Source organism: Amia ocellicauda, chromosome 11 (genome assembly GCF_036373705.1).
Source record: "Amia ocellicauda isolate fAmiCal2 chromosome 11, fAmiCal2.hap1, whole genome shotgun sequence".
NCBI lineage: Eukaryota > Metazoa > Chordata > Actinopteri > Amiiformes > Amiidae > Amia > Amia ocellicauda.
The window spans coordinates 30,324,393-30,430,158 of NC_089860.1; the positions used below are offsets into that span (position 1 = coordinate 30,324,393).

At 40.2% G+C, this 105,766-nt stretch overlaps 1 protein-coding gene across 5 annotated transcripts; it reads left to right on the forward strand.

Moving 5' to 3' along the window:
* Nucleotides 1–19,486: 19,486 nt before the first annotated feature.
* On the forward strand, nt 19,487–76,115 carry LOC136763404 (MAP7 domain-containing protein 1). Of its 5 annotated transcripts, none has more exons than XM_066717388.1 (19): nt 19,487–19,946; nt 44,919–45,017; nt 48,884–48,952; nt 49,686–49,706; nt 55,754–55,917; nt 57,278–57,386; nt 60,149–60,259; nt 63,565–63,687; nt 64,173–64,321; nt 64,543–64,673; nt 65,786–66,018; nt 66,668–66,947; nt 68,297–68,489; nt 69,676–69,780; nt 70,878–70,928; nt 71,060–71,132; nt 72,729–72,840; nt 73,671–73,906; nt 74,926–76,115. In XM_066717388.1, the coding sequence occupies exons 1-19, from the start codon at nt 19,889–19,891 to the stop codon at nt 74,934–74,936; spliced, it is 2,328 nt and encodes a 775-aa protein (XP_066573485.1). In that variant the 5' UTR covers nt 19,487–19,888; the 3' UTR covers nt 74,937–76,115. The 5 variants fall into 5 exon arrangements, with proteins under 5 accessions (XP_066573485.1, XP_066573487.1, XP_066573486.1 ...); XM_066717390.1 differs by having other exon boundaries at nt 19,488–19,946; nt 66,773–66,947; XM_066717389.1 differs by lacking the exon at nt 49,686–49,706 and having other exon boundaries at nt 19,488–19,946.
* Nucleotides 76,116–105,766: the final 29,651 nt, after the last annotated feature.

A 105,766-nucleotide genomic window follows, 5' to 3' on the forward strand; every position in this document is an offset into this window, starting at 1 on the left:
TCTGTTGACATCACCTTGGAAACCAGTGTTTTCATCTTCCTGTTATAAGCATATCTAGGATTACGTGAGTCTAACTGACTCAACAGCACCGTGAGCCGGGCTGACTGTGTGCATGTGTCTGTGTTTTTTTTTTTTTCATTTTCTCATGCTTCCTTTTACACTGCGTCACTTTGCTTCCCAGTTCACACCCCCTGAAGGCAGGGAGGGGGAATTGTGTCACTTCAAAGCAGAAGTTGGAAACAATCACATTTATTTCTGTTTTTTTTTTTCTTCTTTTTTTCCGTTAAGGGTTGTGAAAAAGTAGGTTGTTCACACAGGTGAATAATATACCTGTATCTGAATCATCAAATGAGAAAGAAGAGCTGGTTGTAGCCAGGGTGAGTAAGTAGGAGTAGGATCTAGAAAATCCATTTTCTTTCACTCTTTTTCTCTTATCGCTTCCCTATACAGGGTCAGAGTTTTTACATGTATAGTCTGTAACCTGTGGTCTGTGGTCTCCTGCCTTTAGCTTGCACCCACTGTCTATTCAAGAGTCTTCCTACGATTGTACTGCTCTTAATTAGGCTTTAATTGCAACCCTCCACCAGAAGAGGGGGTGTTTGTCCACTGTGTGTCAGGTCCACTGGACTGAAGGACAGTCCAGCAGCAAGCCCCTGATCTGGCACTGAGAGCAGAACACAAAGAGCAGTATAATATTATAAAAGTATTAAAACAAATCTGAATATACATTTATGTTACTGGTCCTTAGGGGTGAATTGTGTGCAACAGGGTAAGGTGTGGAGGTTGTATGCAAGTGAAGTTTGCGGTGACTGGTGAAAAACGGGGCAGGGTTAGAGCTCAGCATTCCCAAAATGTGCTCCCAGATGCCCCTGTTGGCTGGTGGTAATGAGCTGTGGAATGTGTGTCCGCTCTCCCAAATTCTCCAGATGTTTCCCTGCTGAGGTATTCGAAGAGGTTTTCCATTCAATCTTTGACCTGGCTTCTGTTGTTACCCCACTGGAGTATGTGAGAGAGATCTACATTAGTTTCCATCTACTTGCGATGTGGAGATTGGATGGGGGGGTGTTAAAGTGGAGAGATTAACAAGAGATCAATCTTATCTGATGGCAAATTCATTTCAGTTTGCCCAATGCCAAGTAGTTTATTTTAAAAACTCAAACAAGTTATATAAACTATTGTTTCCCAATTGCCTATTAAGAAATAGCAGCAAGAGGCCAATTCATTCTACAGGGAGCTGTCTGCAATCTTGTTTAAAGACAATAATCACTTTGTTCTGTTTTAACAGATTCTCCTTCCCTTAAGGTATTTTCTTTGTTTTTGTTTTTCATCTTAAATGAGACTTTTGTCAAGGCCCCAGTCTGCTCACAGCACTCTGATCATCTGCTGCTCGTGTCACAGCTCTGATCTGATTGGCAGCTGGCTTCTAAGAACGTGATGCCAGGCCAACTGTTGGTGCAGTGGGCAGGAGCTCTTTGTGAGGAGCCGGGGTTATCAGATAGCCTAGGCATGACATCGGAATGGCTGCAAAAACCCGGAGGCCTGCTCAGCTCTGCCTGTCAATCTCCCACTGGAAGTTCGCAAGGCTGGGTCTGAACACTTGTTTTGCGGTGAGGCGTTGTCCTTTACCCACTTCCCACAGCATCGCAAAGGCTTTCACTAGTTCAGCAGGATTATTTAAAAATGCCTATTCATTCACTGGCGTAGATGTGATGTGTTGGACGATACATCTGCCTGGCTACAGGACCCTTTTATATAATCATTTGCGCCCATTTGTTTCTGACTGGTTACAGGCGCTTTGTTAATGGTTCTGATGCGTAAGCGTCTAACCTAATTGCATCAGCCGTGAAGTTCTGTGCATCCTGTACACTCTGTGGCCATTGTTAAAAAACAAAATTACTTTTAAGGCAAACTAAGTCTTCTCTTGGTTGTCTCTGCCTGGTATGAGAGTCTTCATGGTTAGCAGGAGATGACAAATCATCATAAATTGTAGCTTTTTTATTTCATTTGATTTAATCCAAGCCCGATCAAGGCAGTCATGAATGGGCCGAGTGCTTTCTTGACACAAAACAACACATGCAGATTTAAAAGAAAGAGTTTTAATTAGGCTTGACTGGAGACCACATCCCCCCAAAGAAACCCAGTAACATTTCTCCCTCTCCAGCAAATGGCAGCCATGCCCCTTCCTAATTCCAGGCCAACTGCTTGTTCTAGCCACTCCTGTGCACGAACAGCTGTGGATATATTTGGTAGCTAATCTATATTAAAAAAAAACCAACAGCGGTTCTGAAGAAGACATATATTTCTGAATTGCTCCCTGCTCCATATTCTCCATTGTGCACTGAAGCATCTGTAATCTCAAATAAAATAAATCATGAAAGACATTTCAAAAGGCATCTTGCTTTTTCATTTATGATGGCAATTATATATGGAGTCAAAATAAATCAAAATTGCCGTAAGCGTGAAGGTTCTGGTGATGTTTTTCAAAAGGTTTTTACCATTTTGCTTGTTTGGTTTTCGGTTGGTTTATTCAGTTTTTATTTCTGCTTGATTAAAATTCAACATAATTGTAGTAATTATTATAATAACATGGCTTCGTGGACATACTAAAGGGAAGGGAGAGCTGGGACAGTGCCCATGTTTATTAGTCACTCTGCTCTTTGCTCAATCCTGCTGTTAAAATACAACACGATCTGAGCTGTCAGTATTCTTTATGACTTATTTTCCTGAAGAGTTGACTTGTGGGCAGTGTGCAGGCTTTCACATACAGGAAGAGGAATTAAATGGCAACAGGAGGTCGGCCTTTTATTGCGGAGCCGCAAGGCAAGATGCAGTCCCACTGATTAGCAAGGTCTGTTTATCGCCGCTCTCAGCCACGCAGTAGGTTTCGACAGCCTGCGGGATTAATTTTGTGCAACCAAGATAATCAATTCACGACAAGCTGAAAAAAGTCACAGTGCAGGTTTCAGGAATGATTTGATGTGGTTGCATTCCACTACAGTTAAAAGCATACAAACAAACTAATTTATTGTCAAATGTCTCCTTTTACTCTACAGTCTTTATTTTTTAAATGTACTCCTCAGTCACCAAAATGTCTCCATTGATATTTTTAATTCTATACTTAACTTAAACCCCCTACTGTTTAAAATAATCAAAAGGCTCTGATTTAGGAAATTATTCGTTCAATTAAAGGTTAAATTAAGTAATTGAGAGCTCGGTTGGAACCAAAATCAGCAGGGTACGGGGTAATCCAGGACCAGGGTTGTGATCCACTGTCCCTAAACATTTGAGGCCCAAACCACATTCTGTCTACTGCTCTGTATATATGTATCAATACAGTAAGAAAGCCACCTTGAGTGGCCAAAGAAACTGATGAGATATCCAGCTCTTTCTTGTATTATGCTGTGCCTGGGCAGCACTGCTCTGGTTTAGACTCCCTCAGCGTGGCTGTGTAATGCAGTACAGAGAAACACTTGTTCATTGAGGAATGCTGGAGACGCCGCACACATTCTGCATTTTCCCATCTTTGCCCTTCACTTGCAGTTTTCACATTGACCGATGATCTGATCGTCTCCATGCTCTCCAATAGGTCGAGTCTTCAAAAAGAAAGGAGTACTTGATGAGTACCCAATAATAAATAAAACATGTTGCTTGTAGCTTCAGAGAATACTGTATGGAGCTTTCTAATATGTGACGAAATACTTTTAAAGGTGTAGCATTGTACTTCTCTTCACTTTCCTGCAAACATTTATGTGATATGCATGCCATTTCTTTCTATTCTTAACATCATGACCACTTTGATTTTTGCCGATAACGGTTCTAGTCAACCTGATACTATTTCATCTCTGTCTGCTGTCATAACAGGATAAACTGTTTATTATTATCATCAACATCCCTGAATCAGTGAAATACAGCAATAATGTGTTATGATATCGTTGCAAGGAGATCAGATCAACACTTACCGTTTTGGTTTTCAGTGTTTATTCTACCAAGGGCTTCACCCCGCAGGCAGAATGCCATGCCTCGATGTTAGAGATGAAAATACATTCTAGGTTTCAGGTTAACTGCTGTAGCAACATGCGCAGTGTGACATGTCTTCTCCCTGCTTTCTTTAAACTCTTGGAGAAAACACATCCAAAGCATATTTGAGTCTGTCGTCACACAGAAATAAGCACTGAACTTGAAAATGGTTAACTGCTCAACTCATTGTAGTCTTTCCGTGTCACATATGCCTCTATCCAAGACTCTGTAGTGCAAGTGGTTAGAATTAAGAGTCCCCACATCAATCCGCTATCTTGGACCTGTCTGCATCTGTCGTGTTAATCATCTGAAAGCTTTTACTAAACATTCCAAGCAGATGATAATTGAATTGCAGACTCCTGATGCCTTATTCTAATTAGATATTGTTTGCAGTAGAATTAGGACAATCTGAGAGGCACTATCATATAGACATCTAATGTAATATGAAAGCCTGTTTGTTGCGACCAGTGATAATTGCAGCTGTGTTAAATCAGTTACGGCGGCTTTCACCGTACTAAAGAATGTGATAAGGCTCTGAATTCATTTGGCCTAATTATACAATGGGATTTAAGGAGATTTTTTTTTAAATGTCATTGGAAGCTTCAATGTCATTAGTGTTCTGTGTCCATGGGGTGAAGAAAGGGTGAGTCCAGAGGAACCTTAAAATCTTTATTTTATGGAAACTATCACCCTCTAGGCACAAAGCAAATACAAAATGGCAGCTCCTGCTACCTCTATGAGACAGCCACCATACGCCATACAGCATACTCTTTTATTTCCTTTTTTAATATGTAATGGTAAAGAGGCAGCTCTGAGGAATATAAATCAAAATTCCAGGTGGGAAATTAAGCAAACCCAGATTTGACATGATTTGGTTCTTAATACAACAAGGCCTCGATGGCATTTAATGAGCCAGAGAGCTGGACAGTCGTGATACCCAGACTCTTGACTCCCTGTTTGCCTACTGGAGTGCTGATATGAGAGTCAGGACAGTTTCTGGCTGGTCCTCACTTCCCCCTTCTCTTTTTCCTGTTTCCTAAATCCTCTTCCTTTTGTGTTCGGTGGGCTTTCGTGCCGTGTAGCTAATCCATTAACCGGGGAATAATGGGGAATCCTGTCAGGGATTCTACAGGAGCCCTCAGTGGGGGGCAGGCCTCAGGGGGGGATTAGAGGCTGTTGTTCGAGCACCTCCAGGCCCGCCCCCATCCCCAGTTCGGTCCTCCGAGGGCAGATAATAGTATGCAGAACACGAGGGGTTGGGGAGTGCTCTCTGTTTCTCTCCTGTGCCACTATGCTTTGATTTTAAACTGGCCTTGCTGCACGTCTGTGTGGTCTTTATGGGTGCTTGCATGAACCTTATGTGTCTCACTGGTGTATTGGACACCCCATAGATCATAAAAGGACATTTCCTCACAAGATGTTAGTGTGTCATTTTATTTCTTGTCACTATGTATATGTTGTATCTTTGTATTTATTACTTGATTTCTTTGATCAGATTTTTCTACAAGGGGTTTCTATCTTGTTTAAATCATTTTACTGGATTGTGTGAATTCCCTAAACAAATCTAATTAAATCTCCACACAGATTTTACTGTTTATTTTTGTAATTACAAACAGGATTCTCCAGAACCAGCTTTACTTCAGGTATCCCATGCTTAATAACAGTATTGCTAGACTCAGCTGTAAATGTCTCAGCCAGTGTAAACTACACTATTATTTCCTCAGAAAACAATATTTTTTATATCCCAATACTGTCTTTTTTTTGGCTTTTGTATTATATCTGGGGGGTTGTTTTTCTTTATCAAAACATTATTTCGTGTTAGTGTGTGGAATGAATTGTGCTCAGATGTACAGCTTTTGAACACTTTTCAAGTGTGCTCTCCTAGTCTGGATTACTTTTCCAGACTGATTCATAGCTCATACCTTGCAAATGTGAATTGACATTAGGCCATCCGATTAATTTGACAAAACAAGTCTGGAACCTACAGTATTGCTGTGTGGGAGAATCCCCTAGATTACTTAGGTTTGGGTGAGAAAGGCAGTTACAGAATCTGTGCTATGACAGTCCTGCCGAGCTGCTTGTCAGATAAGGTGTGTGCTGGGGCTGTGGAATGACATGCATGCAGAAAAGAGATAGAGAAACCTGCAATAAGGGAATTATTTATAGCTCGTTACTTTAAACCACCTGGCCTGTTGCTGTACCTTCTTCATTACCAGCATTTGAGATTACCATAAACAATACAACGGCATTGACTGGGACATTTACCCAGTTAAGTTATGCATTTCATAAGTATGTTTTCATTGACATTCACACAACAGCAACACATATATTTTCAATGTGTGTGTGCCTGACTGCAAATAAATGCACTTTGATATTGAACATTACAGATGACAAATGTTTCTGTTTCATCTAAATCACATTGGGCTTCTTTCTCTTTGGGAATTCAATTTCCATCCACAGTTCTCTCTAGCTCTTTAATAATTTATTTTCCACTTCTTGTGCTACTGGAAGACATTTTGTGAAGCAACAGCTCACTGTCTGCCGCATGCTTTGGCAGCTGTGCGATGACCAAACAGAACAATATCGCTAGTTTTCTCTTCAGATTATTGTATGTATGTTGAAATGTTGCTGCTTATGACCAGGAGGGAGAGGGAGAGAGAGAGAGAGAGAGAGAGAGAGAGACGGAGGGGGGGGAGACAGAGTTTCAGAGACTTTATTTAAATAATGTGCCCCTTTGGAAGACCTGAGTTCGTCAGGGGGTCCCTTTCTCCATCCCTTGTTTGTTATGCTAATGAAAGGGGTCTCCGGCACTGTGTCGCGTGAAAGACTGAATGACAACACAAAAGTGTGCTGGGGCAGGAGCGTTAGTACGTCACGAGGTCGCCACACAAAAGCCCCGAGTCACACTGAGACATTCCTCATGGCTCTCTCCGCCTGGACTCCAGGACACAGATTTACGGTCTTATTATTCCACTGCAGAGCCTGAGCCAACGAGTCATAAACCAGTCACTTCACCCCCTATCTGTAAGGTCCTCTGAGGTAGCAAGGCCATTACTTTGGGTGCTGTTTCATTATTCATCAGTTTAAATGTTATATGCAAAGCACATGCACATGAGGTGAAATGATACTTCTCTAAACCTTGTTGTGAACAAGTGTTGTTCTCTTATGCTTGTATTTTGACCTGAATCTAGACCACCTATCGTTTTTAGTTTAATTTTGCCACTTTTGTAAATCAAGCACATTTTTCTTTTGGCTTCAGTAAACACTGTTAAAGTCTCTCCAATTGTATGCTGTGAGTTTTCCTTATTTCCAGATTGCTGAAGATTTGTATTAGTCTTTTTAAATATTTAGCTGCAGAAATCCTGGAAAGTGATTCATATAAGTGTGTAATAAGTTCATGAAACTTAGAGCTCAGATATCAAATTAAAACACCCTTGGGTCCTCAAAGTCTTGAAGAGCACTGATGTACAGTGAATGCAAAAACTATTTTGATGATTGTACAGTATCTGTAAATGTAATGTACATTTATTTAACCGTTTAAATACTTAATGTTAATAACAATATGCTCATATATAATTGCAACCTGACTTCTACCTTTCTATTTATATTTTCACTTTAGAGAGCATGACCAAACAGAATAGAGAAGCTTTTACTGTTCTCCAGCTCCCTGAAGAGACACATTAAAATCGGGCAATTTTCCCATAGCATGCTCAGCTAGTGGCAGCCTCTGTTCTTTCAACTTGGGCAGTGTTTGCTCACCCATTTAACTCATCTGACATCTGAGATACTGCCAGAATGAAATCACACCAAGAAGTTCAAGACAATAGTTACACAACAAAGAGAAACACGCTTGTAAATTAGAATTCCTCCAATGCTGATAAGTAAGGTTGACCTGACGCTGACTGGACAACAAATGTGAATGTTAGGAATGTGCAGCCTGTTGTTAGAGCCTGTGCTCTGTTGTCTGCAGAACTGAACCAGGTGTTATACGGTGATTCCCTTGGTTCTATCTAGGAAATATACAGTATATCTCTAAAGAGGAACTATCTCAGTGCTTAATATTATTGGTTTATATGTACTCATGTGTTGGCAGGAGTGTATCAGTAAAGTATCTGTGATTTTTCTGTCCCATTCTATAATTTTAGTAACTGAGGACAGTTATCTAGGTTAATTTAACTGAACAAGTGAGGGAAATGATGTATTGTGACTGTTGAATAGCACAGAGCAGAGAAAAGAGATGCAGCCAAATAAACATTTTGGTATTAAACAGACCATATTCTAATGTTGACCATGTTGTTCTACTAGGAAATAAATGAAGATGGCATGTGATGGTCGATATATAGAGATTTAAGAAATACATATGGAATCCATTCATATACAATAAGGAACAGTTTTTTCTTTATAACAGTTTTCAGGTTTTGTGTTTCACTGCAGTGCGGTGGTAGAGGTAGTCCCTAGGGAGGGAGTGTTAATTCCATTAAGAAGCCATAAGCATCCCTTGGGCTTGACCTCACCGCTCGCTGTCAATATGGACTAAGAGCTAAAAACAAGTATGCCCATGATCTCAGTGCTACATATTCTCATGGAGATATGCAAAAACGTCATAGCAATATCCCTGTTGCAGTTTTCCTTAAGGAATCTAAAATTCATTAGGTGTGAGCCTAATACTTCATTAGGTGTGAGGCAATACTTTATTTAATTCATATATGTGCATATAAAGAGGATGATGCAAAACATCCTGAAACCTGTCCTGCAGATATTAAATATGGGGAACTAGTATTTCTCTGATCATATTGGTAACATCAAATAGATGCCTGTAGGACTTAACTCCCTATGCATGTTTCCCTGTGTGATTAAAGATGCTCTGCAGCTGAACTCAGCAGTTGTTTACATGATGTCTCTGAGAAGTTCCGCTTTAATGGCTGAAACAGCTTTTCATAATCATGAGTCCACACTGAAGTGTGTAACTTAAAACTATGAGAGTTTAAACATTTTCCACATCAATCAGAATTTGTAAATTGTTACAGTATCATCATCTATCTGTGTATCTGAACATAACATACCATATGTGAGTGGGAAAGGAGGTTTTTGAAATGTTTAATTGTTAGCGTCTTGTTAGTATAGAATTTGTTTTCTTTGTACATTTTTGGTGTAAGAAGTTTCAATGTGTTAATTGTTTTTTTGATATGTTAAATAAAGTTTAGCTAAATGCGTAAACCTATCTATTTGTCTCGTCTGATTGAGCATAATAGAAACAATATATTTCAAACAGCAATTTAACACAGTGCAGTTCTGTTAAATCTAATTTTAACCACATATTTACAGCTGTTGTCTGTTTTTAAAGAGAGCCCCATCTTAGGATCTGAGCAACATTAGTTTATTCATTACGTGATCTGTTGATTAGATAGCATTCAAGCCAATTACATACACAATAGCAGTACAATTAATTATAACTAAAGGCCAGATGAGAAACAACAGGAACAAAGCATTATTTGGAGTCCTCTCCCTGCTGGATGAATGTTTTAACATTAGCCACAAAGAACAACATATTCCCTTTCACATTCAGTCTACAGGACAGTGGAAAGGCTGGACAAGCTCTGAATTTATTCATTTAATCTACGCTAATGAGCTGTGTGTAAGAAACCAATTGGAAGAAACAGCAAAAGAGACTCAACGGCATATAAATTACATAAAAGCAGAAGCAGCAAACTGGATAAAAGCATCGAAACCTGAAGATTCTGTAAAGTTGATGTCTCACAAGTATGAAAGCTGGTAAGTGTTCAATGGTGGATACAACTAGGGAGGGTGATTCGGAGATGAAGTCAGAAGTAACACACTTGAAGTTGGAGGTCTCCGGGCTTTGTGTGTGGAGTGTCTCAGTGTTTCAAGACAGAGTGGTTTGCCAGCCACAGCAATAGGGAAGGGTATGTGGAGGGCTTTCAACACGCCGACACAAAGTCTGCTAAACTCATCTGTATTCAACCTGGAGGGCTCTGGAGGGCCCTTGTTAATTGCAGCTGCACCGTGGCCCTATATCATCCACAAACACACCAAACTCACTCTCATGATGAGCTGGCGGTTTGTTGACCAGGGAATGGTGGATGAATAACAGAATTCGTTATAGGAATTATAGGAGGGTATATCTTCCAAAGTTTCATGGGCATACGCAAAGTTCCCGTCAAATTACATTGGCATATGCTGTATGCCTGCTTATGCCCTCGACTATGACACTGGAAAACACATTCTTCATTGAGTCTCGAACAGAGCAACAAAACAAGGGAAATAACACTGTGTCATTAAAAATACATTAGGGTAGACAGGCAGATAGATAGATAGATAGTTGGGTCATCGAAGTAGGTATACAGTGTGTTGTTTTCCATGAACAGGAACATGAGACTGAAATTAAAGTTAATTAAAGGAAACTCAGTGTATCCTCTTCCTGTTGGTAGGACTAGAGAGAACAACGTGAAGATGTTTAATATAAAGAAAAAATCTACACTTCTGTAAAAATGATTTCAGGGCATTTTGTAGAATTCATAAATGTGTTCAAAGCAGGAAAAGTAAATTGGGCAAGGGATCAAATTCTACTTAAACATAATTGGAGAAAAAAACTTCTAGCCCAGATGAAAGGAAGGGCCTGAGAAAAGAAATCCAGAAGACAAAAAGATCCTGAATGCAAAGACTGATAAAAGGGATCTGAAGACGTGTGCTCTGACAAAGGTGTAATGGGGGAAAGATTTTTAGGGGGGAAATGAGAAAGAAAGAATAGAGTTAATCCTGAAAAAAAGAAAGCATGAGGGAATCTCGTTAGAAGCTATTATTCGACAAGGCTTGCACAACTGAAAGAAAGAAATTGTATTTTTCCATGCACTGTTTTACTTTATGTAAGTGGGTCACACATTTTTTATTTATATCTTCTCACCACAAGTAATATGATTTTGATATTCTAAGCATGCTGGCAATATAATGTCAAAAAGATGGATTTCCACATTGTAAACTTACGAATCATTCTTGTTAGGTCAACAAAATCAATCTGATTTCCATTGGCAGATTTGAATGTGTCTTAATGCTGTAACTCTTTTAAATCTTTTCAGCTGACAAAATGAATGTGAGACATTTACAGATTTGTTTGCAGTGGGGGGTTAAACAATTTTTTTTCTGATAGTCATTTGAACTGAAAAGGGATTGATATACCTGTCTTTTGAAACAATGTTATTCAAGATTCATTTCAAAATATGAATTCATTATTTTTCAATGTTATCTTTTCAGGGTGTGTAGAACTCTGATTCAGGCTGGGAAACAAACAAACGAACAAACAAAAACTATTCTTAGCTGAGCTGAGACAATTGGATGTGTAAACCTTGGACTGCCACTCACTGGATTCCTATTGAAGACTGAAGATCTCCCAGTCCTCCACAAAGTATCTGCAGCATTCCTACTCTGTTCACATCTTTGTAAACTGATTTTGTTTGTAAACTGACTCTTGCAGATATAATACAGTTCGGTTATTCCCATTCTTCTATTATTCCCATTCTTCTTTCCTTGTGTCCAGCCCATTGCCATTTTAGTTTACCATCACCCAAACATCAACTAATCTTGTTTGTACATTGACCTAATTGTTTTCTTATCTGCCTCCTCCTGTTAGTCTATGTTTCATTAGCAGATCTATAGTTTTTGTAATATTTGTAGGTTAGTAGATTTGTATATAATATTTGTTCTGCTTCCAGTTTTCACATCCATACATTACTATACATTACAATGCACAAAGATATATTCAGATGCATATAAATATACATTCTTTAGCTCTCTCTGTGCATACCAAGAAACATATTGTGGGACTTAAACAATTGTGGAAAAATGTTTTCCATCTTCTCATGTTTACATTTGTATTTTAAGTTGTTTATGAAAAAAGACAAGGTGACTGTGGTTACAATATGGATTAGGAAATGGTACCCCAGGCATCACACAGAGCACTAGATATTAATCAGATTAAATCCCCAAATCTTCACTAGAATACCCTCCAGATAGGAAGCAACCATTATACATGTAAAGTCGTGCTCTGAATTACAGATCTTAAAATGTAAGATGGGTTGGGCTCCTTCACAGAGAATGTGGATTAAAAATATTGGCTGCTGCAGCAGATTTACTTGACGTATTGTTATATTCAATCAGAACTGATCTTAGACTGAGAAGCATAGTGCGAGAGAGAGAGAGAGAGATATGGCTGACTTTTTTCATATGTGCCCTTTAAAAAATGTATGCCATTTCCTCTAATACCGATTTAACGTATTTTAAAGATGGCACTCGACTGGAATTTTTTTTAAGTACAACATATTCATAATTGAAAATGCATCACACCTCTAACACAGTTGTCTCCAAAGATCAGCAATGAGAAATTGTAAAACGTTTTCCAGAAGGCGGTCTACCAGCGTCCCAGGCTATTTTCCAGGTTGATCAAAACTCACACTAGCTCAGACTTAGTATGCACACAAATGTATGTCATCGCATGCTTATTTATTCATTTTGTACATCTGCCTCCATCATATTTCTGTTACAAATACAAACTAGAGTACAAATGTGAAACTCATTTCACTGGAGTAAGAATATGAAATCAAATTAAGTCTTATTATGTTTTATTGTAAGATTCATTTGCAAACCTTATTTCAAGAATGCAAGGGTGCATTTAATACAGAAAATTAACCCCCTGCCAATTGAATAGCAAATATTGTTCAACCGGGAAGGAACTGGTAAATTGTTCTTCTCAGTAATTTCTTCTTTGACAATGCCATTCTATTAAAATGCTTTTATTCATTCAGTAAGCTGAAAATGATATTTTTCCCTTGCCCTCAGTGGTAGATTTGTCTCCTAAAGAAAAAGAAAGGACCTTTCTTTATAACTTCTTCATTTCCAGAAACTGAAACTTCATGCTTCTTTGCTGTCCCATTAACTGAACCCCTAATTCATCGACTATTGAAACAAAATACACTTCAAAAACTAAATACAGGGCATAAATTAATCTTTTACGAAAATACTTTTTTTTAAAATTTACTGTTGTACCAAATCCTTCACGGATATAAAGGCTGATTGTTCTTCTGTGGTAGGCTACATATAGAACTAATATGCCAGTTTTTCTGTCTTTTTCACCCTGCAGAATGTGTCCGTCAGCAGTCTGCCGCCAGTCTCTCCTAATCCAGTTGCAGTGACAGGTGGCTCTTGGGGTTTTGAGCTAACGCAGCCTAACAGCTGCACAAAAGAGTCCTGCCGGGAGCACCCAGGAGAGGACATCCCCATTCGAGGGTCCCGATTGTTACTTTTGTGAGCGTGTTCGTGCCAGATGCTCCTAACTTGGTGGGGTGTGAAGCACAGGTGGCTTAGCCTATACAACGTGGTATAGCAGGCCGAGACAAAAAGTAAACTAAGAAGAATAGAGACTCCTTAAAAGTGCATCATCTTGAATAGTAGAAGCCCCAGCAGAGCATTAAAGCACATGTAAAAGGACGGCACCATAGTTTGCAGGTTGATACAGCTTCCTCTTTTTAAATTGTGTGGGTTCTTTGTTCTAGAATTGTACTGCAGTACTTCAGTATCACAAGTGCTGGGTCATGCTTTACAATTAGAGGAAAACTTGACTATATGTATATCTACATCTACATCTATATCTATCTATCTATCTATATATATATATATATATATATATATATATATATATATATACACACACACATACAATTTTGTATAATACCTTAAAATGCATTGCCATACTTCATAAATTCACCACAAGTTGTCTACTTAAGGATTGGTTATACTATGTCATAGAATATCTAGAAATCTACCGAGTGTCTTTCAAGTGAAAGCTGTCAGACTGAAGACTCGGACCCTTGCAATCAGCAATTATGTAAGGGAGGATGTCCTGAATGAACACACTAGTTATAAATTCTCTTTTACATGAAGTGCATATAAAAGAAAAATCCCTTAAAGTCCATATATTCTAATCTAACCAGAGCTTTGCACTGCCTCCCAACCCCCTTGACAACCCCCCCTCCACAAAAGACAATCTCCTGGATTTTCTTAATCCGGGGAGTTCATTGTCTTCTGTTTAAAGCTCTTTTCAGAAGGTGAGGTGCCACATTTTAAATGGGCCAATTTTCATGATTTCTGTTCCCACCGCACGTAGCTGGGGGTGTTAAATCATATCCATTCAGTGTTTACAAGCTTCCCTGGGAGGGTAAAGACAAAGCGAAAGAGAGAAAGAAAATAAAAATTGGTAATAGTTCAAGTAGCTTATAATAAACCTGAAGTTTAGCCATCACTGCAGGGTGGAGAACATTAGCATAAATCAGGAAAAGAGCCTTGAGGTCTCAGGTTGTCAGAATCATTCCAGATCATTCTGCTTGCAGTCGCTGGTCTGAGCTCCGCAGTTGCACTGTGTAGAGCAGGCACTCGCTTCAGTGTGTGTAGTGGGTTTATTTTACAGTGGCTAGTTATCATTCTGCTTGGATTATCTATCATTTGGGCATAAAAACAAAGTCTTCCCTAATACATTTGAAACATTTGATTTGAAACTGATTTAAGTAAGTTAATGGGTGGCCTGTACACTGTAGAATTAATACAACTGAGTATAATTACAGGGATAACCGTCCGTAATCCATTCACCACTTCCCTTATATGAAATCATATAGATTATTTTAAAAGAAAATTAAAAAAATCAATTTAAAGGCAAGAACAACAGCTCCAGGAATAAACACAATTTAAAAAAACACTTCAAACAGAAAATCAATGTGTAATTTTCTTTGGCAGGTGATATCTACTGGTACTGCAGGTACCATACGTTATGTACCAGCACTTGGCAATAAAGGATTCAATAAGGCTGAACTGAAGTTTTTCATTTGGTGTGAGGTTCCTCCGGGAAATGCCGAGTTCAGATTTCCCTTGGGTGGTCAAACACCCTTTAAGAGTCTACTGTATGTCTCTGTCACCTCTAGCTTTACACAAGTTTTGTGTACTGACATTAGAAGAATTAAATTCCTACAAGGTTTGAAATTGCCAGAATAGAAGCATGGTCCTGTCCTCTTTTGCAGTGGGGATTTTCTCTCATTACCCTATCAAGTCAGAATGGAAAGAATTGTGTCTTTTTGTGTCCTCGGGCCTGAACCAAGCAGTTGAAATTCACTGTGTTTCCACTTTGATAGCAACTCTGTAGAGGAGGGAGGTGAAAGCCCTGTTTTTTAAAGACTTCTCTGTGTTTTGGAAATATGGCTTTGAGAGATATGACCCCGAAGTTCGATTTGGGAAAATGTGAAAGCATAGCCTTTTTAATGTGTTTATATGTTGGTAACACATACACGTTATGAATATGTTCCTGCAATGATGATGCCTGATTAGATTTTCTAACAGGATGGAAAGAGGAATAAAGAGGAAACCTGAGGGGTAAGTGAGCAATTCTTTCTATGGGCCCACAGGGATCGCTGTCAGATGCCAAGTTCCACACTCTGCAAGGACTTTTCCACGAGCAACCCCACTATTAACGGCTTAGTGTGTTTATTGAAAATGTTTTGTGTTCTAGGCACTTGTAGTCTGATAACTGCAGTGATTAAGAGTGAGTGCCAGAACTAATGCAGGCGAGCTATTCACACCAAGGGGAGAAAGGCCTTGAATGAAGCCTTTCTCCAAGAAAAAATCTTTGTCTGGGAAATATACACTGTAGATTGAATAGACAAAGTGTTACGCACACTGTGGCTGTGGAGACAAATTAATCAGTCACCTTTTTCAAGTGATGGAGAATGTTACCAGCACTTGGTACTGCTGCTTTGGAAGTGGGGTCTGTGAGAAGAAGACCGCCTCAGTGATGGGCAGCCTTCCCCCCCAGCAGGGAATTCAAACAGCCCAAACCGTAACCATGGGGCACAAACCACATTAGTGGCTCAGTGAGGTAAGACACTGATTTTAGACTTCAGCGGCCACCAGAACTATTGCCAGCATAATGAAACTGAGGCCGCGAAAAGGCAAGTAGCAACTTGATTCTCCTGTAAAAAACAGAGATTACGAATAGCCGAGTTTCACATTACGGGGATATGTGTAACATCAAAGGAAATGCACATAAAAGACTTTGTATAATGATTTAATATTACGCTATGAATTTAGCCTCATGTCCATAATAATAATTAGAAGGCACATAATAATAGCTTGTGTTTTCATGCTTCCATGGCATTATTTGGAATACAGTGTTACTTGTTTTGCGGTAGATTAAAGCTATGAAAGGGTAGAGCAGAACTTGTATTTAATAGTTGCTTTTCCTACGACTATAAAGATCTTTAGTGTTTTGAACATAAAATAGAAACTGAACATGGAGAAGAGGAAATGGAAGTGTAAACTTTGGGAAATATACTATTACATTGGTTTTGATTTCATACTGTTCTTCACCGTGCTTACATTACTCACATATACACTCACCTAAAGGATTATTAGGAACACCTGTTCACTTTCTCATTAATGCAACCAACCAATCACATGGCAGTTGCTTCAATGCATTTAGGGGTGTGGTCCTGGTCAAGACAATCTCCTGAACTCCAAACTGAATGTCTGAATGGGAAAGAAAGGTGATTTAAGCAATTTTGAGCGTGGCATGGTTGTTGGTGCCAGACGGGCCAGTCTGAGTATTTCACAATCTGCTCAGTTACTGGGATTTTCACGCACAACCATTTCTAGGGTTTACAAACAATGGTGTGAAAAGGGAAAAACATCCAGTATGCGGCAGTCCTGTGGGCGAAAATGCCTTGTTGATGCTAGAGGTCAGAGGAGAATGGGCCGACTGATTCAAGCTGATAGAAGAGCAACTTTGACTGAAATAACCACTCGTTACAACCGAGGTATGCAGCAAAGCATTTGTGAAGCCACAACACGTACAACCTTGAGGCGGATGGGCTACAACAGCAGAAGACCCCACCGGGTACCACTCATCTCCACTACAAATAGGAAAAAGAGGCTACAATTTGCACAAGCTCACCAAAATTGGACAGTTGAAGACTGGAAAAATGTCGCCTGGTCTGATGAGTCTCGATTTCTGTTGAGACATTCAGATGGTAGAGTCAGAATTTGGCATAAACAGAATGAGAACATGGATCCATCATGCCTTGTTACCACTGTGCAGGCTGGTGGTGGTGGTGGTGTAATGGTGTGGGGGATGTTTTCTTGGCACACTTTAGGCCCCTTAGTGCCAATTGGGCATCGTTTAAATGCCACGGCCTACCTGAGCATTGTTTCTGACCATGTCCATCCCTTTATGACCACCATGTACCCATCCTCTGATGGCTACTTCCAGCAGGATAATGCACCATGTCACAAAGGTCGAATCATTTCAAATTGGTTTCTTGAACATGACAATGAGTTCACTGCACTAAACTGGCCCCCACAGTCACCCGATCTCAACCCAATAGAGCATCTTTGGGATGTGGTGGAACGGGAGCTTCGTGCCCTGGATGTGCATCCCACAAATCTCCATCAACTGCAAGATGCTATCCTATCAATATGGGCCAACATTTCTAAAGAATGCTTTCAGCACCTTGTTGAATCAATGCCACGTAGAATTAAGGCAGTTCTGAAGGCGAAAGGGGGTCAAACACAGTATTAGTATGGTGTTCCTAATAATCCTTTAGGTGAGCGTATATTGGTGGAGGAAATCATTGTGTCAGTTCTCCCAGATTTCCTAAACAGCCTTAAAGTCAGCTCAACACTAATATCAGCAGTATCTTTCATCTCCAACAAATCTCACAAAAGCATGGAATGAACGTTCTAGTTGGAAACAAAGTACAGCACATAAACTGGGTTGCCCTTATTTCTTTATTTCCTTCAACATTCTTGAGTTGCAGAGCATAGCAAGGAAAGAAAAAAAGCTACCCATGGTATCAAGGTCATAGGGGCTACCAACCACAACGTAATCAATGTCAGCTGTGAAACTGGGCTCTCATACTCATGTGAGATCAGTGACTTAACTGGTGCCCAGACTATGTCAAATTGTAGGCCAGCAAAATACACCAAATCAGGGAACCAGCAAACAAGACTGCAGGTTCTATTTTTAGAGAGGGTTTTACTAATTCATAGCAAGACCCAGATCTGTCTCAGTGAAGTTCCTTTACAGACACTGTATTTCGTACTAGAAAAAGTGAGATCTCTCTCAGATATTAAACTTTGATTCAACAGATTTTTAAATTTTGATTGTAGATTTTGCAGAAATGCAGATTCTTAGCCCAGACATCAGGTGCTGAGTTTGCGGTTTGCAATTGGTGGGAAAAAAAAACAAAAAACTTGGATTGTACCTTTTACTTTGTTGTTGTTGTTTTGTTTTGGAAGAGCAGATATCAAGTCATTTTGTCATAACACACCCTGCTGTGGGGCTGATCAAATAAATAAATAGAAATCATAATGTTTCAGCAGCTTACAAGAAACTATTTGATTTATTCCTGAACATCCTTTTTTGTGTGTGTATTGAAAAAAACAAATACAGAACAGCAATGTAACTCCTACATGAAGTAAGTGTAAAGTTTATGGCTGTAACAACATCTAGAAGGATTCTGCTAAAACAATTTTTGTTGGCTTTGTTACGTTTTGGATTGCACACGTTTATTTGTTTTATCAACTCATTCTGCAACATATTTCAACAAAACATCAACATGAACAACTAGAATATTTAGTATTACTGATGTATTCATTATTATTTTATTGCAAAACATAATGTATTCATTTATAAGCAACGAAAAAATTAGTCTTGCTTCAACAAATATTTAATTTAGCAAGTTACATGTCGACCGAGCAAAGGACTGACTCCTTGTGGTTGGATAGAGAATTGAATGATAACTAGTGATATACAAACGACAAAACATATGTTTTATTATTATTATTTTTAACAGAAAAGACTCATAAAATATATAAAGCAGGAATGATAAGTGATGCTTAAAGTAAATTACAAAATGCACAAATCAACTCCTGGCAACAGGTTCATGAATGGAACAGACTATACTATACTAGTCGGTATATCATGTGAACTCTGTCATGAGCTAAGAAATAATAATAATAATAATAATAATAATAATAATAATAATAATAATAATAATAATAATAACACACCCAACTGTGACTTTAAAGGGTTCGGGTGTCGGTGGCCATGCTCTGCTCTAAGTGACTCACCATCTGTGCTCGCAGCCAAATGAATTCAACTTTCCCCAGATAGTCCCAACATGTTGAGATCCTCGTCGGACGCAACCATTCCTTGCAAAGAAAGGGAAGGTAGTAGCCCGAGCATAAAGAAGTGTTTGGCCATCTTTGAAAACATCACCGAAAACAACACGTCGACACGCAAACGCATTAAGAAACGCATCTGAAACGGCGAGAAGGTGAGTCCCGGCTCCGGCCTGCGATGTTTTTGACATTTTCACCGACCAGGAGGGCAGCCCCCGCCGCCGTGGTACAGTCTGCAGTAGAGGCCAGGCTGGGACTGCTCGTACAATAGCAGTCCCATCAGCTGTTGTGCTGCTTGAATGGACGTGCGCTCTCCCTCTCCCTCTCCCTCTCCCTCTCCCTCTCTCTGATTTTTTAAGGTTTGCTGACACCAGATCCTTCTACTAATAGGGACTTCAGAGCAAAACACGCGAAGAAACCAAAGCCCAAACTTTTGTGTGTGCGTGCGCATTCACTTGTCTCTTCTTGAAGGAAAGAAGAACCCGATTCCTTTGGCAGCGTTTTCCATTGGGAAGTGCAGGAGGACATACTGGTGCTGGCGGTGAAGTGACCAGACTGACTTTTCTTTTCTTTCCCCTGGTGAATCTGTGGGAGGAATGAATATACGACTGGAGAGGGAGAGCGGAGATTGAATGAGAAAATGGATTGCAAAGATCTCTCAGCCGATGTGGACGAGAAAGCCCAGCCAGCAGAGACGTGTAAGTTTCCTTTTGGATTGCAATGCCTGTGATGGGTTGATTTTGTGTGTGTGTGTCATGTCCACATAAGAGTCATCTGATGTCCCTGATCCGCTTTTTAATATCGCAATGATCTCACAGAGTCAGTGTTGCATTTAAAGCCAGTCGATAGATACTGTATCACTTTACAGGGTTACAAGTTAGCTAGCGAGGTTGGGGAGACTAAGCACCGGGGTGGGAGCTTGTAGCACTGTCTGCTGACCGTATTATCAGGACTAAAATGTTGTTGTTGTTGTTGTTGTTGTTGTTGTTGTTGTTTAACCCACGTGGTCTAAACCGAAATCATTCTTCTGAAATATAATTTTTCTATAGTAGATCGCGTTGATTGCGTAGATTGCGAGCAATGCGGCGATCATCTTCAGGAATGCATCTGCAGATCGATTTTAAAGAACCATTTTGAATTTTCCCCCACGGTTACTGAAGGATGTAGATGTGTTTTATTGCCCCATCCCGCCACAGTGTGTGCGTGGTTTTCGACAACAGAGGTTTTATGTACTCGAAGCCAAGCAATATGAAAAGAGACCGTCCCGTCTGTTTGAATAGGCAATAGATTGGTTGTTTGTATGTTGCCTAATGTTTCAAATGTAGGCTTTTAATGCTCCATTTGTTGCGCTAACAAACCATGTGACCGAGCTATTATTTTCTTCTTCTATTCTTCCCAGACGAATTGGGGACTATTTCACAGTGTCCTTAAAGCACTGCGCATTACCAAGGCTCATAATAAATGCACCCCCACCCCTTATGATTGTATAATGAGCTGCACAGATGACAAGTTCAGTCTCTGGACCGGTTTCATGTACGCCCAGGTGAATGACACACATGCTGGCAGTTCATTTAGCTTGAACCACTAATTAAAGCAAATAAGACCATGAAAATACATTTTTATGGACACCAATACTGGGACAACATTGCCATTCAAATAGATTTAATATAAGATCGATCAATCTAGACATCCCAAATCAAATCATTACCATTGAATTCCATCGGAGGCCTGGACTGAAAGTGCCCCATGCTCATAAGAGGTCCATTTTATTTGTATGCAGAGTAGACAAGCAGCCACACTCATGGTTAACACCAACACCAACAATGATAGAACACGTGACATCGTTTTTTATCTGGGTACCTTTATGCTCCTCCTTCAGTACCGCATTGGGTGACTTATGGTTAATATTGTCTTAAATAGCATGTAAGACGTGATGAGCTTTGCTTCACAGTAGCCATGGCGTTAAGAGTGTGAAATTTCAACGTTAACAAGGTTCGATGGGAAGTCCATTACACCTCTTGGATGAAAACAAACCCAGAAGGGTCTTGGGATTGTGTGCAGTTTCCCATTTCTGTTGTTTTGTTTCACAGATGATTTATGGCAGCCTGCATTGTTGTCATACTTCGGTCCCACCAAAACATGGCCCCTTAAGTCTGAGACTAATTAAGCTTGGGACTGGTGTAATGCCAGGGGAGTGTCAGGTATTCTGCGGCATGGTCACGGTGCCAGCGTGTGGGAGGATGAGCTTGTGCTGTAGAACACGCGTGGGTGATGTGCCGTAGGAGGTTCAGCAACTGAAGTGCCATGTCTCCACTGTGACTCAGGATCTTGTGAGCTCTGTATCAGAACAGCAGGTGGTGGCTGAATGTGTGTGGGTGTTGCAGTGTGTGACCCAGCACCATGGGTATCCTGGGGGGCATCACGGGTCCAGTGCGAAGATACTGTTGTTGCACGCATTTCATAATGTAAACACAACTTGTACTTCATGAGCCCTGACTTGTTTGTATATACAGTCATGAGAAATGCAAATATCCAGGCTACATCATACACTCCTTCGGTGCTCATATATATTATAAACAAGTCTGCTTCCCCCAGGGATTTTATTAAGCATGTTTGGTTTCTTTAGCTGCGAAATTCATTATTATTTATTGTATGTCAATATGTAAGGAGTAAGTATTAGACCGACTGCATGTACTGTCAACACCTGTTTGGCTTGCCTTATTCTCTCAGGATGTTTTGTGTGCTATAACCCTGACAAAGGCTCTGCTTCCTGAGGGGGGTTTAGGTACACCAGGGACTCTCCAGGGGGAAGCCAGAAGGTCATCAGGGAAGCCAGGAAAGTTTAATCTAGGACTAGATTGTCAGTTGGTTGAGTTAGTAAAATAATTAGGCTTTTTTTTGGGATGAAAAGTCATCTTCTTTAACATCCATTGTGTGACTGTGTTTTTATGTGGTGTGTGTATGGGTCAGTTTTCATGTGTTGTCCTTGTCTGATTGTGTCAAGGCTCACCTGGCCAGCATTGCTTGAAGTCTTCTGCACTGTGCTTCCGAATTTAGCTTTCCACCTACACTGGACAAACTATTATCCAAAGTTTGAGTATTTCTACAAACAGTCATAGAGATGTATGAAAAAAAAAAAAAAAAACAATGTCAATGAAAATTGAAGCCAAGGCCACAAGCAAGACAATTCGTGGCAGTTCACAGGTCACCACCACCCCTCTGGCATTGTGCAGCAAGCTCTCCTCTGTTCCCTAAATACCGGTGTATGGAGCGCAAGTTTACTCTTCGGACAACAGAAGTTCATGCTTCCTTCCTGTCTCTTGGAGGTTAGCTGGGAGCTTTTTGGCCGAGTGTCAGGAGTGTGCAGAGCTGAGCCCCACCCGCGCTGTGGGAACCCTTCGTCTGTGTCCATCACACTGACTCGCACAGGCAGGGCATGCGGTCAGGTTCCTCACATTTCTGCACTTCCTCCTGCCCAGTTACCAAAGTAAACTTACCTCTCTTCTTGTGCTCAATTCTTTGAGAGATCTTTCAGCGACTACATGTTGATAGAACATAGGCCATGGTTTTTCAAAGTCTTGATCACTTTAATTCACTTTGAGACACTCATTTTGAGACTCTTGGCATCCTCTGAACCTGCCATGGACCCACCCCCCCCAACTGTAAAAAGTATTGCTGAGCTGCACCATTGGAAAAACCCAACTAACCGATGCGTTTTGGTGAGGAGTTTCAAGACTCCAGTGTCTCCAGGAATGCATCTGTGCGATTATACAATGCTGGAGAACCAAGGACAGGGTTTGTTGATGTATTTCTCAGACTGAGAGCAGTTACGGTAAACACAGTTCTTGTTGTGTAGACGTGTATGCATCTGGTTCTTATGAAATCTGTGGAAACAGCTCTGATGTGTTTTTCATTAACTGGGTTTTTTCATCCTCTTGAAATATTGGCTTATTAAATATATTTCTACATTAAAGACCTTGGCTAAAGGTGTGAGAAATATCAAAAATTATTTGTTTCTCCCACTGCTTTGTTGCATTTTTAAGTGACAGCAAGTTGATGAAATGCTGTTTGTTAGTTGGACCAAACGCATGGCAAACCTGTGACATTATACATCGCTTAAACTACAATGCTGTAGGCTTATTTCATATGCCATTTCTAAGGCTTCATTGGAGTTATTTAGACATAGTAAAAAAGTATATAAAAACACCAGAGGAGATGTTTTAGGGTTAAATCAATCTATCTGCTTTATAACCTTGGTGATTAAATTCTTGTTCATTTTGGGGAAACTGACATTGTGGCTGTATCTTGCAGCTCCAGTCATTGCAATTTGCATTCTGCTGCTCATGCTTCCCAGACTTGATTTCTGCCCCAATTTCACACATCTCTAGTCAATCTCTTCACTTTCCTTTTATTTTTTCCCTTCTTCTTTCCATGAACCTGAGATCCAGAAATCACTGGATTGGAATCAATATTTTCGTCTCTCACTTTGATTCAAACCACATTATAGTGCTGTGTTCAGAGATGTGAGGTGAGGCGACAGTTCGTGTCCCTAAGAAATGGTTTTCTGCAATTCTGACAGGTATTGTATTGCTAAAAAGTACCATTTTATTTTCAAATTGTGTGGCAGAAAAAATAAATAAAAATTGTTATAAAATGAATAGATGTCTGACCTTCTTTATTTGTAAAAAGAAAATCAAATATAGCACAGGCTGCTTATTAAAATCCTTTGTTATATTATCTCCGAGGAGCATTATTAGACATTAACAGTTGAAACGTTATGTAAGTCCCATTCACTGGCAATGCCAATGCGGTGTATAGTTATGCACATCTTGGTAAATGCGGTGATATTTTGTTATCTGTATGTCACTATCAAAGAGAATATATTTATCCAGATACACAGTGTGTTTTGTCAGGAAATGGCAGCCTCTGTAGGTACTGGATCAGAAGTCATTAGGAGGAGGAAGATGAGGTGCAGAAGAGGAGAGTGTATTGTTGTATAACAGTGTATTGCTCTGACACTCTCAGCAGTGCGTATAAAACAGTTATTCAGAGCAACACCAGTTCCACTGCTCAGCCTGTAGGAAACATTACATAATAAGAGTAAAATGAGCACCAGTGTCCTTTGTAAAATAACAACATTACTGGCTTTGTAACTTGTGTTGTGCAGGAAACCAAGACCTTACAAGATAGGACTTCTCCCAAGACGCACTGCTCACTGCCACAGAAAGGCTAGTTCATAAAGACGATTACATTCTGTTGTGGCCCAGCTGTGTTTGTGTGTATAATATATGTTTACACTGCATGTGCTACCTAGTCCTAATCTTCAAGCTGGCTCCCTATTCTGTCTCTTTTTGTGTGGAAATACAATTTAGCTTTTCCAGTTTGAACCTGATCGACAATGAAACAGGTAAAAGGATTGTGAGATCAGTATTACAATTAAATAATCTCCTGTGGAGAAAAAGCTGATTTATTTATTTTAATTATTTACTTCACTTAATTAGTTTCCCATTATTTCTTTTTTTTGCAAAAGCTGAATATGTAAGAGTATGGAATTTCTTTTCAGAGACTTTGGGAAAGAATTGCAGCCTTTTTTTTTATATTTTGCTTTGTTTCAAAATCAGAGAAAATGGGGAAAGTTTGTTTTGTGTATAATTAGTTACTGTTAAAATAATACTTTAATTCCCTCTGAAGATTTCAGTTTGCTTTCAGAGTATGTGCTGGAATTATTTAGGCCCGAGGGTGGGGGGGTCGCAGGGGTTACTGCATTATATTTCTTTCTACCGCTTTCAGCGGTTTGCTTTTTGAACTGAACCAAATTAGAAAAAGATACCTTGCAGTAAGATTGCACTCGAACTAAATTATATTTATAAGATCTTAGTGATATTATGTTCCATTTATTTTATATTTTGTGTCTTTTAATTTTCTTAATGGGTGCTTGATTAAAATAAATACATAAATAACTAAAAATCTAAAACTCCTTGAAATTAAAATGCATGTTCTGAATCCAAACCTGGAGCACAATATAGCTAATCTGATATACAATGCAAGTCAATAGCAATTCTGGTGCTTAGAGCACCTCATTTATACACCGTGCAGATAGGCTCTACTTCCCTCAACAAAAATAAAATCATTAAAACCATAGTGACTGACTGTGCCTGCAACGGAGGGTTTTCAGCAGCTTGTGAAAGGGTATGGTACATTTAACGGGTGGCAGATCCAAAAGGCTGAATGCAGACCGAGCATCTGTACCTCAGAGCCCCCAGCATCCTATCGAAAACCCACTTGTTGCTGGACGTTGCATGTCAAATCAATAGTCAAACTTCCACATGCCTGAACTGCAGAGACTCACGACGTGTGGACTGGCATCATGACTGTGAGGTTGATTTCTGGGGGCGGGTGGAGGGAAGCAGATTTTCAAAGGAGAAGAAAGAAAAAATAAAATTAATGAACTGGGAGTTCCACAATACAGCAGTGGTTCCTAACAAAACAATGTTTGAAGTCTGGAGAGAGGGAGCTGGGAAGACAACTCGGAGTGTGTGGGGTGCAAACAATGAATAGTGGGTGGTATTTAAAAAAAATATATATAAAAAAATAATAATACTATGAAATGTTGAAATTAGCAGGGGTTGTGTGTGTGTGGGGGTGAGTTAGTGCAGGGAAGGAGGGGGAAGAGAGAACTGTTCTAAGCTATGCTATTATTTTTCCAGAGCTGCATGTCTTCAGCTTGCTATTTCCTCCGTGCTTGAAGAGGGGGATGGGGGCTGGGAGCCAGTGTGTGTGTGTGTGTGTGTGTACTGGGGGAGTGGGTTGTGGAGAGGGGGGTGTTGAAGGGAATGGAGTAGTGATTTCATCCCCGGTGCTGCTCATGCATACAAATAGAATCACGTCAGCGTTGGTAACCCCGTGGAAGCTTGCAGATGGTATAAATCACTGTGATCGGATAGTGACCTTTCAGAGCGAACTGGAGGAGGCTGTCCGTCCTGTGGAACGGAAGAAGAGGAGCGCTTCTAACTGGCCTGCTTCAGGGTCGGCCGGCCCCTACTGTGCAGCGTTTATCTGCTTTTATTCCATTAAACACGTGCTGCACAAGAGACCCCCAGTGCTCCAGGCTCATGGTTTAATCCAGACGACCCATAGGTATTCGCAACCACAATTATTCAAGAAAACTTAATTATCAGCCTGCAATATTCCATTTCACTTATTTTTAATCATAATCAGCTTTTTGTTTTTGCTTTTCTCCAATCCTTTTTTTTTTTGGAAAGAATTCTGCTTTTGCATTTTCTCCTTCTGTTCCTCATATTTGATTATGATTATTTTTCCACCCAGCTCCCCATGGAACTTTGAGACTTTAACAGAAATCCAAAGACGAAAATAAATTGCCTTGCAAGTGGAACGATATAGCTTGAGTTTTTTTTCCTCTTGGGTTTCGCTACACGTATGCCTGCCTGCCTGCCTGCACTGTATTTCAGTGTTTCCAGAGCAAAAATTAGAAATTACCCATCTAATAAAAGGTTAGTTCATCTCTGCTACATATCAGGTGTCTGTCTCTTGCTGACTATAGTCCTGAGTGGTATGCCGTGACTGATGATCACTCCCCGATCCCAGTGACTGGACAACTTGTGTAGCTGGAAATTTACCAAGCTTTTCTGAAATTAGCTGGTGAGCTTGTACACAATGCTTTCCTATTGAAACAGGCCTCTCACATAAAATGGGCCTTGATCAACATTAAGGGTGTATGAGCAGTTGATTTCGGCCACATCAGTAATATTTCTTTCCCACATTTGTCTGCTTTTCGGTGTCATATCTAGAACATTCTGGTGTGATGTGAACAGCGCAGTGTTTAATGCACTGCAGCAGTCTGTTTGTTGCAGTGTGCTGCCTGTGTCACCGTTGAGGCATGTTGGCATGCTCTGAATCTCCACTGTCATCTTCTTGAAGCCACTGATGCATTATAGCAACTGAATTACTCCTAGGGGATACAGCAGCAGTTTGACACAGTTTGTTTGCCAACTGATTGGGAAGATCAGGATTGTTATTTAATTTAAACTACAGTGGGCCTCAGCACATGTTAGTCAGTGACGGAGTCCCGTTTCCCCATACAAAACCGCTTCTCTCTTGATTCAGTTTGGCTCAGCTACACTGTACCTCACCCAGCTCCCCTCACTCAACCCCTTGCTCCTTCTCTTGTCATTATTTTGTTATTTGAAACCCAGTGCCCGGCACAATTACACAAATTCTTCTCCACATTTTACATGTGAATGTTGTTTGACAATTCATTAGTCCATCCATGATAACGATTCTACAAAACCTGGTCTTTATTTGAATGGCTTGGAGATCAATGTTACAGTTTCTTTTGTTAATTTCTCTCTTTGCTTTGCTCCAGAGGTATTCTTTTTTTAATGGTAATTTACTGCTGCTTTAGGGTAGCTGTATGCAGATTATTTCTTTTTTAATTTATGAGCTTAATTACCACTTGCAATCCTCAGGCAATATCTGATGTTCCTTGGAATGAAGCATAATATGTCTTTAACAATGTGTACTGAAGCCTTCCCCGCGCTCTCTCCCTTTGGTTTGAGTAGCTGAATGGTTACAACGGCAGATCGACAACTGAGAGGAGTGATAGATACTTGGATCCATAAAGAAGGCTAACACTCAGCAAGTGTTTCAGGAAAACAAAATGTTGTTTGTGTGAACGTTGACGGAACCAATGCACGATTCTTATACACTTCTAGTTATAATATGAAGATTAAAAGTAGGTGAGATGGAGACACTGTATATGAATTGTGAGCACTTTATCTGAGATAAGCAATATAATTCTGCCATTTTATACTTTTGTTCCCCCCCATTCCTTGATGGGCTAAAAGGGAACACAGTTTTCAGCTGTTGAATGATGTGAGCACAAGGAATATGCGTCTCCTTCTTCCACTACAGCTTTACATTTATTTATTTTTCCCCTTGCTCTGGTTGAGCAGTGTGATGACGTTTGACGGGCAGTAAGTCAGCCCATAATTAAAGCTGCTGAGGATTCCAAAAAAGCAAACAAGCAAAGGGTTTCTTGCTGCTGTTGGCTCTCTTAGTTTTGCAGCGTTTGCAGTTTCTCTCCTAGTGTTTCCTCTTCCTTTTGTGTCTTCAATAACCCTCCTTCTTTGGCTGTAGTTAAGTTCTCATTGAGGCAGCAGTCCCATAGCTATGATATTTTTTGAAGTGCTGGTCCTGTGGCATGGCCTGCTGGCGGGGAATTCTGACATTGGTCTACCTCACTGATGCTTGCTTTATTTTTATTTTTTCTCTCACTTGTGATGGTTTGCAATGCACATTTAAAGGCACAATTAATAAAATATTGATTGAATGCAAGCATGTTCAAAGGTTGGGCTCAATTAACACTGAAACAAACACTGAAGTAATACGTATTATTAAACAAGTTAACGCTCAATTTAATTTTGGTTATAAACAGAAAATGCCCAAAACAGGGTTGCAAAGGTAGAGCAAAGAAAGCAAAGTAATAAGATAGTGAATAGATTGTGTTCAGAGGTTTCACCCAAAGATTTTTGTATTACTCAGCCAAACATTTCTCTTTCTTTATGCAATTTATTTTATTCAATTTCAGGCCAGAGAAAGTTGCAGGAGCACCACCGTCAAAACACTTCCCACTGACATTACATACCGAAATGTAATTTGACAATCTGGGAAACGTTTCGTTCTGCGTAATGAAATGAGCAATCAGAATCAACAAAGGTTGTGAATGCCAGGTTCAGCGCAGAATCCCAGGCTGCCCCTTTATAAAGGAACTGCAAGACGGGTTTACTGTGCAATGGCTTTTGACACAAAAGTTGTTTATAAGAGCTGTGAAAACAGGAACACATTTCGAGGCGGATGCAGTTTTCTCCCTGACGTCAGAGTCCCAATTAGGTTTGGACTGGAAGTGCAGTTCTAGCTATAAGGCTTCCTTTTTTTTCCTCTCCCTTTCTCTCCCCTCAAGTTTCTGGTGACACAGGCCTCTTGCATTTGTACTGTGGCCTAATTTGAGCTCCAGGCAGCTGTGTCCTAGAGGCTGACTGGAAATGGAGGAAAGAAGTCTAGTATGGCCTTCACAGCCACATCCTGTAACCCCCTTCTTAAAATACCCCGGATGGGCTCTGCGAACCAGTACTCCCCAGTGCCGGGAGTGGATCATCGGGTGACTGGCTCTAATATTAGAGGAGGAGCACCGCTAAGGGCAGACCCTGCCTTTCATGTGGCTGTATAATACTGAAAAAGGGGGGCATCTTAAGTATTTTGTGTGCAACAAAAAAATATTGAACACATCTGCCCCTTAATTTCTCCAGGATTGCTTAGTCATGCGCTTGTGTTTCACAGGACCGCCTTAGACTGAGAAACCAGACGTGTACTGAGGAGAAGCAAAAGATAATGTTGATTTTTCTGAGAACCACATGCTGCTTTGCTTTGTGAGCTTAGGAAGGAAATGCATTGCATTCGGACACACCTCTGAAAATGCTTTTGCTTTTTCAATGTGTGCCTTTGATCCTGTTAGTTCCACATGGTAGAGCAGAGCCTCTGTTAAGGGTCCACATGCCTTTTCAATCCTATACCCGACCAGTATTTCCTTTTCTGATTACATGACTACATGTGTAGAATAAAACTGGAAGTTCTTTATAAAATAGTGATAGTCACGACTGCTCTTAGTCCTGTATGTGACTGATTATCCTTTCATTAATGCATTGACTTTGAAAGTCTACAGACATAAAGTGACACAGGCTTCCCTCTGTCAGAAATTGATTAGTACTAGAGACCATGTGCTATGACAAGGTTTCTTTTGTGAACAGCACCACGACTGCCGATATCGAATACTGCCAGTTTTGGGGAGTTTGTGAGGGCCCGTGATCCACCAACACAACACAGAGAATGGCACAAAGCTAGTAGCGTAAGTAGCCTTCTGCAGAGATGGTGTTGCAATAATTTAATGGCGTGCACTTATACAGGAATTTAATTAATTTACAAGATGTCTGAGGTCTTCTTTAAAATTGCAGAAGCTGCTTTGCTGATCTCTTCCCAAAAACGAGCAAGACATCCACTGTACTCCCTGTCACCCAACACGTCTTAGTTGTATTCCACTACGCTTTACTGGTTTCTCCTTCTGTGGTGGCCTCTATAACAAGGTCACTTTTTTTAGTGTTCAGGAAGCCCAAGCTCTTGCACTCAGTGATGCGCCTTTGTCGGAAAGATTCAGGTCATACGATGGATGTTTTAATTAATTAGTGTACTGCAGGAGGTGCCTGCCTTGACTTGATCTCTCGGCTTGGTAGGTGTCTGATGAATTGCTGTGTTATGTGTTAGTAAATAAATCCTACAATGAGAAATGCTTATTCAGACTGGGATTTAGAACACATAATCATCAGAGTTTTACTAAAATAGCCAATTTGTCTAAGCTGTACTGTAAAATTGAGTGCGTTTTAATGGAGGAAAGGGTTACTGGCTAAGAGAAGGCAGGACTTTTCCCCTGGATGGGTGGTTTGTTTTCTGGAACAGATTGTTTGGTTTCTCAATTGTGGATCTTATTTCCATTGGGTGTGGTCATAAACCTAAGAAACTGTGTAATTATGTCAAGAGAGTCATGTAAATTATATATTAGGTGCTTATTTAGTACTTGCAGGAAGGTTTGCCTTCACCACGTTTATGCTCTGAAATCCTAACCCTGAGAAATTTGTATTTAGTTGTCAAACCCATTTATTTGTTTTAAATGCATACTCAAGCTGTGATGGTCTCCAAGTTTAGGTGTATACCCTCTGACCTTCATGGAGATTGTTTTTTTTTGGGTCCTGCATTGAAATTCACTATATACTTGCCTGACTCTCGACATGGATGGAAATCCTGTGTGTTTACCTTAAGGAAAATAAATGCATAAAATCTCCTATTCCATGTAGCTGTAGTGTCTTTACTTACCACGGAGATAACGTAACTGGTCAGCTGCAGAGTGCGTTCAGGAGCACTTCGGTTCTGTTACAAATGAACACTTGACCTCCATGCGTTCTTTGCACTGTGTAAATTTCAGTACATGTGGTGAATTCATTGCCAAGATAAACTGTACCATTTCAAGTAGATTCCAATGAATTACAACCATTTTGTAAATAAACTAACTGGATGTTAGATGGGATACTTGTCTGAGTTGTCATTTTCCTGACATAAATACTGGTAGTAGGTTCCACTTGATTAAACTTGAAGCATCTATAAATCTATAAGTTAGAGTACCCCCCGCCCCCCTTCAGAAGGTGATTACTGTTGCTGGTCCTTTAGCAGAATTGGCTTGATATGAGGCATGTCTAATGATAATGAAGATGTGTTTGCACAGTGCAGCACCTGCATGATGGCACCTGAAGTTGAGGCTGATGCAGCAGCTCTTCATTCAACAAATCAGGCCAAGGCACCCACTGTATATGAATTATGGAGTAAATTCACGAAACCATTTCCAACCTCTTAGTCTCGATTTAAGGTCAGATCTGGGGAACAGGGTGTGGTCCAAAAGACATTACCTATGAATTGGGGCTCATCGGCATTAATTACGTGCATTTTTTTATTTTTATTAAATGTTTAATGTTTACAATGAGGGGTACATCACAATTCATTTATTTTATAGCATCACTGTGAGAGAAACTAATTAGCTGTCTAGCTCTGCAAGTGTAACTAATTAAGCAACTGACCGAATTATCTCTCACATCTGGAGAAGCAGGAGTTCAGTGTCTGTGTTTTTAACCCACAGGGACCTGAACAAATGAAAATCCTGAAAGGGGAACAAAATGAGAAGCCTGTGTCATTTAGCCTCCTTCCCTTGCTTTCTCTCCTACCACCCCCATCAATTTCAGTTCCTGAAATGCATTCTGTCATTGTTTTGAAGTCTAAAGGGTTGGACCTTGGCATGGGGAGGCTTAAATCATATTTGCCGCCATCATGAGGACATTCAGCAGGTTGCCAAGGGCAGCATGGAGACGACAGAGTTTGGTATGAATGGCATCCTACCCTTCTCAGATATCTGGATCTGCCTCATTAATATCATTGACTGTGGCTTCAAAGACAGGCCCGTCTCTTTTCATTCTCAGACAAGCAGCACATTCAAAGAAGAATTGATCTGCAGTTAATCGCTAATGGTATGAGTGAGAAAATTGCATGAGACAGGAAGTTTAAGATACAATTCTGACCATTTGATGTGGCCAGTTTTCTTTGGTTTGCAGCTACAGATGTTTCATGTTAAATTTGAATAAATGGGTGATAAAAGTATCTTTCTATGCCAATTGAAGACCAAGCTGATGTGTAAATATGGCAAATTTGAGTAACCTGGCAACTTGCCTGCACACAATCCTGTACCATGGCCATTTTATTATGGGATTAGGACAGTCTAGGGAGCCAGTAACAGCATGAGATAATTCTGTTGAATGTCTCAGGATTGAAATAACACCAAAACCACAAACAGATGGCTGTACATTCTTGACATTAATTACTGCTTTTGCCTACAGTGTGACAATTCCCTCTTTACAGGAAAGAGAGCTTGAGTGAGTCTTGCTTTATTTGTTGTTTTACATCAAATTAGTGCTGAGGTAGGCCAGTCACCCTGTAGCACTGAGCACATTATTTTGGGGGTTGCTTCTACACTCTGTGTGAAGAGTCCTGCAGGGATGAATATAGAAAGCAATCGAAGAGGTTGTCACCATTGTACAGCCCTAATCTGGGGCAGATATTTATACTGCCACCCTTAAGTAGCACACAAGTACCATAGGCAATTTATATATTTTTAGAGGGATTAGTGGTCCCTTCATTTAACATCGCCCAAGGGCTTGATTTATGACTAATGCGAATTTGCTTGCATTATGTGATCTCCAAGAAATCCACTTTCAGGCAAGGAGAGCTCGAAGAGACTAGTAATATATTCAATACACTCCCATATAACTGCACTTGTTATGGCTCTCACTAGAGGTAATTCTGATTTTGCCATAGGTGTTCCTGTAATTATCATTATAATTGACTCCTTGTTCAAATGCAACTTCCTGCAGGACTCTTGGCAGGAGGTGAATTGTGTCTTGCGTCGCTCTCATTACTCAGGCACTGCTTCCTGGCTGCGGGTCCTTTCTCTGCAGTGTAATCAGAACCTTTGGACTGGTACACAGGCTGCTGTTTACACTCCCACCTCCAAGGGTCTCACAGTGCCTCTGTCCACGCAGGCTGCTGAGCCTCTCGGCTAGACAACAATGACATCACCCTCTTTCCAGCGAGTTGTTAATTAGGTAATGGTTCAGTGGCAGAGCCTCAGTGTGCCTTTTCAGAGCGCTCTCCGGTCTGGAATGCTCCCTTGATTACCAAATGAGACGCATCTCAATTCTCACCGCAAACTGTGTTTACCACTGATTGTGTGGGTGTTACCAGCACTGATTACGCAAAAGTACGCGGTTTACATGTTTTTTTTGTTGTGTGTTTGATTTTTCTTTCCCCCCACATTGATTTTTCTCTTTGCTCTGTACAGGTTATAGAAACAGGGGAAGATGATGTATGTGCTGTGAGCTTTTATGAATCATTCCTGATTTCCCACATGCTGTTCCTTTTCCTCTTCTATATTAAATGACACGCTTGCACACAAACACTAAGTAAATGCAGAGGAACATCACAGAGTGACCAGTGGCATCCAGGCAGAAATCTGCATTAACTCTAGTAATAGTAATCGATTAGCTTCTATTTTTCTGTCTTTAAATTCAGCCATTCAGTCTTAGATTTTGTTTTGAGGCTAGGCTGAGGAAGCAATGCACGGGCTTGAAACCTCATTTGCAATCTCTTCGTGTGACGATGATCTCGATCTGGCACTCGCATGTGAAATGTGCTCATGTCCCCATTCATTAAGAGGAGAAAACTGATTGAGCAGAGAGTCATGAAATGAACCGAGTGGCCTTGCCGTCTCCCATTTATAGACTCTCTTACCTTGGATGTCAGGGGGTATACCTAACACAGAATACCAGATATGTTAGTCGAGTTAACCAGGAACAGTAATTTAGAGAGGAAGGGCTTGAAGAGATCCTAGTGGCACAGAATGTTCCTGATTATAACATTCACAAAAATGGAATATACTGTGTGCTGAAGAAGCTAAGAAAGAGGACTATTGTGAACTATTTTCGAAGTTAGATTAAATATTTAAAAAATGTCACATTGTTTAATTGTTACATCAAGCAGGTGTCTTGTACTCGGGTGCCATCTAATTTATGAACTGTGTCTTCACTATAGACATTAATAGAGTTTCTCTCTTTGTTAGCTGTCAAAGAAATATAAAATAAGACAAATATCTGCAGACTTGACTTTATGAATGTTGCCTTTTCCCACGTCCCCTTAACTGAAGTGGTATTTTTGTGCTCTAAACTGTGAGAAATGGGCCAAGGTGAGTCGGCCTGCACCGTGAAGGTGTGCAGGTAATGTGAGTGTCATCCAGCCTGGCAGTGTGCTGGGATCCGTTTCCACCTGGAGGGAGAGGCGATGAAGTCATTGGACTTTATTCTTCCTTTCATGAGGTGTCTGATTATCTGATCGTTCCCCCAATCCCCTCCCCCAGTTGCTAGACTGCCTCTCTCAGGGTGCTGTCTGGATTATGAAGTGGAATATAGAGCCCATATGTTCCCTATTCATAATTCAGGAAATGTATGGAATAGTCCCATCTTATGTTTATTGGTTGGCAGACACTGATCCTTTAGCTCAGTGTTTCCCCACCTGAGTGCCATTTCACATTGATGTGATGTGCTAGTTTTGTATGTTCCATTTTTCTTAAACTTAAAAATCTTCATGGTCATACTGAAATTAATTAGATTAGAATTTGTATTCTGAACTGTGATACTGCATCCCAGATCAGAAAGGAAAGACGCAACACTATAACCCATAGTATTAGGTGCTGACAACAGTATGAACACCAACCCTAGCCAAGTTTGCAAGCTAGGTATAAAAAGCTAGAGCCAATACAGTGAGCTCCATAGAAATGCAACTTCAACCTTGACGAAAGTCAACATTTACTGGGGACTCTAACCCTAGCCCGGATCAGACTGTAACCCTTATAGTACCACTTAAATAAAATGCTTTGGCACATGAAAGCATTAATACATTATTCAAACTAACGCTTTCTAAACAACCTAACTGTATCTGTAAGACCTTTTCCACCCTCATCTGTAGGCCTATTTTATGTTCATCAGTCAAGGTTTCAAATTGCGGGTGTGGCATGCAATTTTGGCTAGGATGAAAAAATAAATAGATGAATAATTCCTTTCAGACATGACACAACTCTGTACGTCAGGACAAGTTCAGGTTTGTCACTGAAAGCAAGAATTGTGTTAAGTTCTATAACGGGGAAAGAGGGCAGATGGCGAGGGAGGGCTTGGAGTGCTGTACAAAAATGTGCCTTACGTAGGTGTGTTTTAGGCTTGTAAAAGCTGGGGGGAACTGATTTAGCTTTCCCCCTAGAGAGGTTTCAAATCTGCCAATGTAGCTCATATAACTCCTGGCAAGCAGCGGCGGATTTAGGTATAGGCGACATGGGCAGCTGTCCAGGGCGGCATCTTGCCGGGGATGGCACGGGGTGCCCACACAAAAAAAATCAGAATGGTGACATTTACGCGATCGGTTTTCTAGCACTCATTTGCATGTCACGTCAATGAGATCATGTCCCCGTGTGGGACTGTGGGTCAGTTAACCTTGTCGGAGTGGGCGCCCTGATTCTAGTTTGTGAGCCAGGCAGGCTACTGCCTGGGAAGGTCTGCCACTCAGAAGTATGACATGGGGAGGGGGGCAGGGGTAGGTTGACCTCAGGTCTTCCCACTGGAAGCCCGAGGTAGGGGGAGCATGGGAATCGATCAAACAGCACACCTCTAACTTTGTACAGTACTAATGCAATTAGTAAAATCAGTCACACTATGAAATACTACCAAATAAACCACAATTAATTCATAATACTGTGAATATATAGTTTCACAGACATTGTTGAATTTTTTTCTGGTTTGTGCAAAATCGTTAAGAATAATATAAAACCAGTCTGCACACCACCAAGGTGAATTGGTTTAGTCTTGACTCTTTGTTGACAGTGTTGGCGGATGGGTAATGTATTGATACTCGAGTGCCAAATCAACACAAATGGATAAGAAAAGTCTAAGGCATCAGGTGCCCAGTTTAGGAAAAAGAGGAAAGAAGAATATATATTTTTATATTTATATAGTTTTAAATGTTGTGATTATTTTTGTTGTTCCAAATGTCTGAATACAAATTACTGTTAGTGCAGAATGGTGCTTTTTTTTGTTGGCGGGGTGCTGAAGGTGGGGGGGTTTCACCCAGGGGGCCATACAAGCTAGAACCATCACTGCTGGCAAGCCACAGAAGATATGGGTCCACCTAAAGCCCCCATCCCTGACATTCCCTGGGTAACCACACACTGCCCCATGGGGAAGTCCAGCCATTGTTTTTGAGGACATAGTGTCAATTGGTTAAAGTTGAGACTTGTACCAGTTAAATTGCTTGGCATCCCCAGAATTTTAATTCTGAATACTTGTTGACAGCCAAGGCAAAAGACAAAATAATTGGTTTTAAAAATTGTGCAGAGTTCGTGCCCATACTCTAAAATCTCTCACTGTGGTGCCGTGACTACAGAGCCCTTTCTGTTGGAAATTAATTCAGGTGAACTCAAATTTACAAAGTCAGTGATGTGTGGAAAGAAGGTGGAAACTCTCCTATGTGACAAATGACCAAGAAATAACATAATCTCCTGAAATCCCATCAGAGATGGAAAAAAAAAAAGTAACGAACCTGCAAAACTGAAAAGCACTTAAAGGAAGAATTGGTCTGTACCTGGTCTTTTATATCAATTGAACTGTAGGTTTAATACATTATGACGCTTGGTGATCTAATTAACCAGTCAAATTTCAAGTACAGGGTCTGTGGCTGTTTTCTTTTTCCTTTTCTTCTTTTAATGCTGCAGGAATTTTGGCTGGGTGGTCTCTTCCTTTTTTGGGTGTGTGGTTTTGAGGAGGTGCTGCTCTGCTCACACAGGGAATTTAACAGCTCTGTAAAATATGAATGTATGTATGCAGGGATAGATTTGTTATCACCTCCATTATGATGTCTTGATCTAGTAGAGGTGAATTAGTCATGTCCTGCCAGAGGTTGGTTTCATTGCAGCGAGAACTGAAGCTGCAGCCACACCTTGCATTTCAATAGGCAAAGATCACTCATCATGTCGAACATGAAAGAGCCATTGTTTTTAACTCGGCTGATTCCGAACAACCCCAGTTTGTTTAACTTAAATTGCACAAACCAGTACTAAGACTGCGGCTGTCATTCTGCTATGTTCTCAATTTATATGCAGAGAAAAGTTAGTTTGTAGAGGAAGTCTTGGAAACTGTTCTCTGTTTGTGTACAGTACACCTGAAACAATTTATTTTCATAGAGTATTTTTTTTTCTGCTGCAAATTACTGCTGGTTTGGATTTGGCTGAGTTATAGTTTTCAGGTCAGGTCAAAATGAGACCCAACAATATGCTTAAGTAGTTTCTGACCTGCCAAATAAACCTCCTTAAGCCCTGGTTGATGAAAATATTCCTTCTGCTGCTGTGAAGTGTATATGTTTACCAGACTTGAGTAAAATATTAAGCGGCTGCATGTCCATGGGGGCCTCTCAGAAAATGGAGCTCGGTGCTGTTTGCTTGGTCCCAGGGGATGTTGTCGTCATCTCTGTAAAGTGGAGTAGCATGCCATGGATTCTTCAAGTCGAGCTGGCCTAGATTCATTCCCGTGAAACACAGAGCCTTGCCACTGTCTGTCGGTATAGACCAGTGAAGGTGGTGCAGTACCAGACAGTGATGTTGGGAGTGATTTTCATGAGATGCTTGCTTTTAACACCTTGAAAATTAAGAGGGGGAGGCAATTTGCAAGACCCCGGTAATTAGGACATTCATTGGCTTTCCCGTATGCATGGTGGCTGATCTGGCCTCCTGAGGTTGGGGTTTGAACTTCATGTTGTATTTGTGAGGTGGGCCTTTTGCAAGAGCATGGGTTTTAAATGGTTTTCAGTAGGGAATACTCGAGACCTGGGAGCTGGCGTCCCAGAGAGACCACTGAACTGACAAAACATTCTGGACCTCCCTTGCTCTGCTTTTCTTTTAGTGTATATTTGTTTGAGGAGCTGTGTGTGCTTTATTCTCAGATTTTTTTGTTTCGTATTCCTCTGAAGCCTTTATTTTTCGTATATTTTTTATTTTATTTTATTTTGAAATTTTATATTTTAAAACCTTTAATAAAAAAAAAAAAAGTAAAACCCATCTGTAGTTTAAGGCAGTATTAGTCTTACTCCATTATGTCTGGAACTTGTAACATAGAAAATAAAAAATAAATACAGATCTTGTTTTTTCCTAACATTTATCTTCAGAAATTTGATATTGTGTGCGTGTGCGTGTGCGTGCACAGTATTGATGCAGATGGTCTCAATGAGCTCCTGCAGGCCTTCAGGATCCCTGTGCTTTGTCTGTGACTGCATGACACATCAGGTATGGAGAGCCATCCCCCTTCCCATATTGTACTAGGACGCTGTTTAGGGTTAATATTATTAGCTCGTTAAAGACCTTTTTTTAGTGCCATAACTAATGGGCATGTTAATTGTGGTCAGCTTCATAATGTAAAGATGGAATAATGTTTTCTTGTATAATGGACTGAAGGTGGTCTTCAATGCCTTTAACACTATAAAATAAAAGACACAAATTTCGCCCATGCTGCGTAACCCGTGTAGACATTCCTTCTACTATTAGCTTTACAAACGCCATTTTGCATGCATTATTAACATCTGTGCTCCAGTAATGCGAGGTAGATTGTTCTTCTGCAGCCAAAAAATGTGCTTTATAATTTTTCTTTTTAGCTGTATTATTGCATCCACAAGCACTCCAACAATATAAACCCTGAGGATCCGTTGTGAAAATCTGAAGCCCAAAGAGCCAGGCTGATACCGCGCATATATAAATCATGAGTCTCTGCTCGGCAGTGCGAGCTTCTTGAGAGTGAAGCTGCACCCCCATCTTTGGGATGCCTCGGCATCTTGTTCGTACAGTGTCTGCTGCCATTTTTCACATTTTGTAAATAGAAACATTCAGACCAATCAAGGGTATGCAGTAGTTTTATATTTTAGCTTTGTTTTCTCCACAATTACCTGAAACGCATAGAAATTATTCTTAAGTGTTTTGATATAACAAGCCATCTCGTGCAAATTTTTTTGCTCTTGACGAGGTGCTCTTAACACATGTAGCTCCACAGGATCTTGCAGGAAGGGAGGTTAATCCTTCCCAATGGGCCGGGTTTCTTTTTAAAGTCCTCATTTTGTTTTTTTTCCTCAGTTGGAGGAATGGTTCCTAGTCCACTTAGAACAGCTTTTTGTGATATCCTGATGCCAGAACTAGGGCAGTTGTGTTGTGTAAGAGTAGACTTTGGTGCGTCATGTGATTTGGCTGTATTTGAATGCCGAACATCTGCACACAGGACAGTGGGACAGAGTACACCTCCAATAAGGCAAACATGAAGAATACTGGCCCTGCAGGACTGTTCTGGGACTGGTGATGTAACCAGTCCACATCGACAGTTGACAAGATTATCTCCGAACGCAGCCTTTTGTCAGATGTCATGTGCTGAGGAAAAGGCCTCCGATGAGCAGTCAGTGTTGCTAAATGAAACATTCAGTACGTGTCAGAAAGAGTTAGCTTTGTCTCAAGGTGCTGGCTTTTTTCATTTCAGCCGTCATTTACAGAAGCCTAGTTTTGCTGAAGCTGGTTATCCTCGAATTTACAGATCAGATGCGCACACCCAAATTGTAATATCTGAGTTAAATCTGCTCCTTACACATTTTATGTTGCCAACATTTATGCATATTAAGCATATATCATAATTACAGTAATTCTCTCAAGTCTGGACTGCAAATCACAGCCCTGAGGATGTTTTCAAAGCTGGAGGTAAAAACTGTTCACAAGCTTATAGTGTATTACAGCAACACCTGCTTTGGCGTGCCTTTCATCCCCCCTGCAGCTGGGTTGGCTTCTCCCACACATCTGAGCTGCTGGTGCAGAAGGCCCGCTGCTGTGGGCCCCCCACGGTGGTGCTGCCATATGGTGGCGCATGAAGTGAGGTGTATCCCCTGTCACCTGAACAAATTTGGGATGTCTGGGCATTGCAAAGCTGTTGCAGTCTTAATATTGTGCGTTTTCATGTGTTCTGGAATAGAAATGTGCCAGACCGTGTCTGTCTTTGCTTGCCAGCCTGTTGTGTTACAGTTGAAGTAAACACTAGATATGAGGCACAGCAGCCACACCTTGACTGTAATAAAGGATTCAGCCTGCTCTCTGTGTTACTGGGCTGTCTCGCCGCTTGTTTGGCAGGGATCCTGTTGCTGTGCAGAGGCTCCACGGTGCCGCTCCTCTGGGCACGTTCGCTCGCTGGATCGGTTTTGTTGACAGCCACCGGCACAGAGAGGTCAGCTCTGCAGTCCTCGCCTCTTTCTGTGTGGATCTTGATCACTTTGTACTGAAACCAACAACCTTAACACACAACTTATGAGCCGAGAAATTTAGACGGCAGTAAAGTTGACTATGCCAGAGCAACCAAACTTTGGCGTCTATATCCCTGACAAGCAATCTCCAGTAAAAGGGCTGTTTTGGCTGTACTCTTGGTAGTTGCAGCTGGAATTGAAATAACCTCCTATCCATCGCTGGCATTTGCATTAAAGGTACACTGCATCAGTGGAAAAAAAAACAAGGGGAAAGCAATTCCAATTAACGATTATTCGTGGTCTATTCATCATAAACAAATTCAATTGATTGTAACCATTTTATATTTGATTTTAGTTTCTGTTGGGAGTTATTAGTTAATTAGAAATTTAAGTCACAAGGCATTCTGTTGTGGGACTTTTGTCAAGCCCAGTGTTTCCAGATCCCAGTCATCCTGCTTGTTCAGTAACTGTTTTTCTCACAGCATGTCTAAAGATGGTGACTGTAGCAGCAGCCATTCCCCCATCTATACTTTAACTTGCCTAAGAAAAGTCATGTGAAATAACAAAAAGGGTGTAGTCTGCTTGGAAAGAAGCACAAAACAATAAATGGAGAATAAACTTAACAGAAAAATGTTTGTCAGAAAAATGAAGTATCTTGTGCAGTGTAAGCACCATGTGGAATTGCCCTTTACAGCAGTTAATGATTAATGCCTGTCAGGCCTCTTTTTACCTATAATTACATCTTTTTATAAGGGATAATTTAACAAGAACATTACAAATGTTTTTGTTTATATATATATGGAGCAAAGGCGATATAAATACAGAATAGTCTGGCACTGTACTAGTTTCTAATTAACTATATATGATCTGTTATTAAATGACCAGATAAGAGAGTGGGAGTTTAATCTTTTTATGAACATGTATATTTGTCCAATTATTCGGTGTAACAATTATTTTTGGGTAAATTTATTACTTGCATTTTATTTTCTTGTCCTGACTGAGACTGGTTCATTTAGGCCCGGCACTTGTCCTGCTTTTCAACCCAGACAGTCGGGCTGCTTCCAGTTTTATTCCATCTTAAACAAGGGCATGTTTAATTGATACAAGGCCCCAGAATGGTTCTCTGGTGTCAGCTGCTGTGTTACTAAAAAAGACAGAGCATCTGTGGCGATGAGAGTGGTGGACACGCCTGCAGGAGTGTGCTGTGAGGTTACTGAGTGAGTCAATGAAGTATGCAACTTCAGGGCTGCTTCAACCTGTTGTTTTGGAAGAAATGGGATGTTAAGATTTAGCTCTCATACTTTATTAAAACACCAAGAAAAATGATTAAAGAACTGAAAGTCTTGTAACCTGTTTTTCAACTGACAGATTCCTGAACACAGTGTTTTTCAGGGAGTGGGGGGGTGGTGGTTCCTTAAAAACATGATCTGGAATCATTCATCAGCAAGACAAAGAAATATCTCTGGACTTCTCGATGAAGTTGGAGGCTTGTAATGAAAGCCTAACACTGAAAACGGTGGAGCCTGCACAACCAATACGGGGGAATGGGGTTTGAAAGAAGGCAAATATTTAGTTTCACACTATTGTCATATTTGTGGAGCTGCTGATGAGAGCAAAGTTAATTTTGCTGGAGAGTGACTCATTTTAGTTTGCCAACCCTGAGTTAGACGGTTCTGACCTTGAGGCCCTTCTGTAAATCTCTTGGAAAGAAAAAATAAATAAAAAGTAAATCTCCCCTCACCCCCAGCATGGGGGATATAGTCTGTTTGGTGAGACTGGGTGCCTGTGTGCTCACCAAGACAGCGACTGAATAAATACCTTTCAATTGTAATGTAACCGTGTGAGAAAAGATGAGGCTTCCTTTGGGCCTTCGACATTGTTCCCATGCTCTTTCTCTCTTGGAGGATGAGGGTGGAATCAGAAACCACAGGCTTCCACACTTGTAGGCCGTGCAACTGAACACCCAGCTCTGCCAGAGACGCCATTGTCATAATGGTGGTTGGAGATTTTTCTCCCCTTTCCCCCATTGATTTGATCACCTGTTGTGAAAGAAGTGGAAGGAGTTGTTCATTATCTCCTTCTCAAGGGACCAGCTGCTTAACAAACGTGTGTGCTCGCCACATTTCATTTAGTCGGCCCCATCTTGTGCTTTTTTAGCTGCTCTTGGTAGAATGGGAAGTAGAAGAGGGGACAAGAAGGCCCTCTACTCTCCCTGTGTGTTTGTAACAGTATAGACCCTTAACTAGATATAGAGCTTCTCTCCTATGGTTTAATCTGGTTATGTTGAAAAATGCAACATTGGATCAAATTTTAAAGTGTTGTGAGGAATAACAATGTTAAATACCTTTTATTAAATAGTTACATATGTAAATTTGATTGTGCTTTTTAAAATGGTTGGTGTTGGGTGACCTATAGTATCTATGTAGCTTATGCTTTAATACAGTGTTCCTTGCTTATAATTATGACGAGGAGTGCATATCTTTTGTGTGCTCTGCAAATATGGCATAATGTTCACCGTCTGTTTCAGTCATGTGTGTAGTGGCCTAAAATGACCCGCGCAATGATCAGATTTCACACTCTGGCACGTCATTTGCATATGGCAAATTGATTTAGTTTTTTCTCTCCTTTTATTGAGGCTCGCAGCCTAGTTTCAGATGGAAAGAGATTAAAGCCTTATAGATACCGGATGTTTTAATAAATGTGAAATACAGCCTTACAGGTGGATATTTAATGTAGGTATACATGAGTAAACACTGTATTAAACAGTGCATCTCTTGGCTGCACAATGAGTTGGACTGATTGCATGATAACATGAGGATACCAAACATTTAATTTTGATGTCCACTCCACCTGTGCACACACACGCACACACACAAACACACATTCTGTTATTGGAGGTAGAATAGCAACACTACTGTAGATCCGAATCTGTGTGACCTGCAAATTACCAGGGAAATTTAAGCTGAGAGACAACCATTTTCATTGGCTCCCAGTTATAAAGGCAGACGTGGTATTTGCCAAAAGAGATCAATGCAGAGCATGTGGCCCTGAGCACAGGCCTGCTCAGAGAGTCCTCTTCTTGGTTAAGCAGCAGCAATGCACAATATGCCATTACAGGCTCGTCTATAGTTCAGCGTGTTCACTTTTCTTAACAAACCTTTCTCTGAAGGTTTACTGCATTAGAGAGCATTGCAAATGTCAAGTGGGTCCTGGCCGTCAAAAAGCAATGTCTGTTCCTGTAAGTGGTATGTTAACAGTGGCACTTATAGGCCTGATTAGCCGTTTCAAAATTATTTATTCTTATCCAGTCTTTTTTTGCAGTGCAGCACAGATTGAATGATTATTTTAACTTTTTTCAGTTGTTTCATAAGCAGGTTTCTCCAGTGGTAGCAGACAGCTTCAGGTTGTGTTCTAGAAGGCTGTCTGGAAGCAGTGATTCATGGGTGAACAATGCGTAATGAATGCGCAGTGTGACAACCTTTCAAAGGAAGAAGCCCAGGCTGAGCTGCTGCATGCCTAAAATTGCTCTCCATTGTTGTTTGACGTAATTGTCAATTTTAACTGTAGCAGCAGGTCTCAAGGGAATGTGCGTCAGCTCAGCATATTTTTTATATGTTTGCCTGTTCTGTGTGAGTAGGGCAATTATAACAGGCAGATTAAGACACTGTGCTACAGGTGCACAGTTACTCTGGAGGAATGTCTAATGAATGGGTTTTGAGTGGTGTGGTAACTGGTGTAAGTTGTTGTTCTTGCCACCGTTGCTTATTTGTTTTCTGTCAGAAAACATTAGCCCCTGTATGAATGCCCTCTGGAGGGAATTCTGTGGAAGTCCTCTGGGAGCTGCACACGGAGGTTAAAGATATGACTTGTTAGCTGAAATTGATAGTTTCATTATTCACAGAGACTGAGTTTGTGTCCAACATTAGTGAAATATACTTGAGGAAAGCTAAAAGTGGATACTGAGAATAAACTGTATTGTGAAGTACTAATCTTTCAAAATCAACTAAATGGTCTGTATTCACCTCAAATGTAAACTCTGGGTTATCTGAAGGGCAGGTCTCTGTAGATAACCGGCTTGCATTCTTGATATGTTGACCAATCGACTCGGGCAGTTCCACTTACTTCTCCTGTCTTTTCTGTTCTTTCCTCAGCCCCTGAAGTGACCCCCAAGGAAGAGGTGAAGAGCCCACCGAAGGGAGAGCCATCACCAGCCACCCCTGGCATGAGCGTCAGTCCCCGGCCCAAACAAGGTATCCAGTTCTCATTCCTTCACTCGCCCACTCTTGAAATAAATAATAACTCTCCAGCTCTTTTGGGAGTTGTTCCTTTCATTGAACTTCACCACCAAAACTTCCTCACGATTCCCAAATTGCCAGACACAAACCTAATCAATTAATCACTGAGGTATAAAACAAACCACTTCCTGAGAGATTTGTAGTAACACCATAGCTAGATCTACCTTTGAAGGCTGTAATGCATCTAACTCGATCCATTATGCTCAGGCTTGTGAGCATAAGAAAAATAAACCACCAAGGTTTTGTGTAGGTTCTCAATGATGAGACGAATGAATCGTCAGACCATGTGATCGGGGCAGCATGGCTGAGCTGTTTGCTGAAGCAGTCTCTCTTCCCTGGGAGTCCAGGGCTGCCGAGCTGTAACAGCCAGCTTATAATGACCACTGGGCACCAGGATCAAACTAGAATAGATTTTCTGTACTGCTCGTATTGCACTATAGGACTACAGCAATTGTGGAGGCAGTACGGCAGCCTTATTAAAACATAACCTTCTTCTATTTCAGCACTTCTTACAACAGAACAATATGGAGCCTTTGTCAAATAAGAGATCGGCCATAGGCAGGACTTTGCTGTGACTTTGGCTTTCATGTTTCCTGAGGAAAGCTTTTCCTTTTTCTCCTTTTTCTTATTAATGAATCCTCTCTCTTGTAAGGCCTGCATGATCACAGCTTTGTACACAAATTACGAGGACTTGCCTCTTCTAGCATGTACAAATGTAAGAAACATTGGGGGTAACTATTACTGTCTGAGTCAAGTGTTTAATAGGAGGAGGGGGAACAAAAAATGAACTTCAAAAAGTACAATACTACAATTTTAAAAGGAGTCAGCATTCCAATACCCCTTTTTATTTTTTGCAGAATTCAATGACTGCATCTTTCATCTATAAAGAAGTGTGCTTCAAAATCTGTTCATTAAACTTGATAACATGCCTTTACCCTCCTGCTTCATATTGCAAAGTTGGACCAATTTTTATTTTAAAGAGTCCGAGCATAAAGCCACACACACTTATCATTTATGTATGTATGTATTTATTTATTTATTTCGAGAATTGATCGTTTTTTTTTTTTTTTTTTGTTTGTTTTTTTGTTCTTCTGGACAATACTTATTCAAAGACATTGTACATGCAGTTGAGGAGACCGACTTTTGGTATCATGTTGCTCTTGCTTTGAGATGGTCACTACAAACAGAAAAGGTCTGTCAGGTTGACAAAGCACAAATGGGCAGAAAAGCCTCTCCCTGTTCTCCTGAAAAGCAGGTTGTCTACTCCTCCACTGCGGGGGCGGTTTGAGCAGTCGGCTGCCACAGACCTGTAGCTGAGGTAGCTTTCTGCACCACCCATCTTAAACCCCCACATCACAACACTGACAAGACGTGATATTAAAGTGAAACTTTAGTAATCCTTCCAATTTATCCACATATGACTTAAAGCAGATGCTTTTTCTATTCTCAAACCAGCTAAATGCATGCATGCATATTTTTATATGTATTTAAGATAATTGTTTAATTGTTTATTTTAACTCACAACCTGAATATTACAACAGTTTAATTGTGTATGTTAAATATAACTTTGTTATGTAACTGCCAAAAAAATCAATTTCAAAAACATGAAGTAATAGGCACTAAAAACTGGGCTAAATCAAGTAGCCATGTGATTTTTTATTTATTTTATGTAAATTATGAAAGGGTTCTCTAAATGGAGGAAGTCAGCACGAGAAATAGTAACAAAACAAAGCACCCATCTGTAATTCACTGTTTATCCTTTTAATTGTAGATTCCCCTGAGGATTTTATCATTGCAGGAGAAGAACACATTTTGAGGATGCTAATGAGCTACAGCGAGGGCCAGGGATATTAATTGTGTATCAGAATAATTAATGTTTTAATTTAATTTTTACACCCCTCTGCTTCGCTCAGGCAGATGGCCTAGCTGCTAGTGCCGTCCCTCTTCTCAGGGCTGTGTGAGGCCTACTTGTTTGCCGTCCTTGACTTGGCCTTCGTGTGACCGGGTGCTTTCGCAAGACTTATCTCCCACTGAGGAGATGCTTCTTGGTGTTGAGTTCAAAAAGCAGTTTCCATGGAAACCACAGTTCTGCTACTCTTCCCGTTGGAATCCCTTCAGAATGCAGTGCATTTACTTTTTATTTATACATTTTTTATGTTGCCCTAATTTTTGTGAGTTTATTCTCCTTTGCTCTACTCTACAGTTGTGCACCACAAAAAATTAGTCGTAAGTTAGTCTTTAGTTTCAAAGACCTGATGTGAAATAAATTAATAACCAGTATGTGGCATCCTATATAAACAAGTCTGGTAGCATTGCTTATTTTCTCACTTTCATCGATCAGTGTAAAAAACAAAACAAAGCTAAAACTCCCATTAGTATTGCTAGTTTCAACAAGAGGTATATATCCACAGATACCTTTATAGAGACCTTGATGGAAAAATAAACAATAAAAGTTACCGAACTCATACCTAGTAAATATTGAGTTATTTCTTTTTTTACTTCCAGCTCTAGCATGACATTTGTGGTGCCCTGTGTTTGTGAATTGTTTTAGCTGTGTGTGACGTGTGCTGCTCTTCAGCGAGGCCTTGTTTGGTGCTCTGCTCAGGCTCTGCCTCTTCTGCTGCTTCTCCTTTATCTTGGAGAGCTTCGGCGTGGCGATTACACCCCACAAAGCTCCATTGTTGTGCTGCACAGCCTATGCTTTTGTGGTTGCCAATTACCGCCTAATTTCATATGTTTCGTTCTGCTGATGAAGTCAGAATAGATGTCCTGGTTATATGGGGTGGGATAAAGCTCGGTGATGCCGCCCGCAGTTTCTATGTGGCATAATTAGAGTGGCGACGTGAGGGACTCTATTTGTGTTTCTTTTTTCTCTCCTGAAGAGCTCTAAAATAGGACGCGTTTTATTTCTTTTTTTTTTTACACTTCACGTCATCAACGAGTACATTTTTAGCCCCGCTTCTATAGAAACCTCTTCTTTCCATCAGGTATTTGAAAAATCATTTGATGAGCATAAAATCAAATATTTTTTATGGTTTGTTTTATAACAAAGGTTCTTTTAAATATAGCATGCACCGGAGTTGATGGTATTTTGAAAACACTGCTTAAAATCTAACAAATATTTTAAAGGATTGTATCTTTAAACTAGTTGTAAAACTTTTAAACAAAATAACCTTTTTTTTCTCTCTCGGTGTAGAAAATAAGCTGTGATGGTATGCATAAACACAGCTGAATGCCAGCAGTACCCAACAGTCAACAGAAAAGTGCCCAAACTGCCAAACTAAGCTTTTTTTTCAGAGCAATATCAAAAACTGCCTCAGCTCCCCTGTTTAGTGTAGGAGGTCTGCATTATCATTGAAAGCAAAGCACAGCTCCCTCAGAAGGGACTAGGTAAATACTGAGTACATTGCTGAAAAGCTATGACATTCAGTATGGTTAAAGGATTCCCAAGTCTGAAAGAAAGCATTTGATCCTTTGATGTCGTTTTGTAAAAGCTGACTAACATGAGGATTTGGGAAAGTGCACAGGGATTAAGGTTATCATTGTACTGGCGAATGAATTTGGTCTTTAGTATGATAAGCATGACTGTTCACGTTTCAGTGCTGGATGACTTGTTTTATTTTGCAGTTATAGCCATGTGCCATCTATTAACTCTTTTTTTGTTTTATTATACTAAATAGAAGGGTGAAAATTGAGTCTTCCAGCTGATATTATGCAGTCTGCTCCCCCTGAACATCCTCCCTTGCAGTTAATGCCCTTTGCACTGTGAGATGCGCAGTCCCATATTGAGTGCTGACCGCTGTGTTTCCGTCTCTCCGCAGATGGCATGAAAGCAGAGGACAGACAGAAGCTAGCCAAGGAGAGGCGGGAGGAGCGTGCCAAGTACCTGGGTAAGGAGAGCAGGCAGTGGGCAGCATCCCTGCGGGGGGGGGTTGGGGGGGACATTAACGCAACTGTGAGGAGGGTGGCGTCCTCTGGTGGTAGGGGTGGCATTTTCAGGAAAGGAAAGAGAACACCCCGTTCATAAAAGATATTACCTATTTTCTCTTAGTCTTACAGGCTCGTAGAAGCGTGGTTACAAATACATTTTCTTTCTCTCTCTCTCTCTGGATCGCTCCACAAATGCTATGCAGATGATTTTTCATTTGCAGCATATTTGAAAGATGTCAGTGTTATGATGTAGTTTTACATTAGTTGGGGAAGACATTTACAAAGTGAATTATTCCCTTTCATGATTCTGAAACGTATCCTTAGTGATGTCACTCTACCTGCTTTTAGATTACTGTGCCTCTAATGGATGTAGATGGCTTTTGTAGTGTTTGATGGTTGTTTTACATTGTGAAATAATAAATATATATTTCGTTTTTATTTATTTCTTTATCCCGGAGAACTCAATATGCATTTTGTTAAGCACCCCTGAAGGTGATTGTTTTGCATTCATTGTTAATCACCAGCATAGAACCGGTTTCATTCCACTTGTATAACCAAATGATAAGAGGCACTTTTTTTTAGTTTTTTGTTTTGTCTTGCGCAACTTGTTTATTATGTCGAGGGTATTGGGCACAGAAAGTCCTGTTTTGCACAAATGACAGCAACTTTCCTTTTTTTTTATTGATTCCTCAGAGCAACGTAGCATGACGAAAGGTAAGCCGTCATCCTCTGTGTTCCAGTATGGTTAGCATCAGTGGTGGTGGTTGTTTTTTTAGTTTTTTCTTCATTTCTAGTAATGTGATTGTGCAGTTCTCCTTTTTTGTCGTGTTTTTTGTTTTTGTTTTTGTGGGACGTTTCTGGTCACTCTTTTTCTCTCCCCCATTTCATTAACTTTACAGTCTTCTTTCAGTTGCTGTTTAGGGAGATTTCTCCAACTCATCTTGTATCTAGCCAGTAGTGTTCAGATATTCTGTCAGAAGGTAGGTGGTGTCACAGGCTAAATCACAATTCAATCCCTCTAGTCCAGACACAGGATTTAAGATTTAAGATAGGAGGTTAAGCAGGTTCTCTAACAATGCTGGACTATACTGGTTATTGCCGTGATACCCAGGTTTTAGGGTCAGGGAATGGTTAAAATAGAAAGAGAGAGATCCCAGGCAGACACTTTTTGTTTTTAATTCCTTCGAATGTTACATTCGAATGTAACACACAGTAACACTTTTTCACTGCAAATTGTTTTCTGCCACTAAATTTAAAAACACTTTGATGTCCTGTATGTGTATTATTCATGTAGTAAGGCAGACTTAGCTGTAGAATGCTTTGTTTAAAGGTTTTTGTCTATGCATTTCCTAAAGAAAAACAACTACTTTGTAGAGCTATTATATTACCTTTATTTTCACTGTAGGCTACTGAGGGGTTGTAGCTCCTGCAGTTACTCAGAGCTTCCCCCAGCTTTATGTGGGCGAACATAGAACAGTCAGTCTCAGGTCAGCACTGTTAGTTATATAATATGTAGTTAATTTGCAATTCCTAACTAGCTTTTATCTAATATAAAAACAAAACTAAATGTTAGCTGTTAATATATCAAGAGTAAAAACTGCATTGAATCAATGGAATCATCACCAAAGCCTGCTTTTAATGCTTTGAGCATCTTATAATAAGCCACTGAGTTAATGGTGTAAGGGCCTCATACATCTGAAGGTGGCATTTGCGAACATCGAAGTGCAGAATAGACTCATCTGTGATCACAAATCCTGAAGGGTACGATGCTGAATTGGTAGAATGGCGGCCAACTTACTGGTGTAATTTAAACCCAGCCAATTTCCCAGCAGCGCAAGGCCAGATAAATCAATGATGCACTGCACTTGATGTCGGAGGATGAGCGGGTCTTGGAATAGGCATGTGCCTTGTCGTCAAATGGAGAGAATCTTTTGTAGGAAGAGAATTGTGATTTATCCTGTTCATCACATAGCTTGCATGCATACCTTTCATATCTCCGCCTTTCTTTTCTCCTGTGATAAGGGAACCAGTCCCGGGTGCACTGTCCCCTTTTCTGCCTGTCTAGAACACAACTGGAACAACCTCGGCGGTATTTTCCTAAAGTAACCAACTTACTTTAAATTATTTGTACTCTGTGGTGATAATGGGATTTCGAATTTAGAGTCGAACTTCTGGACTACTGAATATATACATTTCTTTCTGCTTTTGTCTTTCTTTTTGTTAAAATATAGTGACAGTTATTATTCAGAGTGCTAAATGTAGACATTGTATAGATATAGTACAGCTGTCCTGTTTTCAGTTGTCAGAAAAACAAAAAATGTAAAAACAACATGTGCAAACCAATGCCCAGAGAATCTCCAGATTGCCCTCGATCAAACCACTATTTGGCGAATTTTAGGAAATAAATAAATTCTGTAGCACCGCCACGATCCGAGGCGAGGGAAAAATACTGCAATTAGTTGCGTATTGGTCTAAGAGAAAAGCCTTTCATTGCCGAGCAGATGGAGATAAGCTTGCTTTTAGTCCCTTTAGTACACTGCACTTAAGGAATATTACATACCGACTGTTCAGACTAAGGGGGTCATATTTACTCCTGGGACACAGGCATTAGACTGTCTCTCTGTGTGCAGCGTGGAGTCCCTCACCGAGAGGGTGAGAGACACAAAGTTTATTAACTGCACACAGGCCCTGGCAGTGCGAAGGCCGTCACGTTTGATATGAGGATCGACCCGCTACATGTGGACGACTTGTGATTAAGCCCCCCGGGAGCTGTGGTCCCTCGCACAGATTGGCCACAAGCTGTATTGTATTTCAAACACAATAACAGTGTTTCAGAAGTACGGGTATTATTCAACGCTGTATATGGAAGGGGTCTTGTTTCTTTTCTGGCGAGTACAAGATGAGGAAAGAGGCTTATGTTTTTAATCCTCTAATAAATACTTAAATACTTGGATAAAGTAAATAAAGTTATTCAGTATCTTCCTGAAAATATATCAGTCCATCCCCATCTCCCTTTTAAGGAGAAAAAACAAAATCACACCTTTTACAAGTCAGTGAAACAGACAACTGTAGTAATAGTTTATTAGTTGCCTCTTTAAAATGACACTGCAGTTATCTGCATTCCGAAGCATAAATCCTTAAAAGATCTCGTGTGACCTCATCATGTTGAGAGCTCTGAGGTCCACACTACTTGTCCTGGTGTGCAAGGAGCATGCAAGTAGAAGAAAAGAGCTTCTTTGGTTATCACTGGAAAACAACAATCCCCAATTGGATCTAATTACTTACACAGTTTTAGATCCGTCTGCACGAGGCTGTATTTCAATGAAATACAAGGGCCTGGCAGTGGCAGTGCTAATTTTGGGCTCCGTATCTAGACTGAGTTGCCCTCCTTTGGCATTCTTCAGAGGACTATAAATATTTGACGAGGCATGGGACTCCTCAGGACACAGTTCATGACTATTTAATGGCCTGTTAAAATCCACATGCTGTTGCGAGGCCATCTGCAGAGGTGAGCTGCATCAAGCCCACTATTTTTCTCAATCGTGGGAGAGCTGCTCCTCTTGTGTTGCATGGCACAAATTAAACCCAATTTCCAACACTACTGTAGCCCCCCATAACACTTCCTGCAGACACAACACTGCATTGTGCACTTTGGACCCTGACAGAACCGTCAACTTGGACCTGCATTCCTGTTTCAAGTCCACAACCCTCTTATTTTTGAGCTGTGTGCTCAACTTGGCATTCAAAAAACAGGGGTCTGTCTGTGAATGCTGGGAGAATTCGGTGTGACTAGCACACGTCTACAAGTACACATGAAATTAGAGCTTGTTTTTACTCATTATTGAGCTACTGAGACAATAGGAGAAGTTGTTGTTGGATATCAGGTTAGCTCAATGGGGGAATAAATGTCTGCCTGTGTGTGTGTATGAATGAATGAGAGCCAAGAGAGAGAGCGCTAGACGCTGATTCAGACATTCAGTTGATAGACGGCAGGTTGTCTCCCACACCCTGATTTCGTCCCATTTCAGTTCCTATGCAGCACAGACTACTCTTCCTTCAAGCCTCAAGTGGGAATCGAATCAAATTAGGACCAGAAAGAAATTAGGAGACGGCTTGCAGGGGAACCACCCATAGATCGTTACTGCCCCCGTGGAAAATCTAGAGTCATTAGGCTACACTAGAATAGTGGCTCTGACAGATTAGATGCAATTACTTATTTAATTAGTCTGGGCTCCTGACTTTGACTGCCATGCAACATTCATCATTTATTTTTCTAGCTGTGGCTGAACAGCAAGTCTGCTTTAAATGGTTACTTTCTCAGTAGTAGGTCTCTCTAAGATGGAGCTGTTGGCTGGTATCATACACTCGCATGTATTTTTTTGGTTTTCCATTTTTTTCTCAGTTTAATTTTCCTAATCCCAATCCAATCCCCCAATTTGGGATCTCTATTCTCTAGTGGGCTCTGCTCGTTTCTGTGACACTTTCTGTGCTAATGAAGGGGAAATTTCAAGGCCAGCTGCTTGTTCTTACCCCGGAAGGCGTCGTTTGCAGGACTAATGCAATTCTTAATGTTAACAGTTTCAATTCGGAGGCTCCCAGCAAACCGCAGTGGTTAACGTTGGGCAGACTCGGGCCAGCCCCAACATTAACTGGCCATGTGTGCCCCAGACCACTGGGAATCCTAGTCACAGCTGGCTAATGACATCGCTCAGATCCGAGCCACTGATGTCCAGACTGCAGGACTCAACCTGCACTCTTACCAGGGCTTTTATCTGCCGTGCTACACATGAGTACCAGTACTACATTACATTGAATTGTATCAGGTTACTGCTGCCTGTGAGAGAACACGCCAGCAAAGCCGATCAGAGGCATTTCAATAGACCACATTTTGGTTCAGGGATTTATTCCGTGACTGAGGAAAACAAAATGCACGCTTCATATTAAATTGGAAAGCCTTGAAATATTCACTCTGAATAACTGACATAGTAATATTGTCCCATTATATATTTTTTTGAGCTGCTTAGAAGATGTAACAAAACACTGTGGAACCAAGTGACTGCCTTTTTGTAATGTTGAGAATGCTGATAGAATTAGAACATTAAAATGATCTGTCCAGAAGCATTAGCTTAAATATATTATAATGCTTCTTAGTGCAATGTAAGTTTGTTCTTTTTTCCCCATAAGAGGAATGGGATATTATTTATATATATTCGTTTTTCACTAACACGGGAAGGTGAGAGAAAATGACAGTCCTTACACCGTTCTTTCTCCTCAGCTAGGCACACTTGAAGCAGGCTGCTGACATATTTATACCACAGGGAAATGCCTTTAGGCTGCTTCCAAGTGACATGAAAGATACATTGAGTGTTTAAAAGAAAATAATTTTTAAGGATATGATTATTGTATTTATATTTTTCATTGCTTGTATAGATCAGACATTAAATGTATAACAGCTGTAGATGTCTTACAACAGTTTCAAGTGTTTTTTTAGTACATAGAATTATGTATGTTAAACACAGATGGATTTTACACTTCGAGGAAATAGGACATTGTCTTAATAAACCTTATTGTAGATAGAGGATGTGTTTGATGTCCCAGGCTGTTTAAATCTGTTTACACGCAGAAGAAATGAAAACCTGAAAATGTCAAGAATATTTCAGATATATTTCTAGTGATTGTTTGCTTAGAGTTTGTCTCCCAATAAAAACAAGATGCAGACCATGAGGAATTACTTGAGCAGGTTTGTATCAAGCTGGAAAGTGAGAGTTGGTATTAAACTTTACAGCTCAGGATTACACCACATCCTTAACAAGTATTAATTTCTGCCTGTTCTTGGTGACTCTTCAAGAAGGGAAAAAGTACAGTACAAATATGCATTTCTTGACCTCAGTTTTATAATGTTTTCTTACTGCTTTCCCTTGAAGTGTGTAACATCTGGCCTCCATCTGATAGCACAGCATCAATAGCAGTCTGACAGTGCATTGTGGGTATAAGGAGAGGAGTAAACGCAATGGAAACAGGAAATTAGCCTGTGAGACACAGTGTCTCAGCACACAGGGGGCCTGTTACAGCATCAAAGGCATAGATGATGCTAAACACACTTTGAGTTTGTACAAAAAAAAAATAGATATATTTAATTTTGTATTATGTTCTACGCCACTAACAACTAAGATGTGCAAGCAATTAAGTCTCTTGGAGAACAATCCTGTTGTCTAGTGCAAATATGCTTCCCACACTACCATCTGCTTTAGACTGCTGCAACCATTTTTATTTTCCTCATTACTTTCTATGCATTTAAATACTGAAGTATAATTAGGGAAACTCATTTTCATAGATAAGCATTTGTTTTTCTATAGTAATTTGTGTGTTTCTTTGTGGTTGGCATGGGTTTGGTGTAGTCTGTTTTGTGTTGCATACTTCAATAATTTATTTACTTCAGTAGTTTATTTCTCACTGAAGATAGCATCGTCGGTGGAATTCTCCATCATGGCAAGTTATCACTGGCAAATGCAGAATGTTATTTAAGTGTTCCCGTGTTGTTTGTCAGAAGAGTTTAACGTATAAAGGCAAGGGGTTAAGCAGAACATTTTGGTGTCACCACAATGGTATGTGCTGTCTTGCCAAAATTCTGACTCGCAGCAGAGCATTGTGGTAGTTGTAGTCCTGGAGGTGCAAGTTAGAGCTCCCCCTTTCCAAAAAACAAACAAATCCAAGAAAGCAAACACAAAGCACACAGTATAATTGCTCTGGTGTTTCTCCAGCTGCCAAGAAGACACAATGGCTGGAGAAGGAGGAGAAAGCCAGACAACTGCGTGAGAAGCAGCTAGAGGATCGCAGAAAGAAGCTGGAAGAGCAGAGACTCAAGGCAGAAAAGCGAAGAGCTGCGCTGGAGGAGAGACAGCGGATCAAGCTGGAGAAAAACAAGGTGGGGAGAGGAGAACAGGAGGGAGGAACGATTGGTATTCTTTTAACCGACTGACAGCCATTTAAAACACCAGAGTGAAGCATGGCCCTGATATTCATTGGCCTCTTACTCAATTTTACAACCGTTTAAAATTATTGTTACAAGCCCAAGCAATGCAAGGTGATGCAATAAAAAATAAATACAACACTGGACCCGTATTAAATGAGACCTCCTCTTCTGCAAACAGGTTTTCCATTCGTGTCTGCTGTCTCTGCGAATAGATCCGAAGGCCTGGGCCTTGGGCATTTCCCCTGTGTGTGTCAGATTTCACAGCAGGATGGAAGTAGGGCAGTAAGAGATGAATTGAGACGACCTCTATGGGTCAGGACCTGTACATCCAGACTCACCACTCAGACCGACAGCCTCATTCTGGTTTCATCATTAAACTTCACTACACTGCCTCTATAAATAATTTCTCAATGTTTCAAGTTGCTTACCTAGGCAACCGCAAGGATAGTAAACAAATTGGACCCAAAAGCAATTATAATCATTGTAGCTTACTTTATAGATAGATTAAAAAAAAAACAAAAAAAACGCATGCATCTTGTCATAGGTTTTAGCATAGGAATTAAAACATCTTTCAATGGCTCCTTTATTCTCTGTGACTCAGTCCTTGAAGGAAAGGCTCACTGGAAGACACTTGGCATACTCGAATAATTTGCCTGTTGACACATATTCCATGCACATGTGCATAGAGAATTGTGTCCTAGCTTTGCCTCTTGGCATGCCCTGGGAATTCGAGGTGTGAATTGGTAGTTGCGGCGGGGTCCATTTTAGGAAAGGTTTGGCTTCCTTTTTGCTGCCACTTAATTTCCTCAGGAACTGTCACTTCCACCAGCAGTGTGTTTCATTCTGGTCAGCTTTTTGTTTAGTCAGGGCCTAGTTGGAGGGATTTCCCCTGGTGTTAGACGGATATTGTAATAGTAGATGAATTGTAAAATTATTACGAGCTTGTGAATCATGTTGAATTAGTCCTCGTGGACAAAGGATTAGAATATAATAGACTCTAATGGTAGCAACAGGGAGTGTATGATCCAATTCATGTATGTTTTAAAAAAAGACTTAATTCTGGTATACAGTAGTCTTGTGAAATCATTACAGTAGTAGTGAAAACAATGCATAGTAAACTATTAGAGATTGATTGAAAGGACAAATAGGTCGGATAGGTTAGTCACTGAGAGAATACCTTTAAATGACAGAAATTAGTCTGTCTCAGGGCTTATATTACATATAGCTGATGTAATGTGCCACATTCCAGCTTAGAGTGGTTTCCCTTGCTTTTTTGGCCCGTGCTGAGTGCCGTTGTTTTTGTGGCATTCAGGAGAGATATGAAGCTGCCATCCAGAGATCAGCGAAGAAGACATGGGCAGAAATCCGCAAACAGAGATGGTCCTGGGCAGGAGGCCTCAGCCAGAATTCACAGAGAGAAGGTGAGTGCCCCAATCAGGGATGTAGGCCTGTAGGCAAAATCAGCACAGTCTCACTGCAAATTTAGTTGTGCAGCAGAAAGCTTTAAAAATCAATGTGGTATCTGTTTAAAGATGGAGAAGTAACATATCATTAAGCTAGGACAAGTGTATAGGTTGTCAGCTGGCATTGTAAATCTTAAAATAAATCCTTCTGCCAATGTGGAGTACACCAACTTTCACTCATATTTGTTTATATGGTTTTGTGGATCATACAGAGTCATAGGGTATGAAAACAATATAAAATGTGATATTATTGAAACATGGATTATAAAAGCTATATACAGTATTTCTATATTAAATGCATATATTGTTTCTTTCCCTCATGTTTCAGACTGGGTGGGCTCAGTTTTTATTTTAATGTTTCTGTTCTGTGGTACTTGCATCCTGCCTTCACTGTGTAATCTCCAGAACAAATACCAAATTCTTCAGTTATGGTATATGATTTTTCTCGAAACTGCTTCTGAAATCATTATTTTGTCTTTGGGTGGTGTTGCTATGGTTGGCTTTGGTGTACTGGTGGCAGGTGGGGATACTTAAATGAACCCTTTTGATTTATAACAAAATCATTCTACGGAGTTCATTTCAAACCTTTGCTCTTCAGTGGATATTCATATTCTCAGTGCAGTGTGCTTTTTGTACTTTCAGTATGAAGAATAACATTTGCAATTGTAGAGTTGTAGTATTTTTTTAACATGCTTGTTTACATTGTAAAGCTTTTTCCAAGTGCCTTAGCGGCTTTATAATTAGCCGTTAATTGAACCACTTGCATATCAGAACAATATTCATTGTAAAGTAGGCTGAAACTCCTGTTCAGCAGAAAAGAGAAAGTAGAAGTTATTGCGTGTCCTTTGTATAAAATTAACAAAGAGGTGTGGGGATTTTGTTTCTATATAAGATACCTTTCTAAACCTGGAGCTGACAGTGAGAGGATTTTAATGGGGTTAGGGGTTATCTACCCAGGCTGAGGTCTCAGAAGCAGCCTTACCCTCAAGGCTGCTAAAAGTCTGAGCTTTGATCCTGTGAGAAAGTAGTATTGCATTTAACTGTTTTATTGGTGTCAGTGTCATGCCCAGGAAAAACAAAGGTCACTATGAATATACTGAGAAAAGAAGGTAATTATATACCAATGGCTCTATCCCAAGTAAAACAGGAGAGATTTAATTTCCCTTCTGTTGTTTCTCAGCTATATAATAGGGACAATGCCTTGTACCAATGGAGTAATTAAGAGAAGGCTAGAACTTTGTCTTCATTTCAATAGTACTGAATAAAAAAGGACTGAGAGTTAATGTACTAAAGTTAATGTATTGACAGCTTTCCCTGTATGATGGTGCTTTCTTTTCCCATGTCTAAGAATGTTGGGTGTTGACTGGCTAGACATGCTGAGACCTTGGAAGTGGGAAGGGAGCATAGGATCATGGGAAACCCCCCCTGGTGTATCCTAGACATCTCTGAACCAGAAAACCAAACACCCAACCACATTTGTTTTTTGCTTAAACAAAATCAGTTTGGTATTTTTCCAGTCTGTGGTTTATGTTACATATGCCTCCCTAAAAAGTTAAATTCAGTCCACAGGGCAGGTTTTATGGCAGTATTGTCTTCCAGTAAAGCTCTCATTGTTTCCTGGACCTACTCAATTCCCTAATATTAAATACCATAATATTCATTTAAAAGAGTAGGTGTTTGTCTTTTCTATCATTGTTCTTGAGAAAGGGGCCTCGAAGGGTTCGAATGTGAGTCTGGCCTATTGCAGCAGTAGGCCACAGGATGTCAGTATATCTTCAGTGTTAACAGGTTTTAAAGTCCGTCTCCTTTGGCTGGTTTTATATTACAGAGTTATCTGTCAGAAACATTCCTGCTTCCAGGGTGTTATGACAGATGTACTGAAACACTTCGAGAACTGATTATAATATCTGTGTTCCTAATATAGGAAGAGTTAAAGTGCAATTTGACTTCAACACAAACAGTGCATTTTTCTTGGGTGGAGGGGAGTAGAAACATGAGGATAGTTTTGACAGAGGAACTGTGCAAGTGTGATTTTTTGCATGCCTGTGTGGAGGCATTTTGGAGAACTGCTTGATAGACATTTTTTTGTTCAGTGATGAGAAAATGCCTCCCATTGAGACTCATGAGGAACATTTTCCCTTCTGATGGCTCATGTAATGCTGAGTGGCTGAGACTTATTCTAGTTCTGCAGATTTTCTTTTTAACCATGAAAAATCTTATTTCTTTCTTTGTCTTGGCTGTAGATAGTTTCTACTAATGTTGGTGAATTTTGGGGTTTTCTTTTTCCTTACTGGATGGTGTTAAAAATATGAAATATTTAAATTAAGCAGACTGTTTGGACCTACATTGATTATATTACAGGCTGAGAAAAGCCTGACGTTTTGATTTTTAATTTTGTTGTTTTCATTATTTGGTGGTGGTGTTGATGAGGGGGTTCTTTATTATAATTGCTAATAAGCTGGAATCTGCGTCAGGTCGGCAGCAACCTCTTCAGCACCGAGTCAACCATCATTCAAGAAAGGTGCGTTGTAAAAACCATGCGCAGAAAATGGAAGAAGGAAAAATAAAATGTTGCTGCACGCTTGCAAGGGTTTAAATGGGTTCAGGCCTTCTTCCTTTTTTTAGATAACCTTTCTGTTTTTCCGAGAGGGCAGGACTTATCCTTCTCTGGTGGAGTCCAGGCCTGCGTTGTGAACAGTGTTGTTTATACGTTTTCTCAGGTACAGGCAGATGTTCGGTGTCAGCAGTCAACCTTCCTAAACATGTGGATTCCGTTATAAACAAGAGGCTGTCCAAGTCCTCTGCCACCTTGTGGAATTCTCCGAACAGAAGTAAGAAACTTGCCTGGACCCTCCTGCTCATGTCAGTGTCACCAGACTTTCCAAACCCCTCCAGCCTTTATTTTATTATTATTTTCGCCTGCCTGGGCTCGTGGATAATCTCACTTCATTTTTTTATATTGTTTTTACCTTTCCCAGTTCGTCTTCAGATCCCCCTTGCATTGTGACATATATTTATTTTTTCCCCACATAATCCTTTATAATTGAAATTATATTTTAATCCTTTCCCTGCACATTTTCTGTTTATTTTTCCGTTTTCCCTCCCCGAGTCTGCATCGTGAATTTGTGGCGTCGGTGTTTGTCTCACTGCGGTAATGCAAGTGTGCCATCGTGGTGGGGGAAAGAGAGAAAAAACTAAGACAACTCATCTTCACTGGCTTACATTGGTGCCAACAGTAAGAGCAAGCTTGAAAATTTACCCGCTGTAGTGTGGTTGGCAGGTTAAAAAATATAATCATTAAATACTTATTACCTTTTGTATGATTTATTTGCATGTTTAACTCGGTTATTTAAATCTCTGACCCTGCAAAAAATAAAAAAGTTTAATTTTAGCGCATAATAACAAAATGAAGGCTTTGCCAGACTTCTGGAGTTGCTGTAACAGCTAGCCTTCCCTCCACTGCAGTAAAAATCTGCATCAGAGGAGTGAGAGGTTGCCCACATCTAGCCAGCAAGTGCGGTACCGTATTTAGGGCATAGGTTTTCCACCATGTTGCTTGGTAACCAGGTTAGCAACCTCTAAAACATATCACAATATTTCCAGTCTAAAATAAAACACAGCGCAGCTAGCCAGAAAAATGCCCTCTGGAAAACTGGCTCTTGTTAGGCGCATGTGCAATATAACTAACCAGGACTTCCCATTGATTTAAACAAACAGGTGCCTTTACCTCACAGGGCCTCTTAAGACTCCAGTTTAATTGCTAGTGGCTTTCCTGTACAGCAAAGCCTCCTGCAGTACTTGAAACAGCTCTCCCTATATTCTGAAGGCTGTATACTAGGTCAAGCTTCAGCTGATTGTTGGTGTTTTAAGGGCGGTGATTTTGTGTGTTTTGCAAGGTCAGCGCTTGAGGAAGAAAACAAATGGGGTCTGCCCTTCTTGAGGGAATGGGACCGATTAAGCTTTATCGATCACAGCACTTTATAATCTTGCCTTCGATGGAGTGCTGGTGATTCGGTACCTCCCCATTTGTCTGACTGTGCCAGACCTCTGCCCCGTGTTGTGGGATCCATAAAGATCGCAATGGGGCGTCAGAAGTGCAGAAAAAGCAGTTTTTGCATGTGTGGAATATTTCATAAATCCTGTATGCAATTCCTACTGAGTTTTATTCCCCCCCTTCTGATGTTAATTCTTGTGGGCAGATCTCGTACCTATCCATACTCATGGGTACTATAAAGTCATACCCATGGGCTGCTCATTAACACCACATATCAAAGACAATACAGGAAAGGTTAGTATTGTAGCTAAGGCTCAATTAATAACATGGTTGTGTACTGCATGGGTGACCTGCATCTGTATGAACAGAGTGTTGCACTACTAAAGGTTTTGAAGAATAATTCTCAGAAATATACTATGCAAACAAACCAGGAAGGATCCATAAGGTTGCATCTTAAAAGTACATGCATGTATGTATCAAGATGGAATTGATGATCCGAGAAAACAATTGAGCCCTTTTCTTGTTTAACGGTAAATTTGTGTTGGATAAGTAGGCCAAGCAGCTGCTGTTTTCCATTTTTGATTCCACAGCAGAATAAAACTAAAATATTTCTGCACTTCGGCATGCTTCTGCTGGCATCGTGTTTGAAGGTGACCCTTCAGCTAAAGGCTCCCCCTCCTTCTCTGTCATCTATTGTGCAGCTCCCAGACAGTGCTCTGCAGTAAGACTGTCCTTCTCTGGGAATTAGTATTCACTCAGTAGAGCTTCTTGTATTGACTTAAGAAAAGTATTTTCTAAGGAGATTTTCAGACCTAAAGACCAGCTTGTAGATCTGTGCCACCAGGAGTGACATTTGTCTGTTAAGCAGCTATTAATCAAGCGACCCGTCAGGAGGTACAGATTCCTGCTGATGGGTTTCTAATGTTCCATTTTTCTAATGTTCCATTTCCATTTCTTAATTAGGTTCCTTCTCCTCTTTGTGTCCGAACCCATCAGAAAAGCACATAGATCTTATTTGTATTTATTTCGTTATTTATCATTCAGTCAATGCATACATTAGGAAACAATCCTAACTGAGAGATTAGATATTACTCTGTATGGCAAAGCTGTTAGTGTTCAGCACGTTAATGGCTTCTAAAATAATCTTAATGCTTTTTTCCCCCCAATTGTTTTGGACTGTTTTTCTCAAACTCAGGAATGCCTATCAATAGCTTTGGGGGCCACGCTCCAGTGTCCCGAGAATTTTACAGAATTGAACTTTAACTAGTGCTAAATGTGTCCAATTGTTGCATTATCTATTGTTCATCTATTGTTCCTATTATGGCTGTCTGCTGCACTGTGGTTACCTCAGTATCCACGTAATTAAAAGGAAAGTTACGTATGTGAATATTGTTTGATCTTTATTATTATTATTATTATTATTATTATTATTATTATTATTATTATTATTATTGTGCTGCCTTACAAACATGCCCCGTTACATTCGCAAAGCACATTAATAAATAAATGAATCAGTGGGTGTTCTGTAAATGCTTCTGATAAATGCATTGCATGTGATTGTGGGATGGTCAGCATTCAGAGGTGCTCCTTTAGTAGGGATTGTTTGGGCAATGGACAGAATTCAATATCTGAAGCTTTTTCACTGCTCTCATTGCCGGTCAGAAACATCAGTTTGCTTTGTCTGGTTTCAGGCTCCAGACTGACCCATCACCGTAAGCACCTCAGTGTTATTGATGTTTTTTGTGTTTTTAAGTTCTCCCATGTACGTGCAAACAAAGAGTTCACTGTCTGGTGGTCTTATCTGTTTTCCCAATAGGGGCCTAGGTGTTCTTGGAGGTTAGCTTCTCTGTTAAAAAAAAACACACAGAAACCAGCAAACCCCAAATTTCACTTGACTTTCGGTCAAGTGCAGGGAAATTCTGGGACAGGGCTTTGTAGGGTAATAACATAGTGTAACCATCTGAAACATTCACAAGTTAGTCTAGCCTTGCTCAATAAACAAAGAAACATATTTTGTCCTCTATTTCTGGGTTCAGCACCACCAAAAGATGTCTACGTGACATGGGTTCTGTGTATGACAAACACAACTAAAGCACCAATCTCAAAACGATCCTGGGTACTAAATGTCGCGTGCCTCCTCAGCCCGCAGTCTGCAGCTCAGCCCCTGGGAGAGTAGCATTGTGGACCGCCTGATGACGCCCACCCTCTCTTTCCTGGCGCGGAGCCGCAGTGCCGCCACACTGCTGGGGAACGGCAAGGATGCCCGTGAGTCCGCCTGTCAGTCACACTCGCACGCACTCACACATGGCTTCTAATTATCAGTGCACCCCAGCAGGAAAGAAGCCGGGGTTGGAAGTGTCCTGGTACTCATTTAGATTACCCACTGTTTTATTTCCCAATAACAGCGAGGTAATTACAAACTCAAAAGAACACATTAGTCGTCATCTTAATGAGCCGTACTGTCTCCTGATGGGCCCTTATTATCTACATCATGAATTGTGAACTTTACTTATGTGTTTGAATCTTTTTATTTTATTAGCACAAGCTGAAGAAGGCAGACCTTGTCAATCTGATGAACATTTGCACACTTACACAGCTTCACTCTCCCAACCCATTAACACATTATTCACAGCATATCAACATATCCGATTTATCAAAAATCGCTAATCAAGTACTTACTAATAATAATCCCCATGGTAGTGAGGAGACCTCTGAGGGTTACTGACCTGCGGTGTCTATTTTCTGTGCAGTCTCGCCCCTGTGCCCTCGCTCGTCCTCAGCCAGCCCCCTCACACCCTGCAACAGCCACCGAGCTCACCACCACCGCTGCTCCGATCGCTGGAAAGTGTCCGCCAGCACCCCAGACATCACCCAGCGCCGACGCCGGGACTCCACACCGGTGAGTGACTGAATTCATCCCAGCATCCCCTTGTCACTGTGCTTGTTACAGACCTATTCCGTAACATACACCTTTCCTATAGTTTGTTTCACGAACCCCACCTTTACACCCAGATGCATGATCCCATTAATGGGTCTCCCTGGGTGTGCACAGTGAGTCTGTGAGCAACTGGTTAGGAATGCTGTTTCTGAACAGGGCTTCTCACTCTTTGTGTTTGAAAGATGGAGAAGAAGAAGAAAGAGAAGAAAGACAAAGAGCGAGAAAACGAAAAAGAGAAGAACGCCCTCACAAAAGAAAAAGTGTTGAAGAAGAGGCAGTCTTTGCCCAGTATTAAACACCGAACAGAGTCCAGGTGCAGTAGCACTCTTCTTTTGTCTAGTCTGTGTCATCTTTGCAAAGGTATACACTCCTTCACAGAAAGTAAGGCAATCTCAGTCAGTATTGACTGGAATCTTTACAGCTTTCCTCCAGGTGAAAAGTTCCTTTAGTTTGATGGACAGTATCTGAAAATGAAATGGATAACCAAATAACACTGTTTCAAATGAAGGGTTTGAATACTTACAGCTATACCTTTATATTTTATCAACCCTAAATGTTTGTGTTGAAGGTATTCCTGGCATGTAATCAAGGAAGACTTGAGCAGAACCAGAAATCTTGGTAACATCACACACTGCAGGCTAGCTTTATCACCCTCTTTTTTTATTATTTGTTTGTTCCTCCTGTTTGAGCCGAGCCGAGCCAAGGTGTTAACTGCAGCTGGCTGTGCTCCCTGTTCTGTATTTATTTCCAGGTGCTTAGCTCTGAATCAAGATAGATGAAATATCAGCTTGTCTTAAGGATTTGTGCAGTGACTCCACAAAGGTACCATTCTATAGAGTGGTACATTTTCTGTGTTGTTTTATGTTCCAGCAAAGAGGGATGTAAACAATGGTCTGTAGTGGAAGTTTTATTTGTGAGATACAGATTCAAACAAACGCACACATTTTTTTGATTGCTCCTTCCCAGCTGGAAGTCCTAGAAATGAAAGCCAATGGTGTTCATTTTCTTTTCCCATTAACTTTCATAATCTGCCATCTTTAGTTTAGTGTTCGGAATACAGAGAGGAAGAGTCTCGCTCGTAAAGAGGCACCCGTTTCCCTTAACTGATCTTTACTGCCTGCATCACACTACCAAATAATAATAATTACCAAATAATAAACCTGAACAGTGATTATTTGCTTTCTGTTTTGCAGTATTTTGGGCTACAATAGGGGGTTAATAATGTCCTGTTGACATTCCTTAGTAAAAGCTAATTTTGAAACAATATCTGATATTGTGACACATCTGTCCTGCCTGACCTCTAGTCCCTCGTTCATCTGGGCGCTTCGGGCACTTGCACTGCGGGTTGTTCGGTGTATGTGCTGTGGGCTGCTGTGAGTGACCGCTCCGGTGTGATATTAAATCAGTGACCGTGTTCTTTAACAGTCCATTGCCCAAGAACCGTCCCTCGTCCCCGGCACCCCCGAAGGCACGGCCTGCCTCCCCGAACCCAGCAGTGGCCCCCAAACCCCCCTCCCCGCGTGCCCCCCCAACTGTACCTAAGCTCCGCACTAAGAGATCGAAGACCCCGGCCCGGGCAGAGCAGCGCACAGCCTCGCCCATTGCTGTGGACAAGATGAGAGAGGCGAGGCGGCCAGCTACGCCGGACGAGAACAGAGGTAACATCTGCAGTCACTGTTTTGTGCTCGGGCCTATTTGTTTTTATCAATCTATTGTTTCCATTTAACCAAAATGTAATAATTGTTGTGTTTTTGAATCGCTGTTTCTCCAGTTTGAGAGTATAATTAAACACTTGCAAAAGCTCAGCAATGTTTACAGCACTAGAGCATAATTAGCATCTTAACAACATCTCTATGTAAATTAATTTGGCACTGTTATTCGGGGGAACACAAACTAGCAGCTCTAGTGTGTCACATAACACATCTATGGAAATACCATATTTTACACCATATATTAATTGCAGTAATCAAATAATTGCAGAAGCTGTTTTTATCTGTTGCTCAATTCCCTTTAAGGTATATTTTTCTAATTCATATTTATCCTTATTCTGAAATTATCTGAATGATTAGTCAGAAACTGAAACTCGGGCACATTTAAGAATTCTATATTTTCTTTATAGATTGTAAACATCTCTCCAAATGTATTTTATTTTTGCATTCTTGTGGTTTTCAGACCACAGTGTAAATACCGACAGATTTTCAGTTTAATTTAAAGGCGGCAGTGCAGTGTGGGTAGGGCCTGTAGTAGTGGCACCCCACACAGACAACAAGAGATGCATTGTTTTGCGTTCTCTCTTGGGTCTCCCAGGCTCAACCATTGTCCCAGCCATTATTGTGTCCTCGGCTCCGGCAACGCCCCCTTCTTTGGCTGCACCATTCACAGCTCCCACCCCCTCTTCCTGCTCTGCCTCAGCCCCAGAGCAAACCCCGCCTGCGGCTGTCCCCGCGAGTGCTCCTGCCAGCAAGCCCATGGCCGGCACCAACGACCCCGAGGAGGCTGCCAGGATCCTGGCCGAGAAACGCAAGCAGGCCCGGGAGCAGAGGGAGCGAGAGGAGCAGGAGAAAAGAGAACAGGAGGAGAGAGACAGGTCAGTGAGTTCACCTCCAAGCGGGTGCTTCTCTTTCAGGGAATGCTTAATGGCAGTACCGGGCTCGGGGATTTGCTCACAATGACAACTGCAGAGGCTTTTGTCTAGTGTCATGCAACAGTCCTTTATGGCTCCTTTTTCTTTATTTTTTTTGCATGATGTAGTAGGTTTTTTTTGTATCTGATGGTGATGCAACAATAGGATATAAGAACATTATTTATTCAAGGTTGTGCATTTTGGGTTTTTCATCTTTGGCCGTGAGGCTGCATAAGAGCAATCGATGATGAAAGGAGAGAGCAACAATAATCATCCCTGTGGGTTATTGATTCTAACCTCAAATTACCCTTTTAGTTAATCCCTGGGGATTCGTGTAGCATCTTGTGCATTCAGCACTTCTGACTTTGACAAAATGCTTGAGTAATTTCAGTGTGAGCCTGCAATGTGATGAAAGATTCAATTGCTTCAAAATAAAAACAAGAGTGGGTGATTTGGCATGGTTGTATTCTGTATGACTGTTTTTGCTATCATTGAGCTAAATCGGGCCTGAAAATGAACTAAAAGACCTTTATATGGTAAATGAATGATTTGAGCGTCGGTAGATCTTCATAAACTGGAAATTATTATTTTTATAGAGTAATGACATTCCATTCCTCTATTTTCATGCCTGAGACAAATATTTGAAAGATTATCTGGCTCATATCTTTTATATTTTTACACTAAATTAGAGATTTCCTATGAATAAACAACTCCAGCTCAGGCATTTAGCCTAAGAAAGGTTTCAATTAAGCTAGAATCAACTGTGTCTCCAGTGAAGCAGCATATTAGTTTAGGCTGTCATTGTGATGAACAGTTTCAGCTCAGATTTTTAGGATGCTACAGGTAATTCTGGGTAACTCCCCCAATGGTATAGCAATTCACTCCGTCCAGGGCTTTGAATCTCCAGTGAGTTGTGCCATCAGTGATCATTTCTGCATTTATTAAATATCACAAGATCATTTCCCCTTGAATTCGCTTGTGATGTTGTGAATCACAGGTGTGACTCAATTGCAGTGGATTTCTCTTTAGCCAAAGTCAGCGCTTGAAACTCGTAAACAAGTAACGGTTATGTAAAGAAATGAGCTAATCTGCGAAGGACTGCGTGCCTGGAACACAATCTGTTTATCCTGGGCCTGTTCCAGAGCGTCGAAAAGGCTGAGAAAAAAATCATCAACATCAGGACGTGGGAAAAGGGTACCGAAGAAAAGAAAACAGAATGGCTCTGGAGTGGGCAGTTTCTGGGGGTGTGGGGGGGGGGGTTTCTGTCCGTCTCGCTCTGGAATTTGGCGTCTTAACTGGGCTGTCGTCCACAGGGTCCTGCGAGAGGAGCGGGCAGTGAGGCAGGCGGAGGAGAGGAAGCAGCGTGAGGCCGAGGCCCAGAGGCTGGCAGAGGAGCGCAAGCAGCAGGAGGAGGTGCAGCGGCAGGAGGACGAGGCCCGGCAGCAGAGGGAGGCAGAGGAGAAGGCCCGGGCCGAACAGGAGGAGAATGAGCGGCTCCAGAGACAGGTGGGGGGGTCTCTTCACTCAATGATGTTTCTGGCAACAGTTCTTTAATCTTAATGATTATCCCTGCTTCTGTTGAGTCTTTTGTCTTCTGTTTCTCTTGTCCGATCATCTTTGATTGATGCCGGTAGCCCTGAGGATGGGGGGTGGGGGGGACCTATGTGAGTTTAATGAAGTGTTATTTTTTTTATGTTTAATTGCACTCTCAAGGTTAAAGGTTGTGATGAAAGCAACCCGAGTGATGGAGATCGAAGGGTGCTTGTTCAGCTTGTTTGACTTCCTTTCACTGGAGAAATTATAGAAAGATCACGGATGATCAGAAACCCTCAAATTTAGCCAATATACCATTCAGATTTAGAATTGGCTCTTTTTGCAGAAACAAATTTAGTTTTTAAACCAATTACTTTAGTTCACCTTTTAGTAAAGAGGTAATGTAGCCTCTCAGCCCTGATCTCATTAATGTACTTAATGATGTTCATGTACAATATTGGTTTTATTTCTGCTCTGTTGTTTTTGATGTGGATCACTGATTGGTCACCTGGCTTAGACTGTGGTTATGGAGCTGCAGTGCTGAATTGTGGTGCAGAATGCATAACTGTAGGCAAATCAGATGACCATTTTTACATGCCTGTTGGTTGGCATTGCTTAAAACAGCTGCAATTCATTACCCAGGCAGACTGCAAACAAAATGTTAAAGCAAAACACCCTGAAACATGCCAAACCTGGCAAGTATTTTTATTTTTTTATTCTGCTGTCTGTGGGCGGCTTGTTCATATTATGAACTGTGTAATTTGAGTTGATCTGCCACTGATTTTTTGTTTTTGTTTTCCTTTTATGGCACATTGAATAGTGCTCCAGTGCTGCCACCTAGTGGAGAACTAGAATTTCATTTCTGATGGTCTGAAAATCGAATCGAGCCACTGCTTTCATTTATTAAATAATAATGTCAAGTGTCTAAGTCATGTTATGTGTAGAGAAACAATACATCCAAATCTATAATTATACCCTAATTGTGAGCTCTTAAGCAGCCCACTAGTACTTGAAGTTCAATATTTTGTCACAGTACTGTTTTTTACATTTTTATAGCCAGTATTGGGTGCCCTGATCACCACTGTCTGGAGATGGACAGAGCTGCTGCTCAGGGGTCAGGAGAGGTGCAGATGTGACTGTTTGTGTTACTTTGTTGCAGAGAGACGAGGCGGAGGCGAAGGCCCGAGAGGAGGCAGAGAGGCAGCGCCTGGAGCGAGAGAAACACTTCCAGAAGGAAGAGCAGGAGCGTCTGGAGAGGAAGAAGGTAATGAAGACATTTAATAAGTGAAATCCCTGAAAAATAATCCACTCTTATTTAGGGCACTATTGGTTCTAGGCATCATTGCGCAAATACCTTACTGTTGGCTGGAGTTGTGTTGCATGGACCCCCCACCTCCCCCTTTCATCTGACAGCCAATCAATAACTTAGATTTGTGTTAACCAACCCTGTCAAAACAGACAGACACTTTAAACCTCAATTAAATGAAATGGTCAAAGGCATTGTGTCATAAGAATCGAGAATAACCAGCTCTCAAACTGCTTATGTTCCTTTATCAATAATATGAAGTTAAACAATACACAATAAGGTTCCCTCCCTGTTCTGTTGAACAATAAGCCTCTGAATTACATCAGAGCCGAATGTGAAACGTCTTCACGTACAACGGCCTCTCAGGAATGAGGAATTATATTACGCTAATAGGCGGTACCGTGAAATAAATAATTACAGATCATCTCCGTAAAAGGACAGCGGCTGTGAATAGTGATTTTGGTAGGTCTCTGGGATTTTGGATTTCTGCTTATCTCCGGAGAAAAAGGCTATTGTTCAGTGTATTATGCTGTCTTTCAATGTAATAAAATGCCCTTATCAAGTCTTTCCAGTTCTGCTAGGAAAAGTGGAGCTGCTCTGTGCTTCCCGTGCTGAGCTTCAATAGGATTATTCTGCTGGAACAGCACGCACCCTTTCAAAGGCCCAGTTTATCAGTCACCCACGCCCCCTCCTCTGTAAACCTTACAAAGCAAGCTGAAACCCCAGCGTTTAGCTTCCCTGTACCTGCTGCTGCTCAAAGTGTTTGCTATGAACCAGCATTTCATACATCACTGTGGCTCTGTATTGCTTAAAAGGAAAACAAATTTGCCCTGATATTTACTTGAAAGCATCTGCACTTCTTACAAATAAGTCAAAAACACATCTGAAGAGACGCACATAAAAAAGATGGATTTGATTTGATTTTGCTTCTTGTTTTATCTCCAGATATTAAATACAGCCTTTGCTTACACAGTTCAATTGTTTCTCATCGCATGTGAGACTTCTGGGTAAAATGTCTTCCAGGCTTGTCTGACTGTTTCTTATTGTCTTTTCAGCGCTTAGAAGAGATTATGAAAAGAACACGAAAAACAGATGGTGGAGACAAGGTACAATAGAATATCTCAATCATTTCTCAGCTTCCTTTACATGCTGTTTGTTATTATTATAATTATAATTTTAAATACATATACAAAGGATGTTTCAAAAGCTTAACCATTACTTTTCTCTCGCATTGCAGAAAGATGCAAAGTCTTCCTCTCCGGCACAAGTAAACGGCAAAGATGCCAAACCGGATCCTGAGAGCAAGAAGGGTAAGATGAGTGGGGCGCCACACACCTCTGGGTCCCCTTTCTGTTTCTCCCCTGCAGTCGACTCAGTCCTGTGCTTTGGGTTTCAGTATGAGGGACATTTGTACTCTCTGTGGTATGAATGGTCCATTTTCCACGACTGTCAACACAGGGCATCCCCATGGCCTTGCTACCATAATCTTTCTCTTGGTCAGAGTGAGCCTGCCAGCCACTCTGTTAGTGTTTTTAATATTTTTACGAGAAGAAGAGAATATCCAACTTAAAATGGTTAACTATCTATTTAATCTAGACAGATATGTGGCTGTTTTGTTGGCAAAGATTGAAACTTCTGTTCTCTTGAGTCAGTGAGGGAATTTCTAAGCAGTAGGCTATTCCTGCCCGGCTTCTCCTTTCTTATAAAACACCTTCATATGGCAACTCTAGCTGCCACCGTTGTGCAGTATACTGGCTGTGGTTTTCATTGTGTCATTTAAAATAAGTCTGTTGGGCTTGTGCTGAAGAAGTTATTGATTACATAAAGGTTAAGCAGGTATTTAACCATTCCACATACGTTTTCTTTCATTTGATCAATTGTAGCAAAGCACAAGGGTGGCTTTTTATAGAAACGGACACTGCTGCAATATTGATTTGTTTTGTATAAACAGGCGAGTGAATACAGTGCCTCTGTCTTGTCAGAGAAATGAACACAGAAGATGCCAATACTTGTGCAACCTCACTCCTGTCGGTGCTTAGCAGGCACCCAAACAGGATACTGATGGTAAAATGTACAGACTTAAAACAGGATGCCACGCTAGACTGACGTGCTTTTTTGTATGTAATGAGTTTTTCAAACATTCAGTTTCTAATTTGGAACAGTCGGTGCTCGTTAACTGGAGCATCATGCCAAATGGTACATGAGGCCGCTTCATTGCTCTTATGTGTGGGGCTACTATCCCGGCAGAATAGAGCCGGGGATGAACAGGGTGTAGAATGATACCATGTGCACAGAAGGGAAGGCAAGTCAGGATGATGTGGCAGCCCATGCAAGCCAGACTATGAAGCAAGTTTGATGTGGTATCCAGTCCTGGAACTGGCATGCGTCTCTCTCTAATAAAGTCCTTTGAGTGGCCCACATTTTAAACATCCTGACCACAGCTTTAGGCAACACTGAAAACTTCATAACTAAAAACAAAATGTCAGGCTAGAAATGGAAGAAAGGGAGGAAACAAATAGTGCACAGTGACTCAGAGAGATTTTCTCAGTGATGAATGCAGTTTGACTAGCACGTCTGCTTGGAATGATTCATCCGAGATGTCCTTACACAAGGGATGTTCAGAAATCAGCCTTTTTTTAAACCACTTCTTAGGGTTCTGTCTACAAGCATTTCATTGTGATTTCTTTGAAGCACTGAGAGATTATAAGCTTTGTGTGTGAACTTCCTCTTGACCTATGCTATGGTTGTCATTTGCATTTATTTATTTATTTATTTTAGGGGGTGGGTGGTGTTGCATGCTTGTGATAAGGTTGGAACTTCAGGCTGGAATGAAAACTGTGATTTTGGGGTAGAATCAAGCAGGAGTTGTAAAGAATACCCCCTGAATGTCTACATTTATCCTCCAGGGTCAACTAACTCCCAGCAAGCCCTGGGCTCCATGATGTCCAACAAGGAGGTAGAGGAGGCCCAATCACAAAGCAGCATGAAAGACAGGCCAGGGGAACAGACCACTCTGAGGTAAATGGGGAGACTGTCCTTTTGCCTTCGATATTGGCTTGGGTGCGGGGTGGCAGTCCAATGTTTTCTGGAGTTCCAGATTATTATTATTATTTTTATTTCTTGGCAGACGCCCTTATCCAGGGTGACTTACAACATAAGTGCAATACAAAGTGCAGAAATACAGTTAAGTACAAGGCACAAGTACATTACAAATTCAAATTTACATTAAACAAAGCAATTTCAATTTTTAACTTCCAATTCCAATTCCAAGTACAGTAAGTGAGGTCATACATCCTGGAAAGTAAAGCTAAGTGCCGTCAAGATGTAAGGTACAGTCAAGGGTTACGGGAAAGGGAGCAAGGGGGAAAACAATCAATCAATAATGCAAGAAGCATGATAAAATGCTATGAAGTGCTATCTAACAGGGATTAAAAGGACGAATAGTACTGTCTGAAAAGATGCGTCTTGAGTAAGACACTTAAGATGCTTCAGTGTAAACAAAGAAATACTTGCCTATTTCTTTTCTCCCTCCAAATGATTATAGTGATACCAGTTTGGCTGTTCTGTTTCAAGGTTATGGAAATGCACGATCACTACCATGTGTAACTTTTAGCTTGCGAAATGTGCTCTCTTGTATAATTATTTTCAGCTCATAGCAAGAAGAACTCAAGGTTTCAAATGTGAATGGTTTAGTTCCCACAGTCACAGTTCAAACATTATGAATAATAAAAAAATAAAGTAGTTCCCTGGGGTGTTGCTGTTGTTTTTAGTTTTTCTTTCTAATTATTTTTTCCTTGCCTGAAGAGCCGTTTCCTAACTTAGGCCTGTATCCCCCATCTCTCCCTCAGCCTCCCAGTGAAGGAATCCCTTCCCGTGGTGAACGGCGTGCAGACCGCCAAACACGAAAATGGCCTGTCTGCCAAGGGGGAGGGCACAGACTTTGAGGAGATCATTGAGCTGGCCAATCACAGCGGCAGCAACAACGGAGGGCGGGAAAAATCAGAGAGTGAGCCAATCCTGGCCTTTGAGTCGGAGGAACCCTTCCTGAAAAAGGCCAGTTCCCTGAAGACCCAACACGTCGCAGGTATTGGGGCCCAGTGTCATTGACTTCCTGAGGAAAATGTGCTCCCAGTTTTCTAAGAAGAATGGCAGAGACAAAGAGAAGGGAATTGGATTAGAATTAGATTTTGTCCGCATTTTAGCCATTTGTGAATTGCAATTTGAATTTATATCCATTACAACTGCATTACGTATCACTGTGTCACACAATCTCTCTGTAAAGTTGCTTTCCTCCATTAGTTCTGGATATATAGTGGTGCATGTCAATTATGAAGGTCTTTCATCTGCTATGGTCTCTATTATGGGATTGACAGTGAAAAGGGGGATATTCTCTATACAGCAATAGCAGTGTTAGCATAACAGCACCAGTCAGTCAACCTGCCCTGGCACTTGGTGGTCCCTCCGAGAAACAGGATCCTGCCCCAGTAATGCCGTCCCAGGCTGGTGGAGACTTTTAAGTGTGTAATCACAGCGGCCTCATCCCCTCGTGGCAGCCAAGGCACTCTTCACCTGTCACTGCTGAAGACGGGCCTGTGATTAATCATCTGCAAAGTAAATGCGAGATGAGGCTGCAAGATAAGAGCCCTCGTAAAATGTATTTATACTGCAGGAGCACAGGTTTCAAATCTGCAGGCAGAAGGGGGGGTGATTCAGTTCGAGCAAATCACTCAGCACATATTTCTGTGACTGTCTTTGTTGCACTACCTCTGCTACTCCATGGCAACCTCACTTCACACGCGCTTTATGATGTGCACATATATATGAGGAATTAAGTCCTGTGAAGAAAATCCATAAAAAGCAAGTTACTGGACATTTGGAGCGCAGATTGCTCCCGAATTCAAACTCCATTCTCTTCATGAAAGATGAACCTGCCTTTGTGTTATAAAGCAAATGCACTGAAAACAAATGGGTGTGAAAAGACTATAATGTGAAATCGGTAATGTTTGAGTTGTTTATGAAGGGCCGAAACGATAATGGCTCCGAATTGTTGTGCTATTGTGTATGCATTTTAATTATTTATTATTTGTTTCTTTTATTTTTTAGAAGTCCTCTGAGAAGGAGATGATGGGAGATGTTCACCACTGGATGGACAGACTTAATGACCACAGCACAGCTTAGAACGAGAACTGTGCCAAATAAAGATTGACTGCTTTTTAGATTAATAGAAATAAAAACAAGACAAACAAAATATACACATGAAAAAAAAGGAAGAAAACATAACAGCAATGACTTCATCGAAGAAATAATTAACTCTGGAAACAAGCAAGAGAAAAAAAAATGAAAATGTTTATTCACATCTTCTTCACTTGCGATTATGGTGCAACAGTGTTACATTGTACTTTTGAAATGAGTCTCTCACGCAGTTTTTAACATGCACCTTAAAAGACTGACAGCTTAATTCATTGTAGGAATACAGACCACAACACCATATTTGACATTATTATTATTATTATTATTATTATTATTATTATTATTATTATTATGAGTTGGACAAAGAAGTGTGTTGGTTATTTTTGTCTTTAATAATTTAGTTATTTAACTTGAAAAATGTAAGCAACTACTGGGTACAGTGTATGTGAATAATGTAAATAAACCTCACAGTGTTGCACCAGGTTGCGTTGGTGGGCCCTGTGTAATAAAGGTTTATAAAAGGGAGCCCAGAGTCTGCTTTGATTATAGGGGAGTACATCTCAAGCGAGTGTGCTTTCAGAAAGACCTTTCGTTGAACTTTTTCTGGAAAGGAGTGGGGGTGGGATAAGTATTTATTTGAAAGCTGGAAAATAAGTTGATCTCATGACTGTTATCTGTAATTTGCTCTCCTCGGGATAACAACTATCATCATTTGGAGCCTGGTGAAACATTCTTTTTCTACAGTTGGCATCTCTGGAACGACGCACGAAAAGCCTGCGAATCCTGACGATGAGTTTGTAAATGCAGGCCAAGCCTTTGGTCGCAAACTGTGCTGATATCCACACAGACATCCTTGTGGATGGCCTTCTGCATTTTCATGTGGTAGATTAATTTCTTGGGGGCCTGCCAAATTCAAAGTCAGATGGAAATCGGAAAATATGACTAACAAGCTACAAAGATATCATAATGAAACTTTCATCTTTTTTATTTTTATATGTAAAGTTTGCATAGAAGGTTAAAGAGTTGTTTGAGACTGTAGTAGAATTTATGTTTTTTGCATCCCAGTTTCTGTTCTGTTGCAATTAAAGCTGCTTATGACGGTTGATAGTAGGTGTATATGTGCCTTTTGCAGAACTGTGTTTATCAAAGCCTTTCTTATTCTGAGTAACGGTTTAAGCCAAGATGGGCAGATTCTCCCCTTTACCTTACTTCTGTCTATCGGTCCGGTGCACAGCTTATTATTTGCATTTGGATCTGATACTTCAGTGGTGCTGTCACAGTTTCTTCAACGTTGTTTCTGTGGGCACGTGCATTCCTCAGTTTTCCTACCTGTGTTGGCATGCCTCTTTCACTTGGTTTGCTCACGTGGACCTTGACCCACGTGAGCAATGTTGAGTCGGCGAAACTTCCAAAGTCTCGGGGAAAATTGCAAATCATATCCCAACACTGGTACACCACTTTTGTGGGAGTCGTACAAATTTACCTAACCCCGTGGTCACCAGTATGTGGGGGGTTTTCCCCCCCTAAAAGAAGAGATGAGTATTTTGTTACAGGATGCCAAGCAGTTTCTAGAACAAAGCCTGTTCTGAGAAGTGTAATGTAGAACCGTTGTTATAAATAGATGCATTAGGTTCTGCTCTAGCAATTCCTTTATTTGATGTTTCCTTCTTTATTAAGCTGTATTCTTCAACATTTGCAGTTGGACCCTCTGTGCATGGAGGTTTCTTCAGCAGGGGACAACAGTCTAAAAAAGCACCACCCGAGTCCACCCACGGATTACATACAGCAGCACAGCTGACCGTAAACCGTGCCAGCAAAGCACATCGAAGGACGGTGTTACAAGGGAAATGGAACATGAAGTTTTTATATCAAATCTAGCATGTAGATTAATGTTAAAAGGTTCTGTAACTAGTTTATTCTTCTTTTGGACCAGACAACATTTTTCCATCACAGTTATAAATGTTAGGTCAGGTTTGATAGCTAAAACCCCACTTCTATACTGTTTGTATTGGGATGAGAAGCCAAACGGATTAGTCACTGTAGACAGGAAGCTGCTCCCGTGGATACTTAAAGAGGAATATTTCAGCTGTTATTTAAAGTTCACTCCTGCTGTTTCAAACCTTCTACTTGACTTCCAGACCCCAAGGCCACCATTGATCAGCCAGTTGGTTTGGCACTTGTCCTTAATTGTACGAGTTCAATGCCCAACTGAATGACAAAAAGTCAGCTGTTCATTTGGTACATACAATTACAGCACTGTGTCCCCAATTCCTACATCGGTATTGTTGGGATCTTTTCGACCCCAAGCCAAACGCATGAGGTCAAATTTACATGATTTCAATGCATGCATGTGTGGATTTTGTTAACAAGGAATCGTGGTTCGTTTCCTGATGTAAGCTCTGTAAATGAGCAGGCTGCAGTATTGGGCACATCCAGCTGGTGTCCCCACTGTTCTTCAAAGTCATGTCTGAGCACATTGAAGAGCAATGCATAATTTTCAGAACATTTATTATAGACGGGGGGTGGGGGGCGGGGGGCGTAAAACTTCACATTGGTCCTGGTCAGGTTTGCAGTGACCCCAACTACCTGGTTATTTCCTTGGAAAATGTATAAAAAAATACAATTATGCATTTGTAAATGCGTGTCTCTGGCAAGCATAATAAAAGTGATGTTGAAATTGGCTTTGCATTCATAATAACAGACAGCAGATGAAGCTTTTACTGCAAAACTATGAGCACAGTGTCGGGTGCACCACACTAATTACTGAGGCAAGTTGTCCCTCCTCTGAGAAAGTTCAGAAGGAAAACCAAACACGCCGCTGCTGGGTTTGTGTGCTAACTATAATTTATATAAATACACGCTGACCTTACAGCTTCCAATAACAAAATACTTGAGCACTCCTTGGGCAGTTTCAGCTACAGTCAATTTCTAGACAGATATAAGATTTGTGCTGTTCTATGAAATAATTAATATGTAGTGGTTTATCCTCCTAAACCATGCCCATGTGAGATACATAAAGCAATAAATATATGTACACTAAAGACAGGGATTTAATTACGCCTATTTTTCCTGATGGCATTACAGCTGCTACTATTATTATAGGGTGCTCTGGAGCTGCGGCCTATTTTTGTTGTGTATCGGCAGCTGTCGAGCTGTTGTCAATGAATGCCAAGGTGTTTTAATTCCTCGAGAATTGTGAGAATGAGTTTCACGAGGTTGTGATGGGCGGTACTTGGAACCATAATCTGATTAATGAATCACCGATTCCATTTATTTATTCCATACTCAACTCAACCAAATTGCTTGTCTGTTTGTCATTTGCAGAGTGCTCCCAATATGTGGCCTGAACTGCATTTTGCCTGTTGTACTAAGATACTACGCTGATTTATGGATGAGTAAAGCCTGGTAGCCTTAGTTCATGAGAATTGGGGGAGGGTAAAATGCTGTTACCCAGAGTAGGAAATGTAAAGTTTTCTGGGCATTTGATAGACTTTTATAGACATCATTTATGAGAGGAGGGAAATAGTTCTTAGTTTTATGTTTGCTAGTCATTATTTTTAGTTTGCCGTTCACGATCAGCTTCAGCTACATTGTACCACCATTATGACCAGAATTCTCCATTTCTCCTATCCCTGTTCCAAATATTTAGTACTGGATTTGTTTTCTTTATAAATACAATTAGTGGGCTTTATATATTCAGGTGATGTCAGCACGATTGTTTACTTTTTTTAATATACCATGGTGTTGTCCCCATACATTTAAGAGCTACAACATTCTCCTGATAAGTCTCTGGGTTTTCAAGTCATTTCAGTGCCACGAACAAGATTGAACGCCGTGTTGTTTTTTGATTTGCATATCGTGAGGAGATTTCGTCCGGGGGGCACACCTGTGCTCACTGCACCAACACCGAGGTCCCACTGCAGTCGCTGCCCCCAAAGTGCCTATTATGCAGTGAGTTAAATCCAGATCGCTAAAGTGCCAGTCCTTATATCTGTAAAATAACAGACTCGTAGGCAGCTGTTATCTGATTGAGACATATTAGCTGCCAGCAGAATGGCAAGAATTCAAAATAAACTGGGCGGCTGTCATAGAGAAGCACAGTAACCCAGGCTAGTCTTCATTTGCTGTTCCCAGTGAGACCAGAGAGCCCAGTTGTCCGTTTCAAACCTTTCATCAGATGCTGTGCAGTCATGCCATTACAGCCGTGCCATACTCTGTGATGAAGAGCAGCTAGTTATTCGAAAGAGCGAAGACTACAAATACTTGTTTGGTTGGGATTTAATGGGATTATTAAAGCAAATAGAGCAAATAAAAAATAGTGTTTATGTGTCGGTGTAAAGCAATGTATCTTCAAGTTCTTTTGATAGGCTGGGTTGGTCAGTAAATGTAAGAAATTAATTGGACTGATTTGAAGTTCACATTAAAGGATAGATTGCAGGATTTATCAAGGATACACTATACAGTGATCACATAGACCCATTTCCTGTAAATGTGTTGTGTACAATCATGAGAACCTGTTCAACTGAGAAGTACTTTGTACATTGTTTTTGCGTTTTAATGAGGGAAATAATATCCTCAGGCTTATCCTATATTGTACAAGATGGCTGTTTTTTTATTGTTTTTACTCATTTCCAGTTACCTCATCGTATGCATTGTTCTTTTGGTGTTCATATTTTCCAGAAAAAGAGACCCTGCGTTTTAGTTTACCTTCTAACCTGGCGTGAGGTCAAGTGTGTCAGGAAGGCAATTTGTATTGTGTTGTGTTTATCTCAAGACTATAATTCTCTCTTCATATATTCTCCTGCTATTCAAAAAGGAAACAAAAATTGGTGTCTATGTAACATGTTTAAAATGATCCTGTTATGCTGATGTCATTCCCTCTGAACTTAGTGAAGCATTCAAGGCCCTGCGTCAGGTCTTTTAGTGTAGCTGGGTTGTCTCTGTTGGGGCTGTGTAGATCAGGCTCTTGGAAGGACGCCCAAGACAGCAGTTTTGAATCCAAGCAAGGGTCTTGATCGCACACTCTTCACAAACCGACATCTCCTAAGAACGCATCCAAACAAAACAAAAAAAAGTCGCTTTCCACTCCAACTCGCATCATTCGCCATGGATGCGCGATGCCTTCTGCTTTGTCAATCTGGCCTACCCCGATTCCTGTCTCAAGTTTAATTTTGTCCAAACTGGAAAACACTTGTTAGGATGTTCAAAATTGCCTGTGCGTTACTTGGACAGCTGTAGCCTGTGAAGGGTAGTGAAACGATGTGTATTTTTAGGAACCCTGCAGGTTGCTGTATAAATGGACGCAGAGCACTTTGAAATGTCAGAAGGGGGGAAGATGAAAAAGAAGAGGGTAGGGAAAAAAAGAAAAACTCAACATAACATAACCTGCCGCTCGCATGCGGTTTGCACAGACAGGTCCCCTGAGTCTGAAATCCTAGCCAGCACTGTGCTAGCCTAATCGCAATTCACATCAGGTTGTTTCCATTCATGGGAGGAGAGATGTCGCTAATTATTTTCCTCAGCTCTTGCTAGAGGAGGGTGCTGGGGCCTCATGCCAACAGAGTCCCCACAGCCCTATCTGAAGCTGCAGGGGCACCAGAAAAACACAAGCGTGTGGAGTGCTGCTGCTTCTGGCTCCCAGCACAGCTTTTAGCATAGATGTAATTATTCAGACAGCTCTAATACTGGGCCAAGAAAGGGCTAATAAACCACAGGATAGTTAGAAAAAACACTTTTTATTTTTAAAGTACTCTGTTTGTGAACTAGCTGTCGTGCAGCATACACAAGATTTGAATACCTCTTTGGAGTTGTGTGTGCAATGAACATTGTTTTCATACAGGTGGATATTGTCACTTCTCCCTGGCCCAAAAGTGCACAGAATAATTGAAAACTATAGCTGGGATGGAGGATTTTCATAAATAATACCTGCATATCCACACATCCCTTAACGTTTGTAATTATCAATGAAATGCTTTGTATTTAAAAAGTGAGAAAACCTACAGGAATTCCTCCATGTACAGTTTATGCTGTGTACATAAATATCTGAGAAGTTTAGAGTATTGATTTCATCCAGAGACCTGTGGCTGAGAATGTCTTGCCCTACTAAGTTGCTTTATTTTATTATATGATTTCCCAGAGGAAAACAGATTTGCCTGATTAAACGCAGCTGTTCTTCAACCGATCAAATTTGGAATGTCCCCCAGCTAAGTTTAGAAATCTTTTTTCTTCTTTTCTTTTCTAGTTTCTAAACAATCTTTCAAGATGCCAAACAAAACCTTCAACATTTTGTCAGGATTTAAACTGCTGGCCAACATGCTGAGGGAAACAGTATTGATTAACAGTATATACAACATTTAACATGTGCTGTGCTTTTGGCAGTTGCCTTAGTGTACTTTTAATTATGCTCTCACTCATATATAACCAGCAATATTTTGCCCAAGGATTGTAATACAATATTTTGTATATAGAGTGTTAGTCAGTTAATTATGTAGATAAAATTACAATCAAAATAAAGAAAACTCCTTTCTAAATACATTTAATTAAAGACAATTAATTAAATGTCCTTCAAAAGCAGGCACTGATGCACCATTCCGTATGTAATTTTCATTAATCTAGCCAATATACAGCATTTAATTGTATTATTATATTTTTTTACAGCAATAACTATTTTGTCCCACTTGTAATTCCTTCCCCACCCCTTGAGATTTTGTAAAAATACCAAAACAGGCTGAGAGTGCAGCAATACATATTTTGATATATGTCTTCTGTACAAACTAAAGAAGGCAGGTTTTTAAAAAGCTTTATGTGTGTTTGTTTGCATGGGTGTGCACATCTTTTCTGTGTTGAATGACATTGACATATCTTGTTTTCCTCTCACAACAGGTCTAGACACTGTTCCCTTCTCCTCTCTGGATGTCATTTGCATGTTAAAAAAACATATATCAGCTAAATGTTTCATACACGCCTGGAAACACTGCATTTTACAGTCTGTCAAAATTGATTCCAAAGGGAACAGCTTTGGGAAGTGAAAAAGAAATAGTTCTCAAATGTGTGAGAAAGAGGGCAGGGGGGAAAAAGGAACTGTCATGATGCCTTTTACCAAGTGTGTTCATTTATTGTAATTTGTGCAAGGAAAATGTAAAGATCTGTGTGCGCAATATGCTGTGTAGGCAATTCATGCACAGCTGTGTAAAACTTGCTTCTTGTTATTCTTCCTTCACTTATTGTCCCGTTCTATCGTTACTTATTTCTTTCTTGATACATTACTTTCTGCAGTCAATAGAAGTACTGAAATGGGTCCTTATGCTTCTCAATGCAAGGAATGCGAGGAAATCCCTTCAGTAGAGATTGTGACCCATATGTGCTCCCTGCATTCCATTGCTTATGAAAAATAAGCCTGCTGCCGTACCCCCCCAAGGCACTCAGAATAACAATCTAAAGCCGAACGTGGGTTTCTACAAATACGCCTAGGATGGGAGCATTCATTCATCTTCATTTATTTGCATTTTGCTTACAAAAATAACCCTGGTGGTATTAATAAGCAGGCCTCCTATGTTAATATTGCAGGCCTGCGGAGTGCAGGCCGATGTTTTCTTTAACTCCGGCTGGGGCAGTTCAGTAACCTTCCCTCCTCCCTGCAGGCTGTGGATGTGTGTTTCTTCTATTAAATCTTTATGAAAACCACATTCCAGGGTGTGATACTATCTCCACTGAATTTCCTAATTTTGCAATGGTAAAAGACCCTCTGTGATGCTAAAGTCTTATGGATCATCTGTATATTCTACATCTGGGTCATGCTGTCTGTAGGTGACCTGAATTGGACAGAATAGACAGAAATGGGTGTTTCCAAAAGCAATCAGGACGGTTTTACTGAAGCTCAACTGGAACCAGTGAATGTGAAGGAAAGGCTTAATTGGCTCAGTGTCACTGGCACCGCATGGAAATAAACACACATGCAGGCCTGGATCTCGTTCCTGGCTGAATTTCATCCCAGAAGGAACCATGTCAATTTTACACGCGTATAGTGGGAAAACACAGAGTCCCGGCAGCTTGTGTTATTGTTCTCAGAAGAGAGAAAACGCATCAGGATGGGACACAACGTTCTGAGGAAATCAATAAGAACCATTCCCCACACATTGTGTATTGAATCCAGGCCTGGCTCACTCACACCCAAAATAATAATAATAATATTATGCAAAAACAAATAAATAAATCCTCATAAAATGAAGAATGCCATAAATTGATGGTGCTCTGAAGAGGGTCTGTTAATGAGTTTTGGCATTATTGGTCTTTGAAGGTGTTGTATAATGTTAATGATGTTCATTTGCTATGTAAAACTGGGAAAAGAAACAGAAAATTCCTCGGGGTCTGAAAGCGCTGCATTTTATTCAGGATGAAAAAAGGCCAAAAACAAGTACATCTTGTGTTTTTTTTTTTTAGATTTTATGGGCAACTTGTGGGAAAGCAGTTAAGATCCGTTCTTTTTAAAAGGTTACTTCAGTTCAGCTCATTATTAAGTTTCTCTAATGCTTCTAAAGACTTAGTTGAAGTTTTTAGTAAACTGTGGCAAGTGGCTCTGATATGAAAGATACAAAAGGAAATTGTTCAGCTTTTATTTCCTATTAAAAAGGGGGGAAAGAAAAGAGCAAAATTGGCAGGAAATGCAGGCCCAGGACATGTGTTGCTCATTTAATGGAAGAGCCATATAATGTTCTCCCTGTGGTACACCCACACCATGATGTGCATATGATGTTTTCAGTATGCACGCTGCACGTTAATGGGGGGTCTTCTGTATTTTGTGAGAGAGTACATTTTTTACATGTTTTTCATTTGTCTGTTTGTTGTTTTTTTGGTTGTCGTGAGAAATCAAAACAATAAACAGTGTGAAGTGCAGTCCAAGACCATGATTGTAACATTTCCATTACACATGCGTATGTATATGTGCATATATTCGCTCGCATACACACATGTACATATATAACGCTTGTCAGGATCATGTAAAAAGACAATCTTACGCATAGATCAATGTGATGTCAATATTTAATCACTATGACAAAATCATTATTTCAAAATTGATAGCTCAGTCAAGATGCATTATAATAATAATGATAATAATAACTTGTATTTATTGTAGCGCTTTTCACACCAAGGTGTCTCAAAGTGCTTTATATCACTCATAAACATATCCTCTAACATATAGCGAAATGGTAACATAAAGTAGCATGATTTTAAAAGAACATGGAACGTGCTGAGGGATGTAAATGACTCCTTTTCCCCTCATATAATGTGTTTGTCTTCTTAAATAAAAAGGGCTTTTATAAAATACCTTAACCTTTGATGCATGTTGATGTTATCTGTGTTCTGTAGTCACTAGAGACATAAGATTTCCCTCATGATGTTACACCACATCTGGTGAATGCTGTGACATGGTCATAAATTGTTTTGAAATGTTCTCCCACCCCCCTCTGAACCAAAGTTCACTCTTTCATGCAGAAGAAGGCTCAAAAACATCCAAAACCAATGGTAGATTTTGCACACTGGTAGCCACATGGCCTGGGACCTTAATTTCCATTGCCTTTTGATGGGGTTTTGTTTTGTATTTTGTCTGCTCTCCTTCGCTGTAGCTGCGCCTGTTGGATGATAATAGTCTTATTTGCATGCAAGTTAAAATTCCCTGGCCAGGCCATGTAAATCTGCAACCCAGACAAAGGGGCCTCTCGCTTCATAAACACCAATGACAACCCAGAGCTCCTCGGAGTTCTGTGTATATGGAAATAGTGGTTTTTCGTATATTTGTTTGTTTTTTGCATATTTATCTGACAGAGGAATGGTCATTACTGATCAACTCTCTTACCAGTGTTTGCTGTAACTTATTGGAAGCACCTGAGGTAAGGAAAATGCAAAATAAAGAGTATGAACTGCCCCCCATTTGAACCCAATGCCATTCGGTCATCCCATGCTTATTTCTGTTTAAGTTCAACATGGTCAGCGAGGTGACAATTGTGACAAATGCCTGTACATTATTTTTAAAACAAGGGGCCACTGCAGCTTTACAACCAGCTAAGTGCAAGGCATGCCAATCTCCACCATCGCATAGATTTGATGTTGTCTGCTTGGTACCATGCTGATTCGCAGCCCAGTAACCTGCCAATGGAAAGCTCCGCAGTGGTGTTTAAAAATCGAAAAAGGGAAAGAACAAAATCCTGGAAAACAGCCCAAAACTACAAAACCACTTTGAATCCAGCAACACGAGCTCCAGGAGAGAGACAGAACAGTGCAGCCATTGAAAGCAGCAAATTCCCCAGACACACTTTTTAAAGAGCATAAAATGAGATCACTCGGTTTAATGAAAACGTTTGTGCGTATAAACAAAAAAGTCAGATGGAATATAAAAGCAAGAAACTGCTGTGAGGCAGTAAAAGATGCAGTGGCTTTCTAATACAATAACGCAATGCAAATAGAGCTCGGTAATGCAAGGTTACTTTCATCTGATCTAAATCCTGTTGTCAGTAAATACTTTAAACCCATTTAACCAGGTTAAGATGTTTTCCACCTGTGAGTTGGGAATCGGGGGGCGTGTTCAGATGGATTGTCATGCTCTGTGTGAAAATGACTCTTGAAAAATATATTCCCTTGTTATTGGATGTCATTGCAAGCCTTGAGCATGCATTAGACATACTTTATGCAGTACTGCTGCTCTGAGCCAAAACATAGTTATTTAGACTTCAGCGTACATAACATTGGCTCGTCCCAATCAGGATGCAATTGACATTACTTTCACGCAGCCGTTACTGTGTATAAAAGTACCTAATAATTTCCTATAATAGACATGTGTGGTGTAATTATAATTAACTATGTACTTTATATCCTCTGGAGGTGGTAAGTAGATCATTATGGAAACCATCAAATCGGTGCAGGGTAAGCAGACAGCAGGAAGTCTGTGACTGTGTAATTAGTATCTGGGTATGGTTTAGGTGTAGTGGGGGGGTGGTCATTGGAACCCCAATGCATACCCCAGCCTCACAGCCAAAACTAGCACCAAACCCACTACATCTGAAGACTGCAAGCACTGTGGAAAACCAGAACTGTTGTGTGTGCGTGTGTGTGTGTTGGTCAGCCCTGTATTTTGTAGCCACAGGACTTCTGTGCCAAGAGCATCCATTAGACCAAAGAAGCCAACTGGAACCAAAGACTACCAACAAACTGGAAAAGAGGGAAGTGGGAACTCTTATCTGGTAAGTAATGTTTCGGGAGAATACACAAATGTGTTTTGGAAATGACTGTACTCTTTGTCATTGTTTTCTCCTTACTTGGAAAACACCTATCAACTTACCCAGCCAGACTTCCTATTATTGTTCTGTGGACTTCCTCCTTCATGTTTTGCTTTCATTTTGCCTGCTTGCATTTGCCAGAAGTTAGATGTTTTTCTCACTCTTTTTGTGTGTTGTATTGTTTTAAATGTGCGGTTAAATAGATGTATGCTTTTTTAGGCATGTCAGGCAATACATTTCCTTCTAAACATCTCTTAAGGTTTGCAATGGATTCTCTTACTGGTTATAGCAGAGGGAGAGTATGACACAACAAAGCTATAGCCAATCAGGGAGAAATATCATAAATCATGCATGCTCTATAATAAGCTGTGGCATAGAACAGATGCACAGAAGGTAAGAGGTCACTGTGAAAGTTTTTAACTTCCATAGGTAGCTTCGTGTCTAAACTCTTGTTTTTGGGTTTAAATTTCCAGTTCCAAGCACATGTATTTTATAGGGATTTATTCACCTTTGATTAAAAACTTAAAGAGCTGACATGCCTTATTTTCCATTTTCCGGAGTGTTTCTGTATGTAGTTAGCTGCTTCTAAATCTTACCACTTGTTCATTACAGGGTGCCAAAGTTATTCCCCGTGCCAATTTTTGAGAAAGGATGAAAAAACTGTTCCATTACTCTAATTAAATCAATATTAGCTCTTATGGTAGGTGTAAGGCTTTTTGAACAGAAGTAATAATGCTTAAATACTTGGATAGCATAATTGTAATGAATAAAACAGTCATTGTGTCTATATTTTATAATGACCGTGTGGAACAGAAGACACAACATATTTCACAGAATCTCATTAGCACTGATCTTGGCTTTGTTTAATATTATCTAAAGTCAACATTCGGAAGTTCTAGATTAGTCTTAATGCAACTATGTTAAACCAGGCCATTAAGTTGTATAGTAAGTAGTCAGTGAGTAATTTTCTGGCTATGGGACAGGCCACATTACACATTATGAAATGCCAATACATTTGAGCAGCCATACTAAAGTTGATTTCCAAACCAAAACTTGAGATATTTCTCCAAATTGGAATATTATGCACAAAACCCGTACATAGACTTTTTTATACTTTTTTCCTGATACAAGTACAAAGATTTTATTTCTGTTACCAAGTTACACTTCAGGCAAATGAATCTACCTTTGTGCAGTAAGAGAAATTGGCAAGTCCTGTCTTGCGCAGTGTACATTGAGCATCCTGACACAATTTACAGGCCGCCACATTAAGGCATAATTCAATTCCAATTAAAAATACACCCCATTGGAAAGTGGGACTTAAATAAGCTCGTTATCTGTGTCAGGGGGTAATTGCAAATTCAATTCCTGAGAGCACAGAGGGTTTGTGGTTTGCTGAAAGACTATAAGTCTCAACGGCTCCCTACCTGCCATATGGGAATCTTTGAAAAAATAAACATCTCCAGTCTTTTGTTGTTAATCTTCACCACTCCCTGGATAGAGCACACCACAAGCCAATAATTTAGACCTTGAATTCTCTGGAGAAAAGTGGTTGATACAAACATGTTTATGGCACATCTTACATAGGGCACCAAGCTTAGAATCATTAAATGTATTATGTATTATGTCAAATTTATTTTTCCACTTCTTGTTTTTTAACTGTGTGGTGTTTTTTTGTTTGTTTGGTTTTTGTCCACTATTGAACATGTTGTGACCAGATTCTTGTCACTGGAAAACTGCGTGTACACATTTAGGCTGACACACACAATAAAAACATAGTCCAAATAACTCATTGTAACAGACGGAGGGAGTTTGGTATCACTTTGTATAAATAATGCTCAAGCATGTGTCTGTGAGCTAGCTAGTGTTTGTCTCAGACTCTAATTCATAGTGGCTCAGATTACAGTTTTTTTTACTTAGTCAGGCTTTTGTGAAGACACTATAAAGTGAATGAGAGGGTGGGTCTATGTGGTTCGAGGTGCAATTCAAATCAAAATTCACAGGCAGGAGCCAAGAAGACCTCTCTACTGGGAAGCAAGGAACAGACTGAAGTCTAGCAATGAGAGCATCATGAATGAATTAGAGCATTTATTCATAAATGTAATAATTAGCTTCAGCCTCAGGGATAATGATTTGCTTAAAAAAAAAATGTCCCTGTTCGTGTGTGTGTGGGTAGGGGGTGATGCTTGGTTTTGAACCAAAGAGTACACACACAACTCCTCCTTTAGCTGGGATGGTGGGAAAAGTCAGAAGTGCACTGTGTAGCCAGTGCTGGAGGCAACTCTGCTTTGAAAAGCAGGACTTCTGTCTCCTCGGTGGTAAGAGAAGGCCTCTGTCACGAGAACCAGAGTCCCCTCAAAAGAAAACAACATGCCGAGGAAAACCCATATTTCCCTATATAATGTAACTCATACTTTGTGGTAGCACTCAGTGGAGATCTGTAGCGGAATGAAGTCTAGCACCAAAACAAATATGGTTTTATTAAACCGACACTGGACACTGGCTGGAATCCATCCTGAGACTTGCATTTTTGTCATGTTTTTCTCCTAGTGTGAGAATAGTCATTCTGTCTTTCTGTGTTTGTGACTCAAATGAGCTTGTAAACACCTTACAATAGAAACTGAAGCCTTAGAAGACATCCCCCCCGCCTTTGTCTTCACATTGAATTAGTGTTTCTGAGTACTGGGTTTAAAGATTCTTCTGAAAGACCTAGGGTCTCTGCAGACCAAAGCCGGCAGCAGTGAGTCAGTTTGAGGTTTTCACATTCCTGTCTGACAGGGCTATATTTCAGAGAAATTAAAGTTGAAAAAAATGCAAGAAATAAGCAAAATAATAAAAAAATAAAACAGTCATACATAACTGCTATTTTCAGTCAAGCCCTGCCAGTTGCTTTGTACTTTGTGAATTAAAACAAATATATATGGCCAGAGAACTGCCTTTTATTTATTTTAATTTAGCTTTAAATAGGGAGAGTCTTTCGGTCTTAATGTGTTGAGAACGAGATTAGTTTATCTGAACAACCACTCCACAGTATGTAGAATGTGTGTTGCCATGAACGAAGGCATCAGTAAAATAATAATTATAAAATATAAGCTAATTATTTGTATTAATAATTTTGCAATAGTTAATGAAACTGGTACTTGAAATGGTGTGCTACATTTGATTGATGAATATAATCTGACCTGCCTGTGCTATTCTAAATGGTTTATGCAAATAATTCCTTCCTGACACTTCTCTGGTCTGTTTTTGTAAATTCTGTTTTGCTCGTTTGTGCACTGTTTTTATAACATAGAGGTGACTGGCATATTGACAGGTCAGAATTGCACAGTTCAGAATCCAGTTCAGACAGAGTTACTGTGGATGTGTTACATCTGTAAGGGTATTTAGGGTTAGGGTTATTCATCTCTTGAAGACTTTTCTCTGGTTATTGTTCTAATTGTGTTTCTGTACAAATGGAATGGACACCAATTCATTTCCTCTTTACACAACCAATTTGATTAACTCAATCATTTACTGAAATTCATATAAAAAAGTAAGTTCATTTAATTTAAAATGGTACAAAGAATATAATGGTTTTGATGGTATGAAAAAAAGTTCAGTTTTGCATCGCTTTGTGAACTTGCAGACATTTGCTTTTCAAACTGCAGATTTTGATAATGTGCCTGAGACTAGTTACTGACAGAGCTGTGCTGACTAACAGGTGCAATTTGAGTGTAACTGATAAAAGACAACTGCTTCTATTCAACATAAGGCAGGTGTTTGTCTTTGCTCATTGTTCACTGGCTGTGGTGGATAACTGTGCAGAGTTAATGATTGCTCATTGTATGAAGATCTAATGACATCAGATGAATTTGCTCTTTGAACATTCAATAATTCAGACTCCCTCAGGCTTGCTGATTTGGACGCTAGTTTAAAGAACGGTTTGTGATTGTTGGCTGCTTTGATGCTGAAGCACAGGGAGTTTGTGAGAGGTTTTCAGGAGACACCGTGGAATAAAATCTAAAGGAAATGTGGGTGGTGGAGCTGAGGAGAAAAGACTCCTGTGTTACATCCTGGTTGCAAATATTTATTGAATGAAAATTAAAGAAAAAACGTCTGGTAAAATATGGTGATAATGTTACACTTAAGTTTCTAACCCCTTTTCCTTTTTATGTTCAGTGACGATCAAAGCCCCCACAACTCTCAAATGCACCTAGATATACACACGCCTGGCGGATTCTGTGGGTGCGAGAGGTCGAGTAGCAATTTCAAAACAGATGAGATGCTAAACCATTGCTTTGTCTGAATCTGACTCCCTTCAACAACGACAGGAGATCTAAGTTAATCACTGCAGTCATTTCATACAGATGGATTCATTTCAAGCAGGAATTTGTAGCAGTGTACAGTACTTTTTGCCACTGACCAGTGTTTTAACATATGATATTGTGATCCTTCTTTGACTATGTCTAAACAAATATTACAGTTATCAAGTCCAGATTACTACCCAAGGAGGCTGGGACATTGTCATTTCCATGGGAACTCAGTGGATGCAATTGTCTAACAAAGCTGCCTATTTGCCGCTTTTAGTTAAAGGCCATTATGAGTGATGCTCTTCAATGCACCGATTTTCAAATTACTGGGGTTGCATTACACATACAGTAGTCAATAGTAAAAATGTTCCACAGTCAATTAGCATGTGTTAATCTTTGCTGAACTTATAATTATCAGTCAGCCCTTCAGCCAGATTTTTTTTTCAAAACAGGCACTAAACTATTGGGTGTAGTTTGACGAGTACATTTTTGTGGGGGCAAGGGGCTGGGTTGTTGTGGTTTTGAGACCCTGCTTGTTGCTTATATTTGAAATGTGTGGTATCACTTGACTTTTAACACCCAGCACAGGGTGATATTCGTTTGCCTCTACCTGTGACTTTGATGTTTTTATTTTAATATCATTCTAACACCTCTGAAATAAATTCGTCTGTTTTCCATTAAATACAATGTGAACAACTGTTTTCTGTCTGTTTCAGTATATTTGAAATGACAGTATATTTTAAGAACGTTTTAATGCCACTTAATACAAATAAACAGCTTCCGAGTATAAGTACTGATGTGTACTTATAAATGTGTTTAATTAACCAATAGGTATCTTCATATTTACCCTTATTTTACAATGTAAAATGTAGTTCCTAGTACCATAAGGATACCATATGATGATTAGACCCTTGAACAAAAAAATAATAAATAAATAAATAACACAAAAGAATGGTTATCTGTTATATGTGTCTTTGGGTTTCAGTTTAGCTCTGATGAAGCTGAACAGCAATTGAAAGCCTGAAAATTGACAGACTGGAACTGACCAACTGAATGCTAGATTTACAAGAGCAGGTGTGTGATGGAAAAAAAAAGTCTGTTATTGCAGCTCAAGTAAAAAACAAAACCAAAAATAACACTGTTTAGCACTTTAGAAGAGGGAATTATTTACTTTCAAGCAAGCTGCACAACGTGGCCTTCAGGGGTTGGAGTTTGCTCTAGATCAATGTTTCCTTCGTTAATTATTACAAGCTCACATGATTCTCCCGGGAGCAAGTGAGGAGAGGCATAGCTGCCTGGGCCCTCCCAGCGTTGGGCTCATAGGCCGGCCCCATGGGTGAGCAGCTGTGCTTTAGCTTGTTGACAGTGAAACATCAGGCTCTGAAGTGCACAAGGTCCAGAGGAGCCTACTTGCTCAGGCAAATCTGTACTGAACAGCCCGCTGAGACACTTTAGCCTACAATGGCAACAACTTCATAGCAGTTTACTGTGCCTTGAAAAGCTTTACTGTTTTCAATAGCCAGTATTGCATATGCAGTGAGTTCCTTAAGCAAATGCACTTGCAACATCAATCTATTTTCTAAGTAGTGATGGAACATACACCTGCAGCTACCATTATATTCTATGTTACTTACATCACAATAGGTTATATATTTATCTGTAAAAATCTGTAAAAAATTGAGTTTCATGTTAGTTCCTATTATTTTGTTAACAGAGTAATCATACTTTTGAAGCAAAAGCAATCTTCACTCAAGTATAGGAATACTTTTTGTAATTATCATATTATACACTGAATATCATTCAGGAGTGTAGCAGGCTTTACAGGGTTAACCATTGTTCTGGAACAAATGCCATGTTTACAATTATTCGTGTTCCCCACTATTGGCATAAAATGAGAAACACCTGACCAACAAAGTGGGATGGAATGGAATTATCATTTTTAGGTTAGAAGATCACATTTAAGTAGATTAAAATACATGTTTTTTTGTTTTGTTTAGGTTTTTTCTTTTTTTTTTAAACAAATGTTTGATCATACTGTAACGGATATAAGAACATTTCAGATGAGTCAGCGGCCACAGAGATCCAGCTGCACATCTGTTTAGTATTATCTCTTTACTATAGACTGTGTGGCTAATTTCTTGGTCTGTTGGGGTTCACAGTTTACCTGATAGAATGATGTATGTTTCAATTAATAAAATAACTCAGTGTGCTGGCAGTCTGCATCAGTTTCACAGAGGAGATGTTATTCTTGTGTGTCTGCAGTATAGAAACATTCATTCAAAATCAACTCATTCATTTTTACTCAAATGGATAAAAACAAAAATAGGCTGGAAATGGGCTTGCAAGTCTGAATGAGTCAGAAGCAAACATTTCCTTGCAGGTGTTTTGCTGCTTTCCCACACGTTGGAAAATTGTTGTGACTAAGCAACCCGGCTGGGTTTCGCTTCTGGTGCTAATTAGTTTCAGTAATGGGTTTATTGTTCTAAATGAGTGATTTTAGTGGCTTCTCTTTCAATCTTTTCTCTCTTTTTGAAGGCATTCCTTTGAAGTGAAATATTTTGGACATCTAGCTTCATGGCAGACTTGTTAACCCCTTTGTTCGGGTCAGTAATCAGTAGTGTCCCTCCCTGTCTGAAGCCTTGCATTCTCCCAGGTGTGAATTTTGACTCTAAAAGGTCCTGATTCATCAAAAACCTAAATGATGACACATAGCCAGACATGAAGACTGGTCTTTAATGACAATTCCAACTGCACCAGCTGATATGCAACTAGTTTTTTATGAGTTTGCTGCTCTGCATTATAAGAGCCATCTATTTAAGTCAACGTTGTTGGCAGAAGTCTTAGTGTGCGGTTTAAGAATTGAAATCTGATGTACATACTAAAGACACAGCCCTTGAGAATAAAGCTGGCGTCAGTTTAATTCTTATTCAGTGCATTTACCCTTTCTGTTGTCTTAAGGAGCATGGATAGCTATAATATCTAGAATTTGTTCAGATAAATGCCATTGATATACTTGATAAGTAATAAAAAAGAAAGGGTTTGTATTTCTGAAATTTCTGAAGCATAACATTTGTTATGACTGCCGGCAACAATACCTTTCATATTCACTTCCAAGGCATCAATTTTTAAATATTAACATGAAAACAGGACCCAGATTGCTAAGTTTAGATATGTCATTCAGGAGAATGTGGAGAATTATCTGTATTTGGATACTGATCTTGAAATGAATAGTTTGTCTTAATAAATACATAAAGAAGCATCCATTTAAAATATACTACTTTTCTTGTGTTTTTAATTTGCACTCATAAAAATGAATAAATGCATATTTATCCTGCTTTTTAACATGTGTTTCCAATGCAATGTAGTGGTTTTTGGAAAACACATAAACTTCCTTGTATGGTTTTTCTTTTCTTTATCCTTTTTCATTTTCTTTCTTTCTATTTTCCTTATTTAGTGTTTTTTTTTCTACAATAAAGTACAAACCACTCACTGAAAATGTAATTGTAGTGTTCAGTTTTTGAATAATTCTAAACATTTTAAAAGTAGAATTCACTTTGTGCCAGATCATTTAGGATGATTATCTTTAAATGAACCAGCCACATGGATTTGTTGTGTTTAATTTGAATATAACTGATTAAGGATACAGAAGTGGACACTGTTAGGCACACCATTCCATCAAGTACATTCTGTATCCTGATGAAATTGGAATTAGAAGGTGATTTAAAATCTTGGCCTGTATCACTGGAAGACTGGAGACTTGTAAAAATGCTTCATGAAAATCCCAGCAGGATCTGTTCTAGTGATTAAGAAATCAATCCCTTTCATTGTTCACATCTTTATTAAAAAATAAATGTGAATAGAACTGATTGTGCTTAGATAGAATATATTGTGCTCTTGCAGAAATGTGTTCCATAACATTTGCTGGAAATATCCCTCATTAGTGAGTAACATATTTTTAGTCCACTTTAAAATCTTCTTTCACATGAGGATCCTAAATAAGCTACTTATGGAAAGGAGATGTTTGTTTATAGTGATTTTGAATTCATCCTCTTGTTAGACAATGTAGGCAGGTCACAAAAAGCTTGGAAATTATGTGGAAATCACGTAATTCAAATTGAAGGAAGTTATGTGCAAATATTATTACATCAATGCAATAGTTTGGGCTCATATGGGCACTAAATAGTAGTGTTCAATTTTGATCACCAGCCTATAAAAATGAGACTGCTGGCCTGAAAAGAACTCACAGAAGGATAAACAAAAGGATAAACAGAATAAATCCTGGCCTCTTAAGGCACATAAGGAAGGAAGGAGAAAGTGCATCTTGTTTGCCTTTAACAGATGTGTTTGGGAGAGGATTTGATTGAAATATTTAACATCCTCAAAGGTGTTGACAAAGTCAACCCAAAGGACAACTTCAAGTTACAATCTTTCAGATTTGTTTATAGTGGCAATGAAACACTACCTTATCATCCTACGCAGTCTGACATCCGAGTGGATATGTCCCAATTTACAGTGTGCTATAAAGAAGTAAAATTGAGCTAATATGAGCTAAAGCTAATATGACAAGATGCAAATTATGTTACTTGGTACTTGTCATCATATTGCTTGATAACACTGAAATGTACTTGAAGAGTCACAGAAATTCACACAGGGAAAGAAATGCGGTTCTTCAGTACTGTAACATTAGTCAGACATTTATGTATTCTTTTTGATTCTCAGCTGACTTCTGAATCTATCTTCTGAAAGTGTATTTTTTTAATCTATGCACTTATTAGACTGTTTATCTAAGGCTGATGCTGAGAAGCATAATCACGGTTTTGTTTCCTGCCTACTACTGCAATGTTCCTTTGTTTCCCTCTGCTTTCAAACAAAATTCAGCAATTCCACTTCTCAGAAACCCGCCCTCGATTCTACTGCCCTTCAGAATTAGCATCCTGTCTTTCCCCTTCTTTAAAACTCTTGAGCAGGCAAATCATCATCATCTCTCTTAATTTCTATCTTACCATTTACTCCTCGACCCTCTGCAACCCAGCTTTCACCCTGCTTACTCCGCTGTAAAACCTCTCCTATCTGTCACTGACTTGCTTAACCCTGCTCGTGTGGCCTCCCTCTCTTCTGTTCATATCCTGCTTGATCTCTCTGCAGCCTTTGACACCGTCGATCACTCTACTCTCCTTTCCTCCCTCGCCGACATTGGAATCTCTGGCACTGCTACCTACCAGGATGTACCTGCCAGTTGAAATGGCATCTCCTAGGTGTGCCCCAAGGCTCTGTGCTGGGCCCCCTCCTGTTCTCTCTCTGCACTTACTCTCTGGGCCCCCTCATCACATCCCTTGGGTTTTCCTACCACTTGATGATGCAAAGATCTTCTGTTCCTTTCCCTCTTCTGAACTTCTCATCGGCTCTCATATCTCTACCAGTCTGTCTACTATCTTTTCCTGGATGCACTCACATAATCTCAAATGTAACCTTTACAAATCAGACGTTCTCTTCTTTTACTCCTCTTCTTCATCCACTTCTGATCTCTTTATTTCAAACAGACACAGAATCTGTCCCTTCCTCACCAACTACTCGACTTGTCCAGACCCTAGTTCTCTCCCGACTGGATTACTGCAGCTCTCCTGGCTGGCCTGCCTGCATCTGCTAACCACCCGCTCCAGCTCATCCAGAACTCGGCTGCCTCGGCTTGCATCCAAGACATTGGCTCTTACCTACCACTGCCTCGACCAGCCTCCACCGAGCCTACAGACTCATCAGGCCTTACACTCCCTCCAGACCACTCTGGACTTTTTCACTTAATGCATTAGAAGAATTCTTAACCACTGTGTGACCGCGCGTCTGAGTCATTGACATACATTTTTATGGTCAGTCCTTTATTCATTTGAAATGGGTCCTTTTTAATGATATATGTATTTTACTCCATCTGTTATTGTTATACAAGATCATTTACAAATGTTTTATTATGTTTTATATTTTGTTTTTGTACACAGCTTTGAGTTGCTTATTAAATGTAAATGATTGATTTATTTCAAGAAAAGGCTGACTGGGGTTCTGGCATCAGTTAAGATGTACAGTGAGGGAAAAAAGTTTTTGATCCCCTGCTGATTTTGTAAGTTTGCCCACTGACAAAGAAATGATCAGTCTATAATTTTAATGGTAGGTGTATTTTAACAGTGAGAGACAGAATAACAACAAAAAAATCCAGAAAAACACATTATAAAGTTATAAATTGATTTGCATGTTAATGAGGGAAATAAGTATTTGATCCCCTATCAATCAGCAAGATTTCTGGCTCCCAGGTGTCTTTTATACAGGTAACGAGCTGAGATTAGGAGCACTCTCTTAAAGGGACACCTGTCCACAGAAGCAATCAATCAATCAGATTCCAAACTCTCCACCATGGCCAAGACCAAAGAGCTGTCCAAGGATGTCAGGGACAAGATTGTAGACCTACACAAGGCTGGAATGGGCTACAAGACCATCGCCAAGCAGCTTGGTGAGAAGGTGACAACAGTTGGTGCGATTATTCGCAAATGGAAGAAACACAAAATAACTGTCAGTCTCCCTCGGTCTGGGGCTCCATGCAAGATCTCACCTCGTGGAGTTTCAATGATCATGAGAACGGTGAGGAATCAGCCCAGAACTACACGGGAGGATCTTGTTAATGATCTCAAGGCAGCTGGGACTATAGTCACCAAGAAAACAATTGGTAACACACTACGCCGTGAAGGACTGAAATCCTGCAGCGCCCGCAAGGTCCCCCTGCTCAAGAAAGCACATGTACAGGCCCGTCTGAAGTTTGCCAATGAACATCTGAATGATTCAGAGGAGAACTGGGTGAAAGTGTTGTGGTCAGATGAGACCAAAATCGAGCTCTTTGGCATCAACTCAACTCGCCGTGTTTGGAGGAGGAGGAATGACCCCAAGAACACCATCCCCACCGTCAAACATGGAGGTGGAAACATTATGCTTTGGGGGTGTTTTTCTGCTAAGGGGACAGGACAACTGCACCACATCAAAGGGACGATGGACGGGGCCATGTACCATCAAATCCTGGGTGAGAACCTCCTTCCCTCAGCCAGGGCATTGAAAATGGGTCGTGGATGGGTATTCCAGCATGACAATGACCCAAAACACACAGCCAAGGCAACAAAGGAGTGGCTCAAGAAGAAGCACATTAAGGTCCTGGAGTGACCTAGCCAGTCTCCAGACCTTAATCCCATAGAAAATCTGTGGAGGGAGCTGAAGGTTCGAGTTGCCAAACGTCATGTTGGTTTGTATGAATTGGCTAATGGACAGTAATATATGTAAGAGTGTGTTTTTGCCAGGTAAATAGTAACTTTTTTATTCCAGTACAATCTGGACAAAGTAATTTGATTTTTCTTTTGCATTAACAGGCCAATAAAGATAAACGCTGTGTCAACACTGAGGTGACTGTGCCAACTACACATAATAATAATTCATAATAAATAGTGGTGTAGTCACCTCAGGTTGAAATGTTGGGACAGCGTTTATTTCAGGCACAGCATTTTGACTGGTTTTACTTGATAATACTAGCTGCTGTGGGGATGACGAATCTCATGATTTGTAGTTTTTGTGCTTTCCAGGATGTACTGACATGACACATCAAGACAACGCGAGAGCTGAAGTTATCTGCTATTTGATCAGTTTTCAATTTGACATTTTACAGTGGTATGTATCTTACTTACACATTATAACAACAACAACACATAAAGACATATAAAACTGTGATCTTTGAATTATTGGAACTGTGGTAGAAACTCAGTCTTCAGTCAGGATAGAACATTCGTTGCAATGCCTTTATTACACGCAGCGTGGAGAACAACAGTGAATCAAGTAGATTCCAAAGTTGCTCTGACTCCATGCTAAAAGTCAGAGTTCTTTATACACACAGAAGTCAAAGATCTGGTTATAATTAACAAGTCATTACTACGTTATCTTAAAAGCTAGCTAAGCAGAATATATATCATTAGAGGACAGCGTTCATAGGTCAGTACTAGGATTAGGAAGCAGACACTCAAATCATACTGTTTGGCATCTTCACCAAGAAACTCATCGTAAATAACAAACAGAGGTCAAACTACCTTCTGGCCTGACCTTATCTTTCTTAAGTATACATGAAGTAAAACATTTGTGAGAGGAATTTCTAGCTTTACTTCCACAGACCCTATCCTTTACCTTGAAATGCAGAGTATTTTCTAACTTTGACAAAGACCATTTCATGTAGCTAAAATATAGACAATAACCTGAAATAATTTCACTTTAAACCATCCAGAGCAATGGTAGGAATGATCTAGTGACTAGCAGAGTTGTCATCATTATTGTCAGTCTGACATACTGTATGTTAAATTAAGAGCCAGACTCCATTATTCGAGAAAATGAATGTACTTACTCGGATGTTGGAGCTCTTTACAACCTTCGTACTGTGTAGAAGAGGTAATTACATTTCCAAGGAATATGTTGCAAAATGTTGAAAAGATAGAAAGATGCCTGCACTTTTCTATAATGCATAATGAGACTTGTCCTGACACAATTAATTGGTGTAAAAACAACTTTAACGAGACATCTGCTTGACTTCACAGGCAGACCTTTCTTAAAATAACGACAATAAAACATCGATCAAAGTTATTTCAATACGGCACAGTAAGGGCCTAGTCACTCAAACTGAATGCTCTAAAATACTAGCCAAGCACTCAACATCTCTGCTGTTGAGTGCTTGAATTTCCAAACATCTGTGCAGCTCCAAGGGCACATTTGTGATGTGCAATGCCATAAAAATAAACATTTGGCAGCTGTCACCTTAGACAACTCTTCAGGTGGTGCATAGATCCTGCTCCTAAGACACTGTTATTATTGCACTGACCGGTTTGAGATCCAGCTTCCTGCAAATTGAAACCATGTTGAATTCAAAGTGCATATTTATAACTGCAGCACATTTAATGGGTTGATCTATAACCTTTATAATGGCGTGAGACCTTCTTGCAGTGAAAGTTACAATTTACTATTGGTAACCAGTACAAGAATGTAACAATTTTCCATTCTGGTAACAGTGTCCACAACACAAAAGAATCTCTTTTTTTTTTTTTTTTTTTGTTCCTCCAGGGTATTCAGCAGCCAGCAGAGCCCTCTTCTGTGTTCAAGCTAACAAGCTGTTCCTTTAACTGCTATGAATCAAAAGCTCTCACACAGAAGCTAATGGCTGTCCAGTCCCAGCCACTGTTTAGAAGACATGGTTGGATGGAATTACTGTGTAAAGGTCATTTGCAAAGAAAGGGATTTAAAATTCCCCCTAACAGAAAGACATAGTAAATATATTACCTCATAATAGCATAATATAATACTAAAACACATTCAGATACATGAATTGATCATTTGAAAATGGGGAATCATTTCAGCCCAGGAGCACCACTGCACCACTTAAAAATGACATAATTTCAGTCAGTGAACATGATTTAATCTCTGTTTTTTTCTGGTTCTTTGTATAACTTTTTTTGCTCCTCAGTACAGTGTTTCAACTGTTCATATTTCTCTGGAATATGAGAGAAATCTGCACTGTAAGAAAAAAAAAAGCTCCTACAGAATGAAAGCTATTGGTTTTAGTATCACATTAACAACAAAATCCATCCATCCATCCATCTTCCAAACTGCTTATCCTGGTGGTATTATTATTTTTTTTATTATTATTATTTTTTATCATATATATATATATATATATATATATATATATATATATATATATATATATATTAATTGGTCGTCCATTAAATGCATTGGACAGTTGACAAATTATATTCCAATGAAAGATATATTTGCATGTCCCCTTCTTGATTTTCTTCCAAAGGCCCTTAAATGCTGACAGGGTTTAAGGCTGTGCTGTAACATGTAGAAGGCGCTAATTCGTTCAGAACAGCTGGCCTCCCATCAGTGTGACTGACAACGGCCAAAACCACCGGCATTAGTAGTCGCTAATTCAGTCTTGATGGGTCTGCCATTGGGACACAAATGGACTCAAAGCTTGGCTTAACTTTCATCTTTAAGCTGGCTGCTGTCCCCAGAGTAGAGGTTCGGGTATCTGTTCCACAGTGTGTTGCATGCGCTGTAGCTGCTTGTTCTTTCACACTTCCTGACCCCATTTTTTTGCTGACTAATGCTGTTAAGGGACAGCGTCAAGGTGTGAAAACACAGATACATAATCGACGCACAGCTGCAGTTCCAAAGTGGCATCGTTAAGACTATGGCCTGTTAATTGAGACCTTGAGCATTTGTCAGTGACCCAAGCGAAAGAGTCAGTGTATGCCTTAGTTAGCGCACATTAAATCCTTCAATGACTCAAATTAGCTGAACACACCCCAACATCGTGAAAAAAACCTTGCAGATATGTGATACACAAATTCAAAACATTTATTATAATCTAAATTAATGTGTCTGTCAGTCCAGTCGGCCCTCAAGGAACGGTTGTCCTTGTCTACGGAAAGACCCTGGGCAAACTTCAGTTGTGTTTAACTGAAATAGCATCAATGTTTCCCCCCCATAATGTGGTCCAGAACTTGAAGAAAAATGCATTTTTAAACTGATGTGAAAGCCAACCGCACTTTAATATGTAGTTTCTGGTGTTCACATGGCTCTGTTGGAGGACCTATTATGAAAGTCGGGGTCTGTAATTAAATATCTGTGCTTTGTAAATCAGAGCAGATGTTTCAGTGTTGTGGTGGACACAGTCAACATGACTTCCAGCTTTGGGAGCTGTCACACAGCTTTATTGTAGTTAGCAGTCTGGTTGCCATACACAGTAGTAACTGTGCAAGAAGGGGCTCTGCAGACGTTTCACACTGTAAGACAACTTGAACAAATTTGCATTAACACATTCCACGCACCATGCTTACCCCCTAGTGTGCATTGCATCGCTCTCAATTTTCATCCCTGCATTAATATAAATGAACAAATATAGGTCAATCCTGCAAGTTGAGTGGTGGAAGGAGCTGCCTTCGAGCATTAGCAATGTCTTTTCATCTTTCACTGTCTTCTTCAGACACATCTTTTTAAATTGTCCCTGAAGACCATTCTGTTCCTCTTATATAATGTTATTTTTAATATTCAATATTACTTCTGTATTTTTGATAATGTTTAGTTTTTTATCAATATACAGTGTAGATATACAATATTGTATGATAATACTTGTAAAATGACTTAATTAGAACAACAACTAATAATAATATTATAATCGTTGTAGTAAGCATTGAGTGGCCTGATTGACTCTATTACAAAGCTGAAGTTAGTTTCAGAGTGCCAATGGACCTGTTTAACCAGATATATAAACTGGTTTAAAAACATCATTGGTAGCAACTCCTTCAGCTCCATGTCTTTTGTGGCTTATTTTCTGCCATTCAAGTGATATGTGATCAAGTTTCAGGGATAATCCTGCTCAACCATGTCTAGATTTTAGAAGCTTAATTGAAAAATCAGGGCCTAGAGCAAGGGAAATGAAACAAAGAACACTGAAATTGCAACTTTCAAACAAATAATGTATTATTTGTTTATCCGGCTTTAGCTACGATGTGGGGATTTCCAAACAAAAAACATATTCTCATGGGCAATTACTGGTTAGACTAGAGACATTTCCATGCATCCAAGCACTGATTTTTGTCAGTGCGTTTCATTTTTGAGGGGAGCTGATTTCTTCTGTATGTTCTTCTATAGTTTGTTTGTAGCCGCATAGCAACGTGTAAGATAAATAAGTGCAGATATGTAACTGTTTCAAAATTAACATGCTAGTTTATTTTCCAGTTGGGCCTTTCCAATAAAGTCTGAAGCATTCAATTACCTTTCAGCTGGGATTGTCACGTTCTAGTCCTGGATTTTGTATTGTGTTCTGCAAGAGCGCACATTGCTCCAGTTACATGATGCTTTTGGCAGAGAGCACAAGAGATAGGGAGTGCTTTTGTATTTCTGTAACCAAACATCTCATGAAAGCAATATCATCAAATAAAAGAGAAATTACACCCTTGGGAAGGAAATTCATATAAAAGGCAATACAACAGTGAGCTGTTACACACTTTTCCCATAGTAAATCTTTACAGCGAAGAATATCTGTTTGCCAGACCTTTACACATTCAACGTTAGAAATGTGATGCTGACGTTCATGTTACTCCCTAGTATAGTTTATGCAGTTTTGGCAAGAAAACTGCACTGGAGATTCAATTAACCTGGAAAAACAAATGAAATGTAATTACACTTATTTCTGTTTGTTTGTTTGTTTGTTTTGTATGTCATAAAATAAGTGAACAACTGTTTTAAAAGAGAAGTTCATTCTAGATCAGGAGATTACTGCAGTTATACATACTGTAGTATTTATTTTTGTGTTACTTTATTTTATTGGTTTATATGAAGCTCCCAGGCAAAACAATCTATCAATCAATAAGATGAACTTGCTTCCTAAGGAGATGCTAGGAAAGATCTTTATACTAATGGGCTGCACTCTGGTAAAAAGTATCAGGTCCTATATATTTCTGAAGAAGTGATCGACACGGACTGCATTAATCATAAGCAGATGGCAAAAGCTGTAAAACTGTGAGGGTTAAAATAAATTGGCAGATTAAAAAAGAAAACAGAATAGAGCTCGGTATATATCATTCTTGGTATTTTAGACATTGATAGAGCGTACTGCTTCAAGAGCCAACAAATGGGGCGTGTGCGTGCTCGGTACTTTTCTGTTTTGTGTTGGTGTTTGTGTCTGATCCCAACTTTACTGCCTGAAATATGGCTGGGTTACAAAGAGGCTTGTCAATCGCACTTTTGAATCCACTTTCGGCCGCTAACACTGGAACCCTGTAACTCTGTCTGGTCAGAATAAGCAGACGGCTCAAACAGGTGTACAGAATTGAGCTAATGTCCTCTTTCAACTAGAGTCATTCTGAGAAAATAGTCTTCAGGAACCTGTTCCAAAATAACTCTAGAACTGGGTCACACTTCCTGCTGGTTAAGTTGAGAGGGAAACAATATGTCTGCACCCTCGAGCTAACAGAACAACATGTTCTCATTTACACAGGAAAATTAACATTCTTTTAGTTTTTTCTTCATCTTCTTCTTCTTCTTTCATCAAAGGACACGTCAACCCCTCGCTGTAGCAAACTGCCCACTTCATTGTAAATTAATTCGATAAGTAATATGTCCACAAATTGACCACAGCAAAAATGGGTACATGCCACCTTTTCTTCTTGGCTTTGACATGCAATAGTAATAAGAACCACCACTTTGCTGTACTGCACATGTTGGTATAACTATGGCTGTGTAAGTGACTTAGTGCAAGGTCCTGGCTTTAAACACTCATTTACAGTATTTCTGCTTAGATGCTGATGAGTGCAGATGGTGGTAGTGCCAAAAAACAGCAAAGCCATCCCTGTACAGTTATCAGGTATATACACTCACCTAAAGGATTATTAGGAACACCTGTTCAATTTCTCATTAATGCAATTATCTAACCAACCAATCACATGGCAGTTGCTTCAATGCATTTAGGGGTGTGGTCCTGGTCAAGACAATCTCCTGAACTCCAAACTGAATGTCTGAATGGGAAAGAAAGGTGATTTAAGCAATTTTGAGCGTGGCATGGTTGTTGGTGCCAGACGGGCCGGTCTGAGTATTTCACAATCTGCTCAGTTACTGGGATTTTCACGCACAACCATTTCTAGGGTTTACAAAGAATGGTGTGAAAAGGGAAAAACATCCAGTATGCGGCAGTCCTGTGGGCGAAAATGCCTTGTTGATGCTAGAGGTCAGAGGAGAATGGGCCGACTGATTCAAGCTGATAGAAGAGCAACTTTGACTGAAATAACCACTCGTTACAACCGAGGTATGCAGCAAAGCATTTGTGAAGCCACAACACGTACAACCTTGAGGCGGATGGGCTACAACAGCAGAAGACCCCACCGGGTACCACTCATCTCCACTACAAATAGGAAAAAGAGGCTACAATTTGCACAAGCTCACCAAAATTGGACAGTTGAAGACTGGAAAAATGTTGCCTGGTCTGATGAGTCTCGATTTCTGTTGAGACATTCAGATGGTAGAGTCAGAATTTGGCGTAAACAGAATGAGAACATGGATCCATCATGCCTTGTTACCACTGTGCAGGCTGGTGGTGGTGGTGTAATGGTGTGGGGGATGTTTTCTTGGCACACTTTAGGCCCCTTAGTGCCAATTGGGCATCGTTTAAATGCCACGGCCTACCTGAGCATTGTTTCTGACCATGTCCATCCCTTTATGACCACCATGTACCCATCCTCTGATGGCTACTTCCACCAGGATAATGCACCATGTCACAAAGGTCGAATCATTTCAAATTGGTTTCTTGAACATGACAATGCGTTCACTGCACTAAACTGGCCCCCACAGTCACCAGATCTCAACCCAATAGAGCATCTTTGGGATGTGGTGGAACGGGAGCTTCGTGCCCTGGATGTGCATCCCACAAATCTCCATCAACTGCAAGATGCTATCCTATCAATATGGGCCAACATTTCTAAAGAATGCTTTCAGCACCTTGTTGAATCAATGCCACGTAGAATTAAGGCAGTTCTGAAGGTGAAAGGGGGTCAAACACAGTATTAGTATGGTGTTCCTAATAATCCTTTAGGTGAGTGTATAAGTAATGCAGCAGTGTCAGATTTTTGATTAATCCTTCAGGAGTATTTGTGGCTGCTGGGGCATCCACACATCTCTTGACTCAACCGCAACACTAACCCTAACCCTAACCTTTACCATAACTCTCAAATACAGTTTATGTATGCAGGCTAAAGGAGCCATAGAGATTTAGATTGGCCTGGTGTGCTTTGAATTGCAGATGTCATCCACCTTCTAGAATTGGGCAAGGGTCCTTTTACAGCATCGCAGTGTGCTTCAGAAATCAGAGTGTTTGATGCAGTCCTCAGATATTTCAAATGTTGGTTCTGTGTTTTGAAACCCAACTCTTTGCATAGCTGACACTCAAAAAGGGAGCACCACCTCTGGCTTATCTACTAAAAATTATAGTGATAGTATTACTTATCTGAGGAGAAAAAGGAAATTAATTCATACAACCCAACTGGCTTTCTCTGAGCTTGCGTGAGCAAAACCTGCCAGACTCAGCCCCTGAGAGGAGATCTTCTGTGATTTACTGTAATTCAGTCTTGTGACATCAAA

Bases quoted from the DNA above. Each gene is read 5' to 3' on its own strand.
- LOC136763404 (XM_066717388.1), top strand. From the start codon at position 19,889: ATGGATTGCAAAGATCTCTCAGCCGATGTGGACGAGAAAGCCCAGCCA. The intron at 63,688-64,172 runs GTGAGTCCGCCT...TTTTCTGTGCAG, and splicing joins GGGGAACGGCAAGGATGCCC to TCTCGCCCCTGTGCCCTCGC. The intron at 64,322-64,542 runs GTGAGTGACTGA...TGTGTTTGAAAG, and splicing joins GACGCCGGGACTCCACACCG to ATGGAGAAGAAGAAGAAAGA.